At 45.0% G+C, this 116,550-nt stretch overlaps 1 protein-coding gene across 1 annotated transcript; it reads left to right on the forward strand.

Moving 5' to 3' along the window:
- Positions 1–5,254: 5,254 nt before the first annotated feature.
- On the forward strand, positions 5,255–90,011 carry Ptpn3 (protein tyrosine phosphatase, non-receptor type 3; the record flags this gene model as incomplete). The annotated part of the gene is given in 25 exon segments (XM_013513248.1): positions 5,255–5,409; positions 11,000–11,107; positions 11,183–11,225; positions 13,907–13,985; positions 19,118–19,162; positions 21,879–21,931; positions 27,776–27,896; positions 28,948–29,035; positions 31,709–31,797; positions 35,822–35,885; positions 37,789–37,961; positions 41,732–41,866; positions 45,293–45,469; positions 52,914–53,100; positions 53,244–53,321; positions 54,200–54,256; positions 55,521–55,677; positions 57,878–58,038; positions 70,704–70,794; positions 71,065–71,126; positions 72,727–72,873; positions 82,676–82,804; positions 83,640–83,785; positions 84,562–84,697; positions 86,579–90,011. Coding segments are annotated over 25 exon segments (2,742 nt in total). The 3' UTR covers positions 86,657–90,011.
- Between the last annotated feature and the right edge of the window lie 26,539 nt (positions 90,012–116,550).

Below are 116,550 nucleotides of genomic sequence, written 5' to 3' on the forward strand. Positions count from 1 at the left end.
TCCTGCCCCTCCCCCTCCTCCTGCTGCTGTACCTCCTACTCGTCTTTCTTCCTCCTCATCCTCCTCTTTCCACCTCCTCTTTTGTCCTCCTCCTCCCTCCGTCTTCCTCCTTTTGTTCTTTCCCCCGTTCCCCTCCCCTTCCTGTCTGCCTCCTCCTCTGCCTCCTCTTCCTCCTCCTTTTAAGCTGAAACTTGCATTCCTAAATGTGAGGTCTAAGTTCCTTCATTTTTAAAACTGAGCGTATGGCATAATTCACACTTCCTTTTGAAATGATCCAGAGGGAGTGGGGTCGGCATGCATTGCTCCGTCCTTTCTGTTGGGGCTCACTAGCTTGTGAAAGAACAGTTCTGTGGATCAGCCTGGAGCCGGACCCTTAGAACCTAAAGTCGTGACCACCTCCTCAGCCTCTGGGGCAGCAGGAGGAATGGAAAACCAGATCCCCAGCCCTGGCCACCGAGGCACTGGTGTGTGGCAATTTGTGTAACTCCTTTTGCTTCTGACTGCACTGGTAGAGAAGTTCACATGTATATTCTATATTTGTAACAAATGCTTTTTAGCTCTAGCAAGCTGTCTTTATTTAAATGAATACAATTTTTAAGAAACAAAGCATTTATATACTATCTGGAAGGTGTTTAAAATCAGGCTGCCCCTACAAAACCTGGACTCTGTAATCTGCACCTGGTAGCAACAGAAGCTTAATGTAAATAAACTGTGTCCCCATTGTGCTCGGCACTTTGCAAGGGCTTTTTGTAGCTCTGCAAGTATTCGCTGCACCCCAGTGTGCACAGTGAGACCTTACTCCTTTCTGTGTTTCCCATTATGATCTCTGATTCAAGATTATTCCCAGTAGAACCTCTTTGGCTATTGTGCAGAATATCGGATAGCTGTCACTGGTTAATTTCCTTAATTTTGCAAAGTATAGGCTGAGCTTCCGTGTCGTAAGTGGCATCAGCTGCAGCTGTGATTATTTGTGGTCAGGGAGGCCAGTGTGTTCCTGTTTGGGTTGTGGCTTTGTTTAGAATTAAGAGGCTTATAAAGGAAGCCATAGAAACCCTGAGTTCTCCGATTGCTGTGGTACAGGAAACAGGGCAATTAGTCAGCATCCATTGTCCCAACCAAACTGTGTAAGATACAATTTCAAGACAGTCTGAAAACACTGCATGGCTCAGTTATGTGATCGTTTGACATCAGGCCCACTCTTAATCAAGGTTTGCGTTAGGAACAAATGTAGAAAGAACATTTCTGTGTAACTTTTTTTTTTTGTCCTTTTGAGATAGGGTCTCGCTATGCAGTTCAGGCTGGCCTTAAACTCACTTTGTAACACAGGCTGGTCTTGCACTTGCAACGATCCTCCTGCCTCAGCCTCCTGAGTGCTGGGATTACAGGCATGCGCCACCACGTCTGCCTGTGTAACTTTCATAAAATACTATTTTATGACATTCTCTTTAAGTTCCAAGCCCTTTATGTAACAATCAGAGATGGATGCAAGTAAGGGCAACCCTATCTGTCTGGTCACTGGTCTAATTTATTTGGCCAGCTGGCTTTGTGACCATGCTAGGCAGCCTTGTTAGCTACAGTTAACTCATAGTTGCCATGGCTCCCGTACTGCATAGATATGAGGGGCTGCTCAGGTGAGGAACAGTGTGCAAATCTGTACCTGCAGTTGACACATCAGTCCGTGTGACTTTCATTGCAGGCTCCTGTCTGAAGTCAGTGTTGTTTTCTGTCCAGGGTCACTGTGTGATTCCCTTTGCTCTGTCCACTCTGCGCAACAGCTGCCCAGCTCTTTCCTACATGTCCACAGTGAATGGCTCCCGTTCTTTTGAGGGCCCACTTTAAGTTCCATCATCCAGAACACGCCCCAGAGTTCCCTGAAAGCCCCCTCAGTCCGCCAGGCCTTGACTGCCAGGCGAGGGTCCTACCTGGGAGGCCCTTCCACAGTGAACGTCATGCTGTGCCACATCACAGGGTGCGGAAGCATCAGCTGGGCTGGGGCTGCAGCAGGCGTCATTTTTTTAAAAGTTCCTCAGGTGATTCTGGAGCGCGCCTCCCACTAAAACCACACTTGTGATGTTTCTATTGTATCTTAAAAAAAAAAAAAAAAAAAAAGTTACCCACCTGAGATTCTTAGACAAGAACTAAGCGATAAAACTGACATTTAAAATTCAATGTGGGTTAAAGCATTATGGAACACATTTGTTGTCTTTTGATAACTTTCTGTATTACTCAGAAAACGCATCTCTGCTTCCTGATGACATTTTCATTGAAAAGGGCAAGGTGGAGGTGGTAGGGTGGGTGGCATTTTATAAATGATTGTTGTTTTTTTTTTTTCCACTGCTGGTCTTAGGAATTTTCTTTATTAATATTTGAGAGTTCCTATCCCTATCTACAGAAGAATGGCGGTGTGCCTGCAGCTCCTTAAATGTGTGTGTAAGGGATTGCAGTGCACCCCTTTCTTCCTGGATGTACGTTCTGCACAGCTTTTGCCTGTGTTTTCTTATGCCCTGTCTGTGTCTGTAGCTCCCTGGGGCTCAAATCTCAGGCCTCCACTCCACTTGTCCTCCTGTCTTCCAGAGCTGAATCACCCCTCTTTGCTGATGACTCACAGATCTTCATCTCTGGCCCTGCCCTGACACTGGTGCTGCTTTTCCAGTTATCTGTGACTTGCTTGTCCCAGGGTGAACCGTGGATCGATACTTGGGGCATCTGCTGAGAGGCAGAGAGCTGCAGATGTCCAGGCCCCACCCAGCCCTACTGGAACCAACCATAGTCTGCATTTTAATGAGGTCCCCAGCACTCTGCACACTGAAGCTTGAGCGGACTCTGCCTCTCCCCTCAATCTCATCCCAGCCTCCTCTCCTGCCTGCTTCCCGACAAGCCGAGTGTGTATCAGGTTGTACTGCTGTTTCTCCAGACTATTAATCATGGCTCCATTTTCTGTATCATTGTTCCTTTCATTTATTGGTTCATTCGGATGTTTACTGCCAGCCCGTCAGAGATAGGTGTTAGGGATACGGTGAGCAAAGCCAACCCTGATTTCTGCCCTCTTGGAGCGTGGTGTCTGGTGGGAGAAGCAGCTGTTAAATCAAGTGCTGAGTGTGAATGAGAGCGCTATAGAGCTTATGACCAGTATGTGACTGCTGGGGGAGACCTGGGAAGGCTTTTACGAGAAGTGATGCTTGTGCTGAGCAGATGAATAGGAACTAGTCAGATGAAGAAGAGCAGAAAGCATCGCAAGCAGAAGGAACAGCGTATGCTAAGGGCAGCTCGTCAGAAAAGGTTTGTAGAGAATCAGCTTGCTCTCAAGACCTTCATCTGCATTCACTCTTCCACCCTGTCTTGTCATATTTACATCTTCCCCATTCTGTACACTGGTGGGGATGCTTTATGTATTTTTTGTAGCGGTCTAGACCTTGGCCCTCCCACCTGCACGGCTTGGCCGTGTGTGCTCGGTTGCACACCTTTTCAGTCTGTGAGTCTGGCGCTCCACAATTGGGCTCATCATCAAACGCGTTTCCTTCCTGACTCCAAATACCAGGGTCGGATTTTTAAACTGCCCACTAATTCGCTCTTTGTAAATGTAAGGGTCTTTGTTTAGTTTTTAAAGTAAACTTGTTACTGAAATAGAACATTGTATTTGTCAGCTTTTCATGGCTGTCATGAAATGCCTGACATGCAACTTGTGAAGAAAAGAGGTTTATTTAGTTTGGGAGGTTGGTTTGGTTCTCAGCACATCACAGCATGGCAGATAGCGATGTGGGAGCACGCACAGGAGGAAGCAGTGATGAGATCTCAAAGAGGAAAGAGATGGGGCAGGCTGGGGCTCGTTCTTTTTGTAACAGCCTTGGGCAAGAGCTTCCAAGGGGATCAGGGGATAAACACCTGAAGCTTCCAATGACCTGGGGACCTCCTGTTAGGACCAGCCTCCCAGGGGTTTCCACCACTTCCCACAGCACCACTCTGGGTCAAGTCCTCAATTACAGTGGACTTTGGGGGAGACAAACCATATTCAAAGCATAGCAAACTTACATGTAGAAACATGTACAAAGCATGAATGCGGTGCCTGAATTTTCAGAGAACGAGTACAGAAGTGTGATTAGCACCCACACTAAGACATGCAATGTGAAAAGCATCCCAGAACAACTCCGTACCTACTTCCTACTCCATACACCCAGAGGTAATGGCTACCCCTGTCTGCTATCAGCATCGATTAGTTTTGCCTGTTGTTTTTTTTTTAGCTATACAAGTGGAATCATGCACTGGGTCATCTCTTTTGTGGCATCTTTTGCTCATGGAAACAGTAAAGAAATTGTTTCACAATGTTAGTTTCTTGGCTGTATAATAATGCAGGTACCAGTTTATCCGTTCTACAGGTGATGGGCATTTATGTCTTTTCTAGTTTGAGGCTGTTACGAAAATTCTTGTGCGTACCTTTTTGTGAGTAAGTGTACATTTTTCGGTTGCAAACATGCCTCGGGATAGGATTGCTGTGTCACAGAGTACAGCTCGGTCAGTATTACTTAGGTTTCTCAAGGTAGTTGCACTATCTTGTTTTTAACAGTGGTGCGTGAGAGCTCCCCCTGGTGTACACCCATCCAGGTCAGTCGGTCTCAAATCGTAGCCCTTTCCATGGTATGTGGTGGTTACGTGTGGTTTCACTTTGCGGTTCTTTGACAGGTGATATCTTTGAGTAACTGTTTTCATTTACTGGGTTGCTTTTTTCTCTCACTGAGTCATAGGAACACTTCATACAGCCTTTGCAGATCTGTATATGGCATAAACCTTCTCTTACACTTGGGTTGCCCTTTGCTCTGCTGAATGTTATCTTTTAATAAATAGAAGTTACTAACTTTAATGTAATCCACGCAATAAACCTTTTCAAGTTTTAAATCGTATTTATGCCCTGCTTACTTCTGTAACATTTGAGGGGTGGAATATGCAAACACCTAGATAGCAAGACATAAATAGAAAGCTGAAAGCCAGGGAAATTAGAATGAGAAGACGATATAGATCTGGGAGGTAATAACAGACAAATACACAAGCGATGTAATTCTAGGAATGGTATAATTGAGCAGTAAATGTTACTTCTAAGAAATCGAACTCAAATGGAAACACAGTTCGTTATTTAGTTCTCATTACCCAGGGCTTCCTCAGCCAATTCCTGAGAAGGGCATCAGGTGGGCTCTGAGGCCTGTTCTTGGTAGCTGATAATTAGCATATAAAAGAACTAACAGGTGTGTGTCTTACTTTACAGGTTATTCAACAATAGTTATGACCTCCCGGTTACGTGCGCTGGGTGGAAGAATTAATAACATACGCACCTCCGAATTACCCAAAGACAAAGCTCGATCCGAAGTCATCTGCAGCATACGATTTTTAGATGGCTTGGTACAGACCTTTAAAGTTAATGTAAGTTCTTCCACGATGTTTTTTAAATTAATGCTCTTAAGAAATAGTTTTCATCTCTTTGTTTTACAAAATGAAGAAAAAAATGCATTCAAATGAAAGCTTGAGGTTCCAGGTTTTGTATGTTGAGGTTAGACTTTGCCCACGCCTTGCCTTCCAGCCCCTCCTTAGTGATGTGAGCTGTGTGATTCTCAGATGTTGCTGCCTCAGCAATGTCCCTGTCTCCTTCCTGAGGCAGAGCTGCTTCTAGGGTGATGGTGTTGTTTATATGTTTTATTAGAGCCCATGTCATGTTGCATTTAAAAGGTAGCTATAATCATTAGATTACATGTTGGCCATTGCACTGTGAGTTTCTTGAGGACAGGAAAGCTGTCTCACCTCAGGGCTGGCACACAGCAGGAGCTTGTTAAATGTATGAGTGGGTGGATCGGGATGACAGGGCTCATGGAGATCCTGGCTTCTCCCACTTAGAGCTCCTTGCAGAGCTAGAACTGGATACGTGGTCTCAGGCTCCAGGCCAGCAGAAGTCATATGCTGGGACAGTCGTGGTCCCTGCTGGCCATCCACTCAGATCACCCCTGAAGTCTGTGACCTTTGCCTATCTCTCCAACCCTTGCCAGTGCCAGAGGGGTCCATCCTTACCTGAACCAACTGCCATCATCCACTGCATCCTGCAAAGTCCACTGTGCAAGGAAAGGTAGCAGAGGAGACAGCAGTGAGAGAATAATTTAGAGAATAAGAAATGCTGCAAGAGTTTGAAGTATAACCAAAACTGACCCCTGCATCTTCTACCCCACCTACTAGTTTGCCTCCTGCTGACCCCCAGTCACTATGGACCTTGGTGCAGGCAAGAGGGGAAGGCAGTTTGCAAAAAGCCTAAGCATGGGGATGTAGCTCAGTGGCACAAGACCTGCCTGGCAAGCACAAGGTCCTGAGTTTGATTCCCGGCACACACACACAAAAACAACCCAAGAAGCCTAAGCATGGAGGGTGTTACGTCTCCTTCCGAGCCAGGGCTGGGACAACTGCCTGGGGTTGCAGCCACAGATGCTGCTCAGCAGCAGACAAGACTCAGACTGGGAGTTAGGGAGAGGATCAGTGGCAACAGGTGTTTCCCAGCCTTCTGTCCTACTCCGCCACCTGCTTCTTCCGATTCCCAGGCCTCCAGCTGTTTGCCAGGGTTGGGGCTTTCTTTTTTACCCCAGTACTGAAAATTGAACTCAGAGCCTTTGCACTGAGCTGTACCCCAGCCCGCTTTTTAAAAGGCTTTTATCCTGAGACAGGGCTTTAGTGAGTCACTAAGTTGGCTGGGCTGGACTTAAACTTACCATTTTTCTGCCTCTGGTGGAATTACTGGCATGTACCATTATGCCCAACAGGACCTTCCTTCTTTTCAAGGGAGGAAATGTGTTTGTAGTAAAAAGGGAAGATTCCAGCAAGAAAACTTAATCATCTAGTTAGGTGTCTGCAAAGTCTAATTAGAGGATATAGAACTCCATAAATACCTATGACCCACTTCCCCCTACTCTCTGGTACTAGAGATTGAACCCAGGGGCCTTGCACTGACCTACATCCCCAGCCCTTATTTGTATTATTTATTTTGATGACATGGTCTTACTAAGTTGCCCGGGCTAGGCTCAAATTTGCAGTCTTTCTGCCTCAGCCTCTGAGAATGCTAGGATTATAGGTGTGTGCTACTACATCTGGCTGAACCCAGGGTCTTGTGCCAGGCCCTGGGTTTGATTCTCAGAACTGTTTTGGAGAAAAGTACCCCGAGGGAGGTCTTTCTGAATGAACTGTATGCGCTGTGGGAATGTTCTGTATCTACACCATCAGCAGTGGGAGCTGCCAGTCACAGGTAGCTGTTGAACACTTGAATTGTAACTCTGGTGCCTGAAGAATTAAGCTTCTAATCTGAATTAAAATTTAAATAGTCTTGTAGCTCAGGTCCCCACTTTGGACAGCACAACCTTTGTGACTGTTTCTTAAAATGCATCAGAACTCTTGGATCCACATTAAAAATCCAAATCCCTTGTCCTATTTGGGTATTGAGACGCTCTCTAGGGGTGAGGCGTGGGAACCTGCTCCACGCATAGTCTCTGTGCATTGCAGTTTGAAGAATCACTAGATTTGAGCATTTTTGTCGGGGTCGTGGATATTTCCCTGGAAAAGCAACTGCTGTGGTTTTACTTTATATCCACTTTTCTTTTTAAGTAGTCTTCTATAGAGTTTTGTGGTTAAAAAGTCCCCTGAAGGTCACAGATGTCACTGTCAAATGCTATAACTTGACCGGCTCCTCTATTAACATGTGTTTGTCTAGGCTGGGCTTATTCTTCAACCGTATACCTTCTTCCTGATAAGAACATGAATATTTGCTAGTGTATGCCTCATCTGTTCATTCAGCAAGTGTTTACCGGGTACCTAGTATGTGCCAGGCTTTGTTCCAGGCCCAGAGAATACACTGGAGAACAAAGCAGAGCACATCCTGCACCCTTTTGAAGCTTATCGTCCTCTTGGGAAGAGATAGGAGGATATCCTTTTATAGATATGATCTGGGAAGACGTCACTGGTAAGATAAAAGAGTCAGGTGAGTGTCTAGAGAAAGTACATTTTAGGGAGAAAGAATAGCAGTGCAAAGGCCCCAGGCCAGAGCCCATGCGGTATGGCTGCAGGACAGTGTAGAAGCCACTGTGACTGGAATGGAAGGAGCAGGAGGGAATGCAGCAGGAGACAGGGTCCAGGAGATAACAGAGGTGGAGATGGGGTTCATGTAGAGCCTCATGGATCATTCTGAGGGCATTGGCTTTTGTACTGTGTGAGGTGGAAAGCATTGCGGGTTTGGACAGAGACCTGAGCTGATCTGACTCAAGCATCACTCTGGATGTTCTGTCATTGGTAGTCCAGGAAGGAAAGGGCCAGCCAGCCACCCAGGGAGAAATGCTAATAATGGGGCAGGCTGATTGTGTGGAGGTGAACCCAGAAACACTTGGAAGGTGGGCCCCATAGGATTTGCAGATCTCTGATATTTGGGGTGCGAAAGAATGAGAAGCCTCAAGGTGATTCTGAGGGTTTTGACCTGACAAGATAGAGTTACAGTTTACAGAACTGGGAGACTGTGGGAAGGACAGGTCTAGGGACACAAATAACCAGTTCTGTTGCAGATATGTGGTTTGAGATGCAGTTGCTCATGTCTGTAGAAATGTGGAAATGGTATTTAAGGAACACACATAGGGAGCTTAGGGGGTGGGTCCAGGCCGGGGATACAAATGTGGATATCACTAGGGTGGAGATAGCGTTTCAAGGAATGAAACTGGATGAGCTCGCCTGAGAGGAGACAGAAGATGGGGACCAAACATGACATTGAGGGGCTGCAAAAACAAGAGGCAGGCGTTAGGGGAAACTGAGCAGAAAGCAGAAGGTGAAGCACAGTGTCCGAGAAAAAAATGAGGAAACGACACCGTCAGGAGGATCCATTGGCCATGTATGAGTAGAAAGGGGAAAGGCAAGCACCTGCCCGCGGTGGTGATCGTATAAAGCCTTAGAACGTGGCTGACAGTGAGCACCCAGAATTCTCAGGTATGAGCATCATTGTTCTCATCACACTGCTGCCATCCTGTTTGTAGCAGCCTGGTCCATCTTTGAGCAGGAGCAGGCGTCCTCAGGGGTCCTGATTTGGGTGTCATTCACACCTACCCTAGCTCAGGAGTCAGCCAGGCACTGGCAGTGAGCTGGGATAGCAGTAATGACCTCCTGTGGGATTGGAGCCAGGCCTGTTCCTATTATAAACATGTCTTTGATTATATTTCAATGTCTTTTGCGAATGGAGTGAATTACACAGAGTCGATACCCAAATGATTGAATCAAGCAATTCAGAAGCGAGAGAAGCGGTGTACTGGAAACATTTAGGCTTTGCTGCCGGGCAGACAGACCTGAGTCAGGTGGTCAGACAGCTGTGGTTGGCGGGGTAAAGCTCAGAGGGTCTTGTTTGCTTTTGCCAAGGGGGATGGTGATGGCTGTTTTACAAAATTACCACAAGACGGGAGATCATAGAGGGTGATGCACATGGAATTATAGCTGGCTCCTTGTAGATGTTTAATAAATTATAGTTGTTAATAACATATAATAAATGCAATATAAATTCATATGTAAATAATAATTCCAAGAAGAGGAGCAGATAGTTCTTGATACATTAAGAGAGTATCTCACAGTTGGAGAGGAGAGCCTCTGAGGCCTTGAAACACATGGACTGGGTCGTTCTTTCCACACCCATCAAGAGTTCTTTGGCCAGATAGAGTCCTGGGGAGAGGAAGCCGTCTGTGCAGGAGCCCTCAGGCTGGAAAAAGGAGTGTGTTCTGGAAATGGGCGTGACTCCTATACCCACACAGCTGGCCAAATCGTGGGGCTGTCCCAGAGAAGTCACTGCTGGGGAGGCCTTACTGTTACCTAATTTCACTCATCCTAATCACTGACCTATTTTCAAACGTATTACCTACTTTCATACCCAAAAAAGAACCACCTTTGCCTGTTCTATACCTTGTCTATTTCTAACTCATATTGTCCTCAAGTTAAATGGTTTGGTTCAAAGGACTCCTGAGAAGTCTGTGCCTGTTAAAATAGAATTTGCGATTTCCTGAATGCGCCGTGCAGTTTTTGTTCCCTACCCCAACTGTGCCTTTGTTTGTGCTGGTCCATCAGCCTCAAATGTGTGCACACCTAGAAAGGAGGAGTGACACTCAACCCTGTCGTCCTTCCAAATCCGGATCAGGGGTTGCTTCCCTTTGTCTCCAGGTACAGCTGGAGTGTTGTGTGGTCCCCTTGGGTGTCTTGCGCCTTGATGATTTCAAAGCACTGGATAGCATTTGTTACTCCATGTTACAGTTGCTTCCATGGCCAGGCCAATAAGAGGACACTTACTGTGACTCTGTCTGTGTACCCATGCCGTACATACCCAACAGGCACTGCGCGGTCACGGCTGCTCAGTCCCGCCCTGGAGTGGAGTGTGGCTGAATGTCCCTACCGGCTTCTCACTTCAGATAACGGCAGCAAGGCACATAATCCTGCGTGATGGGATGGGCCAAGTCACCCTGAGGGTATTTTGAGTGGCATTTGAGTATTTTTAGCTATGAGTTGAGCGTTTTCCTCACGTAGACATACTTCTGGGTGCCTCCAGGTGTCGGAGCACAGACACATCCTTAGGAGCCAACAGAAACTGACCCGGGATTAGCATTTGCTGTGGGTAATCCGCGGCTAGGTCATGGTGAGCTTACTATAATTATAACGCGTAAATTTTCTGATTTAGACATCACTGGAGAACCTCAGCTAAAGCGAAGGAAGAAATCTTAGCAGTCTTAGCTAAATTAGTCTAAACTCATCATCTTAAATCAGATTGATATAGTTTGTCTTGGCCCTCCTTCCCATAAATATTGTGCAACCTCGTAACTTGACATTTATGAACCCTTTTGCTGCTTTGGGAAGTGTGTATGCATCAAATCTGAATATTTAATCTTTCTTTTGCCTACAGTAAAGACATTGTTACCACCAGTTTTTAATTCTCTTGAAAATTAGTCCATTTTATTTTATTTTTTCTTTCTAGAAACAAGACACTGGCCAGTCGCTTCTGGATATGGCATATGCCCACCTGGGTGTGACCGAAAAGGAGTATTTTGGTTTGCAACACGGTGAAGACTCGGTAGACTCCCCTGTAAGTGCCAGCCTGTAAAATGTGCTGAACTCATGCACAGCTTGGTTTTATAGCTTATGTTTTCTTACCCAACAGAGGTGGCTTGAATCAAGCAAACCCATCAGGAAGCAGTTGAAAGGTTGGTGTGCTCTTTTCATTTCAGTTGTACATCAGGTGTTTGGTGGCTTGTTTCTCTCCTTCATCATTAGGGTGCCTATAACATCTGCTGCCTTGATTCTGGGGGCCCAGGAGACAGGGGTGAGAGGATTTCTCCCTGTTTCTCTTCTGAGTCTGCAGACATGTTTCCAGGTCAGCCCTCAGGACTTCCCACCAGTGTGGGCAGGAAGGGCCAGGGGAGAGCAGGCAGCCAGAGCAAGGGAACCCATGTTTCTTTTTAGAAGAATGGATGGAAGGAGGGAGGGAGGGAGGGAGGGAGGGAGGGAAGGAAGGAAAGGAAAGGAAAGGAAAGGAAGGAAGGAAGGAAGGAAGGAAGGAAGGAAGGAAAAGAGGAAAGGAAGGAGAAGGGGAAGGGAGGAGAAAAAGATGGTCTTTTTCAGCAGTGTGAGAGCCAGGGTGGGAAAGAGACCCGGTCCCCTTACCTTCCAACATCATAGCAGCATTCACAGGAAACTAAGCCATAGGTAGACAGTGTCACAAATATAAACTATTGATCTTCCTGAAATACAGCTTATCCATCATGAGTGATCCCAGAGCACTGGTTAACTCAGTTAAGTGGCTGTTCAAGCCACACCTCACCGACGCTCTGCCTTGATCTGTTCCCAGGCTGGCTTTCCACCATGACTGACCTTGTTCCCTTCTGGGGAGCAAACCTGGCCAGTCTGCAGGGCCTCCTCTGTACCTTCCCTTGACTGGGAACGCTTTTCCCACCCTTTATCTAACCCTGTATCTAACCCCTGCCATTCTTCAAAGCTGCTCAGACCCCATCTCTCCTACTGTAGCCATGGTTACCTGTACTTTTCCCATCACTTATCAGTGTCTGCTTCATGGCTGGACACTCCTGCCCCCATCTCACAGTTATGTGCCTTTAGCTTCCTCTCAGAGCTGCAGGTCCCTTGAGATTAGGACTCCTGCTGCATTCCCCTCTGCATCCCTCATGGACCCTGACACACAAGAGGCGGCCAGTGAACAGGAAAGGGGTAAAGGGCAGGTGGATTTATACATACATGTGCACATGTGCACAATTGCACACGCTCACACCTGCCGCAGCCCCGGGTGGGCAGGCATAGACACAGGTAGCCGTGGCTCTTCTCCCAGTGCTACCCTCACCTGGAGCTGAGTCCTCAGAGTTCTTACCTCCCATAGGTTATGTCCTTAGTGCTCAGGAGTACCCAGGGGAGTCACAAAGCCTCTTGCAAATAAACACCTGCCAGTTTGAATGCACAAGAAGGAGCATATGTGAGGCATGGGTAGGTGTCATTATTCATTCTCTCTAACTCATTCTCCTAGCAAGCATTCCTGAGCTCTCACACTGGCAAAGCACTGGACTAAGCTCTGGAAATCCAGCCCCAGTCAGCCGTGTGTGAAAAGAGACAAGAGGAAGAGGAGGAGAGTGTTTTATGACAGTGCTGAGCACATGATAGGATGTTCTGAGTGCCCAGAGGTAGATGAGAAAGACAAAGATCTGACAAGTTATAGAACAGGGGAAGGGGAGTACTTCCAGGGAAATGGAAGGACTGTGCTGTCCCCTGAGTTGCAGGTGGTGAGCCTGTGGAGTTACAGGGTTACAGTAACTGGAACAGAGTTACAACTACCCACTGGTACCAGGCACTGTGCAGAGATACACTTAAGTGTACACCAACCATTAGAGATGCTTTGAACAGCAGACGGGGGTAAACCAGAAGGTACTAAAGCTGGAGGTAAGTGGAGCCTGGAATGAGCCAGAGTAGAGGATGGGCAGTAGGATCAGCAAGGGGAGCAGGCTCGAGAAGGACTTCAGATTCAAGAGCAGGAAAGTGCTAAGCACACAGAGGAGACAGGTGCGTATCTGCAGCATGCTGGAGCAGGTGAAATTGACGTGAAAAGAAATGATCACAGGATCTTAGCAACACAGTCTGATCTTTTGTTGCCATACCTATTAGAAGAAATAGATTAATTATATCCACACAAATGAATTGACTCTTCAGTGTTGACGCATAAAGCCATATTTGAATATTTTCATTGTGTCATATTCACTAACATGTTAATCATCTAACATGCTCTGCCTTTAAAACATGAAATATTTTCCAATGTAGAATAATTTTGAAATGTCTCACAGCAGAATCAGAAACCTCAGTGCTATAATTCTCGTCTTGTCACTAGCTGTGTGAATGAAGGCAAGTCGCTTACATCTCTAAGCTTGTTGGCTCATTTGTGAAGCGAAGTTAGGGACAGCAGCTTAGCTGGATAATAGGCCCGCTGTGGTTTAAATTCTACAATGTACATGAAAATGTTTAAAAAGTATAAATTGTTACGTTAATGTAAGCCATTCTTTCTTTGGGACTTTTGTATAATATACTGATTTAAGGATTTATAAAATTCCTACTGCAGATAACGGAGTGCATTGTTTGAACCCAGCCCTAAGTTAAACATGTAATGAGCAGTAGATAATACGGTAGTCTATGGTGATACTGTGTGAATACTTTTCGCATACTTGAAGATCTCTGAAGTCGTTAACTTACGCACTCCTTATTTGAAGTTAGCCCTTTTGTATTGGGAAAAGCTATGGTTGAGTGAAAAGTACATCACTTATAAGAGAGTAACAACTTACATACATTGACTTTTCAAAGGGAAAACTTAATTTGTCTTTGAAAAATGTTGTAGGAGGTTACCCCTGTTCCCTGCATTTTCGAGTAAGATTTTTTATACCTGATCCCAACACACTGCAGCAAGAACAAACCAGGTAATAACATTTTCTTAAAGTTTTCTATTTAGTGTATAAAAATAAGTAACCACTAAAAATGTACCCTTCATTTTATAACTGTAGCCAGGTAACTTCATTTGGGTATGACTGCACCAGCAATCACCAGCCAAGTAAAAAGAGAAGTACGTATATGGAGATTCTAGTTGGTGGGTTAGTTTTCGATCTTGGGCCTGCCTCTCTCACCTCCAGATTTGGTGCAGTGTCCAGCACACTGGCACCCACCACCTTCTCCCTTCACCTTGCCTGATGAGCAGTGTGCCCAGAGAGGATGAACAGTTATTGTCCAGTAATGCATGCTGGATTTAGAAAGCAAATTTGTAGAACAAGCCATCCACAGGTTGTGTAGCACAGTATCCCTGCAGGCCTGGGTGGCCCTTGAGGATGACAAGACAAGTGGCAGTCAGAACTTTTGATCAGATGCCCAGTTTGCAGGAGCCAGTACTGAGAGCAGGCTGGACCCAGCTTGTCTGCTGGTAAATCAGCAGGTGCAGGAAGTATGTGAACCAGATAAGGGAAGGAGGGCCTGATAGGAGCTGTTTACCCCGCAGGGCTTGGAGTCTGTGCCAGCTCAGGTTGGTCCCAGCAAGTGGGTTTTCTGGGTGGGGACCATGGTGTTTAAAATGGGGGAGGGCAGTGCAGGAAAGCTGCTGCAGCTGGAACCTGGACTGTGCCAACAACCTTCTCTCCCTCTTTATTATCCATCCATTTCCCCACAAAGAAGCAATGGATGTTCAGGATGGTTGAATTCTATTCTGTGCTCATTGTGGCCATAAGACCATCACCAAGGAGACAGCATTAATTCAGACACGCAATACTGTCTTGTTTTTCCATTAGCATCTTAGTATATTTAAAAGACAAATATTAGCCTGTCGCTCTATGCTGCCTTCTTCAGGCACCTCTTCCTCCTCCATCTCAGACATCAGGAATGTAGCTGTGTTTACCATTATGTTACACTTTAAGCCAGTGTAAGCAAGGCCCTTGTGACTCATTGGGTTACCATGAGGAAGTGCAGGCTGCTGTTTTCTCCTCCACAGTTCTTTACCCTGGTAGACGGGGGGCAGTACAGACTCACCCAGCCCAGCAGGTCATTTCATAAGCTGATGCGGACAGAGCTGGTGACAAAATTCATGAGAATGTGTTTTAAATAACCCTCCCAAGGATTCCCCAGGCCAGTACTGGATACAAATTCTGCTTGAGGGGTTCTTGGTAATGACATGAAGAACCAAGTGAGGCAGCACATGCCTGTGGTCCCAGCTGCTAGAGTGGTGAAGATAGGGTAGGAGGGTCAAGACTGGTCTGGGTGGGGCTAGGGATGTAGCTCAGTGGCACAGCATCTGCCTGGCAAGCGCAAGGCTGTGAGTTCCATTCCCAGTACTAGAAAAAAAACCAAAACCAAAAAAAAAAAAAAAAAGACTAGTCTGGGCAACATATACCCATGTCCAAAAAAATTACACAGGGAATTATGTGTGTCTACATGTGTGTATTTGTTGTGATTATATGTTTGTGTATAAATGTATTTACATGTGTATATGGGAGGGGGGGTTCTAAGCAGTGGGTTTAAAAAAAATCAGAGGCCACAGTAAAGTATATGTATATTCTACATCATACACACACACACATGTGTGCATATACATTCCTGAAGCAGAAGTTTTATAAGACTATAATAAGCACAAAGTGCACTGAAGTTTTCTGTTATTCCCTTTTTGTAAAATGCCAGTCATGACTCAGTGGATTGTACCACCAGCTAATAGGTACCAGCCCCATGTATGGACTGTAAGGCCTAAACTGGTAACTGCCCGTCGCCTGGTCTCCCTGCTATGATAGTGGGGCTCCCGGGTTTGTGACACCCAGTGGGCATGTTACAGTACTCCCGTGACGGAACTCGAGGGAGGAGATTCCAGGGCAGGCCTAACCCAGGAGTCCGCCTCCACTGCCCCTCATGGTTGCTGGCTGTCTACTTCCTTCTCCCAGGAGAAAGGTGCTCACTCCCGCCCAGTGGTCGCTGGCAGAACCTTCCTGCTGAGCCTTCCTGTCATTTAAGGGACATCTAAGGAAGTGCAGGGAGAAATGAAGCCTCTGTTGTAGAAAAAGCGGAAGTAGATGTGCTGGTTGATGATATAATGGCTAGTGGGTGGGGCTACGGAGAGGCAGTTTTTACTTCAAGATGAGTTGTTCTTACCTAAGTGCCACATAAAATTTGATTTGTCCGTGTCTATTTTATACACACATACACACACATTTTTGCAGTACTAAGGATTGAACCCAGGGCCTTCACACTGAGCTATATTCCCAGCCTTTTAAAAGTATTTTTAAAGTTTTGCCACAGGGTCACTAAGTTGTCCAAGGTAGCCTTAAACTTGTGATCCTCCTGATACCGCCTCCCACAGTACTGAGATTAGAGACGTGCACTACCGTACCCATTGTGTGTTTTTCTTAAAATTAACTGTTCAGAGCCAGCACCTGTTTCCACTGCCAACCTCCCTTGTAAGTGGGCAGTGTCCCCCCAGTGTGGAATGGAACGTAGCTTTTGCCTCCTAGGATATGGACACCAGATTTCTCTTAATGCAAAGGAGCCATGGAGCAGCCACTTACATGGCTCTTGCACAGCTGGTGGGCAGCTAGGACGGCTAGAATTTTTTTTATGCCGGGGTAGGAGTCTACTATTAATTCACTTTTTTTTTTTTTTTTTTGCGGTACCGGGCATTGAACTCACGACCTTGCGCTTGCCAGGCAGGCGCTTAGGCCACTGAGCTATATCCCCAGCCCCAAATTCACATTTTTTATGTCTCGGGGGAAGGGTTTCTTTTTTCCAGTACAAAGGATTAAACCCAGGGCCTTTGTTCTAAACTATATACCCTGCCATTTTGTTTTGTTTTGTTTTGTTTTGTTTTGTTGAGACAAGTTCTCTCTAAATTGCCCAAGTTAGGTTTGAATTTGTGATCCTTCTGCCTCAGCCTCCCAATGTTGGGATTACAGGCTGTAGTTACAGGTTTCCCACACCCAACTTTTTTTATATGAGGTATTTTTCCTATATTCCTAGCACATGGTATCTTATTAGGCTCCCATTTTGCAGCCTATCCAAAAGTGAATTCTTTTTTTAAGGAAATTTGGTTCCCAAGAGTTAGGGGAGTATAGAGATAATATTTGTTGGTTTTAAAAGGATCTAAAAAAAAGATGTTCATTGCTTCTTTCCTGAAGTTAAGGTCATGGATGGGGTGTGCTCTAAAATGGTCATTACATTTCTGTAGTTAGGCATTCCAAGTTTCTCTTGTACATAACTTCTCTTTTATCCCAGTTGTTAAATATCTTTTTTGTTATGAGCCTCCACAACTGCTGTTTCTGATAAATTTAGATCATTCTAAACAGAATTGTATTTACTGGCAGTCTAATTAAAATGTAAGCTCCTTCAAGATACTACATAGTCTCCTACATTCAAATTACATTCCACAGATCTGATTTCTTTACATGTGATTTCCTGGGGTTGACTCAGAAACTTTCCTCAGTGTATGACAAGGTGGCATTTGGTGACTGGTGATCTCCAGGTTCTGGTTCTCATTTATATCCCTAGGAAAATATCCTGATTAGTTGGGCTCTTCAGTGAAAGCCCAGGTTTACCAGTGGATTATCTGTAACACTCTCCTCTCTTCTATCTCTCAGTATTATTGTAGCAGGAGAGAACACTTAATTCTAGTTGAATGTCAACTTGGATAAACATAGAAACAAACTAGAAAGGACAGATTATGTTCCCTAGGTGGAAAAGAGATTCCAAAATCAAATGGGTATGAATCAACACACGTATGCAGTATCATCTCTCAATACCTTACATGTAGGTGTTAACTATAATTGAAGTATTAGCAGAATTATGACATGTGTCCTAAATATTTTAGTCATTAAATGTATGATAAATTGTAGCATACTGAGACTTTTGTCGTAAGTGTCTAAGTTAAAAGAAGACATAGCTGACCCCACATATCTGGAGCAATCAGTTTTCTCATCTGTAACAAAAAAGAGATGGTGGTACCTACCTCACTGTCACTAGGAGGCTAAAAACAAGAAATTACAGAGTACCAGGTACATGGCCCAGAACTGCATTTATGATATTGGAATACTGTTTGAGGCATTCAGGTCTCAAAAAGCCTCCCCCATGACCTTTGTCAATCCGAGAAGATACGACAGTGATTTGTTTAAATTGCCAAAATGACCTGTCTCCTGCCCCTGTGTACTTTTGCCATGTCTGTATTAGATTTCAAGAGGTTTCCCTTTTGTCCTCCTGCCCAGACTGTGGAATGTCTATTCTATTTGAATCTGGGTTTTCAGAGAGTGGGAACTAGCAGGCAAGTGTCCCTAAATATAAATGTCTCCAGATACTTCATAGTCCGCACAGAGTTGGTGCTGGCCTCCTTTTTCCCATCTGTCCCAGGGCAACAGTGCAGCCTCACAGCCTGGGCCTGTAATGAGTGGCTCACAAAATAGGCCCGGGGCTTTGAATTTGCACCTGCCGGTCACTCATAGGCCAGTGCAGCATGCATCTTGGAGGTCCTGTCAACTTCTGGTGTCCTGATGTTTATGCCTCTGTTCCAGCACCCACAGTTCCTGGGACACAGCAAAAAACCCCAACCAAGGAGGTATCTTCACAGCCCTTCCTCCTCTTAGCAGCTTCCTGCAGAGGGAACGTGGGTATGCAAATGCTGGCATAATGTTCAGAGCAGTGTCCTGGCTTTATGGGTTGCTGCTTGTGCAGAGTGCCCGTGGATCCCCCAGTGCCTGATTAGGAAGGCCCAGGCTGGGGCCAGGGCGCCCACTGGCAGCAGTACCAGCAGCATCAAAGATGGTAGGCAGGCTACTTCCTCTCATCCATTCCTGCTCAGCCAGCACTGGTTGAAAACTGCCCCAGCTAGTGGAGACGAAGGGTATCAACATGAGCGGTCATTGTGAGCCCTGTGTACAAAATAGTGTCTAATACCATTTAAAATTTGTAAAATTATATTTGATGTATTTTGTTTCTCAGATGTACAGGTCTTGTCCTTCACTCATCAAAAAAAAAAAAAGAATGATTTTTTTTCTTGCCTGTTCTAGTTGCACATGAATTAATGAAAATAATTGTTTCATAGGCACTTGTATTTCTTACAACTGAAGATGGATATTTGTGAAGGAAGGTAATGAGACTTTTGCATTTTTCTCTTCCTATCAAGCTGGCCAGATTTCCTGGTTTTAATCTAATGAGCATGCATTTCTGGCAACCGTATTAAATCTAAACAAAGACTGGATGTTGAAAAAAAGACATTAGGCTTTGGACATCTGTTTTTCACCTCAGTCTTGGCTTAGAAGCTGAGGATTGATAAACTATCTGGTAAAGACCTGTAAAATTTGGAAGGGAGAGAGATCCAGCATGTAAAGCGGGCTTCATTCAGTGAGGCTTCCTGGTCCTGCTTGGGGCCTTCTTCTGGCCCTTCAGTTCCTGTCAGTGGTAGCTTTTCCCTGGGAAGGTCCTTCCTCAAAGACAGGAGCCTCTTCTTTCATATCCACACTTTCTCCAGGGTTGAGAAGCATCCACTGATACCCTAGAAAGGGAAGTGAAATTCTAAGCCCATGGTCTTGGAGCCTCCTCCAGATCCTTTGTATTTCTTGACTCATGGAAGAAGCTGCAGCGGGCAGACTGGTGGAACAGCCAGTTTCATTTCCATTCTCAGCGCGCCCCTTCCTCTTGTTAGTGTAGTTCTGTTGAAGAGGGTCATCAGAGCCTACCAGCGTGCTATGGATCATGCGGGAGCTGGCAGTCTGCTTGGGAAATGAGACAGGAAACCAGAGGCAATTAGGCCCAATACGGGCACTGGAGACCACAGTTAATGTAGGATTTCAGGCTCTGCTTCTGCCCTTGTGGGCTGGAAAAGTCTCTGGGTTGCTGGTAGAGGCCAGCATCCGGTACGGTAGAGAGGAGAGGAATTAGATTTCTCAGGGCAGTGAGAAGACACATCACCCCCTCTTCCTCGTGCATGTGGGTGCACACGTGTGCGCATACCCACATACACACTCATACAGAAACAGCTGGTAACTACATTTCTGTGGCCTGCGGAAGAACAAGCAAGGGTTTTTCATGTCAAATGCAGGCACCTTTTGCATTCACCAGGTAGAGTAGAGTAGAGCAAAGCGCCTGAAGTTTTTAAAAGCAAGAAGGATATAGCAAGACCACATCTGCAGAGATTATGTCAGTATACACAAAGGAGGACCGAGGTTTTGGTCCAAGTGGGTGGGAAATAAACTGCCCTGGGGGAAGCAATGCAGACATGCAGGCTGAGATTTGGGGGGCATAGGAGAGGATATTTGAGGAAAGGGGTGAGGAGGAAGAAACAAGAACTCGTTATAAAAATAGGATTGCCAGGCCTCTAGGCTGTTAGCAGTTGTAGAATTGTAGAATCCTCATAACTTAGCCCATCCACCCCCTTTGTGAGGGTTATCTTTTCTGTGCCCAGGGAGAGCCACCTCCTGACTGTCCTACCCTAGTTCTGGCGTATCCCAGTCTTAACCACAGATACTTTTCCAGCCCATATTTGCAAACAGAGCTCCTGAAAGCCTGTGGCAGCTGTGGTCTCCACTGCCCACATTCAGCCTTTGAGCATCTGCCTGATTACCCCCAGGGATGAGGAGCTCCTTCTGCCACGAGGCAGCCTTCTTACCTTTTAGATAACTCTAGGGTGAAATTTCCCTGCCCTGGGTCCTGGATGCCCATTGTAGCCATAGAAACTTGTTCTGTCCCTATGCAGTTGATTATTTTTTCTGCGGATGTTTTGCGAATAACTGCTAATAGCAAGGCACTGAGCTGTGCTGGTCTAGTAAGGCAAGGAACTCAGGAGCTTTCGCTTTCAGTCTCACTCTCCAAGTAGGGAAATGGACAAGAAGCGGAACTCTGAAAGGCCAAACAGATTAGTTAGCAAGTGCGACAGGTCACATCCTGGGAACTCCATGGGCTGCCATGGAAACTGCATTTTTTTCCACTTCTGAACTGAATTCTGAGAAGGTACTTTAAAATCTCCATATCTCCCGGTGTTGATATTAAGCGTTCCCTGCCTTTTCCCTGCCCATTCTTGTACCCATCGGGGAGCCCTGCTCCTTCTCTGCTGGCAGAGCTCCTGGGAAGAACATGAAGTCAAGGTTGAGGGGAGAAAGGGAAGCATTTAGAGGATTTGAAATGTGACTAACATGGGTGGAGTCATTGGGAGAAGCGGGGTGTTTGGGAGGACAGTTTAGAAAAGTCCACCCCAACTCTGGATTTATGGTAGATGATAGAAGCCTAAGAGAGGCAGATAGATGGTCGAAGCCTGCAGATCTTCAGGAGGGTAAATCATGTAAGAATCTTAAGTCATTATATTCAATTAAATTAAGGAATTAAGTGTTAAAATTCAAGATACTTGCCCACTTTTCCCTTTTAAGAGGATGTCACTAGTCCAGAAAGGACGTAACCGAGAGTCGCGAAGTCCTAGGACTCGGGGATGTAGAGAGCCCTGCACAGTGTCAAGTCTTTACCAGAACGACTTGAAGGCTGCTCATTGATGTAAGAATCTGGTTTTGTTCCTCTCAGAGCTGTGGGCCTGACCTTTCTTGCCCAGTCAGATACTGGCCAATGCCCTTAACTTCATGGCATTTGGGATGTATGTTACTTTAGATATGAAAAAGTTACTTTTGAAAGCTCCTTAGTGTATTACATTTGCTTTATTATTTGAGATCGATTTGTGTCGTAGAGTAGCTTTACTTACAATTCATGTTCTTTAATGATTGCCAAGAAAAGAAAGACTTGGGTAACCTGTGATCTATCTGTAGGCATTTTGGGCTCTTGCTGGTTCTCGTGGCTTTGCTAATGTGTGTTTCTCGTGACAGGTTAACCTGCCCCCTGAATTCAGCAGTGGTTCTGGCTTCCTATGCAGTACAATGTAAGTCACGAAGGGAGTGTTGTTCTGGGTGAACAGATCATTCTGACCAGTGTATTGAGATGTATTTTCCACTGACCAAGTCACTCCTTCCCAGGAATCCTGGGGGGCAGCATGTCTCTGGCTGCCCAGATAACCCTACTTTTGCTCTGATTTTCTCTGTCCCAGCTTGGGGATACTGGGTTTACGAAAGTGGTGCAGGTGACAAGAGTGGATGAACTCCACTGTGGCGTTCTCTCCTGAGGGAGTCTGTAAAACAGAAGGCAGCTATCACCCATGGCATTTTCCACAGCCTTTGCCCAGGTATTTGGATTTGATCTCCATACAAACCCCAGTGGGACAATATTTATACTGGTCACCTCTTATAAACATGGAAACCGAGACCCAGCTAGGTTAAGGAATTTGCTGGAAGTCACTCCTACTGCTTGGTGCCTGCCTAAAACACCCCTGAGATCTTATGAATTTATTTTTAGAATTTCACTATAGCTAATGGATTATATGCGGGCCTATTAACGGCACCATCCAATGGAAATGTAATGTGAGAGCTGCATATGTAGTTCCATTTTCTAGTATCCTCATTAAAGAAGGTAAAATGAAATAGGTGAGATTAATTTTTAATGATTTATTTAGCCATGTATCCAAAATACTGTTTTAATAAATAATTAATTGTGAAAAGTATTAATGAAATTTTTAACATTTGTTTTCATACTAATTCTTTGAAAATCAGCCTGGATTTTACACTTAGAGCACGTTTCCATTTGGAATGGCCACATGTGGCTAATAGCTACCATTAGGGATAGTTAAGTCCAGATAGAATTTTCCATTAAAGGTGGGTTGAGCTAGAGTTGAAATTTACTTGATCAGTCAGCAAAACGTTATGTATTCCATGTCAGGTCCTATAGTAGATGCTGACTGTGCATAGTAAAAAGGGTATGTTGTTACTAACCCTAAAAGAATGCGTAGTCAGATGAAAAGCAAGTAGAGTATCATTTCATAGTTAGCTGTGTGATGCTAGTATATTAACACTGAATAACTATGTCATAGCTCAAAACTTAAGAAATTCCCGGTACCTTCCCATAAGCCCAGAGTTATCTTGGTCTGTTACTCCCTAGCTGAATACTTGGTACAAAATTAAGGATAAGATGGGCAGGTGTTGGGGCAAGCACTGGCCAAAATACATGCCCTCCTCACCTCAGAAGAAGCAAATAGCCAAAGAAGGGTACTGGGATTTACTGAGGTGGCTCCAAGTCTGCCTCCTCCCTTGGCAGCAAAGAACAGAAACAAGAGAAAAGAGCCAGGTAGCTGCATGTGTGGCTTACCTGCCCACCTGTGTGGGCCCAGGAAGTGGGAGAAAGACGCTGCTAGGGATGAGTGGACGACTGCACGGTGAGCCTGTGTAGATAGAACCCCGTGTTAGTCTTCATCTCCCCTACATTTTATCCTCCACAGTGGGAAACTCGGATTTCTTGGCAGGTCCTGCATGGATTTGAAAGTTCCCATCTCCCTATGGTACATGTGGAACAGACCCAGCCATGTTGCAGTCATGTAGAAAATGGCATAGTCACCAAGCAACCTGTACTTTGTGAGCCTCTAGACCTTGTGGACCAAGCTCTGCCTGGTGGATCACCTGAGCTGCAGATTGAGCTTTTTCAGATCACAGAGCAAGTTGGGTGTTCATAGCTAGAGCTTTGGGTTTGAGAGGTAAGAACGCTAGAAAGAAGACAGTCACACCCGGTTTAAATGGTCTTCTCCATTGGCCGCTTATGTGATATTACTTCTGGGAATCTCAGGCTTCTCACCTGTAAAATGGTGGCAACAGTAGATTGTGACAGCTTGCAACGTGGCCACTTGGTTCAAATTAAGTAACACCCTAACCTTAACCATGTGTAAGTGAAAATTGTTTATTGTTGGACCATCCCTGACTGAGTCAGTGTGAGCATGGGTTGAAGCCATGTTACCTGGGTCTTGGCTCGTACTCTTATGCTTACATGATCTTGAGCTCTCACTTTCTTCCCGTCAAGTGGGATGTAACGGTGTGCGCTCCATAGAGTTGAGTGAAGGTAAAATGTATGACTGTCTACGAAGCTCTTAGAATGGTGGCTGGTACTTGGCAAGTGTTAACCTCTTTGTGTATTTTCATGTCTGCCCCTAAGAAAGGTTTCTTAAAAATTTCCTATTGTGAGTAATCAACTCTGTTTAGCAGAGTTAAATGTAAGAACCATATTTAAAACTTTCTGTCCAAATTCCTAGAGTCAGGTCTCCTCTGCAAAACACTGATAAAATGGCTAAAGACAGTTATTAGCACCTAAAATGCAAGCTGGCTTTAGTGAAAATTTAGTATTGCCAACATGCTAGCGCAATCCTGGCTTGTCAAGCAAGCTGTTTTAAGTACCAGCTCTTGATAGTCCCCCACCCTCAGTAAATAAGTGCATACATTTGCATACTTCCGTGTTATAGTTCTATAAGGTTAAATCTCAAATACAAGACTACTGGGTCAGAAAGTATGCCTATATATTATCTGATAAACTTTGCTCAGTTGTCCTGAGATGGGTGTTTAAGTCCTACCAGCTAATCAAAAGTACATTTTTTCATTAGATAAAAAATAAAATGATCTGTAGGTAAAGTCCCCAAAAGACATGATAGTGGAAGATTGCTGATGGCTTTTGTCTCAAAAGCTTATGAGACAAATGTTGGAAATGTGTATGTGTTGTATAAGCATACTAGAAATGACCAACAGTAAGAGCCTCTGAGATCAAGTTGGAATAATAGAAGGTAAAAGATTCCCCCAAGAGAACAGCTTGATAGCTCAGAATGCCGTACTTTGAGAACCTGGGGCAGACTCCCACTTTGCTGCATAACATCAAATATTATCTGTCAGCCGAAAGAAAGCATGAAACTTAAAATTCAAGGTACTTTGCACCTAGTTACGTATTTATTTCTGCTATAATTAACACTTGCCTGTACTGCTTCCCATCCAGTAGGAAAATGCATTACTGGGAAATTTGGTGCATCACAGTAAGTAAGTAGACAAGAGCAGGGACTGTGGTCAGAGTTTAAGTTCCCACTTAGCAGCTGAGCAGCAGTGGCCGGTCCCTTTTTTCTGAGTTTTCTTATCTGTTCCATGTGGACAAAAGCGTTGCTCGTTGCTGGGTGATCTTAGGCATCAAGTAGAATGGCATCATTGAAATACATATGCAAACAGTCCAGTGTTTTGCAAATGTTTGTGTGGTTGTTTAATTTTGTTTCCCCCTAGTGGTTAGCATGGAGAGCTTTGCACGGAATGGCTGCTTAAAATGCCAAGGGAAAATCGCTTCACAGAAAGGTTCATTGGTTGTATGTTAAGTTCCAGACTTTTACTCTGCTGAGGACAAAAGCTTGTAGTTCAGAACGGCACCAGGGTTGTGACTGCCAATAGGATGGATGACCAAATTGGGATTCCAGAGGGTCTTCATGAGCTAATGAACCAACAGCCTTTAGGCTCAAGAAAGTCATTCGCAGCATTTAATTAGCCTTTGGGGACATCAGCAAATGGCAAGCAGCCACTCACCACCTGGCATACAGGATGGGAGAGCAGTGGGACACTAACAGCGCTCTGGTCTTGACCCTGCTAAAAAGGCCCTGGGATAAGGGTAGGTCCTTTCTCCTTAGGACCTCAATTTCCTCTCCTTTAACATAAGGAGTTTAAACAAAGTGATTCTGATGCGCTCCTCTCTTGAGTAGCCTGTGTCAGGGCAAGTTGGGTGTTCATAGCTAGAGCTTTGGGTTTGAGAGGCAAGAACGCTAGAAAGAAGACAGTCACACCCGGTTTAAATGGTCTTCTCCATTGCCGCTTATGTGGTATTACTTCTGGGAATCTCAGGCTTCTCACCTGTAAAATGGTGGCGGTTCTCCAGAATGGTGGTGATTCTCCAGAAGTGTACTCTTGTACACTTGATCACACATACTTATCTGCCACACTTGTACTTCCATCACGCAGCCTTAACATTCCCATTCGCCTAACATTGACAGAGTCTGGGTAGGTCACTTGGCTTCCTGCCATTTCCCCCGTCCACACCTGAGCTTCTCTGGCAGCCTCTCTGCAGGTCAGTTCTGAGCATCTGAGTCCCTGAGCCCCTGCTGCTTGCCACATCGGGTACCCTCAAGAGACAGTGTAAGGAGAAAGCAGATCCCTCTGTGGTGCTGTAGATTTACAAGACCAGCACTGTGAGGGCAGCTGGGGGAAAGGGGCTGAGTAGACGTAGACAAGGACACGCAGCCCTGGCACCTGCCCCTTTGACTTTGTGATGAAATTCACCTAAGCGGTCACCTGGCTCATCCCCTTTCCTTCCGGGATTGGCTGTGCGCATCGCCATGGCTTTCCCCACACTCTGTCCTGGTAACAGAGGAGTTGTTTGATTTGGAAATCTGTGTTGAATTGCAGCTCCAAAATTATCCTGAGTCCTCAAAAGCCCCCAGGCATTGAAGCCAACCACAGGAAGAAATTGAATAAAACCCTTGGAAAGATCAAGGTTAAAATTTTTGAGAAAGAGCTGAAATAGAGTCCCTTTTTATTTGTCAAGAAAATAGAATATGAGATCAGCTGCCCATCACAGCTCAAGGGATGGAAGTACTTGCAGCTCAGTTGGAAGAGCGCTCACCTAGCATGCAGGAGGCCTGTGGTTCAGTGCAAGAAAGAACACCTCAGAGGTCAGGATCATCTTTCCACTCCTATTTTTACACAAATAGAACTGTGTCTTGGAGAAGAGAAGATGTTATCCCCAGAACCTGCCCAGGGTCCTTTTCCCAGTCTCATCATCATCTAGACATACAAATCATTTGAGTTCTTGGGGCAGCTAGGTTTGCTTGTGTGGACTGGGCACTGTATAACTCTCAAGAATACCTGTCATATCGTAGACACCAACAGTTTACAGCAAGAGGTGAAGGAAATCAAAGGAGAAGAATGGCTTGGTCCAGGAGCTCATCTAGAAATCAGTCCTTCCATAATGCCCCTGCTCCTCTTCCTCCTGTATCTGCAGGTTCCCTACATGATTCCCCTAACAATCCCAGCATCTGTCTCCTGTCTTTTGATCTCTTATACACCTCCCTGATCCCAGGGTGTGGGTCAAGTTGGCATTGATTTCCTTTCTATACATATTTTCTTCTCTTTTCTTTTCTTTCTTTTTCTTTTTTAATTTTTAATTTTTTGGTTTTTTGGCTTTTTTTCCAGTACCGGGAATCAAACTCACGACCTTGTGCTTGCCAGGCAGGCGCTGTGCCACTGAGCTAAATCCCCAGCCCCTCTTTTTTTTTTTTCCACCAGTGTTGGAGACTGAATCCAGGACCTCACATCTGCTAGACAAGCACTCTACCACTGAGCTACACCCTTACCCCTTTTTTATTTTATTTTGAGGAAGACTCTTGCTAAATTGCCCATGCTGCCCTTAAACTGAGAATCCTCCTGCCTCAGCCTCACAGAGTGCTGGGATTAGAGGCCTGCGCCACAATGCCCAGCTCCCTACCCATTGTTTGTAGAGCTACTTGGTATGGTACTATAGTAACTTGGGGCATGATGGAGCCTACATAGTGCCTGGCATTCTCTTACCTTCTCTAGAGGTATCAAACCTGGTTGCTAACACCATCTCACAGGGTCTGCTGGGAGTCGTCAGGGAGTGTGAGGAGCAGGTGGCTCCTATGTGCTCGTATTTAGCCCGCACAAGTGAAGATTCAGAGGAGATACTGCAATCCTGAACTTACCCCAAGAGTATTTCCAGTTCATGTTTTCCTGGCAGTGCTGTAGATGCTTGCAGATGGAGACCATGTTAAAAAAACAAAAGTGACTACAGTTTTCCCCTTGTTCTGTCCAAACAGCTCATTTTGGAGACTTTAATTCTTCCGTACATCACCCAGGCTACCTTGCAGACAGCCAGTTCATACCAGATCAGAACGATGACTTCTTGACCAAGGTGGAATCTCTCCACGAGCAGCACAGGTGAGGGGGCTCGGGTGGCCTACTTCGGAAGCTCAAGGCAGGTATTTTCAGACATCGCAGCCCCCTGCGTTTGATGTTGCTTCTCCTTCCTTTCGCTCACGATCCTTTCAAGATGTCAGGGGCTTTCAAACCTTTGAGCTCTGAGGGTGGCAGGTATATTTGTATAACTGGCTTTTCTGTGAAGTGTAAAATCCAGTAGGCACTGAGGGACCTGGCTGCTGTTTTCCTTCCCGGGATGTCATTGAAATTGGTTAATGCGTGAAGGAAAGGCCAGCTTCGAAATCTGATTGTCCCCCAAACTGACCCCACTGGGGAAACTTTTTAGCAGTTTCCCACATTTTGTAAAGCAGGCCAGTCCTTAAGAAATTGTGGAATAAACAGATAAGTGGGCAGGTAGTCCAACAGGCTGGGTTCAGTTGGAGAAAACTGCTTTCTTCCACACAGGGAGTGCCAGGCTTTTGCAGCTGCCTTGGGCGAGCCTCACCTCCCACAAATGTGCCCAGGACCTGCCTTCTCTTCCCTTTCCCATCCAACTCAAAGCTACTGTGACAGCTGTTCATGTCAGATAAGGTGCACGCTGACCCAGGAGGCCAGCTCTCAGGGGACCGCTCTCTTCTTGGGAAGGCCATAAAAACAAAGGGCAAGCGACCAGTGTACCTTCTAAGAAGACACTGCCAATCCTCTCTCCCAGAATTACTCCTCTAGCAGAAGTCAACGTCCTAAAATAGGACAGGGCCAGTGGTGTTTGAAGTTTGTGCCACTGCAGAAAGAATAGACAAAAGCAGAAAGCCCTGAAGATTACCTGTTAATTGTTCGATTTAGAATGGCTAGAGTAGGAGCTATGAAAGGCGATAGTCTTCTTGCCTGAAGAACAAGAAGAAAAACCTGGTTCACTAGAATTTAGGATTAGATTGCTTAAGAGAAGTAACAGAAAGCATTTAAGTAACCTTTGAGTAATGTGATCATATTCTGTCTATTTTTTTAATGTGTGAAAGTTGTTAATATTCCCTATTTATTAGGTGTACTTTGCGTTTTGTCTTGTCTTCCATAGTGGGCTAAAGCAATCAGAAGCAGAATCGTGCTACATCAACATAGCTCGGACCCTCGATTTCTATGGAGTGGAGCTGCACAGTGGCAGGGTATGTATCCTTCAGTTCAGTTTTTTTTTAATTTAACTTTTAAATTATAAAAGCTTGAAAACTTCTTTGATGGTACTATTTCTTTCCCATTACGAAGCACAAGATCTTTTAAAAAATATTTGCAGTGTTTAACTAATATTGAATTTTGTTGGTCACTTATCCAATTACTTTTTTAACATTTGTCATTGTACTTGAAGGTTTTTTCCTTTTAAGAGGTCAAAAGTCTAGAAACATGTAGTTTTTCTAAGACTATTCCGTAGTATGGCTAAACAGGCAAAAAAAAATGTGTATAGATCCATTTTTCAAGTGACAGTTTGGTGAGACAAGGTTTTTACTACTTAATCTCAAGCACTGCTCAAATTAGTTACTTAATTATGGTAGCTTAACCAAAAAAATTAGTGCTGCCTGGGCAAAGTGATGCGCACACACATAATCTCAGCTACTTGGGAAGCTGAGGCAGGAGGGTCATGAGTTCCAGGCCAGCCTGGGGAATTAGTGAGACCCTGTCTCAAAAGTTAAAAAAAGGCTAAAGATGCAGCTCAGTGATAGAGTATCTCAATCCCTCTTAACAGCAAAAACAAGAAGAAGAAAAAGAAAATGGTGGCAAAATGATTGTGAAAAATAATAAATATTTAAATTGTTTGTGACTGGTTTATTAGAATTAACTAATATTTATCACTGTAGAAGAAAAGACAAAATGCAAAGTATATCTAATATATCAGTACTGAGAAAATTTCTCTATTACGCTATATAGTAATATTTTGTATTCCTCCTAGTAATGCTACAAGCTATATATTGTCATTATCCCCATTTTACAGATGGATAAACTGATACTCAAGGACTTGACAGAAGTCATACAGCACTTAAGTAGTAACTTCAGTACATGGGCCCCAGCACTGCCTAACTATGCCTGACCTTCAGCAGTGACACACTGGCATCTTCTACCTGTCACTGGCCCACATCAGACTCCAAAGGAAACAAATATTATTTGAACACCAAGTACTAGCCTTGTTCCAGTGGCTTTCTTAAGAAGCCATAGAAACCTTGTCAAATTGGTATTCTAATCTTCTCCATTTCATAAATGAGAGGGCTAACGTTCATGGAAGTTGAATAACAGTCCAAACTTTAGATAATATTTTTACAGTTTATAGAAACTCTCTCATTATGTCTCACTTCAGTATCATAACAGTCCTGCAAGGTGGGCATGGTACAGTGTAGGTAGCAAAGCAGGAAAAATATATTGAGTCATACAGAATACCAACTTCACGATTTCACTGCTTTTATTCCATTTGCAAATGCTTCAGCTCCAGTAGAATGTTTCGGAGAACTTACTCAGTGGTGAAATGAGACTTTGTATGTGTCTGAGTTGATCTGTGCCTTCTCCACCTCAAGGACTGTCAGAAGAATGACCCTTCAGGGCTCAGAGGATTAGCTGTCTAACGGACACTGGAAAATCATGGGATTATGAGACTTGAGACCCAGTCCTTGGCCCATGAAACCATTCATTTATTCCCGTATTCACTCTGTTTTTGTTACCTCTGCTGATTTGTTCTTTCCTTGTACCGTGATTGCAGGTATCATGTTTAAAGGCAACTCTGTTCTGCACTGTGCCAATCTGGCTTTGCTTTAAGCACATGACTTCATTGGGTTCCTGTCATGAATCTCTGTGGACTTCTACCATGTCAACACTGTTTCCCCAGCCAGTTTCTCTAACTCCCCTTGTTTACATTGCTGCTCATAAATGGTTCGTCCCGCAGCAAACGGGAATGAACATTTATTGTACCGCCTACACACCAGACCCTGTTCTAGAAGCTCCATATGCCAAGCTCTGTTCTAGGTTCTTAGATTCTCTTAATTTCAGCCTGATTAAAAGCTCTTCAAGGTGGGTTCTATAATCTTTATTGTGCAAAAGGAAAAATCTTGAGGCCCTTCTGGGCCCAAAGTAGCGTGGCTGGTAGGTGGCAGGCCAGAGGCTCTCAGGTGTAACCAACTCAGACTCAGCCCCTTTGTAATTGCAAGTATCTGGCTGGAAAACAGAAATGTATGTGACTCAGGGAAGGAACTGATTTATTTTTAAATTTTATTGCTTATACTTCAGTGGGTTTAAAACAGCCTGAGAGCTCTGCTTTCTTTCTGTACCTTCAGTGTCTACAGCAATGCCCAGCACATGGACTCTTAGGAAATGTGCGCATATTGGATTTATAAACAACATGTACGTCTTAATTTCATTTAGGGTCACTTGTCATTTTTCATCATCATATCATAGTAACTGCAGCCTTTTCAGTAACGGGAGTGGAGATTTATACAAAGCTGTGCAGAGAAGAGGCCTCTCTGGTCTTAACATGGCTCTCAGATGCTAAGTGTTGAGCATTTAAAACTGAGTGTCTTTTTAAGTGATTGTGTGGAATGAGTGGATTTATCTGGCAACTTTCTAAACCACATTTTCAGATAGGCTCTGTGTGTGTGTGTTTCTGTATTCGGTTTAGAAGGATTTAGGGCTAAGTGCTTGGATTTAAGTAGCTGCTATGTGAAGGTGATTGCCTCTGTTCAGTAATATTTTCCCCTTTAGAACTAGTACATGTTGTTATTTACAAAAGCAAGGGTGTTCTAATGTTGCCGGGGGCCCAGGCGTGACTGTGACACGCTGTGAGCCTGATGTTTTCCTTCTTACAGGACCTGCACAATTTAGAGCTAATGATTGGAATTGCTTCTGCGGGCATTGCTGTGTACCGAAAATACATTTGTACAAGTTTCTATCCTTGGTGAGTGCAAACGGTTCTAATTATTGTTTGAATCATGCTTTAAAAATGCGCTGAGAATAAGAACAAGAATAATGTTACCTCTAATTTTAAATTTTTGTTTCTAAAGAGGGAATAGAAATCCCCCCACCCCAAGCTTTAATTTCTTTGTTGTTATTGTTGTTGTGTATTTTTTGGTTTTTTTCAGATAGGGTCTTGCTGTGTAGCTCAGGCTGATTTTGAACTCACTATGTAGTCCAGGCTGGCCTTGAACTCATGGCAGTCCTCCTGCCTCAACCTCCTGAGTACTGGGGTTAGAGATATGTGCCACCATGCCCGGCTAAGATTTAACTTCTGACTTTTGGGATTAGATCCAGATTCAATACTTGAAAAATAAGTTTGGTTTGGCTGGCTGCTGTATTTAGTGTGTCGAATTGGAGTTTGGAGAGAAGTTGGAATGGAATGTATCAGGCAGTCAGAGCTTTCTTCGAGGGAAACACTACCAAAATAAATGACCTTTTGGAATGACCCGCGGATGGGGGCTGGGCAGATCCACCAGGGAGGCCGAGGAGAGTGAGTGCTGGAGGCAGCAGGAGATGCAGAAACAGAAGTGCGAGTGTAAAGAAAAGTGGCCGCGAGGAAAGATGTGAGGGTGAAGGGATAGGAGATTTGGACGCCAGATGTGTGCCGTGCTGAATTTGATGCTTGGATCTGCATCCGTTCCTTGACTTGGCAGTGTGGAACCTCATGAGTTGGGATTTGAAAGTGTTCATTGCAGCCTTATTCATGACAGGAAAAAATCCTATAAATAAACGGAACTGAAGAGGTGATAATCATGATAGCAGCTATCGTTAGGGAGTGGCCGTGGTGTCTAGATCACGGTACTCCGTATTTGTTTTGATTTCTCTCATTTAAACCCAGAACAGGCATCTTTATTATCCTCAGTTTCGGAGAAGGCTCAGTAAGAACCTGTGCAGGGTCACGGGGCTACGGATTGGTGTATCTGAAATTCGTACCCAGAGTCAAGCTCTGGTGCCTATACTCTTACTCCTTCACTACAATTTGTATTTGTGGGGAAATATTTAAATAGGATGCAGACGTAGAGACACTGATTTTTCAATTAATTTTACAATATGTCTGTCTTCTAAAGCAAACACGTCACAGCCTTATTCCATTTCAGAATAAAATCAGTGCAATAGACAACAGAGTCTTCTCTCCCTTGTTCTTTTCCCTGGTATCATTGAAAGCCCTTGGGAAGCAGGAAACCCCAGCCTGAGCTTGGCTGGCTGCTGTGTGACCCGGGCAGCTCTCTGGCCTCTCAGGATCAAGCAGTGGGTACAGGGCTCACTTCCTTCCACAGGCCCCTCTGGATGCTGGACCCCCCTGCCCAGAGGCCACGGGCTAGAAGCCACCTCGACCTAGCTCTGTCTGTGGTTCAGCCTCCTAAGGCCCCACACTCAGGGCTTGGACCATGGCACGTCAGGGAGGATATGAGTCCTGCAAGGATACTTCGAAGGGAGGAGGGAAATTTGGTCCTGAGAAGGAGGTTTATAAACAGGGCCTTTTTTGCAAAACCCACAGGCACTGTGCCACCCATTGGCCACCACGGTCACTTGCATACCTGCCACTCTGTCCCTCACCTTTCAGCTGTAAGTTGGTCTTTCTCCAGGTCTGGCCTTGCCTCTGGTACAAACCTCAGATCAGTGGGGAGGCCAGCACTGGATGGTGATCCTAGGATGCTGAGCTAGGTGCAGAGGAAATACCTAGGAAGGGCAGGATGTAGGAAGAAGGGTGCTGAGCCCACAGAGGTGAAGCCTAAGCCGGACAGGCTTCAACCAAGGGAATAAATTCTAGAGAAGAACTTCTGTGGCGTGTGGGATTCTAGAGACGAGAGAGCAAGGCAGTGTGCAGAGGAAGGTGGTTGGTCAGGCTGACGTGTGGTGTGGACGTGGGGAGTGGCAGGAGAGAGACCTGGCCACGGGAGCCTCCCTGGCCACAGGAACGGAGGTGCCGTCCTTGTGCTCTGTGCGGTGCTAGGCTCGCATGCGAGTGGCTTGGCTTTGTGCATCACTGTGGATTTGGTACCTCTCTCCCTCGTTAGCTCATGTTTCCAGACAGCAGTGTGCAGTGTCTTGCTCCCCATCTCCCCAGAGGCTCACACAGGCACTGGGCTCAGTACACGGAGACACTGTACGTTGTTCCTTTCCTTATGAAAGGGTGGAAGTAGGAACCCCGGAAGGTCACCGATAATGTTTGCACTTCTTCACATTTGCTTTAGGATAGAAAGCTGTCAGGTGCAGAACTTGGGGTCTCCCTGGGAAGGAGGGAGCAATGAGCAGGAGCCCTCTGAACCTTGGGTGTCTGTCAGGGGACCCCCATGTGAAGCTAATGGGGGCTCAAGAGGTCCACAGCTTCCCATGGGTTGAACAAGGTAAAGGGAGAACTCAAAAGCTAGTAAGTTGATTCTCCTGACTCCTGCAAAACAGGAGTCCCTGTGGGGTTCCAGAGACAAGAGAGCACGGTGGTGTGTATGTCCGATCAAGCCGGGGAAGTATTACATGAGTAAGCTTTCCCTCTCTGGTCTGGAATGTTCTACCAAGGTCTTAATATGACCCTAGAGAACAGTAGACTTCCTTTATTTCCCCTAAGTATAAAGAAGACTAGCAGGAAAATACACCTCTCTTGTGTGGATTGCAGTAACTTGGCATAGGAAAAATAGATAAATAAAGACAGGCACACACAAGGTAGTTGAGATAGTTATACTACTAATTGCTATTCGCTTATTGAAGGGTTTATGCCTATATTGTTTGATCAGTTTTTCATGCCTATATCTTGTAATAGGAGCAACTACCTTAAAGATAACAATATACAATGTACTAAGCATTGTTACTATCATACAATTTTTTTTTTTTTTTGGTACTGAAAATCAAACTCAGGACCTCACACTGGCCAGGTAGCCAGTGCGCTGCTGAGCTATATCCTCGACCCCTCTCCTACAATCTTGTCTTGAAATGTTATACCATTGTTTTTAGTGTTTAATTTTCCTTTCTTTAAAATAAAAAAAAAAAATTGCCAGGCATAGTGGCACACGCCTGTAAACCCAGCACTCAGGAGGCTGATCATTGCAAGTTCGAGACCAGGCTGTGTGGGCTACAAAGTGAGCTCAAGGCCAGCCTGAACTGCATAGCGAGACCCTATCTCAAAAAAAAAAACAAAAAATAAAATAAAATAAGTAAAGGAAGGAAGCAAATTGATTTAAAAAGTGAACTTGTTAACTAATGCTAATGGAAGGAACAAGCTCTGAGGGGCTACTGTGTTTCAAGCATCATGCTAAGGACTTGCCATGCTTAACCCTTCAGACCCTCACAAGACTGCAGTACTTTGCCAGAAAGACACTGAGATTCTACTGCACAGACTTCAGAGCGCAGGGCTCAGAGCACAGGCTTTGGTGTCAGGTGAGCCCCAGGCTCAGATCCTGGCTCTCAGCAGCAGTGTGTCAGAGCCTCAGTTTCCTCATTGCAAACGAGGTACACTGTAACAATACATACTTTCCCTGGTCCTTGTAAGACTTTACGGAGAGGATGTCTAGAAAGCTCTTCCTAGTGGCCTGATATATTAAAATGCCCTGCATGAATAGTGGCTGTGATTCTGAATTATGCACTTGATTAAGAACACGGCTTTTGAGTCCTGGAGCTGGTGCCGACCCAGGCCTGTCCTCCTCCTGCTGCTCCACACTGCCCTCAGCTGTCCTCCCTCTGTGCGCTCCAGCTCCCGCAGGGCGCCAGAGTCACAAAGGAAGCTTACAGCAAAGATAGCACACGGCCCAGCTTCTTGTTATTTAAAGGCTACCTCCCAATCAGAGGCCCTGTGTGAGACCAGTGTGCGGCGGAGGCGGTGGGGCTGGCGGCATCTCCAGACAGCCGCAAGCGTCCAGGCACCAGGACCATGGAGTAGAGGACACAAGCTGATCCCTGATGTCTGTGCTTTCTTTCTATTTCGGCTTATTTTTTGTTTTTTGTTTGTTTGTGCTCTGTTTCATTGTTTACAGGGTGAACATCCTCAAAATTTCTTTCAAAAGGAAAAAGTTCTTTATACATCAGCGACAAAAACAGGTGAGTTGCATCCACGCTGGCTTTGTTTCTTGTTTTGAATTCACTTCAGCTCTTAGTGCTGCGGGGGTTGGAGGCAATTTGCCGTGTGTAACGAGGATGAGAGAGCACTGCACAGTGGTGCCAGGGTTACCACTGCCAGCTACGCGAGGTGTAGAGGGTCCCCCAGTTCTCTGTATAAGGCAAGCATCTCTGATTGGAAAATGAACTCGCTTCCGAGTCAGAGATGGTGGGCTCAGAACCTGGTTCTTCCTCTTACCAGCTGGGCAGATCGCAGAACCACACCTGCTCTGAGTTGGTTTCCAGAAATTCAGTAATGTCCCCTTCTTGGGAGAATGTAGAACAGCATGGTCAGAGCACACAGCAGAGCCCACGCAGAGTGGCAAGAACTGTCCGCAGGCCACTTCCCTCCTTGGTGTGTTCACCGCGCAATGACTTGTGTCTGTTTCCAGGAGGAGTCATCAGCTCTTAGACTCAGTTTGCTTAGCCACAGAGGTGGATTTAGAGTGAGGAAGCTGAAGCTCTCACAGCTGGTGGAGGTGCCCAGGCTGGAATTTGAACTGACCATTAGGAACCGAAGATACTTGCTCTTTCTGCACCATGCTGTCTTTTTTTTTTTTTACTATTTTCTTTTTTGGTACCAGGAATCAAACTCAGGGCCTCGCACTTGCCAGGCAAGCGCTGTGGTTCTGAGCTACATCCCAACTGCATATCTGTCACTTACTATCACTGTGTCCATTTCCCAATTTTTCAAGGGTTATATGTCCTTGAAATAGCCACATTCAGCACTCTGGGAGGCTGAACCAGGAGGATTCTAAGTGTGACCCCAGTCTTGGCAACTTAGCAAGAATTTATCTCAAATTTTTTGTTAAAAGATGGGAGGTGGCTGGGAAATGTAGCTCAGTGCAGGGAGTTTGGGTTCATTCGCTAGTACCACCACCACCAAAAAAATGCCCCATATAACAATGAACCCTTAGAAATGGGAACGTTAAAACTCAGAGCAAGCAAAGTCTAGAATCTAGGTCACCTGACTCCCCTAGAGCAGGATTCAAAGTGACATAAAAATGCGTAAGAAATCAGAAAACCTAAGCCCATGTAAAATGAAAGCAAAACCAATGATTAAAACGTTTAGTATAAAGTTTTTGAGGAATATACATTCGTACATGTACCTTGAGACGATAAGGTTAAGCAACATAAATCAGACACACAAGCTTAAATATCACCTGGTTTCTCTTATATGAGAAACCCAAAATATAGAGAGACCAAAATAAGAGAGAGATAACAGGAAATAGGAAGATAGGTCTTTTTTCAAATGGGAAGGGGATCAAGAGGTGGGGGAGTCGGGAGGGAGAGGAGGGGATGCAAAGGGGATTGGGATTTGTTATGTACGTGCACCGTCTGCCTAGAAGGAATATAATCACTGTGTACTACAAACATTTACTGATGAAAAATAAAAACGGAAAGAAAATGCTTATTATACATTACCACTAGATTTCTTCACCCTGTGCTCTGTGGGTGGTAAAACTGGGTTATAAAATTGCCCTTGTCTGGTAGTTGAAAAAATATTTCCTTAGGAGAAAGATGTTCTCGGGCCTAAATTTTAAAAGGGTCGTATTAGCTGTTACTTCAGTTACACCCAGCCTCGAAATGTAAGCAGATTTCAAGCAGGGGTGCTCGTAAAGGACCGCCAATGATGAGGAGGAGTTTTTCTAGTCATCTTTATTACCGTCTTTGTAGAGAGGCTTGCCAGCCCTGCTCTGGAGTGTCTATGACACTGGGGTTACGGCCAAGGCCTGCTTTCTGCTCTCTGTTGCCTCGTGCCTCGTTGCCAGCAGTGTGGGGACAGTGCTTGCCGAATGTTTCTCCTCCGTCTCTGCAGTGAGATCACTGTTATTTTTCCTTGCAGCCTGAATCCAGGGAACATATCGTGGCCTTCAACATGCTAAATTACCGATCTTGCAAAAATTTGTGGAAATCCTGTGTTGAGCACCATACATTCTTTCAGGCAAAGAAGTTACTACCTCAAGAAAAGAATGTTCTATCTCAGTACTGGACTCTGGGCTCCAGGAACCCCAAGAAGTGAGTACGCTCTAGGGAACATGGACACACTAAATGGAGATCTCAGTGTGTCACCAGCAGTAATGGACCTCTTTGGCAGATTAGGGGTCCTAGCCTTTGGATCCTTCAAACTGTGACTGAGTTGCCCAGTGTCGCTTTCTGCACCTCCCCAGGGACATCTCACATTTCCAACGCTGGTCTCTGTCCACTCAACTCTCCTGTCCTTAGAGTTCCCTGACAAACAGAATCACAGCTGCCCCCACACCCTGCCCCAAAAAAGACTCTGGATGTCCCTCTGATGCCAGCATGAGGGCTTTCCCAGCCTGATGCCAGTAAGCTGGCCTCATCCACAGAACATTAATCCCATAAGGTGCTCTAGAAAAGCAGAATGAGCAGAGTTGAAGAATTTTTTTTGTTTGGTTTCAGGAATCAAACTCAGGACCTTGCACTTGCCAGGCAGGCGCTTATGCCGCTGGGCTATATCCCCAGCCCAAAAGCAGAATAAACAAAAGTAAAGGTTTCCCAAGTCAGATGACTTTGGGATGGACTGCCTGTAATAATGACAAAATATTAATAACTGTATTTGACAGCAACCTAGTATTTACTTTGCATTGAATTATATTTAGTTCTTACAGCTATCCTGTAAGTGCTGTTGTCCATAGGAATGACATTCAGAACATTCAGTGCGTAATAACTGTAGAAGTTTGTGTAAATTTGTATATAGAATTCATATGTACATTTCCAGATTTTAGGTTAAAATTTATTTTAGGTTAAAATTTATTTAGTCTACAAATAAAGTAATCATATAGTTTTATTTTTGTTTCTTTGTTCTCAGGCTGCCTTCTAAATATGATGTAGCAGAAATTGTTTATCAAGTTATTCTTATCATTTGTAAATTACTTGTTGGTTTTTTCATAATAGCTTTTGTGATTTGCTGTTGTCAGTGTGGCTGTTACTAACCAGGCTCACCTCTGACCCATTATCTGATGCGTGAAACTGCATCAGGCTGGTCTGTAATAGGAATGGCTTTGCTAGTGCATGACAGTCAGAGGTAACTTCCATATTCAGTAAGTGGCAAATTGCTTTTACTACGAGTGACACTGTTTACGGTGCTAATATTCCCTTTCAGCTTCTGATGAGCCAAGAGCAAATCTATTTTTAAAATTTTTAGTTCTTGTAGTACTGTCTAGTATTTTGTTGCATTCAGTAGCGATTATTGAACAGGTCATAAGAACACTCTTTGGAGGCATTTTGAGATACAGAGGCATTGTACACTCATGATGACACTGCATGCCCAAGCCCCACTTGGCCCCTTGGAGGAGAGTTGTGCCCAAGGCAACACCAGCAGCAGCCCTGCCATCTGCAGTGGCCTCACCCACTGCTACATCCTGGTAGCCAGCTTTGATGGCCTAGGTGGCAGCCACTGCAGTTGGTGGGCCTGTGGGCACTTGCATACACTGGGTCATGCCATCTTGGGGACTTTGGCAGACAGAGTGACACTGATCCCTCAAGGCCTGACGTCACTTACCAAGAGACTCAGGAAACCCCGCTGGCACAGCAGTGGTGACAGTTTCGTGGCCCATACTTCTGTGAGACAGAACAGTTTTTGGAGTGTACCCAGATCCAGAGTGGCATTAAGCCAGCCCTGTGAGGGTGGCAGTGAGGTGCTGAGGTAGTGCAGACTTACAAATGATCTTTCTAATCAAGAAGTTCAGATTGAAGACCTGGAAAATTGGCTCTCATGACCAATTTACTTTAGTATAAAAATACAATTAAAAATATATGGCGTAAAACCACTGGTGACCCTTCTTCGCTCCTAATGACAGCTTCCTTGCTCCACAGTGGCAGTGGAAGAGGGTGATCCCAGGACAAAGAAGTTCACAGAGGTAGTACAGAACCAGGAGCTGGGCACATGTTTGTTTGTGCAGCCTCTTTAAACCACTTGTTGTGAAGTTATTGCTTGTGAATTAATTAAAATGGAGCAATTTTCCCCCAAGTAAGTTTCTGGGAATGTAGTCTTGACTTAGGTTGGATCTGGTCCCCTAGGCCAGATCCAAGTTAGCATCCAGTGCTCAGCCACCAGGCTCAAACCCTTCCTCTGTCACTTGAACTTCCTCATCTACAAAACTTCCTTCTCTGCAGCCAGTGCGGGAGGCTGGGTTCTAGTCATCTCTTGTGGCATGACAGATGAGCCCTAATGGCTTAAAGTACTACCACTCGCTTACATTTCAAGATGTTGTGGATCAGGAGTTCAGGAAGGGCTTGGCCAGATGACTCTTCTGCTGCATGTGTAGACAAGATTTTAGGATCATGCATTTGGTGGCTGCACTTGCCTGGAAGGTCCAAGACAGCTTCTCTCTCTGCCTGGTGGTTGAAGGAATTGACACACCTGGGCTTCTCTGGACTCCAGGAGGGCTCTGCAGCAGAGCAGTTGAAGTTCCTCCATGGAGGCTCAGGGCTGCAAGAGCCAAAGGCAGACGCAGCCATCCTCCTAAGGGTGAGGCCCAGAATTGGCACAGTGCTTCTGTTAGTTAAAGCAGTCACAGGTAGCCCTGAATTAGTAGTCAGTGAAGTAGCAGCCATCTTTGCTGCAGGGAGTCACTCAGAGCATAAGGGTGAGGTGGGGGCAGTAGCATACTGTGAATTTCAGTTACCATTAGCTCTACTTATTTTACAGGTGAGGAAACTGAGACTTAGAGACCATATGTGATTTGCCTACCCATAGAGACACTGCCACACATTTGCTTATTGGAGCCGTATGAAGTTCCCAAGTCAGTGTTTTCTAAGCTTATGGGACAATGGAGCACTGTTCCTCAGAGTCCCTATTAATAACCTGTGACACATGCTTTGGAGATCTGCTGCATTAAACCCTAGACTCGTGCTGCTTGCTCCCCGTGTTTTAATCCCGTGTCCTTAACGGTCATGTGGTGTCTAATGTAGAGTGACCTCAGAAGAAAAATTCTCCTAGAGCTGCCACTGTGAGCATGTTGATCAGGGTGACAGTACCATTTATTATTGTACATCAATTCTTGATATTCCGGAGGAAGTCTAGTTTGGTTTGTTTGTTTTTCTCCTTTGCTTGTGTCGATTGGTTGGTTGGTTGGTTGGTTTTAGAATACAAGGAAATGTGTGGAATGTTTTCATAAGACATTAGAGCATAGTTTAAAATTTGAAATACCAGAACTCAAAGTGGTACCCCTAAATGGGCTTCAGACTGTTCTCTCTTGACAGTTTATCTCTAAGACTTAAATTCTCTAGGTATAAATAAAATCCAGAAGGCTTCTGGGTAGCACATTTGGAGAACATGACCTGAAACTATACTAAGTATATTCTTAGGTTCCATGTCAGAGAGTTACCAGTGATTTATGGTGATGGCATCTGCCAGCCAGAATGACAAGGAGCATTGGAAGGGTGGTTAATATTTGTATTCATGCCAGTGTGAGTAAAGAATCCCTTGAAGTTACTTGCATGCCCTTTCCATGCTAACCTAACATTCCTTCAAATCTGGTAAGGCTTGGTTATATTCTAGAAGCATTTTAGTGACTTAAAGTAGCAGAGACACAAAAGCATTTTCACCAAAAGAGAAGAAATAACATCTGGAAGAGCCAGGACAGAAAGGACTCTGTGGAGACCAGTCCTCCTCCACTCGTATCACCCTGGTTGGCGTCATACAGGTGTTGAGCAGCAATAGACAGAGAAAAAGTGTGGGGAGACTGTGCTTCCTGTGTGCTGCGGTTTCTTTGCTGTTGAACATGTCCATGTGGGAAGTGAACCTGCTTGTGGTTTTCCAGGTCTGTAAATAACCAATACTGCAAGAAGTTGATTGGAGGCATGGTATGGAACCCGGCCATGCGGAGGTCCTTGTCAGTAGAACATCTAGAAACCAAGAGCCTGCCTTCCCGGTCCCCTCCAATCACCCCCAACTGGTAAGTCCTCCTTTGTACCACTCACCAAGAGACAGTACTCTCTTTTAAAAATACAAACTCAGCTTATATATTTCTAAACATACAGCTGATCGGCAATCGGAGTCTACGTGTGCATTTTAGTCTGTTGAGAAGTAACTGTTACCCTGAAGTATACAAGTCTAACTAAACATTTCCATAGTGTATAATGCTGAGATGCTCTTCTTTAATTTTTTTAAAAAAATCTAATTGACATAATATACATTTATGAGGTATAGTATGACATTCTATTATACATATGTGATATGTAATGATCAGATCAGTATAACTGATGTATCCATCACGTCAAGCATTTATTATTTCTTTGTGTTGGAAACATTTGAGAACCTCTCTACAAGCTGTTTTGAAATATATAATTAATTGCTGTCAATTGAGTGTACTAGAACATTAGAAGTCATTCGTCCTCGTCTGCTGTGTTCCTGAAATGCTCCTTTTTAAAATGTATTTGATCTCAATAAATTTGGAAAATGTCGCTGGCTGAAATGTGCTTGGGCTTACAGCACATATTAGCATATTAAATGCTCTGAGAAGTCCTTTAGTAAAGAAGCATTTGTAACGTTATTTAATCTTGTGTTTCCTACTAACATACCACAGAATAAACTTTGGGGGAAGCCAATAAAAGTACATGATGCAAAGGATGTAAGCATACGTGACCCTCAGCAACAGTAGCAAATGCACATAGAAAAATAGCCTGCCAGCTTTTAGGAGGACAGACTCAACTTAAAAAGAAGGCTCTATTCCTGTCCCTGGAGGTGTAGCTCATTGGCAGACTTCTTGATTTGCATGCATAAGGCCCTGGGTTTAATCCCCTGCACAGATAAAAAAGGAGAGGGAAAGGGAGAAAAGAGGGAGAGGGAAAGGAGAGAGAGGAAAAGGAGGAGGGAGAGAAGGGAGAGAGGGGGGACGAGAGAGGCAGAGAAGGGGAAGGGAAAACGAAAGGCTGTGGCTGTTTGTGTTTTCAGCTAAAAGTCATGTACTCAGCTTTTGTCTCTTCTGTTAAAAAGTTTCTTTCCCTCTCTAATATCCATTTACCTATCTTTTTTTTTTTTTTTTTTTTTCGTTTTTCTCCGGTACCGGGAACCGAACTCACAACCTTGCACTTGCCAGGCAGGCACTTTTGCCGCTGAGCTAAATCCCCAGCCCCTCCATTTACCTATCTATAAAAAGGTTATCAAAATGACCACAAAGAACTTAGTAATGTACAAGTGCTGTATAACCTTACACTTCTAAAGCATCAGGTAAAATTGTTTCATTATTGTTATTTTACTATAATGATCTTCAAAGACATCAGCCCATTTTTGTGAATGTCTCTAAAAAGGTCAGGCATCAACAGAAGGGGAAACAAAGCAGCTAAACCTTGTCCCACAGCTCCCCACAGGATCAGCCGGGTGACTTTAAAGAAAAATGGGCTTACGACCAAAAAAAAAAAAAATAAGAAGGATCCCAATTAATAAATGGACAGGTGAACTGAACAGACACTTCTCAAGGAGGTACACGTGGCCAAAGTACAGCATGTTTAGTGATCAGAGAAATGCAGAGCAAAACTACATTGAGATTCCATCTCATCCATCTCGTCCCAGCCAGAATGGTTATCATCAGAGAATACAAATGCTGTAAATGCTGGCAAGGATGCAGGTGAAAAGGAACCCTTCTATTCTGCCGGTGGGAATGTAAATTAGTACAGCCACTATGGAAATTGGTTTGGAGGTTTCTCAAACAAATAGGACTGTTATATGATCCAGCTCTGTCATGCTTCAGCATATATCTGAAGGAATTAAAGTCAGCACACCGTAAAGACATCTGCATACCCATGTTTATTGCAGTGCAAATCATAATAGCCAAGATATGGAATTAGCTTAGGTGCCTGTCATATGAATGAAGAAAGGAATTGTGTGTATATATACACAGTGAAGTATTATTCAGCTGTAAAGAAATTACATCATTCACAAGGAAATCAGTGGAACTAGAGTTCATCGTAATAAGTGAAATAAGCCAAACTCAGAAAGACGAGTATGACATGTTTTCCCTAATATGTGGAACCTAAGGGGAGAAAAAGATGCAAGATGGATAGGCCTGTAAGTTCCCAGACCAGGATCTGTTAGGACTAAGGGAAACGAAGACAGAGGTAAACAGAGAAGGTAATGCGCAGGGCCTGCTAGGTGTGGACCCTCCTCTAGGGTCCAGATTCTCCGGCCAGGGATAGTGATGGTATTCACTCTCAGAAATCATGTCATGATAAATAGACTTGTTTCTTGGCTTTCCAGTTGTAGGCATTTCACCTTAAGGGCTAAATTTGTGCAATACAGTAGTAGCTTCATTTATCTGGAAGTCCCTTAAGTAGCAATGCCAGGGACCCAGAGAAATGATGGGATCCAGGCACAAAAGGAATGCTAAGGGATGAGCTGTCTGTTACTGAATAACGAAAGGACTCGAGCCTTTAGAAGAGACATACTTTTCCCCTGGCCTTGATAAATGAGGAGCATGTCTCATAAGAAAAGGAGACAGGGACATGTAGAAGGATTTAGAAGAAACTATCCTTGACAGGTTTGGTGTTGCCACACTTGCAGCCTGGAGCTCTGGCTTGTTGTAGATCCTCTCCCAGTGGGATCACAACACCTTTTCACGTCTGTGGTGAACACAGCATTATTGATGATCCCGGTTCAGGGGCACTCCAGGTCACAGAGGCTCTGATAGGCCCAAGGAGAAGTGAGTAACAACGGAAAAACTGTGAGGGAAAATAGAGCACCAAGGACCACCCACTGCAGACAGTCGCCCCAGTGCTGAGAACAGTGCCTCATCTGGTTCATTCTCAGGAGCACGGTTAAGATCCAGGCAGGTGACAGGACATGCCTAAGGTCTCTTAGCTACTGCTGCCACTGGAGAACAGGGTGGCCTGCACATGCCCATCTCGTGACGTGTTTACTAAGGGCTGTAGTTAAAAAACAAACATTCCTTCTGGGATCAGGTAGAATTCACATGCATGAATGTAGTTAAAGTAAGGTTCACCAAGATAAAATCTTTGGTTTCCAAACCTGTTATGTACATCGTTCACATTGGTGAGAATTGTCTGATGAGCTTTTGTCTGATTGCTTATGTCTTGAGAGCTCCAGAAGTCATGCTAGATCAGCACTCGTTGACCAAAGGGCATACTGCAGTCTATTGCTGCCCACTTACAAGCTGAGACTACAGTTCTGAGGGCCGCTCCCCTGGGCTGCGTGGTAGGGATCTCTGTCGTGCTGGGTGTATTCTGCGGGTTCAGGAGCAAGCTGTCTGGCTCTGATTTTCTGCAGCCATTAGAGAAGCCAGGACAGAGTCAGGTCAGTGACCTGAGGTGATCCTCCCACAAGGAATTTGCTTTCACCACTCTACACCCTACCTCTCTCCACCCAGGCGAAGTCCTCGGCTCCGGCATGAGATCCGAAAACCCCGCCACTCCTCTGCGGATAACCTCGCAAACGAGATGACGTACATTACAGAGACCGAAGACGTGTTTTACACCTACAAGGGCTCCCTGTCCCCCAAAGACAGCGATTCCGAAGTTTCTCAGAACCGCAGCCCACACCGAGAGTAAGAATCTTGTGCTTTTCTCTTCTTTCTGTGTATCTCTAGCTATTTGACTGCTGAGGAATATGCATTTTGAGAAGAGTCAAGAGCCGGTGCCTGTAGCCAGCTTCCAAAGGTGCTTGCTGTCTGCCAGTGTAAGAGCATCAGTCATTCGGCCTGTCCACGCAGGAGACAACCTGTGTACCCAGAGCCTGAGATCACACTCCTTGTCTGTGGTGGAGACCTACTCTGCAGGTGCCCCTCATCTCGTGTATAGCCTCCTCTCCAGTTCACAAGCAAAGCCCAACCTAAGTCATTCTGTCTCGCAGAGGAAAAGACTGGGACCATGTGAGCTGTGATTTCTCTAGATTATCAACGCATTCCTCTCTCGTGAATTCAGATCACTGGGAATGTGCTTACTGCTAAAAGCCTTCTAAGAACAGGAATATGCCCTCAGGGTTTTGGTGTTCTTTTGGTTTTAATTAATAGTATATAAAGAAAAAGATAAGCTAGAACCCTCCTTATCTCCCTGTCAGATATTTGTCAAGGACAGTTGCTTCTACATCTGTGTCCCTATCTCCTTTTCTTAATGTGACAAATTCTCCTCACTGATGAATGCCAGGGGGAATCGAACTCAGGACCTTGCACTTGTCAGACAGGTGCTTGTGCCGCTGAGCTAACTGGGTTGAGACCTTTTGTGGTCCAGTAACAGCCTATCCGTTAATTGCCTTGATTGCCAAGGAGCTCAGAGCCACGTGTTACGCTCCCTTACATTCAGTTCTGTCAGCCCAGCCCTTATCTTTCCACTTCCGTCCTTTCCTTCGTTGTTCAGGCCAAACGGGTACACATTTTAGAAGCCAAAGACATGTTCTAGAGCAGGCAGTCTCAAATCATTTTCTGAAAGAAACAAGACATAGGCCATAAACTGTGTGACATTTTAGGATGATGTATGATATGAAAAGATAAACTATTAGGAAGCCAACCTCAGGCATTGGGTAACCATTCTGTTGAATCTCAAACTGTGGCCAAAATCTGGAAATGTTAACCATTCTGTTGAATCTCAAACTGTGGCCAAAATCTGGAAATGTAATTCCTCCCATACCAGCAAAGGATTAGCAAGAGACACTTTAATCTGCACATGTTTACCGTGTAGCTCTTAGGCTTAAAGCATTAAGTGCGTCCTGCCTTGCTAGGCCTTCGCAGGTGAATTACAGATCTCTTTCCCTTGCATGTGCTCCTGCTGCCACTGCTCTGTCCCTGCCCACAGAAAACACGGTCTTCAGCTTATCTGTATTCTTAACACCTCTGGTTCAGTAATCCCTGGGGTCATTATTGCCTGGTGACCTGTGTTGATGATGCTTTTGCTGAAGTGATCACTGTCTCACACCTCAGCTTGCAGTCTGCTGCCCCGTCGTGGAGGCTACAGTGGATGGGTGTGAGTTTCTTTGGGTAACCCTGCGGCTTTGCAGACCACAATCAGACCAACAAGTGAAATGCTAAAGTACAGGCATGTACAGCTCAGGCCAGTTTGAGACCTCTGTGGGCTCTGGGCTCTGTCACTTCAGCAAAAGGACAGGAGGGTTTAGGGAACCGCCCAAAGGCTCAGGGAAACACACACATGACCCAGAGCTTCCTACATGGTTTGCAGACCCAGCATGGGACCATAGGGCATCTAGACCTGCACTGTCCAGTACAGTAGCAACCAGCCATGGCTGGCTGTGCAGATTTAAGCCAAAAAAATCCATCCAAATGTAAGCATCACCTTCCTCGGTCACACATGCCACATTTTAAGTGCTCTGTCAAACCACAGCTGGTGGCTACCACCTTGGACAGCACAGATATAGCCCAATCCCCTCGATGCAGAAAGTGCTGTTGACAGCACTCACGTAGCCTGAGAAGTTTGTTCTCTTATTCCTTGGAAGGGACGTGAACTCCCATGATATATACAAAGAGAAAGGACATTTCCCAAAAGCTAAGTTGCAAGTCAGACATCATCGCCTGAATTGCAGTGGGAGTACTTGCCACCTCTCACCCAAGCTGTTTGCTGATGACAGTGGCCCCAAGACGGGTTGACAGCCTCCAAGAGCGCTTGTGGCACGGCACTGTCTGAGGTCTCACCGCTTAGTCAGTGTCCGCTGGGGAACTGCGCCTAACTGCGCCTTGGTTCAATGACGTGGGAACGCTTTATGGGGCTCCCTCATCCCTGAGTCTGACAACACACTTTATACACCCTTTGCTGGCCCTGGAGGGGAGAGCATAGAAACAGACTAGGCACGGTTTGCCTTCAGGCTCTTCCAGGCCAGCCAGGCTGGTGGCCCCTAACCAACCTTTATCTTCACAGAATAGGGCTCTGTCGCTTTGGTGAAGGGAAGAGAAGGTCTGGAGAACTGTCTGAGGTTGCAGAGACGTCTGATTGCATGTCCTACATCAGTCTTTCCTTTTTCTTCAGTCACACGGAATGGTAGCTCATCTAGATATCTGCAGTGCCTTATCGGAGCCAACACTCACATAGGGTTGTTCACAACTAAGTTGAGGAAAATAAAATAATATTTAGACCTTCTTTCCTCAGGCTTCGTTGACTTCAGCGATTTCTAGCCCTGCTTACTCTGTACGGTTCATGCAGATTCTCTTTGAAATTTCTCCACGAGACCATGTAAGATGTCTTCCCGAGGCACGATTTCATTTTGCAGCTAAATATTAAAAGCAGCACACAGTGCTGATGTTAAGACAGCCTTCCTTGCGGAGGTTTTGCGGGGTGCACTGACAGTGGGCCACTTGGGGAATCACGTTAGAGGCTGTAATTTGCAAGTGGGGACAGGTGGTTGGTGGACAGCGTACCGCATCCTCAGTTAGGTGGAAGACCTCTTCCTGCAGGTATAAAGCTGCTTTCTCCTGGGGCTTCAAGGCCTCTGGCCTCCCTGAGCACCTAGGGACCCTCTGCTGCTCCAGGCAAGAGGTACAGGCTGGTCTGTACTTGGTGAGAAAGACTTGCGTCTGGAACTTCAGTGAATATTTGCAAAATGTTTAAGAAAAAGTTTGACATGTTTTCTGTAGCAGATTGTGTGAAAAGGCAAAAAGAAGCATTCTGTCAGAGAAATCAGATGAATAATATCACAGACAGCGAGGAGGGTTCCTTTTAAGACGAAGAATTAAGTGTAATGTTCTGTACTCACTTAAAAACGGAGAAGAAAGAGAGAAAAAGAGTGGTTAGTCTTTGGATCTCCACCCAAAGTGGCACAGCTCCGGCTGTCTGAACATTATTCCGGCAGATGAGTCACTCTGGTTTGTTCTGTATTTATAGCAGCACTGCAAGTTTATGATTATAGTTTTGAAGCCTTGGCAGTGTGCTTTGTGCCCAAGGAGGCTGTGCACTTTTGTTATTCCTGTCGCTCTATCAGCCTTTCAGTGTTCCTTGCCTTGCTTTCAGGGGAAAACCAGACTCTGCAGAGAAGTCAGTTTTCTTCAGGGAAACAACAAAAAACAAAACCCCCACCACCTCCCACCTGATACAAAGGAGAACTGCTTAAAGAAAAACTGGCTTGCAGAGAAGACGACACTGGCCAAAACGAAGTTTAGGGCCATTTAGAGTTGTATTCAAAAGACTTTTAGTTGTTATTTTAGTATCAGAATTGTTTTGACAGGTCACCAGCATGGAAGGCTAGTCAGAGTATTGTTGCCTGTCACCTTCAACTTCTTTACGTTTGTTTGCGTCTTCTGTAGAGCCTGATCCCTTCCACAGGATGTGGGGCAGCTGTCACTTTATATTTCAGAACATGTGTACATTGGAAGAGACCTCAGAGATCCCCTTCCTCAGCCACATTGACAGTGTGGGAATTCCCTTGGCCTTGTCGCCCGGGCTCCCGGGCCTGAGAAGCACAGGACTGAGGGAGAGCGCCCTGCAGTGTGCAGGAGCAGCAGCGTGCTGTGTTGGACACTCTGGTTGTTGGAGATCAGCCCTCTCCATCCACAGGTCCAGCATCCACACATTCAACCACCCACACATCCAAAATGTAATCGGGCCTGTGATGGCCCTACTGTGTCAGTACTGCCTCAGTACTGAGCATGTATGGACTATTTTTTCTTGTCATTCCCTAAACAGTACACTGTAATGAGGCAGTTGGGCACAGCCTGGACAATTAGTGAGACCTTGTCTCAAAATAAAAATACAAAAGGGCTGAGATGTAGCTCACTGAGGTAACCCTGGGATACATCTTCCATGTGGGGAAGAGGGAAAAGTGTAACAAGTACATACAGAGCATTTACATCGGATTAGGTATCTCAGGTCATCTGGAGATGGCTTCTAGTGTCCAGGAGGACGTGTGTAGGTTATTGCAGATGCTGTGCCGTTATATATAAGGGACTTGAACATCCTGGATTTGGGCATGGCGGTGGGGGTTGTGATCCAGGAGCCAGTCCACCACGACTACTGAGACCAAATGTTCTTCCCAAACTGTGCTGGACATCTCTAGACTCTAAGCTAGCATATGGGTTCCTGTCCTGAGCCCCTGAAACAACATATGTGGCGTCTCTTTCCAGTTCTATGTGATAGGGCTGGCTACTGTTCTCTGAGTTAATCCCAGTTCCTGTGACCATCTTGCCCTTTGCTGTCTTTGCCACCATTTCTTGGGTGCATATCAGCCCCTTGGCAGAGAGGGCCACAGATCCAAGTGCAGGAGAGGGTGTGTGTGCCGTCCAGGGTCTCCTGGGAGGGCACTGGCAGGAGCAGGGGTTCGTATGTTGTGGGTGTGTTCATTTCCCCTGCACCTTGATGACCTTCACTTGGCCTTGCCCACTTGCATGTGGGCAAGCACCTCACAGACATCCAGGACCCAGCCTGGCTCGGTCTCCACCCTCACCTCATGCCCATCTCATGCTGCCTTTATCTGGGCGCAGGACGCCATTATTTCAGTACGACTCGCCTGCAACTGCTAGAAGCATCGGCCACCCCTTTTGGGAGAGCATCTTCTTTTCATGGGAAACTTCATTGTTTTTCATTTCTTTAATGTCGCTGCTTTCTAGAGAAGTGAATTCATGCGCAGGTTTTGTTTCCAATGCCAATTGCATCTGCAGTTCTGAAGCATCTGATGGACATTCTGTCTCTGTCCCTTTCTCCCCAGGAACTGAAGAATGGTCTGTCTGACATCTTCTTCCTGCCTTGAGGACAAACTCTTGCTTCTGTTCCTCCTCCCCCAGGCATCACCTCTGTCCCACCCATGAAGTCATCTTCTGTCCCTCATCCCATCCCTCCTCCCTTTTCTCATGATCGCCCCTGTGGAACCTGGTCCACGAGGTAGTCCTTCTTCTCCTTGCCCCACTTCCTTCTCTCTCCTTGCCCACTTGTCCCACCTCAGCTCACCGGGAGTCCTGCAAGTGAGGGAGGAGCCTGTTGTGTTGACATCACCACTCCCGGCAGGCCAGTGCTCTATCCAGCTGCCACCATGTCATTTGTGTCATTCATTGTGCTGCCGCTCATCCATCTGTCCATCCATCCTACACAATGAGCTGAAGTCACTGTGCCCTGCACACCACCTCTGTACATAGCTGAGGAGGCCAAAACTCAGCCATTTGTGTAAATAAATTGCTCCCTAAAGTAACTTCTCAAAACTTACTTAGGAAACAGGTTGAGACATAGGATGACTTTGAATATTTTATTAGTGTGAATACAGTAGTAGTAGTAGTATCAATATTATTTAGTACTATAAGCTGTTCTAGGCAGACCATTCAGTTAAAAAAAAAAAACTTTTAAATCTCTTATAGTTAAGTACACACCCACAGAAAAACACTTTGAAATCCAGTTTAAAATTTAAATAAGCAGAATTCATCGGGCTTTACCATTGCATTCCACTGCTGTCCCTCACCCTGTAGACTCATCCTAACGTGTACACGCTATTGGCGACTTCTTCCTACAAAAGGTTCAAGTCCAGCCCTAGAACTAGAAATAGCATTTCCTAAATGCTTGGGCTTCAGCACTTGCCCTTTCCACCATTGGGTGGTGCTCTTATTAACGTAGAACTGGGGCTGGGGGTGTGACTCAGTGGTAGAGCACTTGCCTGGCATGCACAAGGCCCTGGGTTCCATCCCCAGCCCACGCCCCCAACACACACACAGTAAGCTACTTGAACTTGAAAGAAACCAGAAGCACCATTTTAATGAACAATCCATGGATGAGAGTGAGAAGCAGCTGCCTCCTCTTTCTTGTCTACTTTCTGCTCACTTCCTGTCTTCACTTCTGTGGGACTAGGAGGAAGCAGAATCTGTAGAATGCAAGAAAAGCCCATATTAAAGATGCCTGCTCACTCCCCATGGCTCTGAAGAGGCTGCGCAGATGATTCAGAGCAGCTGAGCATCCTTTCAGCTGTATGTGATGGTGAAGGGGATGGTGGACCCCATGGCTGTGTGAGGTCAGAGCCAGGGTGTCTCAGGAGCAGACGTGGCACGGCCTGGAGAGGAAAGAAATGCTTGCTACTCGGTGCATTAGACCACTGTCTCCTAGGAGACGGGGAAGCTGTGTGACATTGGGCATGTTACTCAGCCTCCTCAGCCTCAGAGTCTTCATCTGTGGGGTGGGAGTTGGAGCAGGCAACCACACAGTGCTGTAGGGTCCGGTTGGCAGTAACTTTCTAAGGCGGTGGTGCTCCACAGAACTTGTAGGAGGGTGGAGCCAGTACAGGAGCCACCTGCCACATGTGGCCATTGTGTGTGTGAGCTGTGGCTGGTACTGGGAACTGACTCTTCGCATCTTATTTACATTGAAACAGCCACATGTGACTAGTGGCTACCATACTGGACAGTGCAGCCCTCAGATATAGAAGGACCTACGTTAAATGGAGAAAAATAAAAACACATGATCTCCGTGTGGACAATTCTTGGATGCCACAAGTAAAGGATACAAAGTAGGAGAGGTGGAAATTACCCTGAATATGAAGCAGTTGCTCCTTTGGGTAGCACAGAGTCCTATGGAGCAGAGCTAGCAGCAGGAATGAGATGGAAGGAAAGTTTCCAGAAGAGATGGGGACGTGTCTGTTTATGTGACCTTGCTGACAGAGTCTGGCTCAACACTTAAACCACCAGAGCCAGGCATAGTGGTGCACACCTGTAGTCTCAGCTACGAGGAAGGCTGAGGCAGGAGGATTGCTAGAGGCTAGCCTGGGCAGCATAGCACAGCTCCTTTTCTAAAATAATTAAACCTCCTTAGTGGCTGGACCCATTTCCTCACCAGTGTTTTAAAGCAGATGGGAGAGAACTGAGTTTCTAGCACCTCATGGGTCCACCCTGCCCTTCTGTGGTCCCTTTATCCTCAATCAGCAGGGGTGGCTTGAGGACTCTTGAGTGTACCAGAGCCCTTCAGTTGACACTGCAGATCTACTAAGGCTCCAGGGGTCGGTAAAAACCCCAGCAGTCAGCAGTGTTTGTTCTGACAACATATTAATCCAGTTATTAAAATATCTCTTCTTTCTCCATGCTGAAGGAGTTTATCTGAGAACAACCCAGCACAGAGCTGCCTGACCCAGAAGTCATCCAGTTCTGTGTCTCCATCTTCAAATGCTCCAGGCTCCTGCTCATCAGATGGGGTCGACCAGCAGTTCTTAGAGGACTACCACAGGGTGACGAAAGGGGGCTCCACTGAGGACACTGGCCAGTACTACTGTGACAAGGTCAGTGGCTCAGGTCATGCCACGTGGAAGTGGCCAGGGGACCCACCCCGTGGGCAGGCAGCTAAGTAATCATGACCCAAAGAAATGATCATCAAGCACTGGAAAGGGAATAATGTCAGTGACCACTGTCCAATGTTTTCCAGAATGATAATGGTGACAGCTACTTAGTCTTGATCCGTATCACGCCAGATGAAGATGGAAAATTTGGATTTAACCTGAAGGTACGCTGTCTGTATGTATAAGGAGGTTTTATGCTGGGGGGGCTGCGGCATAAAACAGGTGAATTTGTCATTTTCTTTAGAAACATACTGCATACCTCAGCTACATGAAGAGACCAGCTCGGCCCTCAGAACTGGGAGTTTTTGATATGGCCACAGCAACTGCCTCATACTAAGAACCTGCTCTGTGCCTGACATTTGCCATGCACTAGATTTATGCCAGCTTATTGAGCTCTTAAAAATAAGCAGTGATAACAGTATTTTTAAACCTATGAATACCAAGGGTAGTTGATAGCAGTTACACACCCGATCAAAGGTGTTTGTTAAAAGACACCAGCCCCCTTATTCAGCTCTGCAAGTGTTACAGAACTGCTGTTACATCAGCATCCTCGTTCCCACAAAGCCTAAAATTTCCTCTCCCCAACTCTTTACAGAGAAGGCTTCCCTGCCAAGTAGGAGCAGGCAGTCTTTGCCGGCCACCCCGGCTGCCGTCATGCCTACCCCTCCCTCACTCTGCTCATACATGTGTGACCCTTCCCAAGGCCTCGCTGCCTCCACTGAGACCTGCCTTTCCCAGCAGCTTGCAGCGCCCTTCTCCTGGGGGTGTCGGCATTGGTAACACGGAGCCCGCACCCTCTGGGTACATCTTCATGGACCTGGGGTGGCAGGGGAGGCCTCTGAGCGGAGCTCTTCTGGTTGGCCCTGCAGGTGTGGCGGAGTCAGCAGTGTGTTCTGTGGTTCTGAAAGGGGGGACAGACCTGTGGTTGGCACAGGCCAAGTTCGAGGCCTCCCCTGGGCCAGAAGACTCACATTCGTTGGTATCTGCCTGTCTTTTCTTGCTACGAACAACTCAAGTGTCTTTTCACTTTAAAACATTGCAGGGAGGAGTGGATCAAAAGATGCCTCTTGTAGTCTCAAGGATAAACCCAGAGTCACCTGTGAGTAAACATGTCCCAGGTTGCGGCTCGCGTTTGCTTTCCCATAAATCTGCTGGAGTTTGATTTCTGTGTGCCATTTCTTCTCCTTGCCCTCTCCCCCTCCTCCCCTCGTCTCCCTTCCTCTCCCCTCATCTTCCTTCTTCTCCCCTCTCCTTTCCCTCCCTTCCTCCCCACCCTTACTCTTATCTCTCACTCTTTCTCTCTACAACAGCAAATACATGTAGATGGAAAGAAGAAAACTCACGTTTTCTAGAACCTTCCTGCTCAGTGTGGCCCTTGAGGCTGCCCCAACACCTGTATTACACAAGACCTAAGTAGACATGCCAAACCTCAGACCCTCGAGCAGGCTGCTGACCCAGTATCTGCATTTGTAACCAGACCCTTGGGTGTTTTATGTGCATATTGAATTTTGGGAAATACTACTGGAGGGAGGGAAACGGAGGCAGCAGGTTTGCTCTTTCGCATGTTTGGAGTAGAATCATGATCTCGGGTTCCCTTCTTGCTGTCTCACCACCAGTCCTGCCCCAGCTCTCTGCCAAGGCCTCCTAAGGAGTTCATTGGCTTTGTTTTCTTTTGGGGTTGTTTTTTAAATTGTATGTATTTGAGGGGTACAGCAGGATGTACTTATACATACTGAAACAATTACTATGGTCAGACAGATCTATCACCTTCCAATTACCTTATGATAATCTGCTTTTTCAAAGCAGTAGACCGTCAAAGAACTGCTGTGCCTTCCAAGAGGGAACTGCTTGGGAGCTTTCCTGTTAAGTAGTCAGTAAGCTTGTTGTATACATTTTGTCACTATTTATGATTTCTGGGGATTAAGGAAGCTTTCATTCTTACACTGTTTCTCACTCAGCTCCATAACAGCTGCTGCTGACAAAGGCTTCCTTTCTCTGCCGCAAGACAGATACATTCTTACTTGTAGCTGGAAAATCATTTTCTAACAGTACCTCCAGAAAATAAACGGTTGGAAGCACTACCATCATTAGGACAGTAAGCAAAGATCGGCTCCCAAGAGAAGTGGCTTTAGCAGTTCTCTAGTTAAGAAATATTTCATAACTTACATTCTGAGTAGCACATCTTTGAAATCTCACACCCCACTACCATGTCCACACAGCAGTGTATGTAAAAATGATGACAGCGATACCTGGGGAGGGAAGATAAGCTTGATCACAGTCCCCAGGGCCTGGCGTCCGAGGCCTCAGAATTATTCCCTGGAGGGTGGTGTTATGGTAACGGAGAACTCGCTTCCCTCCACCAGGCCGATACCTGCATTCCTAAGCTGAACGAAGGGGATCAGATTGTGCTGATCAATGGCCGGGACATCTCAGAACACACCCACGACCAGGTGGTGATGTTCATCAAAGCCAGCCGGGAGTCCCACTCGAGGGAACTGGCCCTGGTGATCAGGAGGAAAGGTAACAACCCCCACAGGAGGAGGAGCCGCAGGATGCAGGCCTGCAAAAGCAGCATCTTCTTCAGCCTCTGCTGGGCTTTTGAAAATGTTGGATCTATAGCCAACATTTGAAAAGGATTTTCACCCAACAACCAGAATGACTGGCTTCTCATTTTGAAGATGTGCCTGCCCGGGATGGGGACTGACCCCTTGTGGCACGTTCTCTGGAGCGAGGCAGCCCCACGGTTCTTTTATAGAGGGCGAGAGCCCCCTGATTCCTCCCGGCCAGGCACAGCTCAGTCACACTCTCAGCTGCCTCTGTTCCTTCGCAGAGGATAGGGTTAAATGATTCCTGTGTGCTTGATTTGGTCAGGGAGGCAGTGAAGCTGGCAGGGCGGAGCTTGGTTGTCTCGGCTGATGCCTCCTGCAGGTTGAGGGACCTTGAGGGAGTTGCATACCCAGGCTGCGTGTCAGTTTCCTTAAACGTGATGTGAGGGCAGCGTAGCACCTTCCTAAGGCCACCATCACATGATAGGTGTGTCCTGTTGTGCGCTGGGTGTGCAGAGCAGCAGGAAAGGCCTCCAGTAGGTCGGCCTGAGCAAGGGGCTGATCATAATGGGGGTGAGGAAAGGTATGGGTAGGCAGTGAAAGCTAAGCAGCAAGGCCACCAGTTTTCTAGTAATTGTAATAATATGTTTGTTGTAACATAAGCATGTATGTAAAACCATGAATTTTTTGTTTGTTTGTTTTGGTTTTTTTCTGGTACTGGGAATCGAACATACGACTTCGCGCTTGCCAGGCAGGTGCTGTGCCGCTGAGCTAAATCCCCAGCCCCCGTAAAACCATGAATTGATACAAGAAAAATGATATACTGACATTAGGATGGGGAGTCACAGGTAGGACAGAAATCACAGAGTACAAGAACAGCTGAGCTGCTGTGGTCAGTGAGAAGAATGTGGTCCTTAGAGTCAGCGGGCCATGGACTGTTACCTATTGCCAGCAATTCCTGTGTCCTGCCCTGACAGGCTGAGTTACTGTGGACAAATGATTGTACCCTTTCTGAGATCTCACTTCCTCATCTGTGAAATGGAAAGAACGGTAACATTCAGAATTATGACAATTCAGCTCAACTGTGTGGGGAAACCCAAACGTTGTTGTTCTTCTTTCCAGGTATTTTAAAGATTAGTAGAGAGCCACTGAAGGCGTGTGTGTGTGTGTGTGATATTAGGGATTCAATCCAGGAATGCTGTACCACTGCGCTACCCAACCAACGCGCTATCTGTTTGGCAGGATCTCCCTAAGTTGCCCAAGTGGGGCCCAAACTGGGAGTCCTCCTGCTCCCTCCCTCAGTGCTGAGATTTCAGGTGTGCACCACCACACATGGCTTATTGAAGGCTTTTTTTGGGGGGGGGTTATAATTATTTTTTCTAGTGAATGGTTTAATAGTTTAGTAAAAATTTTTAAAGGGATATAGAGTCTGTATGTCTGAACAATTTTTTTTCATTTAAAAAAAAAACAATAAAAAGGCTTTTGAGTGAGGGAGTGACTTCTCTTTCCACTGAGAAAGTTCAGAAGTGATCCCAAAGCTTCCAGTTTGAGAGATGGAATAAAGAAATAGAGACAAACAGAAGTATTTTGATAAGAATTTTTCCCCTGATAAGTTTGATGTGGGGATAATTTGGACTTGAAGAAGTAAAGCTGAAGCACAGAGGAGACATTAGGACAAGAGACACTTTCTTGGGAGCCTGCCACATAGAAATAGCCTCGAGTTAAGGTTCTGGGGCTTCAGGAATGATGGTGTCACAGTGAGAGCTTGGTCCGTCTCCTGGTGCCTGGGAAAATAGTAAGTGAAAAGAACCTAAGAAGAGGGGGACGGGGTTAGAGGGATAGGTAGAAAAATAACCAGGCCAGAGAGAGCATGCACAGAAGATACGCTTCCTTTTAAAACATTCCGTTTCCTTTTTCCTTACCTTGTCGAAAAGCCTGCATGTACTAAACACCATCATTTAAAACTAACCAGAAAGATTAGTATGTTGTTTTCTGTAATTACCACATACTGAATCATTCACCTAGAAGTCGTGTCCCTGGTGAAGTGATCACCGTGTGCCTAATCATTTAATAAGACGTTGTAAACCATCTGCACCCCGTGCCGTGGGGTAAGTTTTTCAGGGAAACCGATCAGCCACAGTGGTGAGCCAGACGCTCTGTCTTTTTCATTCCAGCTGTCCACTCATTTGCCGAGATCAAATCTGAAGATGAACTGAACCAGCTTTTCCCAGAGGCCATTTTCCCTATGTGTCCAGAGGGTGGGAACACTTTGGAGGGATCCATGGAACTGCTAAAGAAGGGCCTCGAAAGTGGGACGGTGCTGATCCAGTTTGAGGTAAGAGGTGCCTGGGGCTGACCCCGGCCACTGCTGCACGCGTCATGGGCTTCTCTGCTGTCACTGAGGACTGTAGGCAAAGCAGAGACACGAGCTCTTATTTTTTCACTAAGAGGACTGTAGGGTTCATAAACCTCAAACAGCAGAGGTGCTGAGCACTCCTAGGTGAGGCTTGTGCTCTTCATGGGGTACAGCCAGAGGGGCCCCATCTCAGGCTCAAAGCATCAGAGCAGCGAGAGAGGATCAGGACCACCGCCCAGCACTGAACTCTGTCTCACCCTCTTGCTTTAATAACCGTGTAGTCATGGAGAGACGTGTCAGAAATTGAGGAGGAGGGACTCAGCAGATTTAGCTGCCAACACAAAAGCTCAAAACTCCAGTTGAGTGTAGTAGAGAGGCGGTGTGGGAGATCCTCCCAAGGGATGTGAAGGAGCCAGCTCTCAACCCCCACCCCCAGGGACCAGGAATGTGTAGCAGTTACTGTCATCCATAAGGGCACAACATCTTTCCCTCCCAAGTTCTCCAGAACCACTGGAACCAAAGGGAGAGCCCAACTTCCTCAGGAGGGACCTGGAATGCACAGGGTTGAGAGACTGTTGCAGTCACCCAAGACGTTTTACAGAACCAAAGAGGAGCGGAAGGGTCACTAACCGAGTGAAAATAGAATGTGTTCATCTTTCAAATGTTTTGCAAGGCAGAAGAAAGCAAAGTAGTTTGAGCAATAAGAGTAGAAGAAGAAGCACAAAGGAGCATAAAGCAGGCCGATAAAAGAAACAAGATCGTGATTAGCAATACACAGTCTGAGTTCATAAGTTAAAGACACGAGTCTCAGAGGAGCTACACACGCCCCAGTCAGCAATGCATCATCTATTAGCAAACCGTATAAATGGGAAAAAGGGAGAAGCAAAAGTAGAGTGTTTGTCAAATGTATGTTACTACAGAGTGATTCAAGAAATCGTGGGTAATGAATATCACACTGAAAGGAACACAAAGCAGGAAGCTTTGAGTGAAAGGTTTTTCAGTGGTGTAAGGCGTAGAATGTAAAGATGTCTTAGAGCAATAGGTGCTGAACAATAGAAAGCAGCACCCCATGGGTAAAAAGACATAGGTAGCTGATCCCACCTCCTCGCAAAAGCAGTAGGGAATTTCAACTTCTAATTAACTGCCTGGACAGATAATATAGAACAAAAGATAAGTTTTGATCTCATGCAAATGAAATTTGGTAGTCTTCACAATAATTGAAATAAGGAAGAACTTGAAATCCCATCACAGCAGAGATTAGCCTTAGCTTTTTTTTGGTTTGGGGAAGGTGTGAAGGAAAGGCATAAGGGGTCATTCATTCGTTCATCATTCAGCCGGTGTGCCTGAGGTCCTGCCTACTTGCCTAACACTGGGTCAGGGGTCTGATGAAGGGAGAAGGGGCTTTCTGACCACAGGAACTTACGGTTTAATTTTGGTATATTTGGGAGCATGTATTTTGAGTCCCAGAAACAGCTGAAGACCAGGACAGGGAGTGATTTCATTATATAGAGCAGAAGTCCCATGGCAGGTGGAGGAAAGGAGGTTCCAGAAGCTCCTCTGGGGCGAGATGTGGGAATAAAAAGCATAGATGGGATTAAATGTGGAGGGGAGGGTTCCTAGAAAGATCATGTTCTGAATGAAGATCTCACAAGGTGTCCGGTCACGTAAGGAAAGAGTCCTAGCTGGGGTGGCTGGTACAGCAAGGAATCCTGGAAGCTAGCTCCTAGAGAGGGAAGGCCATCAACCCAGGAAGAATTGTTCCAGTTGATCCAGTGGTCCACAAGGAGGCGCTGTGGGCTCTTCTTGAGGAAAAACACAAAGCTTGGTGTTAAGTAGTATTCCGTAAAGCCACCTTCACCAAGGTGGTGAAGGTGTTGACATGTTTGTATGCATAGCAGTCGCCCCCCCATAAGATTTTCTTTAAAGTGTTTTTCAGCACTTTAAAAAAGAAATTTTCAAAGGTTTTTAGACATACCCACACTTCCCCGTGTTTGGAATAGTGTTTCTCCAAGGCTTACCTCTGACCGCGTCTATGAAATCTCCTGCGAGCTTGTCAAACTGGGGCGCAGTCCACAGCTACCTGATGGGTACTTTTAACAAGATCACCTGAGACTGTGAGCCACAAGCAGATGCAGAGGACAAGAGGGAAGAAACTGTACCAGGAGCATCATCCCACTGTTGCCCATCTGAAGCATTATCTTTGGAAGTCATAGTCAGGTGAAAGCACAAGAAAGAAATGGAGAATGTACACCTTTCAGGGTTAAAATTTTTAAAATGTGCCCATTTTTTTCATTTGGTCTATACATTTCCTAGAAATTAAATGGGAAACTCTTACTCTTTTTAAGTAATGTCTCCTGCAGAATTCCAGAATACTGAGCAGAGAAGAGAAGGTCTGCCCTGTGATGGAGCTGGCAGGATCCCCAGAGCCTAGCCCTCTCCAGTTATCCCTCTCTGCCCCTCAAGGAGCCCAAGGCTAAGCAGAACGTTGCATGGACTCCACTGTTACAGAGTGGATAGTGTCTCCCACAGCTGCTAGAGCAGAGAAATGCTGAGGAGACTGGGTTAGATGGGATGCCTACAGGGAAGAGCCTTTTAATGAGCAGTTACTATGTGCCAAAAGCTATAAAGGGCATCATTTTACATTATCCTCACACAGCCCTGTATTCCTGCTGTCATTGTCCTATTGTAGAGAGGAAGAAATAGGGTCTCAGAAATATGAAATGACTTCCCCAATGCCTCCTAGTAAAAGGCAGAGAGATTGGAACCCAGAAAGCGAACTCAAATGAGTATTCTCTTAACTATCCTGTAGCTGTTGGAAACTAGGAGATAATGCATCTCCTAGTTTCCAACAGCTACACGATAGTTAATCGAAGTAGTAGTAAAGCATCGGAGCTAGCAAAGATCTAGAGGCTACCTAGCTGCATGGAACCAGAGAGGCCTTAAATCCTGACTTCTGTCTCTTAACCTCTGTGACCCCACTTCCCCATGTAGGCATTGAGTATCTCGTGGGTTGATGTGTAAGGTGTAGACGAGATAAATACTTAATATAATACCTGCTGCATGATAAGAATGCCATGAAAAGTAATAGCTGTTATTATTTAGGAACAAAGAGAGACTCCAAGAATCTAAAGAGCATGACCAGTCTGTACAAGGGGGGATGCTCACATAGCTCCGGACTTGAAACGCTGGGCTGTCTGACTCCAGAGTCCTAGCTCACCTGGCCCCCCTTTGACCCACTTCTCCAGTGCCACTGGAAGATGGGCAGATTGCTGATGGGGGGTGTGCCCTGTGGACAGGAGCAGGAAGAAGAGGCTGGTCCCCAGCAGGTGCCCACACCACCCATTCCATGACGAAAAGCACCTGCCCCAGGGTAGCAGACTGTAGACAGCCCCTCCTAGGATGGATGGAAAGCTGGTTTCCTGTAAAACATGCCCAACCCACTCTTTCATTAAGGGAATTCCCTCTCTTGGCTGTTTTGTAAACAACTATAAATGCATTCCAGAAAGCATTTGGTTCCAGTTGTAATAAATTCACGCATAATAATAATTAGCATTTCTAGAGCACTTTGGAATCTACAAAGTGTGTTTCACATATGTTGTCTCAGCTGAGCCAGAGTTTTTTTTTTTTTTTTAAATTTTTGGGTTATCCTGTGGCTTGGACCTAGGGCCTCTGCGTGCTAGGTACATACTGTACCAGTGAGCTATTCCCCTCCTTCCAGTATCAGAGAAGTTAAAGGACTTGTATAGAACAGATTTAGTCAAACATAGAACCAGAATTACAGTCTATATTTAAAAATCTAGCCAGCCTTGTAGCATGTGCCTATAGTCTGTACTTGAGAGGCTGAGACAAAAGAATTGCTTGAGCCCAGCTTGGGCCACATAGGGAGACCTGGCTGAAATACATACATACAAATGCAGACGCCTGGCATTAGCTTGCCACTGCCAGGTGCCACCACCTTCTCTCCCAGCCTCCAGTGCAACCACTCCCTCCATAGTGACACTGAGCAGTTTGGCACCGTTGGTGGTTGGCCTCAGACGTCCCAAAAGCTGTATATTGTTTAGCCAAGTTGTGTTTTTTTTTTTTTTTTTTTTTCTTCCTCCCATATAAAGCATCCAACTTGGGGTCATGCTGGGTCTAAGTCCATTCCACCTCCAGGTCACTCTCCTCCTGTAAGAATTGCATCCATTCAGCCATAGGCTTGTTCTTTCCAGAGACTAACTTGCAGTTAATCCACACTTCACCCGAGTGAAGGCTCCTATTTAAGCAAAGTGAAGGATACGCACTTGATTCAGAGTTAGAGCTAAGTCGTGATGCTAACCTGTCCATAATTCAAGAACCAGCTTCCCAGCAAACAAAAGAATCTCATGTCCATGCCCCTCCAAAGACCGGGTGATGTACAATTTTGCCCTCTTGTTCACTGTTAAGACATCTTTGGAGACTTGCGGAACTTATTTGATAGAAAATGAAGAACATGGCAAGGTAACATGCACCTTCCCAGAATGATGAATTAGAGCAGTAGCCAAAGAGACCACCAGAGGTCATGTCTATCTCATACCCCTGACCCTCCCCTTCAGCATTCTCCAGCTCTATCAAACCAGAAGCCGTCTGCTTCTCTCTTTGACTGCTGTTCTTCCTTACCTGACTACTGTGTTGCCATTATATCAACTATCAGTGTAAAGAGACTCCCTGGCTCCTGGGATAATTACAGAGTAGCATGTGGAAGGGCAAAGGTCACAGAAAACTATGAGAGGTTTCAGATGATGTGTGTCAAAATTAGTGAGGGTAATTGTCTTATTTCTTTTTATTGCTGAGACAAAATACCCACACTCAAAGTTAAGGAAGGAAAGATCTATTTAGACCATAGTTTGTAGAGGTTTCAGTCCGTAATCAGCTAGCACCAAGGCAGAGTGGCATGGCACAGGGGCAATGCTTTAAGGCAGCAGAAGACAGCAAAAGCAGCCAGAGCAAAAGGATGTGGGCAAGCCTCTTTTCCTCCCTTATATTGTATATTGGCTGTCCACCCAGGCCCACACCATCTCCGTGCCCTCCTCTTCCAGAGCTGAGGATGTTTACAAAGTATGGACCCTGGCTCCCTGCTGATTCACTTAGTTGAACTTGTAAATTTCTCAGGTTGACACAATGAACAACATCCTAGAGCAGCAAGAGCATGTAGGCCCTTTCAGAGCAGGATGTGGAACTGCTGAGTTACTTAGTTAAGCTTTTAGACTCCTGAAGTTTGACACAATGTATCAACCATAACAATCCACCCCTTGTCAACTTGGCAACCAGACACATTGTAAACCAGTTTTCAGATAAAAAAAAAAAACATTATTTTTATCATTTTATAACTTAAACATTATAACACAGATGTAACAGTCCTTACAACCAGTATTAGGTCTATCAACGTTATATTACATCAGAACCCCCAAAGACTCATGCATGTCGCTTTATGCAAAAGGCACTTAGTCCATCTGCAAGAGTTGCCAAAGTCCTAACAGTTTTAGCATTGCTGTGAAAAGTCCAAGTACCAAGTCTCCTATGAGATAAAAGGCAAACTTTTAGTTGCAAGCCCCTATACAAATGAAAGGCTAAACACTTTCAACATTTAATGGCACAAAATAAGCATTTTTATTCCAAAAGTTACAAACGGGAATACAAAGAAATAGGACCAAAGCAAGTCCAAAATTTAACAGGGCAAGCATTAAGTCCTATAATTCTGTGTCTAGCATCTGAAGCAATCTGTGGCACATCGTGAGCTGCAGAGGGCTTGCATGACTCCACCCCTATGGCACTTGGCTACTGCTCCACCTGGTAGCAGACTTTGACAACATCTACATGGTGGTGGTTTTAGGTTCATGCAGAATGCACGAATTCTGAGGTTAAAAAGGTTTCCACCTCGATTTCAAAAGGCCTGGGAGGCCAGGCAGTGTGCCCCTGAGCAGGCAGTGTGTGAAGCTGCAAGTAAAAAGCCAGACATCCAGTAGAGACCCCAAAAGTTTAAAAAAGCCAAAAATGTGGATTGTCTGCAAAAGGCTGCAAAGAGGGAGCAAAGTGGGCCTAAAACCACCACCACATGGGTGATGACAAAGTCTGCTACCACTTGGAGCAGTAACCAGGTTTTGTTTTTTTTTTTTTTTTCCTGGCTGTAGGGGTCAAATGCCCGAATCACTGAGCACTCTGAACCTGTTTCTGAGGAACAAATTTTCTGTGCTGCTGCCATTTTGGAATCTGTTGCAGCCATTGCTGCCATTTTGGAACATAGCTCTCTGCATTTTTTTTTTCTCAAAGCAGAGTCTTTCACTTTTGCAATTTTGAGGCTGCAAAGGGTGAAGACTTGCTGCTTCTTGTGATGCCTTCAGGCCATCTTTTTGATTTTTTTTTTGTTTTGTTTTGTTTTTCCTCAGTAATCAAGATCTTCTCTGTTCTATCTTTATACTCTACAGCTTTCCTGGAGCTTTCTTTTTGGCCAACCTCACATTCTAAATCATCCTGCTGGGCTCTTTGCTCTTGATTTTCAACATAAATCTGGCTAAAAGCTTCCATGCCACAACCTCAACATTTAACTGCCTTGAAATTTTTTTGCCAGGTTAATCAGTCCACCGCCCCTAATCTCAGTCTCAGGCAAACTCTCTAGACATGAGCAAAATGCAGACAAACTTTCTGCCAAGCCTTAACACACATCAGCTGGAGTCGAACACGCAATACAGCCCTTCCCAGCAGAAACCTCCCAAGTCTGGAGTTTACTGGCAGGATTTTTATCAGCCTTTTGGTCTTTTGAGCTCTAATCAAAATCTCTCTTATAGAACAGCCTAGGGCATTCCAGCACTACTCTTTTAGGTGACATCTCTGAACCTTTTTAAACTCTTCCAACAAGCCATTTTCAAAGGCTCTTGAACCACACGATCTGGTATAGTCACAACAATGACCCCATTCCTGGTACCAAATTGTCTTGGTTATTTTTCTCTCATTGCTGAGACAAAACACCCAATGCCCAAAATTAAGGAAGGAAAGGTTTATTTAGCTCACAGTTTGTAGAGGTTTCAGCCCATAATCAGCTGGCATTAAGGCAGAGTGGCATGGCACAGGGGCAACACTTTAAGGCAGCAGAAGACAACAAAAGCAGCAAGAACAAAAGGGTGTGAGCAAGCCTCTTTTCCTCCCTTACATTGTATATTGGCTATCCGTCCACACCCACACCACCTCCATGCTGTCCTCACCCTCCTCTTCCACAAGCTGAGGAGGTTTACAAAGTAAGAACCCTGGCCCCCTGCTGAATCACCCCCTGCTGAATCACTTAGTTGAACTTTCAGACTTTGCAAGTTGACACAATAAACAACATCCTAGAGCAGCAAACACATGTCCTCTTTACCCCAGGATGTAGAATTGCTGAGTTACTTAGTTAAGCTTCTAGACTCAAGTTGATACAATATATCAACCACAACAGTAATTATACCTTCAGGAGTAAAATCCATCCCTAAAAAGAGTGCATTTTAAGAGCTTTTGCAAATAGGTCCCCCGCCCCCTCCTTTTTTTTTAAGGGAGGAAAACTAGCTGTACTGTGTGTCTGAAATACATGGAACGCACAGGCCTTTAGATGACCCTTCAGGCAGCCTGCATGTTTTCAATGCTGGGCACCCCCTTAAAAGACATGTTGCCCCACTGTACATGTGTGAAAAGGCCTGCTGGAGTACTGACCAGGATGGCAGCAGAATGTGTATCTGGGGCTGTGTGTTGAAATAGCATTGTTGAAATCTGCATTAGTCAGTTTTCTATCACTGTGACAAAATGCCTGAGACAGTCATCTTAAAAAGAGGAAGGATTTATCTTGGCTCATGGTCATTTTACTCTGTTGATTTGGGGCCTGGGTCAAGGCAGAAGCACCCTGGTATGAGTATGTGGTGGAGCAAACCTGTTCACCTCCTGGTGGCAAGCAGAGGCGGAGGAAAAGGCCAGGATCCTAGTATCCTCTTAAAGTACATGGCCCCCGTCACCTAACTTCCTTCCACAAAGTTCCCCCTCCTGCAGGATCTACCTCCTGCTGGGAACCCCATAGACCTTAACACGTGGGCCTTTGGGTGACATTTAAAATCTAAACCATAAGAAAATCTCAAAATTACCAGCAGCCATTTCAGTGTAGTACATCTTTATGAGAAGATAGGTAGACGCACCAGGTGCCCTCTAAACACTGCCTCTTGTCCTCTGGCTGGGACAGCACAGAGAGACTGGATGCCTCCACTGTGGAAAAGATGCTTATGATAGGTGGCACTAGGAAAACAACCTCTTGGGCTTTTTATGAAGACTGAGTTCTCAGTTTAATTACATAGCGCCATGTTTAAGAGCCCAGTCTGCCGTCTCTCATGCTTTATTCACGTAGTTTGCACCCCATTTTACAAGTAGATGCCATGATCCCCTCCCTCCACAGTATTTTTAATTGAGCACCTCCTATCTGCCAGGCACACTGGTGGCCTAGGCGTCTGTAGTGGTCAACAAAACAATCAAGATGCCCATCTTTGTTAAGGTAACAGTGATTGACAGAGGGAGCAGACAGTCAAGAGCTGTCTGCAGAGTCACTGCCCTGAGCTGGATGAAGTCTTGCATGCCCATAATCCAAGCACCTGGGAGGGTGAGGCAGGAAGGTCACAATTTTAAGCCCAACAGGGGCAATTTAGCAATTTAAGGATACCCTGCCTCAAAAAAAGAATAAAGTGCTGAAAGTATGGTTCACTACAAAAGACCTAGGTTCAACCCCCAGAACAACAACCAAAAAAGCCACTGCCTGAAGCTGAACCTGGTTATTGGTGAGGGCGTGAAAATGATTCTGTTTTCCCTGTTTGCTCACTCCTTACCCCTGGTCCCCTCAATTCCTTTTCTCCTCCCCTGTTTTCCTCCTCCCTGGGTTCTCAGCCTTGGAGGTGCCAGGGAGTGCTTCCTTTCCTATGCCAGCAGCCTCAGACTGGAGTTGGTTGTGAGTCCGAAACCCTTGTGCAAGGGATGTGATGATTAGATTTCACTACTTCGGCTGACAAGTGCGGGCCACTGAGAGTCTTCCCCTGATGCCTCTCTACGACACAAAAGAAGAAACATTTGAACTCCAAATTCCCGGCTTCTGATCTGGACTACCCATGCTGCCCTGTGGAGCAACAGCTCCTCTACCTCAGTTTTTGTCTTGAAGGCCAGAGCTAGAGATATTGATGCTGTAATTTAAGTACTGCTGTTCCTTAGCAACCCCTCTCAGCCATGCTTTTCATAAGTTACCCTTAGTTTCAGAGCTTCTTAGAATGACACTCTGGTAGGATCAGATCAGTGCATTTTAGGACACAAAAATGAATAGTTTCGTATAAGCCTAAGTGGTTTTATAACCCTTCATCTCTGACCCCACCTTACAGCCCCGTGGCTGACCCCATCATAGCACCGGTGGGGTTTAGGGAATCTGTTACCAAGAGCCCTTGTCTGCCTCACATACCTGCTGCCTGGGAATAATTAAAGCAAATTGTATTTGTCCAGTGAATAGTTCCTTTAAAAGCCTCATCTTGAACTCTGGCCAATGTCATCAAGCCTCAACTCATTCTCCTCTGCCCCTGACCCTCCCAAGACGTACCTATTTCCAGCACATCCCTTTCTACTCCATCTCCCTCATATCCGAGAGGGTTTTTGCCCACCAGCACAGTAGCCTGCAGAGTGTGGGGAGGTGTGGTTTCTGTAAAGGAACTGGAAAGCCAGCTCTTAACACTTCAGAGACAAAGTGTTTGAATCCCATTCCCACGGATTGCTTCAGTCCTGCTCAGTGTTAACCCTTGCAGAGTGGATGTGAACATGAGTATGTTGTCAAAGCTTCTAAAGGCCAAAAAGCTTGAACAAACTTAAATGTGTCCACCCAGCTTTCCCTGAAATTTTTGTACTCTATAATTTTTGAATATATGTATTTTGTGATATTCCTTTTTCTCACTTTCGTTAGTTGAATTCAAAACATAGTCATTGTCATATTTCAGATAATACAGAAGTAGCCAAAATAAAAGTAGTAATCTCCCAACCTCCATCCTATTCAGTTTCTGCCTCTTAGTCATAATTTACAAACAACAGTTTGGCACATATCCTTCCATACTTTTTTCAGTACTCCTGAAAATACATTTAGTACACATAACACACACAAGTGCACATGTGCACAGAGGATTGTGCATATGCACATTATATATACTACATGTGCTGGTGTATATTACCACCATTGTGTGTATTATTTGATAACATGCAGTTTTAACTTCAGCGTAGAAGAGTGGATGTCCTTATAAATCTGTTTTTACTCTTATTATTTGCACAGAATTTTGTAGTATGACTGTACCATAATTATGTCAACACCTTTCCTTATTGGGGAATGTTCAGCCATATATGTGTTTCTGCAAATAAATATTTTGCCATAGATAAACTTTTCTGACATGATTCATTATGTATTTCTGTTAAATGAAACCCAGAGAGGGCACATTTATAATTTTTTGAGTAGTGACATAGTACATTTCTTTGAGTACTATATAATCCTGTCAATAGATCATTACTACTGAGATACATTTAAAAGTTTGTGCTACTTAAAGCCTTTTGCTAGGTCTGCACTGGTCTGGTAGACTTCAAGTTGATTGTATTTACACTTTTGTTATTTAAAAAAAATTATATATATATAAAATCTTCTTCCAGGTTAGATTTATAAGTTACCTCAGCTTAATTGGATTATACCTCCATGCAATTAGGACTAAAATGCCATTTAGATAAAGGTAGCTGGCTCAGATGTCATCCTTCTGCCAGTGTCAAATCAAAACCTCCAATAAATGATGAGTTTATTTGGGAATGAAGTCAGAGTCCATTAGAGCCTGCAGGTGTGTAGAAAGTTGTTTAGCAGCGACTGGATTGCTAGGAGGTGAAACTGTACAGGTGGTCAATACCTGAGCTGTTGGAGAGGTTAGAAACTCAAAACGTTTGGTAAATGTAAAAGATAGAGTATTATTAAACCAGGCAAGGTGGCACATGCCTGCAATCCCAGCTCTCTTGGAAGTTGAAGCAGGAGAATCACAAATTTGAGCCCAGGATGGACAAGATAGCACAGTGGTGGCAAACCTATGGCACAGTTGTTATTGTGTTTTTTATTAAGACAAAAGATGCTAGTGTAGAGTTGTTTTTTCTAAACTAAAACCTAAAATTCAGGTTTAATTGCAGTGTGGGCACTTTGCAATGAATAAATGGGTTTTGCATTGCAGTACGGCACTCGATCTCTAAGAGGCTCTTGGGAGATGCTGAGGTCCTACATAGCCAGATTAGCTTGAGCTGATCCTACAAGCTTATGCATTGTAGGATTTATCTTGTTAGAGATTTATAGAACACAAGGTGAATATTCGCCAAATTTGTTTGACTTGGAAACATTTTTTAAAGAGTACTGTCTTCTTTTAAGGCATTCACTTTCCATTGAATGTAAGGTGAAAAATGCCAGTACATAGTTCAGTCTTACTTTTTGTTTTTAAAAATGTAGTGTATAGGGGCTGGGGATTTAGCTCAGCAGCAAAAGCGCCTGCCTGGCAAGCGCAAGGTCGTGAGTTCGGTTCCCGGTACCGCAGAAAAACCAAAAAAAATGTAATGTATACATGTATTATATGTATTCATATATATATTTGTACATTTGTATGTATGAATGTATGGAAAACTTAGAAAAATATATGAAAAGGTCCTCTCAGAGTTGTGAAATAGTTTATAATTTTTTTCTGTATGAATTTCTCAAATTTTCTGCAAAAGAAAAAATACTACTTTCCAAATTGAAAAAAAAAAGTTGCTTTTAAATTCCCAGATTGCTTGTAAGAACCACCAGTGAAAAGGGACTTAGCTCTAGTTGCCAAAGTGGAAGAAATAGCTATACAAAAACAAAACATAAGCCTTGGCAGCAGATCTGAGTTCATCCTCCTGTCTGTGATCCTGGGCAAAGCATTTAACCTCGGGCTGCCACTTACCAAATAAGAATATGGTAATACCTCCCACACAGCTGGGGGGAAAATCCTGGCAGATACTGTAGCATGCTGGTAGATGGGCAAAGATGGTTTGTTTCAAACTTTGGGTTAGTGATTGCATATATAGGGACACAGCTCTTTAAATGAAGCTTGCTGTGTTGGGGTAAATGTTTTCACTGAAGAAATATACTTCTGAAATGATGAATGATGCTCTTACTCTTGAGCAGAGGATACGGTTCACTGCATCAGATCAGAGGGAAATGAGATTTTCAGACTAATTTAGATAGATGATTTCCATTTAATTTTGAGACAGTTCTTTTTTCCTCCTCTAGATGCTTTCAGCATTTGTCAAATAATTGTCATAAAGATAAGGTTTTACTTACCAGGATCCATTATCTGTGACTCACCCCTGCCTTTGGCTTTTTTTCCCCTCAAAATCCTCAAATTTTTTTTTAAAATTAAAGAATTTAGTTGGTTTCTCCTAGGATTAGAGAATTTCTTTTTGGCAAGATTGTCTTTTAATGGGTAACGTATAATTACTTTAAAATGTTAAGATTTTGGGGCCGTGCGTGGTAAACTTTACCGTTAAAAGTATTCCTTCATGCTTCCTTCACAGCTGTTTTTTGCAGTGATTTTTTTTTTTTTACCTCTTTATTTGTCATACAGCAACTTTACAGAAAGAAGCCAGGTTTGGCTATCACCTATGCAAAGCTGCCTCAGAATTTGGATAAAAATCGATATAAAGATGTGCTGCCTTGTGAGTATCTAACATGAGCGCTCCTTCCCCCCCTGCACTGAGATAATGTTTCCCTTTTTAAAACAGATTGCCTGGTATTCTGGAACGATTTCCAGTGTGTCTGTAAACACCGCCGTCTTTGCTGCAGCCATTTCAGACTGAACAGTTGGGGAATAGTGTTTATGCTAATGAGGCAAGAGCTGCAGATGGGGCTGGGAACTGAACCCTTGTTTACTTGGTGTGATAAAAATAACGCTCAGAATAATCGGTAAATTTTCCTCTCTCCCACAGATGACACCACCCGGGTATTATTGCAGGGACATGAAGATTATATTAATGCAAGTTATGTGAATGTAAGTTAAGAATCTGGGTGTAAGAGAGAGCATGCTCATCATTGTAAGGAGGGCCTGAACAGCCAGAGGGGTGCGTTGTAACTGACCAAGTGCCCTCTTGCACATTTCAGCTGGACAGCCATGTGAGGGAAGGGGAGTAGTCTGATCTCACAGAGGAGAAAACTAAGGTTCAGAGAGGTGGAATAATTTGAAAAGCCACAAAGCTAAGAGCAGATGGGACTGAAATGTATCCTATGTTTCTCATTCTGTCGTCCACATGCTTTTGTACTGGGCAGTTGCCCGTAAGGTGTTTGGTTTTGCCAGTGGTGTGTTAGTAACTTTCTGTGGCTTCTCCCATGTAATTAATGCCAGCTTGCCTAAAAATAAGAAAAATAAGACCGCCTCATATATATAATCCAAAAAGGAAAAAGGAAAAGGCTTACTTACACATTGGACGAAAGGAATTCTTTTTTTTTCCTCTGAAAATGCATCCGAACTTTAGTTCTGTGAACTTCAGTTTCATCTAAACTTCAGGTCAGCAAACTTGTTCTGTAGAGGGCCATATAGTAAATATTTGTCTTTGCATTTAAAATGTGACCATTTACAAATGTTGGAAACTACACTTAGTTTGCAAGGTGCCAGACAGATCAGCCCTCAGGCCAGAGTCTACTAAACCCTGATCTAAATAAACAGGATTTCTCAGATATCATCTCAAGTTACAGCGAAATATCTAGAACTTCCCTAAAAAAAAGATCTGCCCAATGATTCCTCTTATTCTAAAACATCTATGAGACTGGATACATGGGCCCTCGCTTCAGCGTTCAGAAATGGTGAAGCAGCAGCCCTACAAAAGGTCTGGTCTTTCCATGTTATCCAGGATCAAGGAAGCCATTAGCTCAACCACTAACCAATCCACAAGTTGGGATCCTTCATTCACCTTCCACCCTAAGAACGGTGGGCCACAGTGCCAATGTGAAGCTCAGAGAGTTCTGAGTGTGCTTTCTCAGAAAGCACTTAGTCCAGAGGGGAAAAGGGGAAAATGGAACAGAATGAAAGAAATGTCACTTTAAAGCATTTCAGCATTTGATGTCAAGATTGACCAACTTAGTGATACAACCATTAGATGGCATGCAGAAAGCAAGGTGTGGCTAAAGTTGTTATAATTCTCTGTTGTTTATGCTTTACACAAGATAGTCCCTACTCTGATTTCATGGCATATGAAGTATATTCCAAAAAAACTTTAAAAAGCAAGTAAATAAAAACAAATTTTGGTAGCAAATACTGCATAGGAAAAGACTTAAGGTGACGATTGCTGAAAGTGCATATGGCTGATAATTGGTTATATTTAGGATAGGACAATCAAAGTCTTTTAAACTCTGTCCTGTTAAAAGGGACATTCTAGGTTGTTCCGACCAAGTACCATACAGTTTAATCTTAAAGATCTTAATGCTGGCATTATTGTCAAATCTTTCACAAGAATTTTTAGAAATAACTTTTTCTTTGATTTTTCTCATTTGATTTTTCTGGTGTGATACAAGTCAGCAAGAACAGTTTTGAAAGGCAGACCTTTGTCTACTTTGTGGCAGTCACAGACTCTAATACTTTACCAACCTCTTACCAGATGGAAATTCCTGCTGCTCACCTTATGAACAAGTATATTGCCACTCAGGGGCCCCTGCCACATACCTGTGCACAATTTTGGCAAGTCGTCTGGGATCAGAAGTTGTCACTGATTGTCATGTTGACAACTCTCACAGAGCGAGGGCGGGTAAGTGGCGTGATTTCCAATTCAAATGTGTGCAGTGTGACACTGTGCTGTACAGAACGTGAATCCCAGGGCTAGAATAGATGTGCCAGTCCAGCCCCAGTGTGACCCATAAATCTCCTGTTTGGACCAAATGGACACCCCAAGGACAGGAAGCTCCGTCTTCTTCCTGTCGACCTCAGGCATGGGTCTCTTATAATAAGCAGAAGGCAATTTCCTCTTGCCTCATCCTCGCTGCCTCAGAACCGTCTGTTGGTTGTGGCTTTGCCCACCCCAGGTAAGTGCTGGAACAGAAAGAGCATGTGTACCACCTAAATAGGGCTGTAAAAAGTAAGAGGAATTCCACTGTACCATTTTCCATGGAAACACATCACTGTTTACATAACAGAAGTCGGTGTGCTAGGGGTACTTTTATCATGAAAGCCCTACCTGCTAGATATGTCTGCATATGTTCCTTGTGAAGTGTATATTCAGAAACACATGCCAAAATCAAATATTATTTTGAACCACCTGATATGAGTGATCTGCTTTTCACTGTCTCCAAAGGTTTCTTCCCCAGTGTGTAGTTCAGCATGCCAGAGCAATCCATGTTGAAAGTGAGGTTACACAGGAGTTGGAATAGGTAGTACTTTGGAGAAGAACAGTCTACTACTTTCTCACCTGATACAATAAATAAGATTTTCTACTAATTCTAAAGAGTCCCATAGGTAGCAAAGAGCTCTTATATGTGTTGTCCCAGTCAGACAGCTCACCACTGCTGCTAAAATACTTCCAAGTCTTCGAGTCTATCATGTGGGTGCTCAGCTCCAACGTTTTAAAAATTTCTTCCCGCAATGAATGTATCACTTTCAACTTCCACCCCCATTTAGTTGTGCAACAGAGAAAACACAAAATAAGTTCCCCTGTACTCTATGTGATACCCCTCCAGATATCTGAACATAACTTTGGACTTCCATTAAGGTCAAAAGAGCGCATGTGGACTGTGTCTTAATTTTGGCATTGAACCAGCTTCTCCTCTTAGCACTTGTCAGTGTTTTCATTTTCTGGGGCACAGTACTCAGCACTCACAACTTAAAGAAGGAGATGTTTAATTTAGCTTATGCTTTAGGGGGACTGGGCCCATGGTAAACTGGCTCCAAAACAGGAACATCATGGCAGACAAAGCAGAGATGCTTATTTCGTGGTGGTTGAGAACAGCGCCAGAGAAGAATGAGTGAGGACCATATATAATACTCAAAACCATGACTTAGCCATACATAGCCAGGAGCATACTTTATTAATCTGCTAGGCATTTTTTAATCCAATGAAGTTGACATATCAGGATTAATAGTCATAATTCACTCCTTGTCAACTTCACACCCAAACATATCTCCTTAAACCAGACTTAATCTCCAAATAAAAACAATAGCAAGTTCATAATTTGACCTAATATAATAAGACTACTCCCCATACAACCAGAAATGCAATAGTCCCTTCCTGATCTCAACAGTTCCAGCATTTTTCAGAAGTCCGAGTCTCTTCTGAGACTCAAGGCAACCTCTTACCTCTGAAGCTCTATAAAAATCAAAAGCAAGTTACATAATCCCAAGGTAAAATGGTATATGGCAATGATGGTGAACGTTTTAGAGACTAAGTGCTCAAACTATAACTCAGAACCCACTTATTTATTACAAAGTGCCAGTACTTCAAATAGACCTGAATACTGACATTTTAGTTTAGAAAAAATAACTCTACATTAGCATCTTTTGTCTTAAAAGAAAAGTACAATAACTTGCATGCCATAGGTTCACCACCACTGGCATAGAGTAAACATTCCCATTCCAAAAAGTAGGGTTGGGGAACAGAAAGCAGTCAGACCAAAGAAAGACCAAAACCCAGCAGGATAAACACTAAGTCTGTACCTCCATATCTGACATCTGGAGCACATGATGAAAAGATGTCAGTTCTAGAGGGCTTTGGCAGTCACCCTTACAGCCCTGCTTATTGAAACCCATATGGCCCCTCTTGGTTCTACTTCGTTCTACAGGCTTCCTCATCACACTTATTTCCTCATTCCATATTTCTGTCATCATTAATTTGCTGGGGTCTCCACTGCACCCCAGTCTCATGGCTTCATTTTCTGCCCTTTCAGGGCTCCTTCCCCTGAAATCTGGGTAGAAGCTTTCCTGACTCCACAACTGTTGCAGTCTGCATGTCAGTAAAACCAGCTTCACATAGGCAAACACCAAGATTGTCTGCCCCCTCAAGCAGTAGCTGGGCCCTTTTGGGTCATGACTATAGCAGCCTCTGGGTTCCTGGATGGCTGAGTACAGTGAAATGAATCCCAGGGAACCAGTTCCCTAGGAGGCCCTTGTCAAGCAAGAATCCCAGGGACAGTCTTCTCAAAGGAAGTGTCTAAACATTTGCAACCTTGACCTTGCAATGGCTGAGGTCTTGCTGATTCCTGAGGTACCCTCAAGTCATCTTTTCTTGTCCCTATACAAAGTACTTTCTTTCTAATGATACTAATCTTCTTGTTAGCCACACCTCCTTTGGCCTCAACTTTATACATGGTTTTTCCTGCACCAAAATTTATGTTTTTCAAAATTTTTGGTTTTGCGCACAATTCTCATTATAAATCTGGCTAAAACCAGCCAGTAGTGTCCATGGCACAGCTTAAATGTTAGATTGTCTTTAAATCTCCTTTACAGATTATCTAGTTTCTTGTCCTTAATCTCAGTTTCTTGCATAGTCTCAGGACATGGGCAAAATGCAGACAAATTTCTTAACCAGGGTGTGACACACAACCAGTAGTCCATGTGCCAGTGGAGTCCTTGTTTTCGACTAAAGCCTCCTGATCCTGGCCTTTACTGTCAATATTGTGGTTTTTTGCAGTCTGGCTAGAATCACCCACCCATTAAGCTATAATACATTTGAAGATTTCTGTAGCCCACATTTCCAAACCTTTCCAAATGTCCACAAACCAGTTCTAAAGGCTTCTAAACTACACAGTGAGGTACAGTCATAGCAACAACCCCACTCCTAGTACCAATTTTTTGTATTAGTTGGCCTTTCTGTTGCTGGACACAGTACCTGATACCAACAATTTTAAAAAAGGAGAAGTTTAATTTGGTTCACAGTTTCTGTCCATGGTCATCTGACTCTAAAGTCAGAAACATCATGCCAGAAGAGTGTAGCAAAGCAAAGTTGCTTTGTTCATGGCAGCCAGAAAGCTGAAGAGGGGAACAGTGCCAGAGCATAAGGGTTGAGGGACCAGACATAAACCCCAGGCCAATACCTGTATGATCCACCCAGACATACCTGGAAATACGCTCCCACAATGCCAAGGGCGTATCCCAAACCCAGTGAAGCTGAAACTCCACCCCAGTCACCACAGTGTTAATACCCTTGACTCTTGGAACCTTAATTCAGCACTCTAGGGCCAGACTAGATTGAAAGCATGGCTCCTTTTAAGCAAGTAGCGTCTCTCACCCTCGGCTCTCCTGAATGTTTGGTGGAGATGGTAACAGTGCCTACTTTTAAGGGTTGGTGAAGACTGGGGCAGTACATGTAAAGGGCTTAGAGAACTGTATGTCACAGATGTTCAACAGATACTGCTGTGGCTCTCTGTTGTTGTTATCATCACTGGTTGGACTCAGTCCTCAGCTCTGGCCTTTAGGAAACTCTTTAGTGCTTCCTTATCTCTTTGTGTTAGCTCATTCCTAGCTTTGTGTTACTTACAGGCTCAGTAAGAATTTCTTCTCATTATTTAAATTACTGACAGAAAAGTATAAAGTTCTCAGGAAGCAGGAGCAACTCCTCCTGAATGCTGTTAATCCTGACAGTTCTGTTCTCATCTCCTGTTACTCTATCTCCTCTACCCAGTTACCATGAGAGACTGTCAGAGGCTCAGGCGAAATCACTATGCAACAGCTCTGATACCACCTGATCTCTTTGTCTAGAAGTCTCATTTTTATCTATTTTAGTTTTAGTTATTTTTTAAATTTTGTTTTTATAAGAAGTGAAGTTAGCATGGACCCTTTTTGGATTTAGGGAACCCCAGCTGGCTCACAGTACTGTCCTCCTTATTTTTCTAAGTATCTGCAACTATCTAGATCTGTGGTGTAGAGGCTAAGAAGGCATGCCCTAAAGCCATGCTGAGTTCAAATCCCGTCTCTACTACTTCTACCTTTATGGCTTATTGACAGCATAAAATGGAATAAAAAATACCACCTGTCCTGTGGGGTTGTGGGAAAATTGAATGAGTTCATTTAGGAAGCCACTTGGAAGAAAGCTTGGCATGCAATAAATATATAAGTACTAGCTAGCAGTAACAGCAGTAATAATTTCAGTACCACCCTAATGACTATTACTAGAGCTCAATTGTATTTGTTTTGCAGTCTTCCTATTTTTCTTTAAATTGACTTACCTTTTTTTGGTGTAATAAATTTCCTTCAAAGATATTTCTTAAGTAGAAATTGGTATCATTTGCCATAAAAAGAAGGTATGTTTAAAAATATAAAGACTGCAAAACAAAATAATACTACTAAATTCTAAATACTCCTGCCTTCCAGACTCAACATGAGTCCTGCATTGTTTTACTGTTGGTCTGTATTATAAAAATAAAAGTAAAGTATTAGAAAAGTAACGTTAAAGTAGTGCTAGACCCAAACTGAGCCTCTCTACTTGGCACAATCCGAAATACTACGTGAGACAAAAATCACTTTCCCACCGTGCAGTTCTACATGTCCTAACGTGCCACCAGTATCCCTACTTGACATCCCACACTGGTGCTTCAGGTAAACGGCAAACCTTTGGCCATGTCATTCCATGTTCTACTGGCTTTCTTTGGTCCCTTATTCTGTTACTTTGGTAGCTGATGCTCCAGATTCCTAAGGAGTGTTTTATGGAGGTGCCATCCTGCCCTCTTACGAGGTCTTTTAGTTCAGTATGCGACTCCTTAGAGCCAGCGCCTCAAGCTATTCAGGCAACTCTGTGCTGTCACTGGCTGCTTATCTGTGTCAGGCTTCTCTTTCCCATTTCCAGCTAGACAGTCATCCTGAGAGAAAGGGGGGCTCCGCATAGGAGCAGTTTGGTGACAGAGGATCCACCCTGGACAGCAGCCCCTTCCTTGCCTTGCTCCACGTGGTCCAGCTCAGGAGCAAAGGCCCTTTCTGCTACACTGCTCTTCCAGGTCCTGCCCCTCCTGCTCCATGCTTTGTCGTCCCTCTTTTGTTGGTGTCCGCTCTGAAGTTGAGCTCATCGGAGGTCCCCATGTGACCTGGCACATTTCTTTGTGCCTTGTCTTTTCTCCCTGGCTGAACCCATCTGCAGCTTCATCAGTATCGTGGAAGAGAGGCTCCAACCTCCCTTGAGGCCTTCCGTTCCCTTTTCCCTTTAGCAGCTCTGGCCCTGGGGACTTGCTCTTGTTTATCACTTGTTAGAAGCTGGTCTTCCAAATTCCAGGGTGCGCGTTTCCCCCGCTCCTGTTACACACTCCCGACTGACTGGAGCCCTTTGTCCCTGTGTCCTCCTCATCACACGCCCTTTTTCTGGAATCAGTTGTTCCAGGCAGCAGCTTTGCCCCTCTCTTTTTCTGAGAGATGAAATTTCTAGCACATCTTGTCTGTTTTCTTCCATGTTGTCCCTTTGATAGTGGGGACTCCTAGCAAGTGTGTGTTGGCCTCTCTGCTTTGCTGGGGTTTGCCATAAGGAGAGCATCCCCAAAGCCTCACACCACCAGGTAGTCAGATGCCCAGTGCAGGGTCACTTAACTTCACCCTTGTGTTCCTTCCATCCAGAATGGTTTGTACTATGCTTTCCCTTGAAGCCAGGGCTCTCGTCTACCGGTGTCGCTTCTCAGTTGGGAAGTCATTGTCCCTCACCTTCCATCAGGCATTTCTTCTGGAGGGAAATTATTTTTTACATTTATGTAAAATCTAGGAATAACACAGATAACCTTCCTTCCCAGTCTACCAATCATTAGAGGTGCAGGCTGTGGGTCAGAGGAGGTGTGGGAATTCTGGAACCATCACTTTTAACTGTGTAACCTTGGAGCAGCCTCTAAGCCGCAGTTTCATTATCACTAGAAAGGAGAAGGCAGTGCTCATCTCTTGGATCCTTTTGAAGGTGGCAGTGCACTACCCTGGGTCTGCCTGTGGCAGGTGTTCTGCATGGGGTGGTGACTCCCCATCCTGTTGTCCTCATCTCATCGGCCAGAGACAAATGAGCTTGCCACTCAGAGTAACACTAAGGGGCCCCAGATGGTCTTGGGAATGATGCGAGGTGGTGCGAAGAGGTCTGGGTTGCCCAGAGCTCTGCTAGCACTTGCGTTCTTTGTTACAGTGTGTTTGGTACAGCGTGCTCAGGGCCGTAAGGCTCCTCTGCTGGGAGCTTGTTTCTGAGTCACGTTTTGTCCTGCCCTCTGGGTGGTCCAGCAAATGGAGCTGGGCACTGACTCCTTCACCTCCTGACCCCAGTCCTCTCTCTTCACTTCCTCGTAGGACACATCCACCCAAATGTCCTCACATAGCAATGTTCCCAGAGTCACCAGCCCCATGTGTACACCACATGCAGGCCAGCCCTCGGGCCCACCATGCTGGCTGGTGGTACACGTCTGCTCCATCACCCAAGCCAGGAATGGGCCTTGGCTGCTCCCTTTTCTTCTTTTCCCTGTCCACTTACTGTGCCCTACCCCGCTGACCATCTCCTGAGACTCACACACCGTCCTCTCCTCAGTCCCTGTGCCCCACCCCTTGCTCTCAGAGCCTTTGTATTTCTCCCAAGGACGTCAGCAGCCTCCCTAGTGGACACAGCTTTGAGAGAGCTTGCCAGAGGTCACCTTGGTCGCGCATTTTACCCTCAAGCCCTGGCCAGGCTCCTTGCCTCACCCACCTGGGAAGCACCCTAAGGCATCGCCCTGAATCCTGAATCCCCTCTGTCCAGCACACCTGTTCTGCCTCCTCCACGACCCACCTCTGTGCCTTTTCTCTTGTTTCAGTACGCATATACCTGCCACCAAATTTGAGAGTGGCTGGAGGAAATACCATACCAAGTCTACCTCAGTGCCGCATGCTCAATCAAGGTTACTTGTTGACTAAGTGAGAAAGAAAGCAAATTTTTCAAGCCGGGCATGGTGGCACAAGCCTGTAATCCCAGCACTTGGGAGGCTGAGACAGGAGGATCGTTGCAAATTTGAGGCCAGCCTGGGCTATAAAGTGAGCTCAACACCAGCCTGAACTGCATAATGAGACCTTGTCTCAGACAAAAAACAAACAAACAAACAAAAAAATGAGAGCAAGTTTTTCACCATCAAGCCTTCTCAGTTGGGTCAGTGACCATCCCATCAAAACCCCATCTGGTCTGTATTCCCAGGGTAATGTTCTTCCCCCAGCAAGAGCCCAGCCTGCAGCATATTCCTTCTGTCTGCACAAGCACATTTTGTCCAAAGCTACTTCACCAGTCAGCTTTCCCTTGCTGAGCTCCCTTTGCAAAGCCACTGGATAACTTGCAACTAGAAGGGAACAGTCCCTGCTCAGCCCTTGAATTCCCAGAGAGGCAGCATTCTGAGCTCTTGGGGCAGCATCTGCCGTGGTTGCATGTCAGCAGCCAGTTGCCAGTCGCCCACTGACCAGCTGCGCTGACCATCGCCCTCTCCTCCCTGCAGAGCCAGGCCTGTCTCATCTCCACCACCTGCACAGCTGCGTTTTCTTCCCATTTCATATCCACCTGGCTGTGTTCATAGCTGCCCAGTGCAACTCTGGTTCCGCCGCCATTCCTATCCACATGACCTGACACAGGTCAGGGCATTCTCTGAGCCTGTTCTCTCACACGCATAACAGAACACCCACCCCAGGGAGTTGTTTCAAGCCCACGATAAAATAATATCCATGGAAAGGGCCCTCCGGTGCTTAACATATACTACTTTGAAAATACTGAGCTTTAGTAATTCCCCCTCCCCCAACCCACACCAGCAGCGGCTGTGTGGAAGATGAGTTTCCAAATGCACAGCTGTGCTCAAGATTACGCAGTTGGTTAGTAGAACTGATCAACCAGAACTGAAACTCAGTACCCCCACAAACTTCTTGTTTTTTCACTACCACCCCCATGCTTTTGGATCCAAAGACCTAATATCTATTGATCAGAGGTCAAGAAGGAGTCCAGTTCCTGTCAAATTCACTGAAGAATAGAGATACTCTAAGAGTGCAAGCCTTTTTTAGGTCTGCCTGGTGCTAGTTGACCACTTCAGGCATATCTTGCCCGGTATCCTGTGGGTCAGAGCCTGGGCAGCCTGCAGGGCAGAAGGTTTTGCCTGCTGCGCAGGTGAGGGGAGACAGACGGATAGCTACAGACTGGCATGTGTTTGTAGGCTGTGCCTCCAGTCCTACAGACGGCAGCTGCTCCTTGCCCAAGAAGGTTGGGAAGTGGCTCCTAACCAAGATAATGACATTCTCTGTTTCCAAGTAAATTCTCAACTCCAGCTTCCCAGCAGCATCCTTTAATTTCAGATTTCCACTGTGATATTTGAAAATAAGGCTGGAAAAGCTGTTTCCAGACAAATTCCATGTGTCTGTTGGTTGTACCACCTTTCCACTGTAAACAAGTATAATTTTTACTAAAGATGGTCTAACTTTAGGCTGGAGGGAATGTTTTTCTTTTCCAGTCAGGCTTGGTGGCACATGGCAGCGGTCCTAACCGAGGCAAGAAGATTGCTTGACTCTAGGAATCTGAGGCCAGCCTAGACCACATAAAGACATCCCCCACTTTAAAAAACTGTAGAGGCAGAATTTGACTGGTGGAGGAACTGTGATGGGGTGGGCAGCTTAGCCTTGCATTTGGCTTGGAAGCCAGAGCCAGGAGCCACAGCGGTCTGTGGAAGAAGCTGTAGGGCTTGTAAGGGGATAGAACCCTGGAAGGGCAGCGGCATCAGCCACTGTGTCAGAAAAGCCACAGCCATAGTAGGAGACACTGTGATGTGCTGCAGGACAAACACTTGGCTGTGTCACAGCACCTTGTGACCTTGGCAAAATCACATACATCCCCCAGGTTCCTAGGCTACTCTGCAAGGAGTCTTGGCTCCAAGGAGAATTACCTATGAAAGCGTTGGAGGGAAATGTTAGGGTATTTATTTCAGCTTAGGAATTTTCTGATTCGGATTTTTGGGGAATTTCTGACCGTCCTTAGTCAGGTTGATGTAGAACCCATGATAACAGCAGGCCACCTCTGACCTGAACACCAAGCAGAGCTCAGCACAGCACATCCTCTGCAGCCTGTCAGTGTGCGTGAGGCAGGTGTGGCAGGTGTGGTCTCCATCTTCCGAGTGAAAGGAGAAGCTGACTTGTGTGAAGTCCTGTGTCTGACGCATGGAGGAGGAGTCCCGTGGACACCCAAGTGTGCACTCCTGACTGCTGTGCCTGAGAGGCTGGGAGGAGCGGGAGGGATGCGATCAGAGAGCAGAGGGGAGGGGACTTGGCTTGTCCTGAGAGAGTGGGAGAGTGGATGGAGTTGTTCAGAAGCCAGGCCTGCGCCTGAGGCCCCTTCTGTTCTGTCAAATGAATCCTGGAGAGGAAGAGAAGGAATCTCTTGTCTTCCTCCTGCAGGCTGCGGCCCAGGGCGGTTTGGCCCCTGGCAGGCTGAAGAGGATAGAAGTTCCTGTTTGCCCCAACCCAGAATAAGTCCAAGCACATGGGCATTACCCGAGTTCTCTCCTCCTATCAGCTCTTGCTGGGTATACCTGGCCGGACCCCTGACCAGCCTGCCTGTCCATGGTTAACTGCCCTGGTGCACCCCCATGGAGGGGGCTCACACGCTCCATGGTTTCTTACAGACCAAGTGTCATCAGTACTGGCCCAATCCCCCTGATGTTATGGACCACGGCATCTTTCACATTCAGTGTCAGTCAGAAGACTGTACCATCGCCTATGTGTCCCGAGAAATGCGAGTCACAAACACTGAGGTAAGCAGTGACCTGAGGGGGAACAGTACAGAAACAGGTAGAAAACCAGCACCACTGTGGTCCTGGGGGTGGGTGTTGGGGACCCATCCCAGTCTGCTCTGTTTGCACCTGATGAGGATGCCAGTAAATGTGCAGAACTGCCTGTCAGGGAGCCCGGCCACTGTGCATGACCACAGCATTCACAGCGGGGCGAGGGAGTTGGTAGACAGATAATGAATAAACAATGGGGAAGCCCTGCAAAGGGAGGACATTCTGACACGAGCTACAACATGGAGGAACCTTGAGGACATTCTGCTAAGTGAAACAAGTCAGTCACAGAAGAACAATGCTTAGGGTCCCACTGATGTGAAGTAGCTGGAATATCAAATTCTTACAGACAGAAAAGAAAATGGTAGCTGCCGGGGCTTCAGGGAGGAGGGAGAATGGGGAGGTACCGTATAATGGGTACAGAGTTTGGGTGATAAAGTTCTGGAGATAGTGGTGAGGAGTACACCATTGTGAATACCCATAATGCCCCTGAAACTTACGTTTTTAAATGGTTAAATGGTAAACATCATGTATCTCACCACAGTCAGTCACTATAAAAGGGGCAGCGTTTGCGGCCCACGTGACAAGTACCGTAGGAGCACCAGGAAGACATCACCGTGCCAGAGGTCGGGAATGCCGTCCCGCCAGAGGTGGCCTGAGGTGTGAGGAGGACAGAGGGAAGAACAGGCCATAGCAGAGCTATGCGCAGCGGAGAGAGAGCACACTGGGGACGGGGCCACCTGGCAGACAGGGTGGGGCGGGGCCCACCATCTGGATTGACTCACCCAGCCCACTCCATCTTCTGCAGACCGGGGAGGAGCACACAGTGACACATCTACAGTACGTGGCGTGGCCTGACCATGGCGTGCCTGATGATTCCTCAGACTTTCTGGAATTTGTGAACTCTGTGAGGTCCCTGCGGGTGGATGGGGAGCCAGTCTTAGTTCACTGCAGGTGTGTGCTATGATTTGTCCTACCGTGCTTTATTTTTAATACATACACCCCTTGGGAAAGGCCTGGAGGTAATTAGTAGACACCTAACCCACCCTCAGTCCCATAAAATCATGTGCTTTTACAAAGCTCTATTTTATTTTATTTTATTTTACTTTATTTTCATAACAATTTCTAAAGATTTGGAATTTTCTGAAATAAACATTTGAGGATAGCCCAGAGCTGAAGAGGAATGTCTTACCCACATGTTTCCCGCTCTTCTTAAGTCTGCTGACCTGCACACCAGATGTGAATAAGAAAGGGAGGAGGGTTTGGGTGTAATGGTGGCTGGATTTCTCTCCATTGGTCATTAATCCCCCAGCCTCAGGGTTGAGGATGGGCTTTTTCTGCGGGTCTGAGACCACCCAGACTGTGTGCCTTGTATTATTTTGTTATGTTTAGCTTTATTTTGTTAGGTTTTGTTTTGTTTTTGTGGTACTGGAGATTGAACCCAGCGCCTTCACACTGAACTACGTTTCTCTTTTTTTTTTTTTTTTTTTTTTTTTTAAGTTCAACATAGGTTCTGGCTTAGTTGCCCAGGCTGGGCTCGAACCTGCAGTCCTCCTGTCTTAGCCTCCCAGAGGGCTGAGATTACAGGAAGACACCACCACACCTGACTGCTTTGTATTCTTGAAGACCAAGCCTCCTTCTGAGTAAATGCAGCCACCAGGGGTTCAGCTGGAAAATGTAGCATTGCTGCTTGGGCAGATCACAACACTCTGCTTCTCTCCCCTTTCCAGCGCTGGAATAGGTCGAACTGGGGTGTTGGTCACTATGGAAACAGCCATGTGCTTAATTGAAAGAAATCTGCCAGTTTGTCCATTGGATATTGTCCGAAAAATGCGAGACCAGCGCGCCATGATGATACAGACATCAGTGAGTAGAAATCCAGTAATTAAAATAGCAGCAGTGGTCAGCACTTCCTGAGTTCTTGCACTGAGCCAGGCTTGAGGGAAGACTCTGTAGGTCAAGAGACGGGGGCTTAGAGGACTGAGTTCCTCATCCAAGGTCTCAGAGCTTGTCAGGTGATCCACAGCTCCAGAGTCCACACCCATCTGACTGCTAAGTCTTACTGCCCGGGACATCTGCCTTGACATTTGTCCATCAGAGTAAAGCAGGGCCACTGAGGCTTTTGCCCCGGTTCTTCCCTGCTTCTCCTCCAGTGGGCTGTTGCCCTCCTGCTTTGTGCCTGGGTGCTTGGCACTGCAGGTGTACTCAAGAGGATATCTCTGGGGTCTACCCCACAATTTCAAAAGCCTCCATGCGGTATAGAAAGAGCATGATTCAGGCTCTTCCATGTATTGAGTGATTTTTGAATAATCCCTTAACCTCTCTCCAAGCCTGTTTCCCCATCTGCAGAATGTGGGAGACCATCCCACATTCATTCAGCAGATAACTGTGCAAGTAGAAGAGACCCAAGTGCGTACCTAGTAGGAGGACTGGATTAGTCTGTTACAGATCTCAGCAGCAGTTGGGGAAGTTCAGGTTGTCTGAGAACACACTGCAGGTGCCTGAAGCAGGCTCTGCAAAGTCCAGGAAAGCTTTCTGGACAAGCGGCCTCTGGCGCACAATTCCTAATGTTGGTGAGAAGGAGTTAGCAAAGAAAGGAAGAGGAACCCAGCGTCCCAGCCAGCTGTGTCCTCACAGGCTTGTGACTCTGAGTCCTTGTAGCTTTATATTCATAACCAGGAAATCTGACTAAGAGGCAAAAAACCAGCTTCTGTATTTAAGACCATTCTCTTCCCTGTTTTATGGTATGAAGACCTCATTCGTGGTTAAAAAGGAAGAGTCCATCACCTGGGGAGATTTTCCTAGCTGGGAAATTTCATCTGAATGCTCTTGTTTTTCTCTTGTTCACTTTTGTAAGATACCATTCTCAGATGTTTGTTAATAATACAGTCAGGCCAGGGATATAGCTCAGCGGCACAAGCGCCTGCTTGGCAAGCGCAGGGTCCTGAGTTCAATTCCTGGTACAAAGTAATAATAATAATAATAACAACAACAACAACAATACAGTCAGACCTCTGTATCTATGGCTTCCACACCCAAGGACTTAACTAATCACAGATAAAAATTACAGTAACAGCTTGGTTCACAAGCGCTTCTGTTTGCAAACAGTTCAGTTTGCAAACTCTGCATCAAGGGACAAACAGACCACAGCCATCTTCCCCAAACACAGAAATAGCTATCTTCCCCCAAAACATAAAACAAATTCAGGTCATAAACCAATGTACCACTGTATTAGAAAAACTTGTGTCTGTACAGACCATGTTCAGACTGTCTCCATGTCCTTATTCTGTAAACGATACGATACAACTGTTTACATCATGTTGGCATTATAAGTGTCTGGAGATCATTTTAGACATACAGAAGAATATGTAAGAGACTTGAGTGGGACACACAGGCTTGGGTGTTCCAGGACAAAACCATGGGACTCTGCCTGCACTTCTCAGAATGGAACACGCTCATCAGGGCTTCTGTTCTTCTGTTTACATGAGGAGCCACACTTCAGGGACCTTTGCTCCTTCCCCATCTTCCCCCAGATGGCCACTCCGTCCCCACCCCATTTCTATAACCCTCTCCCCATGTCTGTTTGGGGAAGCCCACCCCACGTAGGAGTTATGAGGCCACAAGTTCATAGATGCTCAGCCTCCGCTCTTCCCTGGCACCCGCCTGGAGTTGGCACTCAGGAAACAGCTCGTGCATGTGTCATGGTCCTGGGGCCCTTGGACTTGACAGCTGTCTCTCCTTTTTCAGAGCCAGTACAAGTTTGTGTGTGAAGCGATTCTTCGTGTGTTTGAAGAAGGCATGGTCCAGATGCTGGATCCCAGTTAGGACAACTGTGAAGCGTTCATTCCTTGTCCCCAAGGGCACCCTTCTGAAGAGAGGGGGACATGCCTTCCTCCGGAGGCCACAGGAGGAACCGGGAGCTGTGGGAAGGGAATGAGCAGATTTGAACCCAGGCACTTTAAGTTTCTGTAGAAAAGGTATTGTGTACATAGGTATAGATACGCATGCAACTATGGCTTCCTTTAAGCCCAGAGAAAGAAGCACAAGGGGATTTCAGTGTGGGACCTGTCCCACTGCCTTCCTTCCTACACATTACCGTCCCGTGTCAACGTCTTGGGGCACCTGGGAGGGTTCTTCTGCAGCGCCGCACACGTCCCAGAAGCCAGGTGATGGGCTGTGTGCAGTTGCTCAGGTATTGTATTGTGTGCAGGGTGCTGAGGGCTGTGTGTCCTGTGCTCCCAAGTGGAGCAGAGCAGCACAGGGCACCAGGAATCAGGCTGAAGGATGAGCAGTGCCTCTGCTGTGCCCACTCCTCCTGCATCTCTGTCCTGCCCCGGTTAGTACTCGGTTCCTGAGGCTGCGTCCAGAGCAGCTCATTCTCCCCAGCGCTGCCCCTCTGTTCACACGCAGCGAATGATGCTTGCCCAGGCCAATTCCAGCCGGGACTCTGGTGTGATCCCGTCTTAGCTCCAGAAGCAGGTGTGTCTCTTGCCTCGCTTGCCTCTTACTGTACACTCAGACTCCAGGCCTGGATCCCTGACTACTGAATCTGCTACATGGATTGCTGCTACTTCATGCTGTCACACTCAAGACAGGAGGGTTTTCCCGAGTGGGAGGGGATGATAGCATTGAGAATCTTTGGCCCTTCTGAGAAAAGACCTGCTAGTAAGTGACCATGGGAAACCCTGCTTCTCAAGGGTTCCCTGGGGGTATGTACGTGTGTGTGAGTGTGCGTGTGTGTGTGCCCTCCACAGGTGAGTGTTTCTCAGGATTCCTAACTTGATTCAAATTACCCTTGAGTTTATAGAAGACATGATTCTCTGTACAGAAGAACAGATGTGTGCATTCACCCTCAGTTACAATGGTCTCCATTTCATTTCAGAGGAGAGTATCAAACTGTCTGAACGGAAACACAATTCGATGTTAATTTATTCTAAGTACCCTGAGATTTTGATTGTCCTAAAGAATTCTGCTTTTGTGAATACTATGTTAAATTTTTTTTAAAATTTGTGACAGGATTGTAGCAAAATATTATTTAAGGAAAATAAATTACATAAACATTTTAATGTGGTATTTTTAAAGAGCAGTTTTTGTGTCTGCAGGAAAGGAAGCTAAGCCAGTTTGTTAATGGTATTTACAGAACACTTTCATGTTATAGCCTACAGAGATGAAACCATTTTAATATTAGGAAACTCTGGACCAATTGAATCATTTCCTGGTTGCAGGAGTGATAAGGACCCCCAGACAGAGCCAGGTTTCTAAAGGTTCTTTATCTACAGATCCAGCATATTTACTTGCACACTGCCTATCTTTTCCCTGTGCATATTTTACTGCTAAATGGCCTGGGTAGGAGGCAGTTCCCAGTGTATAACTCTAAGCTGTGTGACAAGAAAGTAATAGAAAGTCTAGCACTGAGGGCTGGGAGATCGGGTTCCTGCTCCCCCTCGGCACTAACTAGCACTCACCTCAGGCACCGAGGAGCTGTGCCTCCATTTCCCTTGTCTATGAAATCAGAAAAACAGTACCTAGCTATTCTGATTGAACATGGAAACGGGGTAAGATCATGCTATGAATGTGAGTTTTCATCAGTTGGAGTATAAACTGACACTGCTGTTGGATCAGTTACTTGGAAAAGCTAATTTCTCTGTGATTAGCCCCAAAACACATCAAACAGAAGTGGGGTCGAGTAAGGTATATGAGAGAAAAATGTTCTTGTAGAAGGGTGGAGCAGAAGTACAAAGAATGTTACACTAGACCTTTGTTCAGTCTGGACCCAGAAAGAAGTGCTCTCAGCAAAGTACCAAAAAGAAAAAAGGGGGAGGGGTGCTGACATAAATTTAAATGCCATCAGGATGTTTAGCAAATTTAGCCATTCAATAAAAGTGTATCACCACCTTATGTGTAAAAGCTTGAGAAGTCTAAATGTCTTTCAAGATGATGTTTTATTATTTTTTAAACAAACTCGTGTGGCTGCAGAAATGCTGTCATTATGGTGATGTACATTTCTAAAAAGCTTGCGGAAAGTTCAGCCAACCTTTTCTGCCACCGTGCAGACCAGCAATTCAGACCCTGCAGACGTTGCCAGGAAGAAAATCTATGAAATCCTGGGAGGAACAAGACAAGAAAATTATCTAAAGGAGCAAAATATACAAGTAAACACTGTATATATTACCAGTAAAAATCCACAGCCCCTTCTTTTATGAATGTCTGCAGTTCTTAAGAAGCCCCTTCCTGAGTGAAACACCATATCAGAGTCAGGGTAAATATTTTGCCTGGGAAATTTGGCTGGGTGTGAATGGAGAGGACATTTCTGGTGCCTTCAGAAGATCTAATTAGACACACTGATGTGCAGACTTAACTGGGATGAGAGGGCCCCACTGGTGTCACTCTTTAGCACCTATGCTCCCTGTTTTGACTTAGCAAAGAAAAAGATTCAGCTCAGTTTGGTTGGGCTAAGGAGATGGGGTAGTTGAATCCCAAATTGGTACCTGTCTTGCGTTTCTTGCTGCAGCAATTCATACTTAAATATGCTCTGAGATTAGTGTAGATGCTATTGCTGCTCTGTTGTTGGTTGGCCTGTTTTTGTCCCTCAGAAATTATTATCTAGGGCAGCAATAAGCAGCAAAGAGGCTTCTGCAAAAAGCAGGACTTGTCCAGATCTGGACTTAGCAAGATGCATTGCCCTTGGTTTCGTTTTATGTATAAGGAGATGATTACACAGGAGGAGCTCAAGATCTGCCATTCTGGGGGTCTGATACTCCAGAGAAGCAAAAAACCCTTCATCACATCGGCACAGCTGCCAGAGACAGATGTACCTCGTATCTGTGACTCTTCCCTGCAAGGTTGTCCCTCAGACCTCGGCACTGTTGGATGGGAAAACAAGGATCGCCGCCCTCTGACTTCTGCCTGTCAACCCGGCTAAAAGCAGTGTCAGTAAAGGTGACATCAGCCTGGGAAGCCAAGCCCCTCAGGTGCCAGACTGAGCCCGCCGTCTTAAGAGCTCGCGCACTGTTCGGAGCAACCAAAGGATTGTGTTAAGCCATGTTGTTTTGAAAAGTATCTTAATTAATCAGCAATATTTTTTCCTGTAAATTTGGAATGTTTTTCATTCTGACCTGTCCTGTCAGTGACTACTGAAAAACAATTTAATCAATATAAAAACACTCAAGCTATGCAACACTCTTGTCGTCTGTTGACATTTTTTATTCCTATGAATGTCAGATTTCTGCAGATGTTTTCTTGTTTCGTTTGGGTTTTTTGTTTTTCCTAACATCACGTCTTTTGGAGGAGCGTGCTCTGCCCATCTCACCTTCCCTCGAGTTAGGGGCGTGGCCTCCCTCACACGCTACCTGTCTCTGCCTTCCCCTGGGGCGGCAGATTCTAGATCAGAATTCGGTTCTTCTGTCATGACAACCACAGCTTACACCAAGTACAATGTACCCTGCATTGTGCAGACTCACAGTATGGCTCGGTGACCAGCAGGGCCCCAGGTCTGTCCAGCATGACCTGCTCCCACCTACAGACTACACCTTGGACCTCAAGGTCCAAGATGGCTGCCAGCCATGCTCACGTGCTGTCAGGAAAGAGGAACAGGGAGGAGAGAAACAAGACCCCTTTCCTTAGGGGGAATTATTTGGATGTTGTACATCTGTTGCACAAGATTGAACTACAGGGCCAAACCTGCTCTGAAGGAGTCAATTTTATTCCAAGAAACCATGTGCTTAACTAAAATTGAGGTGTCTGTTTCAGAGAAATAAGGGAAGCATGAGTTTGAGGGACAGTTGATGGACTCTGTCACAGCTCGGCCCTGCAGCTGCCCTTTTTCCCCACATGGAGCCCACGCCACCTCTCCCCAAGGGGAACAAACCCCACCCAGTCACAGCATGAAGCTAAAGCTGAAACTACTTTGTGATGATTTGCAATCCTCCTCATTTGCTCTGGGGGCTTTTTATGGTCTAATGACTTAAAAACCAAAAGGCAATTATCTTCCCCACACACAGCCCACGAGCAGTAGTGAGGTAGAAACAAAACAGCCAGGGAACACTCATCCATGGGAGGGGGAGGGGAAGCCCAGAGCACCTGCCCCTCACGGCTCACAGAGGCATGAGGTGGCCTGGCCGTCAGCCGGTCCCTGCAGAGCTCCTGGCAGTCATTCTGCCTGGCCCTGATGTGGCCACATCGAAGGTGAGACTGCAGAGGATGGCCTTCTTGGGGACAGCACAGCTTGTGTAGCCTACCTGCTCCTGGGGCAGTTTAGGGAGGTCCACCAGGACGCTCTCATGGTTCTGGAAGAGGAGGCTTGTGTTTCCTTCGCCAGCAGAATTCCATGGATACAGATTCTTCTAGACTGGGCTCTGTGCTCTGCTGGAAACTCCTCCCCTTAAGGCAGCTGCCCTGAGGCCATCCCGACAGCAGCTTAGGTGGGCAGGCAACATCCTCCACCTGGCCTGTGGAGCTACCTGGTTCACATGGGTGGCAGGAAAGTTTTGCTGCTCACCCAGACCTTATTATCTATCTCCCACTTCAAGGCAGTGGTTCGTAATAGCTGCGGTTTGGGAGACAAGTTGGCGTTTCAACACATCAAGACTCTAATCAACGACCCCACTTCCCATCTCTGCTTGCCATCTGTCTGGCTCAAGCCTCTGTTTGCCTTGCTCTTCCAGGACCTTGTAAAAAGCAGCAAGGAGCAGCATTCACTTTTTGCACCTTGTCACTGTTGCCTCTGCTACTGTGCCTCAGTCAGCATGTGGTCAGCCTTCCAAGATACTGCAGAAAACAATTCAATGAAATGTTTTGCCACTACATAAAAAGTATTCCGTCTTTCTGCTACTTGCTAGCCTACCAGTTCCATTGAACCATTGCCACCTTGTAGATGTTTTTTGCAGCATCTCATTTTCAGGTGTAAAATTCTCTCTACTGTTCTTAGATACAGCTTCCATCTCATGGTCCAAAATGGCTACTCCAGCTCTAGCCATCTTGCACACATTCTGGACAGAAAAAAAAGGTGCAGGGCGGGGGTGGTGCTTTTTACTTTCCCTTTAAGGATACTTCATCAAAGTTACATATACTACTCTGATTTATATACAGTTAGCCAGAACTTAATCATATGGGCACAGCTAGCTGCAAGAAAGGAAATGTCTTTATTCTGGATGGAATGCAACATACCCCAAATACAGGTTTATTGAAGAAGCGGCAATGATTGTTAGGGCATAATTAGCAGCCTCCCTTGCATGTTCCTTGACTTCTGATCTACTGAAGGGCTCATTTATGAGGGAATACCCTGCTCAAGACCCTGCACACAGAAACCAATGTGATTGTGTCATTGCAGCAAGGTCTGCCACCCTGAAGTTAGCAGGGACAGTGTCTGGCAGGTTTGGCATCTCTTCATAATGTACGGGAATTGTTTGGGTAAGAATGGACTCATGGCACCAATTTATGCCCTGTTCTGGGAACTCCAGAGCGCTACCCATCCCCAGCGTCCACAGGTCCACAGGTCAGTCTTCATCTAAGCGCACTCTCAGGTCCTTGTCTGGTTAGTCCCAGAGCCCCCAGATTCCTCTTCTGGGCAACGAGAGATCTCAGGCCAAGATTCCCCTAAAAGCTGACCTGGACTTCCAACAGAAGTCCACATTGGAGGAAGAGCCACATGACACCTTAGAATGCAGCAACCCAGACATATCCAACAGGAAGATGAGATGGCTGGGCACAGGTGCCTAGAGGGAGAAGCCAGGGACCAGCCAGTCTCGAGGTTGGGCACCTGGGTGGATGTGGTACCGCAAACAAGAGCCGGGTGTGGAGAAGATGGTGCAGTTGTTCTGTGGGCTTGAAATCTAACATTAGCAACATGAGTAACCTCAGAGTCTCAGGTAGCTGTGTCTGAACCTGAAACTATGGCTACAGACACTTCCGGATAATGAGCACCGTGGCTGGCCCCAGTAGGTGACTTGGGAGCATTCCTGTGTATGTGTTAATCCATCCAAATGATTTCTCTAATCACATCCAGCTATTCACATAGCCTTTCTAAGGGTAAATATGCAGTTGTCTTAGTCTCTCAGACCATTATAACAAAACCCCCTGCTAGCAGTAAGCACTTATTTCAGTGCTTAAACAGAGACCCTTTTACCCCAACTGTAAGGCTTTGAGACATGAATCTGCACTTCCTGTTGTCTCAGACCTGCCCATGTGGCGCTCAATAACAAGTCCACGATGTGATGGTAGAAATGTGCTGAAAATAAGCCTCACAGTACGGAGGCTTTAAATGCATCCCCTCATTTAATGCCAGGCAGACAATTCTGCACAGTGGAGGCACTGCCTTTCCCCTTCCTGCTCCCACCTCCCCAAACAAAATGGGGGTGCCCTGTAGCAACCATGGTCCCTCTAGAGTAGTATGGTCAGGAGAATTGTCAAATCCCACCTCACAGCTGTCCCTAAGGATACACTGGCAGTGACCCTGAGCCCAGAGCACAGTGTGAACTGTCGGTGGCCCTGGGGCTGCCCTGCAGCTTCCCCCTCACTATAGCAAGCCCGTACAACCCCTGGCACTTGGCATCTCTGAGTTCCAATCAGAGTCAGGAACAGATGCTTGGCCTTGGCACTGTCTGGCTCGCGTGCCCTTGCCTAGCTGCAAAGGATGCTGGGAACACGAGCGTTTGGCCTCTGGATGCTGGAGTGTGAGATGTGGGAAATGACCTCTGCCTGCTGAGCTGGGGGTGTCTCAAAGAGCAAAAACAAACGTCCTCCAGAGTCCATCCCCTTAGGTATCCAATATCCTCCTCATGCTTCTAAGACATAATGGTGCTCCTGCCCGGCATAGAATGTCCATCCCTACACAAGAGAAAGCCTGTTTCCCAAAGGAACCAGTCAGAACTTGTCAGCGTCAGCTGCAGTGGCAAATGCCTGATCTCCATTCTCCTCTCTGGTCACAATCCTATCTTATTTTCTTATACTGTTCATGTACTAAATTATATGTGACAACTATCAACGCACCCCACAAAAGCAGTAAAAGAGAAAAGAAGCACAGGGTAACTTCAAATCTACATGGCACGGGCTAGAGAAAGCCCAGTAGAACCCTGTGGCATGGAAGGCCTGGCCCACATCAGGGGCCCTCCTGGACTCTGTCCCCAGTGTGAGGCCCCCTGGGACTCCCAAGAGGAACTCAGCTCTTAGATAACATGGAGAGAGGGTACCGGGCGGGGTCCAGATGAGCAACCCGCTTGGCAAACTGAGAACATGCGATGCTAATCAAGGCCAGTAAGTCAGGTTTCTAAACAAAAGCCGTGCTATTTATAAACTCCCATAAAAACAACAACTTGAGACAGAAACAACTGAGAAAAGCCTGGAGAAACGCATTCTAACATAAGTACTCAAGTTACAGTCCCGCCATTGTGCGCTTCTTGCATCTAACGAGGTTGTCGGAATTCTCTCCCTTGCTTAGGCAGCGTGCAGGAACCCACTGTGGGGCTCGGGCCAGAGAGCTGGGATTCCCCTTCTGGCGCCTCACCTCTCTCTTTCTCTGCTTATGGATTCTAGTCTCCATGAGCTCTCCAGGCCAAGTGTTTTGTCATTTTTGAGGGAAAACCTCTCCCCACTTTTCTTCATCCCATCAAGAATTGAAAACTATATTCATAGCAGGCATCTATATAATGGCCCCAAAGTAGAAACGACCCACATGCCCATCAGCTGGAGGTCAGATAAACAAAATGTGTATATCCGCACAGAGGAATGTTATCGGGCCATGAGAAGGAATGAAGCAACGATACAGGCTCGCTACAATGTGGGCATACCCTGAAAACATGCTAAGGAAAGAAGCCGTCACAAAAGCCTCCATGATTCCACTTATATAAGTTGCCCAGGAAAAGCAAATCCATAGAGACAGAAAGTAAATCAAGCTAGGTGCAGTGGCACACACCTGTAATCCTAGCACTCAGGGAGGCTGAGGCAGGAGGATCCAAAGTTCAATCCCTGCCTGGGCAGTTTAGCAGCTTACTGAGAGCCTGTCTTAAAATCAAAAATAAGAAAGGGATTAGGGATATAGGCCTTGTGTTCAATCCCCAGCTCCACAAATGTAAATTAATTAATTAAATTAAAACAGTAGTTGCTAGGGACTGAAGGAAAGACAATAGGTGCAGAGTTTCTTTTTGGAGCAATGAATGAAACTGTTCTAGAATTAGAGAGTGGTCATTGTAAAATGTTATGACTATGAACAAATATCACTACATTGCACACTTTGAAATGGTAGATTTTACATGAATTTAGTCTCAATTTTCAAAAACAGGGTGGGGGGTATAAAACCAGCATCATCAACCCACACAAGGGAATGTTTAAATTGTTCCAAGGGGCACTGTTTACAGACATCAAAGCCAGAACATGTACAAACCCACTAACCAAATAACTCCATTTCTGGGAATCTGATCTAAGAGGATAACTTGGGTTTTGTTTTGTTTTGTTTTGTTTAGGTTTTGGTTTTTCTCCGGTACCAGGAACTGAACTCACGACCTTGCGCTTGCCAGCCAGGCGCTTTGCCGCTGAACTAAATCCCCAGCCCCTTAACTTGGGTTTTGTTGTATGACATTAAGATAGTTTTAATATGATTTTATAGTGAACCATTTTTTAATAGTGACAAATAATTTTTTTCTTTTTTGGTTGATAATGAGAATTGAACCTATGGCCTGGCACAGGCTAGGCAAGCACCCTGCCACTGAGCTACACCACCACCCCCCCAACCCTTCTTAACTTTTGAAGTTTGAGACAAGGTCTTGCTAAGTTGCTCAGGCTGGTCTAAAACATGTTTTTCCTGCCTCAGCCTCCTAGTAGTTTACAGGTATGCACCACCATGCCTCGCAATCATAGTCAATATTTTGGAACAATCTCCATGCCTACCAGCCTGGATATGGTTCAGAAAGTTCAGCATGTGTTTGTTATGTAACACCGGTCAGCTCCAGAACTGATTTGGAAGCTGTACTTGTCGGTACACAGAAAGTATCCGTGATAGTTTGATAAGAAACTCAAGCTGCCGAATGGTGTTACTATGTGATTCTAATTTTAGGTAAAGCCAATATAGCATGGAGCTGAGAATATAGATTCTGGAGCCAATAACCTAGATTCAAATCCTGGCTTCTGACCACTTACCAGAAGCCTCCTCCAGAGCTGTAACTACCCAGTTCCTGCCTCATATGGTCTGAATTAAAACTACAAGTGTGCTTACTTACTGTCTTGCCTCATGCACAGATCTATGAGGACAGAAAACCTTTCCTTCTTTTTCACTTTGACTCACAATGCCACTACTGCAAGGTATTCAAAGGTTGCAAATATGACGTGTGTTAAATGGATATGACAATTTGGAGTTACAAACCTTTGTATGAAAATGACCTCTTTTAACACAAATTTCTTTTTGCAAAGTGAGGACAGCCTGTATTTGTCAGTCATTTTTAAGCTAAGATTTTTATTGTTGTCTTGGTTTTTTGGCCAATAGACACAGAATCTGCTTACTACCCTCCTTCAAGGGATGTGACAACTTCTATCCTCAGCGCTACCTTCTGCTCTGTCTTCTTCATTTCTCATATCCATAGGCCTCTTGCCTTCCCAGCTGCCCAGGTCCGACTTAAATGCTCCATCCTCCAGGAAGCCCTCCTGGCCTGCTCCTTCCTCAGCTGGAGGCCTGTTTCCTCCTGTGATCCTCGCTACTGGTTGTGCTCACTTTATCTCCCTCCTGGGGAGAAAATCATGTGTGGTCCACCCCTTTGTCCCTATATACACACACATGTGAGGGATAAGTAGGCATCAGTAAGGGTCTATTGAATGAATATAAGCCAGCACTCTTCCCATCACACTGATGATTTTTCTTTGTCTTTTTTTTTGGTGGTGGCAATAATGCTGAGCAATTGCTCTACCACTGAGCTACACCACCAGCCCACCGCCTGCTTTCTTTATGTTATTTAACACACATATCCTCATATTAGGAAGTGTTTAATAGTTGTGGATAAGATGAGAGGGAAAGATTTCTAGACCTGACCACATAAAAATTCAGAATACCCTCGCCTCAATAAAATGTAGTCAAGAAGCTGAGAAAAATGTTTGCAATAAATACAACACATTAAAATGCATGCTATTTGAGCTTTAACTTGGCAAAAATTAAAAATAATATTTTTGAAACATTTAATATTTTATATAAAATATTGAATAGAAAAAAAGCTTGGGGAGAAAGAATATCAAGTTTGTGTGGTTATGGATGAGGGGTTTTTATTGTTTACCTAGTTTCCATTTGCCTTTTAAAAATAAACAAGCGTTACAGATATAATGAGAGAAGAACGCAGTGAGCTTGTGCCTGTAGTCCCAGCTTTTTGGGAGGCTGAGAAAAGAGAGTCACTTGAGCCCCAAAGTTCAAAGCCAACCTAAGAACATAGTGAAAGCCTGTCTCAAAAAAATGTGCAGCACATTCCATCTTTCACTGAATGTTCTATAAAATAAGCCTCAGTGTTGTTAAGGAAATGTCAAGACAGAAGCACTGCAGCATAAATTCATTCAGTTTTCTAGGAGGGCAAATTAACAGTAATTATTAAGCACATTTAAAATATTTATATTGATTTATCCAACTTCTAGTCTTTGTGTTAATGACTAGAATAAAACATGAGTAGGGAAAAGTTATAGTCACTGAATTGAATGACTAGAATAAAAATGGCTGGGAAGGAGAAGTTGGAAAAGTAATGTATGTACATCCAGTAATACTCAGCATAGAGGCTTCTAAAATATGAAAAAAATTGGAAGCAATGTAAGTGTCCAATATTAAGGGTCTGAGTTAATAAATGGTGACATGGTCATGTAATGCAATATTATACAGTTGTGAAAATACCGCTTATAAAGAACATTTAAAGAAAATTTTTAAAATAGTATGATGTAATGTTCAGAAAAAAAGGCTAGATTTTAAAACCTGGAAAAATAGCCTGAAGCCCAAGTTGTACATATGTGTATCCATAAAGGGTGGTGATTATACCAGTGTATTAACCAAGAATACCTCTAGGTTTATTACTATTTCTCTGGGAGTGTAGAGGCTTTTGCACAATTACCAGGCGTTTTTCATCATCAGGAAAAGAATCCTTTCTTTAAAAGTCTCCATGATTTTTAATGAGTCACAGTTACAGACGGCTAATCTAGGTCTGTTTTGTTTTGTGTTTTGGTTTGGTTTGGTTTGGTTTGGTTTGGTTTGGTTTGGTTTGGTTTGGTTTGGTTTGGTTTGGTTTGGTTTGGTCCAGTTCGGTTTGGTTTCTTTTCTGTGCTGTGGATCAAACTCACCCTAAACATAATGAGGACACCATCTATACCCCCAGCCCTCGTTAAATAAATTACTATCCAGACCTACACTGGACACTGAAATATTCTGCAATCATAAACAAAAATGAGGACATTTTTATCTTATTGTTATTCTAGACTACTCACTTATTAGTAATAGCAAATGTCCTATATTATTGTCACTATTATTTGCTGCTATAAAATGCTCTCAGAGATAAAGTGCTAAATGAAAACAACAAAATACAGGACAAGACATAGAAGAAGATTCCAAATGTATTTTTTTTAAAGGAGAAAAGAGTAAATCTATGTAAACAGGTGTAACTACAACTATGGACATAAATTAAGCTGGAAGTTTACACATGATACTGGGAACGATGGTTGCCTCTGGGAAAATATTTTCCTATACCCTTTCATAACTTCTGAATCAGTGGCTGTATTACCTATTGAGTGATATTAATGCCTAGAATTAAAATTCAAATGAGCAAGCACTGTCTCCTCAGCATCCTTGTTAAGAGTATGGACCATGGATTCAACGTGCCTTATTTAAACCCCACCTCAAATGCTTGGTGACTGCATGAATGGAAAACAAACAGCCCTAAACTGAGCCTCCTCATTCACAAAACAGAGGCAATGGGCTACCTAGAGGATTCCATGAACTGATCCACGAAAAGCGCTTCGGCTTGTGTCTATCGGTGCTATCACTTACAATTCCTTGACTGTCCTGAGGATGGCCACTGGCAGATCCATCAGATGCCTCCTGAACAGGGCCACCAGGTCACCAGCGATGACGTTGCCATGCAGATCAAAGGAGTGAATGTATTGGAAATGCCTGAAATACTGCCTGGTTCACAGAAAGGGCTAACAATTATCAGTAACAGAGCGTCCTCTTAAAAGCCATGCCCATTTTCTCCTGAACTCATGGGCTTCTTTGATCTTTGTTCCAGTACTATATCTTTCCTAGAATTTCAATGTAGGTGTTTTTCATACCTGCCTCCTTTTTTTTTTTTTTCATACTGTTCTGCCCTTGCCGAAGGCTTGAAGTATCTTCTATTCTTTCTTTTATCTCTTCAAAAATTTTCAGTATGTTTCTTTAAAACTGTCAGGTTGTTTTCTTTAGTTCACGAGTGTAAAACTTATTTGTTGCTACTGCTGAGTGTGTGTGGCTGATTCCCTCCCATGGGTTTGTAAATGTTTTTCAAATTCATCTTTGTGGGATTTCTGTGAGCACTGATAACCCCTAACTGTGGAAATGTCCCCCATCTTGGAGTTTCATGAACCCTCAAATAATATCCTAAGTTTTATCAACTCTGAATAAGTTTTTGCAATAATCTCTCTGTTTTGGACCCACCATGCCACACAGGTAGTACAAATTCAGACCTCATCTACACATGGCCCAGAGCAAAACAAAGACAAGGGATTTTTTCTGGCTCTGGTTTTTAAAGCATTCTTCTGTCCCCGGGAGCACAGTGCTATGACGAGACTCCACTTAGAGACACCTCTGAAATCCCCAGCACCTGCCCCGCGGTTTCCATGGCTCCTGCCTGTCTTAGTTCATTTGGGATGCTATAACAAACTGTCATAAACTGGCAGCTTATAAACTACAGAAGTTTATTCCTCATAGTTGTGGAAGCTGAGAAGGCCAAGCATCAGCAGATTCAGGTTCACAGATGGTTTCTATCCTCATGTAGTAGAAGGCAGAGCTCTGGTCTCCTCAGCACTTACGTATATGGGCACTAATCCTAGTCACAAACCCTCCGCTCTTGTGATCTAATCACCTCCCAAATCCCTACCTTCTAATATCACCACACTGGGGATTAGGTTTCAACATGTGAATTTGAGAAGACATTCCAACTGTGTGGTGCCTTTAGCTTCTCTATATCTTCATATGGCCCACACTACGGAGGAGACAACTATTGACACATTCTAGACTATCCTGACATTTAAAGGAAGAAAAGGGCCCAGAAGCTTCCAGATGAGGCTCGGAGAGGAAAGCAGAAAACTTCTGGCCAAATAACTTATTGGAAAATCAGTTTTCAAAAGCCAATGACACAACCCTGCAGAAAAAGAAAAAGACTGTTTTGAAAAGAGATTGAAGGAAAATGTACCCGAATGCTACCTGAGCTGGCATTAGTGTTGAGGAATGAGTGACTTTTTCTTCTCTTTCTATTTTTCTGTGTTTTCCACATTTTCTATTCTTTTTACCTTGTGTGGGGATCATTAGTCATTTTAAAAACAGTTTCCTAATCAGCTGGCGGAAGGTTGTCAGAATGATGGGTGAGGACCCCTTCTTACTGTCAGGTTGGTAGGAAATAAAAACAGTTGCAAGTAGGTGACATGGCTTTTCAGGGCCAAAAAAGGTCCATGCTTGGAGCTGGAAAAAGTGAGCTGAAGACCTAGCTCTGTCACCTACTTGTTGGACCACCCACAGAAGAACCGCACCTTTCTGAATCCCCTTTCCCTCCTGTGTAAATGGAGATCTCTTTAATAAGTTGTTTGTTTTGTAATTATTCATTGGGTGTTCAGCCCTGCTGCAGGAGCTGGGACTACCACCAAGAGCAAGAAGGCCCTTGCTTGAAGCTCATATTCTAAGTTGTGCTGCCTTAATTCTACACTATCCAAGATGGCAACCACTAGGCACAGTGGCCACTGAACACTAGAAATGGGCATAATTGAAAATCATTTTTATTTAAGTGCCATTAAATGTAAATAGCCACATGAAGCTAGTGGCTACCATATTAGATAGCATCGTGAATAGCAGATAATGCCTCTAACCAAAGCTCATACAGCTTATAAGACCAAAGCAATGTAAAAACAGAACTGTGGAACCCTCTTCAGATGTGAGAATGTATGAATGCCTCTCCAGGGCAGCAGCAGCTGCAAGAGGAAACTGAGCTGCAAGGACTTTGATCACCTAGTGGCTGTTGTAAATGGGCATGGGCGTTACTGGGGTTGGGGTGCTGGGGTCTCCTTCTGGAGGTGGTTTCCAGGTTCTTTCCTTCTCATACAGAGAATTGAACAAAGCAAGAAAAACAGTGGCAAAGTTCACATTTCTTTGAAGTAGGAAAAGTTCAAAGTGATGGGTAAGTGAGAAACTGGCTTACGTACTTAGAGCGAACTTTGGCTAAGTAGTAAAAGAGAGGAAAAAGAAAAACCAAGATAAAATATAAAACAAAAGTACACCCTGCGAGCCCAGGGCAGGATGCGTGAAGGGGCACAATAGCAAGTGTTGAATGGCATCTTGTCTTTTTATTCATTGTACGCATTGCAGAGTCTCAGGAGAAGTCCACATGCAGGGGTCTTGAGAATTATTTGGTGCTTGTGTCCTGGGATCTGGTGACACTTACTTCCCAGTAAGCTTCGTCCTGCCCTGCCTTTCCTGCCTCCTGAGGAAGCAGGAGGAAATTCTCAAAGTGGCAGAGCACAAAAGCTGCAGTAACTGAGTCCAGTCCTGTGGTCTGGGAGCACCTGCCCCATGGGCAGGCTGAGGGCTCCCTGTACAGTTCAATGTGTACTGGAGGGAACAATACGTTAGGTCCAGTGACACATGACTGCTGACACTTCTCTCTCCTGCAGTTTGCCCCTTTTCCTGGATGCTCCTTTTCTGTGATGGTTAATCTTGATTGTCTTGGGATCTGCCCGGGAGATTAGTAAAGCACACTCTGGGTATGTGTGAGTGGGTCATGTAGGCATGACCTTGGGGCCTCTATCTGGTCCCTGGTTCCTTCTTCTCTGGATCTTCCTTTCTGCCGCTTCCTTGCTGCCATGACGTTAGTAATGTTCCTCTACTGTGATCTTCTACCATGATGTTCCTGCCTTCGAGCCAGTTGACCATGGACTGAAACCTTCAGAACCTCAGAAATAAACTTCTCCTCTATTAAGCTGTGTGTGTGTCAGGTATTTTGTCTCAGCAACAGCAAAGCTGACTAATACACTTCTCATGGTCCTCCTCTAATACCTGGAGTTTAAGTTCACTTGATAGGGTCACTCGTGTGGCTTCATTCTGTACATACCCATTCCTCCCTTCTGCCTCATTGAGCCTTCTATTCCAGATCAAATTGGTTTTCTCCTTAACCAAGAATATAGCGAGAGGAACCCAGCTCCCTTGCTTGGCCTGATATGGCATCCTGATTCTTTACCTGCTCCTTTCACATGGACTTTCAAGTGTTTCATTCACTCTGAAGCCGTCCTTTGAAACATGCTGGACTATTTCCAGCACTTTCCCAGCCCTATCTCACACTGAAACAGAGGCCCTTGGCCTTGAACTTCTCACTTCCCACAGTCACAGCTATTGAGCCCAGAGGAAGTCCCTGACCCAAAGACAGCCAACCTATAGGACTGCTGGAAACCTATGGGAAGGGTGTGACTCGCTAAACCTGTTGTATGCCCTCTTGCAGAAACTTACACCAGCTCAGCTAAAGGAGGGAGCTAGCATTGGGAGAGGAGGTGAAAAGAAGCTTTAAAATGGCATCAGGGGAACTAGCAGCCATGAAAACTGGACTTGTTGGGAAGCAGTTGTGCAGAGAAGATTTGGGCAAGTCATGAGGGTGAAATGGAGAACAACATAAACACTAAGAAGGCCATGCTGAGCTACACTATAAAGTCAAAGTGCTTAAAATAAAAAAAAGAGTAAATCTCAGAAGCAAAAGAATAGCCATAGATTTTATAGGGACATTGTAATTTGATCAGTGAGTGGCAAACTTCTCATCAGAAACTATAGAGGTGCCAGGCATGGTGGCACATGCCTGTAGTCCCAGCACTCAGGAGGCTGAGGCAGGAGAATTGCTGCGAGTTTGAAGCCAGCCTCATCCTCCAAGAGTGCTGGGATTACAGGGATGTACCACCATGACGGGCTTTAAATAATTTTTTTAAGGAAAAAATTCAGGACCATCATCATCTCTTTTGAAATACCTTTACTCCCTTTCTTCTCCCTTAGTATGAGTTATTTGTTCCTGCTCAGGAATCTCTGAGCTCTCAGCAAAGAACACCATGGTCTGTGAAGCTAAAAAATCCAGCTTTCCTCCTTACAGTGGTACAGAATCAAGAGACAATGTCTTTGTGACTTTATAGTTCCTAGTCCTAATTCTCTCCTAATGCTCAGTTACATTTCTGTGATTTGATTCTTGATGACATCCCAAACCTTTAAAATCTTTATCATAAGCTTCTTGTTTTGTTTGTGCTGATTTGTGCTGTTGGTTTCTGTTGCTTCCATCCAAAGACGCAATTAAGACACTGTCTTTGCTCACCTACAAGGACCTACAGGGGCAGAGATTTATTGCTTGCCAAGTATCAGTGAGATTCCTTCATTTCCCAGTCTCTGCCGAAATTAGCTTGGGGCCAACCATGTGATCAGTTCTAACCAATGGATTATGAGCAGAAGTGATGCATGTTACTTTTCCACTAAGGCTATTAAAAGCAAATGTACCTCCTCTATCTCTGTTTACCCACTATGACAACAATGTGCCCTACATTATATGGCTATAAAAAGGAAGAAGTCTTTTTAACCTACATTTAACTTTGCATGAACAACAATAAATAAACAAATCTTTTTTTGTGTGAGAAGCCACTGAGTCTGAAACTGGGGGGGGTTGCTTGTTGCAGTACCCAGCATTAATTACGCTAACTACTACCCCCACTAAGTTATAGCTATGTTACTTGTCTGTTTCATTAGGATCTGACCTGTTTGAGGTCAGTAGCAGGTGTTCATCATATAACTTTAGCACCAACCCCTACCAGGCCCGGAACATGAACTGTGCTCATTAAATATGTGTTGAATGAATTACAAGTCAATGAATCACCCCGCCTGCTGTGTCAACACCTCTAGCAAATACTTACTAGAAACCCAAGGAGTTTAGACATTTCTAGAGCTGAAATTTGGACCCAGAATCTTCTCATTCCAAGTCAAAGGGGTTGTTGTTGTTGTTGTTGATGATGTTGTTGTTGTTTTGCATTATCACTATGGTAGATAAATGGTGGGAACTGTGAATTAACTTCAATGTGTGGCCGTTCAGCAGACAGGCAGGCTGTGTGCAGCTTTCTAGGACAATTATTCTGGAAAGTCATTTCTGGGAAAGGGCCCAGGAATTTACAAACAGCAGAGGAGAAAGACTTCTTTAAATGCTGACTGCTGCCACTGCTCTGGTCATGAAACCCTGAAAACAACGCAAGTCAGAATTTCCTTGGGGACAGAAGAGCATCTGTCTTTTCAAAAATTTCAACATTCCTATTAAATAATTTATCAGGAATTAACAAAGGAGAAACTGAATAGGGAAATTCTTAAAATCCCACAGTTAGGCTCGGAACATTAAGTGCCCATTCAGGGTGGGGAAACAGATTTTGTGACAGCTTGTGTGAATGTCTGAATTAACTGCAAAGTAAGGAATAATAAAGATAAATTTTGTTTTGTTATTATTTGTGGGATGAGTGTCCTGTGGCCAGGGATAGAACTTAACTTTGTATATATTGTCCTTTCTTATTCCTTATAATGAAATGCCATTCCTATGCTACAATTAAAGAAAACGTGCTTGCTTACTAAGTGGTTGATTCAGAATTTAAACCCAGGTGTTTGGACTCCAAACCTCACGCTCTCTACTTTCAGGTGACCAGTGAGTTTCTTTTATTTTAAAGGCTCAGAAATCCACTGTGAACTGATTTAGACAAAGGGACTTTATTGGTTTATAGAACTTGAGAAGGATTGAATGACAACCCCCTGGAAGAGCAGAGCTAACACTGGGATTCCAGAGCAATGGAAGCTCGGACCTGAACAGCAACCAGAGACCCCAATGTTGCCAGTGCTCCACACTCTCCAGCTCTCTGCACCTCTTGGAGTCACCTTTATTCTGTCTCCTGCACAGCAGAAAGCATAGCTGCCAATGTTTCCCAACCCTCACATCTCTTGGCTTTCTTAAGGAGCAGGGGATGCCGATCATCAAACTCAGGATCTTGCACTTGACAGGCAGATGCTGTGCCACTGAACTATATGCCTGGCTCTCTCAGCTTTTAACAGGAGAAAGAATCCAATTTCCTTTGATTCCTATTTGAAAACTCCCAGGGCAGGGATCCAGTTGGCCAGTTTGGTCCAGTATTTCCTCTGTAGCCATCCTCTCTGGCCTTAGAGATGGGACATCTCAGAACAAGGAAGACCCTGTTTGGAGGAAAATAAAATGTCTAAAAGGAACCAAAAATGGTCAAAGGAAATATAAGTGCTTAGTTTGAAGCAGGAACACTCAAGAAAATACTCCTGTTACCTTCAAACATCTGAAGGACCATCATGAGGAAGATAAAGGCCATGCTGTGGGTCATTTGGGACCAACAGATGGATATTTCCAGGAGACAGAGTTTAGGTAGAGCTGCAGCATCCACGGAATGCCTCTCATGTGCCAGCTTCTGCTAAGCTTCTTCTCATGTAGCAGGTCTTGCATTCATCATAATAAATCTGTTGAATGAATTTTACTATTCCTCCTTTGCCTGTGAGAACTCAGACCAAGATAGGTTGCCCAAGTGGCAGGGACTGAGTTCAGATGTCCTAGCTCTTCTCTGATCTTTCCATTATATCATTCTGGTCTTCACACAGAACTTCTTAGTATCATTTCTGTCCTAGGAATTGGGATTTTCCAGGGTCAGGGGGCTGCCCGTGCCTAAAGGTCCCCTTGCAAAGGTCAAAAGTCAGTTGGCTCTCTTCCCAGGACTTGATAGAGATGTATTTCAAAATTGTAAATACAGCTGGACTAGAAATCCCCTAAGATCCATTCCAATTTTGACTCAGTAAATTCTTGAAGCTTTTATAAACTTTTCAAAAACCAGCTCTGGAATCTTCCATTTGTCCCCACCAACATTTTGCACACTGCTCTGAGTGTCACAATGCAAGTTTCAGAATATGCACCACATTCCGGCCTCCCTTGCTCTGGTTCACAGCATGTTCTGTCTAGCAGGGCCCCCAGTAGGAGTTCAGAAGAAGGCAGACCACAGTTTGGTGAATTCACCTTTGGTTTGCTAGTCCCTCAACCGAGGTCACTGCTCCTCTCAGTACAACCAGCTTGGCACAATTCTTGCTCCTTCTAGGTCCACTTTACTCCTTCCTTGCCTCTTTTCTTCAGCCTAGAGATGGTACCATCTCTGTTGCTGCTATACCAGAAATCCTGTAGCATCCCTGGGGTTCCCTATACTCCCACACCTTTGCAATTAATCCTGCTGTCAAAAAAACCTCGCTCAAACTTCTGATTTGAGTGTGTCACTTGTCTCCTATGGAGACCCAGACACTTTTTGCACTTTATAAATTCTGTATCCTAATTACATGTTTTTACATGCTCAGTTATGTGTTTTTCAGATATAGATAAAGAAGACAATTAAAATCATCTATACCCCTAGAGACAGTGAACATTTGGGGACATTTCCTTTCGACATTTTCTGGTGCACACCTGATATACACTTTTTTTATAGTTTCATATCTCATTGTGGTATAATTTCATTAACACAATTGTATCATATTACTATCTCGTGCTGTTAAAAACTCCCGATAAACATCATGTTTCAAAGTTGTATACTATAATATGTGATTATTTTTCCTTCTCCCTATTTAGATTACTTAGATTATTTTTGCTGCCATAAATATTACTGCTATTATGGTCATAACTCATAAGTCTTAGTCTAAATTTCTGATTATTTCCATGGGCCCTTTGGAATTTTGATATTCAAGTGATGCCCAATACATTATATACACTAGAGGGCGTTTGAGAGCTCTCTGAAACAATAGTTTTCTGTGCCCGGGTGAAGAATGAAAAGAACCTGCCAGGACTGGCAGAAGTATTAAAGGCATTTGAGAATTTCCCTTCACCACTAGGAAAGCTATGTTTGATCTCATAATAAAACAATGTGGGCATTCTCTTCCCAGGCCGGGTTGCATCTTGGGTCGGGAGCAGAACTCAGTTTGTTGTTCTGGCTGATGACAAGTGTGGTCATGAATCTTTAGATCTGGGAATGACCAGTGGGGTGACCGCCAAGGCCACACTCAGTTGATGAAGAAAGTCCATGTGAGAAGGCTCTGAACAGAAGCTCCACCTCAGCCCCAGGGAACCGCAGTCCTGGGGTTAGTTCCCAGAGCCCCAGGCCAGACCTTATTGTGGAACTCGTTGTACAAGTTCTCTGCAGCTGTTTAAGAGACTGTAGTGGGTAATTGTCCTCAACGAAGGATCAGGGTCATCAGCAAAGAAGTGGGTGGCCAACATGTGACCAGGGCAGTCCTGAGGAGGACGCGATGGGGGCAGGGAGCTGAGCTCCTGAGCCTGCAGCTCTCCTACATTTCCCTCTCCTACCTGTTTTGAGATGATTCTGGTTCAGGAAAAGCCTGACAGAGCCCATAGTCTCACGGCTAGGCAAATGCAGCTGGGAAGAGGAGGAGAAACCCTCAGCAAGTGTCCTGGAACATGAGTACTAGTGTGTCAATCGTATGTCCCCCCAAGGATGAACACGGCACTGTCTGTTCCCCTCTTGGACTAGGCAATTTACCTCCTTCTTTGGATTCATGTCCTCAGGGATGGACCCTTCCTGGTCCATACTTGACTTTCCCATTTGTGCTGGAGAAAAATTAAGACCTTCTTTCCTTAAAACTGGACTCCTTAGATGAGGTTTGATGGTGTGGCTAAAGAATTCTCATGGGACCTAGGAAGGCAGTGGAGTTTCCACACTGGCAAACTTTGTAAACACTGGATCTAGGCAGGCTCAAGGACCCTGTGTTAAGTTAGTTCTCCATCACTATAACAAATACCTAAGGCAATCAAATTATAAAGAGGAAAGGTTTATTTTGAATCACAGGTTTATAAGTTTCAGTCCATGATTGATTGGCTCCATTACTTAGGGCATGTGGTGACACGTTATGGTCAGAGCATGTCTCAGAGCAAAGCTGCTTGCCTCATAAATAGGATGAGAGGAAAAGAAAGGAGCTGGAACCCCATTATCTCCTTCAAGATCACCCTCCCAATAACTATACACCACTTCTTAAAGTTTCCACAACTTCCAACCATGTCAAGTTGGGAACGAAGCCTTTAACACATAGGTCTCTGGGAGACATTTAAGACCCAAACTATAGAGCCAGATATGATGGCACAGGCCTGGTTTGTAATCCCAGTTGCTTGGGAGACTGAGGGAGGAGGATCACTTGAGGCCAGAAGTTCAAGACCGCCTAGACAACATAGCAAGTCTCTATCTCTGGGGAAAAATTCCAGACTACAGCAGGCCCGTACATTCAGATGGTAAAGGCAATCCAGATAAGGTTAAAGTAAGATTTTCCCTTTTAGAAACATGGTTTTCAATCTTAATTGTGCAGAAAATCACTTGGCAAGTTTTTTAAAAATCACATATACAAAGCAATCACATCAAAAATCTCAGGGGAGGGGACTCAGGTTGCAGTGGCTCTTAAAAGTCCCCAGGTGATTCCAATACACAGCCAAAGTTGAACACCACTGGTCTTAAAGGGATAATGAAAGAAGGCCAATGCTTGAATGCCTTCAAAGCTATATAAATTTAATGGCCATATTACCAGTCTATACTTAAGTCTTTTATTTCTTTAAATCTTGCTTTATGGTGCTTTTTGGTCTCTATTTGAAAAGCCAATTAGAGATATATAAATAAGCTATAACTTCAGTACTTAAATTTAATGAGAAAAAAAATGTTCTTGTGTCACTTGTGCTCCAAGTTACCCCTGGAGGAGGAAGGTTTCACTGATTAGCAAGCCCAAGGCTTTTTTCCACTGAGCAGGCAGAATGGTCTGGAAGAATAAGAGAATAGGTGAAGGTTCACCAAAGCAAAAATTTAAAGACAGCAAGTGGAAATGCTGGAGAACAATCAGATATGTACTCAAGGGGAGAATTCTGCATCTTAAGTGCAGTAGTGCAGCCTATTGGGGCTAGAGGGTAGTAAGGTTTAGGAGCTCACCTAGGTAGCAGATTAACATTTTATGAGCCCTTTGGACAGGACTTTGATTGCACTGTAGGCAGTACAGTTAAGATTCATCAAACCCCAGAGCCTCATATATCAGCCCTCGCTGTATTTCTGCATCCTCTTCTCTCTCCATCCATAGCATCTCCTAAGGTTTTTTTAGACAGTAGTGTAGGGTATGGAAAAAAGCAGGAATCTTGGAGTTAGACAGATATGAATTCATAGCCAATCTCCGTCACTTACCGGCTGTGTGATGCTTATAAAAAGTTTAATCTTTCAGTGCTTTGTTTTCTGTCCATGAACTCAGCGAGTGATTGGAGCACATGGTGCACTGGTGTGTCAGTTCTCCATTGCCGTGATTAAGACGGCACCAGCTGTTCCCCTCCAAACAAGGACTTTGCGTGTTCCACCTGGGTGCATCTTCCCAGGGACTGTTCCTCTCCTGGCAACCGTATCTTCTGGCTCTTTTGTGCAGCGGAGGCCTGAGAAGCATCTAGGTGACAGCAAGAGGATCCTGTTCCCGTTACCTCCCTTTTGTGGTGTTCTGCCTATATTCCCCCTGCTGGCTGAGGGCTTTCACGGCCAAGCAAATCATTGCTTCCATTTCTAGGCCTCACCACAGGGGCCAGGATTCTCACATTCCCTGTCTCATTGAGCCTGAGCCCACTTCTGGGCTCTGAAAGTGCCGGTCTCCACACCCCCTCTCATAGGGATGAGCTACACTGCCCATCCTAGGCCGTGAAGGAAGTCAAGGGCAGCCTTGGGGGACAGGGGCACAAGGATGGTTCAAGATAGTCAGGGTAGAGAAGGGGCCAGCTCTCCCTGCCTCGCTCACTTCAGCATGAACAGAGATGAGTCTAAAAATTCTAAAGGAACTCAGCCTTCCAGGTCATTATGGAGATATTTGTGAAGGAAGTTAGGAAGTTGTCCTGTTCCTTATGTAACCACTTGTTAGCTTACCTTTTCACCTGTGAAAATTTGAGGCCTATGATATATGGACCTCATGTTGGCCCTACACAATGTTACAAGTAGTCCAGGGAGAAAGAATGGGATCTTTAGGTTGTCATGGGGATTGGATTGGTCAAAGAATATGCATATAGTAGGTATCTGTGAAGACTAGTCTTTCCTTCCGGCTTGTTAGTGACCCCCTTAAAACTGCAGTTGTAAAAGAAACTGAATGGGGCTACCACCTTCCTCCTCTTTCCAGGGTGCAGCTTCACAGGGCTAGCTGACATGGCCCTGAGCCTTCTTACTGAGACACTGATGCCTTAGTTCACTCTGACCAAACAGACAGCACCTATTCCAACCAGGAAGGCCAAGGCCACTTTTGAAGTGCCTCTCTGGGAAGCAGCCTCAGGGTGGGTGGGGTTGTAGCCCTTCTAAGGAGACCTGGGGAGAGAGAATCCTGGGTATGGGAAGCAGGAAGGGTACAGAGCAACTTTGGGGACCCTGAGAGCTGTCTGCAGAGGTACGCTGGCCTAAGCTAAGGACGGGAATCAGACCTGGAAAACTGCCACGATTCACAGGGGGAGGGTAAGCCTACCCATACAAGCTGAGCAATCTAGTCCTCAAAGGAGTTGGAATTCTCTGAAAAGTTGGAACCAGCAGAACTGGTTCACTCTGCTAGGTAGCCTCTCCAATTCACTGCCACGTATTGACTTTGTACTTTGAAAGTTCCCATTTAGTTTCGGTATTTTAAGCAGTTAAGGAGTGTGCTAAGCAGTTAGAAAACAGGACTGGATGAGGGAAAGGTGGGCAGGCAGAGGGAACAGAATCTGCAGAGAGCTGCAGACAGAGAAGCAGTTTTGGTCAAACAACAGTGAAGAGAAGCAGTTTTGGTCAAACAGTGAACCCCAAGAAAAGAGGGGTGAGGAGACAAGAAAAGAAGCTATGAAGGTAACTGGACCATAACAGCCTTGAAGCATTCTGAGAAAAATGCTCTTAATGTTCCATAATATGACTTTCTCCTATGCTTCTGCAAACTTTGGGAAAATTTCAAATTGCAGTTAATAAATATCATGAAATATTTTGTCCATATATATGTTGGACATCTTGCTGATTAAATTTGAATCTATCACCTATCTCTCTATCATCTAGTTTATCTATAGATTTATTTTTTTTTTGAGGCAGGGTAGGATCTCGCTATGTAGTTCAGGCTGGCCTTGAGCTCACTATGTAGCCCAGTTATCTACAGTTTTTAAACCATCAGAAACAGAGAGTTGTTTCAAAACAAAGGAAACATTTTGAAATCACAGAGAAGTTCTTTTGGTAAGTTTGGTATCTGTTTAGTCCTAAGACACAGATTCCTGAGAAAATTACTAATAAAGAAAATATACTAGAAATCTTTGGTTCTCAAAAAAAATAAATATTACAAATACTTTCAGCATATTTTAATGCTAACAAGATCTGCAGCTCTTAGAAAAAAGATCCACTCACTTCTGAGTCTAGTCCTGTAGGACACCTTTTTTCCTGAAGATCAGGAACTAATTACATTAAGATGAAGCATAAGCATGTTTCAACTTGTCCTCTGCCAAATTTTATCTGAAGGGCCTGGGATTAGGGGTGTAATAAATTCACCTCCACACCCATCCTCACTTCCCTCCAAATGCATAGTTTAAATCCCTCTTGCTCTTCATATTAAACCCAGGTTGCCTCATTTTGACAATGAAACACTGATCCTTTATACCTAAGGTTGATATAAATACATCATTATTCATTTGCCAAATCCCCGAGAGGTGAAGATCTAATTAATCTATTAAGGCTTCTCTTGGAGAAAAATCAAACCTTTCAGATGGGAAACCTGGATCAGTACCATCAGGGAGTTTGCAGTAGGGCTGGCCAGATTGCTCCAGATGATGCAGACAGCTCTGCTCAGCACAGGCTGAGCTTCGTGGAAGCTGAGAGCAAGAGCTTGAGAATGCAGGAGAAAGCTCTGTTTGGGGAAGCCACCCTGCAGGGGGACCTGCAGCATCCCTCAAGCCAGAGCCCATCATCCTCTACTGTGGAACAACTGCACCACTAGAATAAGGGGGGTACAGCTGGAAGTGGGTCCTCGGGGACACCTGGCACATCCCCGTAATCTTCCTAGCAACAGAGTTTAAAATATGAGCTCAGCTCTGCAGGGTGAAACCCCTCCCCTAAGGCTTTTGCTGATGGGTATAACCACTCTCTGTAGGAAGTTAATATGATCCTTCCCTCCTCCAAAATCTCCCAAGGAAGCCACTCCTCCTGGTACTGCCAGGTGACCTGGTGGAGTGGGCAAAGGCAGCGTTGGTTGTGTTTATTTTTAAGACTGAGCCTTTCATATTTTCCCCAAGCCATGTGCCTTTCAAGATCTTTTTCCCTTACAGGGGCACAGAAGCAGATGGGCAATTTATCAAAATGAAGGTAATGATCAAACTGCTGGAAAGACAGCGAAGGAGGCTGATGGATGCTCTCTCTTTCTGCACAGGGAGAGAAAACCAAGAGGACTGTATTCCAAGAAATCTCTGAGTGGTGGTGTAATAATGTGGCACAACCCTCCCCAGCGTCTCACCAACTACTCTGGATTCTTAGTCACTATGAGATGGAAATCAGATATGGGCTGATACTGGAGCCTGCGGATGACCAACCATTGTCCACCTTTTTCTTCTTGGCCCTCTAAAGGGGAGGTCCCCCATTCATGCTTTCAGAATTACCAATTGTCTGGGGGTTCTTGCACAATGCCTAGACAAATCGCTAGTTGGCAAAGTACAACTCTTCTAGTGTCATCAGCCCTGAGCTTGGAATGCCAGTGGCTCTCAGCTCTTCTAGTGTTAGCTTCCTTGAGCTCCATCACTCTCTGGCGTCCGGCCATCCTCTCTGTTGTCTGCACTGTTACCAGCTCTGCCATCACTGCTCTGGGCACCAGCAGCCCACGGCATTACCAGCTCAGCACACACTACTGGCGGCAGAAATCATAAATAAGCAGCAATATGCTATCCAGAAGAAGCTGTATTAGAACTCACAATACAGCACAGGGATGGACAGTGCATAGACTAACCCAGAATGGCCGAGGGGGAGTTTGCTTAAGCAGGTGTTGGTGGGTAGGGGAGGGACCCTCTGAGGACCTGACTGAGGGGGCTACAGAGAGGTAAAGTCATCCAGAGTGGCTGGAGTGCAGAGTCGTCTGTGATGGATTGGTGACTGAAACCTGCTGCAGCTAAAGCAAATATTGGAGTTGAGCAATGGGATGCCAGCTGCAGCTGTAGCTTGGCTCAATGCCACTGGGCCAGCCATGGAATAAAGCACCTTTTGGGGAGAAGTAGACCCCCTCCCCTGTCTTAGGAGGACCTTTATTACATGGCTGGGGTCTCCCTCAATCTAAACACAAATGCTAAACTATCCAGAGATTTCCAAACTGGCTTTGCGGCATTTGCACCCATAGGGAGGGCTTGGTGTGTGGGATTTGTCAAGTTGGGGACAGGAAGAGAACAGGCGTACTCTAGAGCTCTGTCCAGAGGTACTTTCTGCAGTGAAGGCATCGGTCTACAGCTGCACTAATACAGGAGCCCCCTGACAAGTGTGGCTAATGAGCTCTTTGTTACTGCTGGGGAGACCAAGGAACTGGATTTTAAAATTTTGTTCGAATTAAATTTTAGAAATAGCCACAGGTGACTACTGGTTATCATACTCGTCAGCACAAGAAGGCTGCTAGCTTTGAGATGCCGAGGAAGGGTGGGCATCTTTTCCTTTTCCTGGTCTCCTCTTTCTTGTACCTCAGGGTCATTCAGGCTTCTCCTTGGGCGCCATTCTGGCTGCACCATTGCTGGGGGTTCTCCTCAGCTAACCCTACTCTCCTGGCCATACTCCAGCTAGAAGAAACATTACAATATCTGTTTGGGAAAGATTTCATGTGACTTTCTCCGAGCAGGATGAGGTTGGCAAGAATCTCTGAAGTTGAGCATGATACTCCAAACTGCTAATTTGCTAAAATAATTTGGAAAAGTGCTACTTAAAACCCTGAAGGAAGTGAAAGCAACGTTTCTGAAATTTGTGGGAGGCCAAAATCCAAGCTACTGGAGGTTGTGTTTGCCAATGGTCTCAGTGGTTGTTTATTAAATGGCCATGGAATATTTATTTCTCCCTGTTGGAATACTTGGCCCAAGAAGGCAGCCTCATTCACTGAAATTTTCTACCAGGGCAAGAGGGAATAATTTAGCTTGACCTCTTATCAACTGGAAATTTGGAATCCCATAATCTGCTGTCCCCATTGCTCAGGATGTTTTTGTGATTGCCTTTGCAACCTGCGTACCTGTCCCACACATAGGCCCCACCAAGAAGAGAGGCAGGAAGGCATAGCGCATTGTTTGGTACTACACTGCTCAGTCACCTACAGGTGGTTGGGTCAGGAGTAGACATTAACCCCAGAATAGTCAGTTTCATAGGCTGACCAGTGACTTATGACCTGGCATGAATGAATATCCGCCAGTCAGAATCCTCCTCTCTGGATTCTCACCTGGAGGTAAGGAGAATTTCACTCTGGAAATGGCAGGTACGGGATAAGAGGAGAAAAACCAATTATGCCCATTTAGATGGGGAACTCTGGGCTAGAGACTGGTTTTGCACAGAGAGGGTACAGTCTGGGACATCATAGTTTAAAAATCTCTCAGAAATTCAAACGTGCTAATATTCACCATGTTTTAGTTCCATAGACACTTAATCACCTCGAAAAGGACACTTCACCTCACACCTCTCACTTGAAGCTTTTACAGAGAATAAATACTGCAGCCAGTATTTTGCTGTTACTGGTGGTACTTCAGTGTAAACTTTCTATTTAGTGTCCCTTGGGCTGCACTGTTAGTAGGGCTATTACTAGGACAAACAGATAATTACCTTTGTGTTTCTTGCTGTGTATTGACTTCCAATAGATTGTGTAAACTTAATGTCATTGATTCACTTCAACTTCTCCACAGCCTTGCCAGCACTAGGAATATCATTTTGGGTGGGAGTCTGGCTCAGTGGCAGAATAGTTATGCATGACTAGACTCTGGATTGGATTTCTAACACAATAAAAATTTTTAATTTAAATTTTAAAAAGTGAATACCATTTTTCATTTCCACCCCAGCTCTATATTTTTTTTAAAGTAAATGTCGGAAAGCACCTCAAATCTACTTCAAGTTTCATTCACTTTGACTATTAGTTAAGATTATGAGAGTTGAGCTTGGTAATGCATACCCACAATCCCACTCTGACAGGCTGAAGCAGGAAGATTACAAGTCTAGGCAACTTAGTAAGAATCTGTCTCAAAATAAAAAGGGCTGAGGATACAGCTCAATACCAAGTACTAAAAATAAAATAAAATAGTATAAAATAAAATAGGTTATTAAAGATTATTAGTGAACCATTTAACATTGGTGTGTTTCCTATTTATGTCTTCTCAAAAAGTTTCCCAAAAGTACTATCTCCCAGACATCCTCTTCTTCTCCTATTGCATCTACTGCCTATACCATAACTGAGCATTCAACATCTGTAGTGGCAACATGCTGAAATGCCCGCATTATGAAGAACAGCCCTTTCTCATTTGATGAAACCTCTCTTGTAGAGCTTCCTGCAGGTGTCTTACTCACGAGGACAGGAACAGGTGCCGGTCAACTAGCCATAACTCTTTGGTCACATGGCTATAGTGTTCAGTGGTCATATAAAAGTGAGACAAGATCAGGCAAAACAAAATCAATTTCTTTACTTCCAGACTAGTGAGAGCCTTCAATATTCTTTTAACAAATTCTCAGTGTGGCTCTAGGAGGAATCTGAGGTTCCTTTTCCAGAACTGTTCTGCCTGCAATGGAATCTTTAGATGCAGAAGCATCCTGAAGGAAGCTCTCCTAAAGATAGTGCTTCAGGAAACCTTGCTTTGAGGTCCAAGCCACCACCATATGAAAGTCCATATGTTGCCTGGAGCAGGAGAGCACTGTGTATCCCAAGTGTGGAAACTCACAAAAGATGACAAAAGGCAGGTGCATCTTATGAACATTTTAAATAATATATCTTGGGGCTGGGGATTTAGCTCAGTGGCACAGCTCATGCCTGGCAAGTGCAAGGTCATGAGTCTGATTCCCTGTTCTGGAAAAAAAAAAAAATGAACAAAAACATAACAATAATGTATCTTAAAAATCACTAAGAGTGCGGGTCCTGCGCCGAGTGAGTGAGTGCTCCAAGAGCTGCTGGTTCCATGGATCGAGTCTGCGATTTATTTGCACCAAGAACCCCTGGGGGTGCACAGGCACGGGCAGTCTGTGATTGCTGACGGTCTGGCCCACATCTGGTTCCTGTGTGTGTCCTGAACTGATTGGAGACACAGAATCAGGTGGTTCACAATCCATCGACCCTGCAGTTTGTGTCTGGGTTTTGCCTGTACCCTAAACTGCCTAGGGACATAGGTCCACTGAACTGGGATTGTCACACCAATGCAACCCAAGTCTGGGCCATGCACTTGCCCTGAACTACAAGGGGACGCTGGATCAGACGGTCTGCCATCAGCTGACAT

The sequence above is a fragment of the Chinchilla lanigera genome, unplaced genomic scaffold, assembly GCF_000276665.1.
Source record: "Chinchilla lanigera isolate Chin_1 unplaced genomic scaffold, ChiLan1.0 scaffold00018, whole genome shotgun sequence".
Taxonomy (NCBI): Eukaryota; Metazoa; Chordata; class Mammalia; order Rodentia; family Chinchillidae; genus Chinchilla; species Chinchilla lanigera.